At 31.5% G+C, this 115,114-nt stretch overlaps 4 protein-coding genes across 6 annotated transcripts; 2 read left to right on the top strand and 2 right to left on the bottom strand.

The window, feature by feature from the left end:
- Window positions 1-3,854: 3,854 nt before the first annotated feature.
- Window positions 3,855-24,904, bottom strand: LOC127721608 (uncharacterized). Its single transcript, XM_052228374.1, has 10 exons — window positions 24,702-24,904; window positions 20,854-20,905; window positions 20,031-20,225; window positions 17,845-18,029; window positions 15,157-15,334; window positions 13,312-13,487; window positions 12,455-12,514; window positions 11,638-11,704; window positions 9,764-9,901; window positions 3,855-5,985 (listed from the first exon to the last, which is right to left on the bottom strand). The coding sequence occupies exons 1-10, from the start codon at window positions 24,849-24,851 to the stop codon at window positions 4,184-4,186; spliced, it is 3,003 nt and encodes a 1,000-aa protein (XP_052084334.1). The 5' UTR covers window positions 24,852-24,904; the 3' UTR covers window positions 3,855-4,183.
- A 6,519-nt stretch (window positions 24,905-31,423) lies between these two features.
- Window positions 31,424-61,357, top strand: LOC127721582 (rho guanine nucleotide exchange factor 3-like). 3 transcript variants are annotated; one of them, XM_052228364.1, is made up of 15 exons: window positions 31,424-31,531; window positions 47,285-47,363; window positions 47,899-47,967; window positions 49,851-49,943; window positions 52,913-53,092; window positions 53,633-53,695; window positions 53,998-54,094; window positions 54,523-54,599; window positions 55,187-55,343; window positions 56,610-56,668; window positions 57,286-57,330; window positions 57,886-57,987; window positions 58,596-58,664; window positions 59,251-59,434; window positions 60,231-61,357. In XM_052228364.1, exons 1-15 carry the CDS (start codon window positions 31,494-31,496, stop codon window positions 60,443-60,445), a joined length of 1,527 nt encoding a protein of 508 aa, XP_052084324.1. In that variant the 5' UTR covers window positions 31,424-31,493; the 3' UTR covers window positions 60,446-61,357. The 3 variants fall into 3 exon arrangements, with proteins under 3 accessions (XP_052084324.1, XP_052084318.1, XP_052084327.1); XM_052228358.1 differs by lacking the exons at window positions 31,424-31,531; window positions 47,285-47,363 and having other exon boundaries at window positions 47,740-47,967; XM_052228367.1 differs by lacking the exons at window positions 31,424-31,531; window positions 47,285-47,363; window positions 47,899-47,967 and adding an exon at window positions 48,906-49,141.
- A 6,356-nt stretch (window positions 61,358-67,713) lies between these two features.
- Window positions 67,714-93,654, bottom strand: LOC127721572 (ATP-binding cassette sub-family D member 1-like). Its single transcript, XM_052228347.1, has 10 exons — window positions 92,640-93,654; window positions 92,056-92,242; window positions 89,847-89,971; window positions 88,611-88,764; window positions 87,630-87,724; window positions 86,309-86,454; window positions 84,686-84,831; window positions 83,205-83,289; window positions 73,613-73,738; window positions 67,714-72,188 (listed from the first exon to the last, which is right to left on the bottom strand). The coding sequence occupies exons 1-10, from the start codon at window positions 93,558-93,560 to the stop codon at window positions 71,951-71,953; spliced, it is 2,223 nt and encodes a 740-aa protein (XP_052084307.1). The 5' UTR covers window positions 93,561-93,654; the 3' UTR covers window positions 67,714-71,950.
- Window positions 93,655-93,711: 57 nt separating this feature from the next.
- LOC127721567 (uncharacterized) lies at window positions 93,712-114,894 on the top strand. Its single transcript, XM_052228332.1, has 10 exons — window positions 93,712-93,802; window positions 96,563-96,701; window positions 98,477-98,633; window positions 103,651-103,768; window positions 107,465-107,548; window positions 108,605-109,383; window positions 110,115-110,229; window positions 110,493-110,565; window positions 112,278-112,329; window positions 114,824-114,894. The coding sequence occupies exons 1-9, from the start codon at window positions 93,740-93,742 to the stop codon at window positions 112,280-112,282; spliced, it is 1,533 nt and encodes a 510-aa protein (XP_052084292.1). The 5' UTR covers window positions 93,712-93,739; the 3' UTR covers window positions 112,283-112,329; window positions 114,824-114,894.
- The last annotated feature ends 220 nt before the right edge of the window (window positions 114,895-115,114 follow it).

Raw genomic sequence — 115,114 nt, 5'->3', positions numbered from 1 at the left:
AATAGCAAAATCAATCTAAGGTTAATTTTACCCAAGGAAGTTGGAACCTTAGTTTCTTACTACTTTCTAAAATTATGAACGGACAGCTTTAAGAAAGGTATCAGTATGGTAACTTGACAGAAACTATAACCTCGAATATGGTCCATCATGCATCATCTATAAAATTACCCATTCAAGGAGTAACTGCTTTAAACTGACTTGTTTTAACTAGTTTAAAAATGTCTATTTTTAGTATATTAATTGCTATTTTAGGCAGAAACCTTTTGTTGCAAAAACGACAAGCAATACGATATTTATATAAAAACAAACAATGTATCTGAAACCATCAATTGCCCCCTTACAGCATTTTTTAACTTTAAATGACCATTTTTGACCCATTAAGGTATTTTTTTCTAAAAGCTCGAGAACTTTTATAGATAGTTAAAACTTCAAACAGTCAAAATGATCTGCAATACAACATCATTCTACTATAATGTTCAAATGATCAAAGAAATCAACGGGTTTTTGCCCTTAAAGGAACTAAAACCAACAGTTGACCCCAGTCATTATTTATTGTCTTTCATTATTTCCTAGACTTGCTACACTTCCCTTTTTATTTCTCTTTTACTAATTTATATGTTTACTGAAAACTGCCTGTATACTGATTGCCCCTTGTCATCTGCAGGTCTCAATATAAAGGAAATCTCTTAGCTATAGCAGTAAAATTGTTATAGGGGTAAAATTTACAAAAAAGAAAATTAGGAAGGGACATGTAGCAAGTCTAGTTATTTTCTCTTTTTTTTTGCATTTCCGTTTCAAAGATATTCTCCATTTAAACAATTTACAGTGATCCTTAATATGTTAAAATTTCATTTTATGACTTTTTGATCTATCTACCAAAAAAGGTTAAAATAACACAAATACTTAACTCCAAGGAAAATTCTAAACGGATAGTCCTTTATCAAATGGCAAATTCAAAAGCTCAAACACATGAAATGAATGGAAAACAACTGTCATATTCCTGACTTGGTACAGATATCTTTCGGTCTTTTTGTTTTTGTTTTTGTCTTTTCGTCTTTTCTGATTTGTTTTCTTTTTTTTTACTGACCGTTTTTGTTTTGTTTTTTATTTTTCGTGGTGAAAAAAGGAGGGGGGGGGGGGGTCATCTGCTATGCCATTGTGTGACTCCTTCCTATGATTTCTATAACTAAAGCTGTATTATTTCTGTGTTTGCTGTCATCAGACATGTGTATTTTATATGTAAGGAGAGGACTTAATATAAGTTGTAATAACTTGTGTACAACCCTATTGCTTGAATAGTCCAATAAAATATTATAAAATAAAATAAATAAATCAAACAAAATAAACTGGGATCTACAACTAGTTACACTCATTTATACATATGTGATGACTGTTTGAAAATAGGAGGAGAGGACATTTTGAAAATAAATTAATTATATATCTTATTTTACTGATACTGGTATTGGTGTGGTATATCTTGACATGTTTAACTTGTCTTTCAACTTGTTATTTTAAATATTTTGAAAATTGCTTAAGGAGGATTTTGAATATCAATGTAGATTTTTACAATGAGTAGAAATATGATCATCCTAAATGATGTATAAAACGCAACTTTGTCCATTTAGTATATGGACGTTTAATCCGATAGTTTAAGGAAACTTTGAATTACTCAATGAGTGGTTCGTATTTGGACTGTTATAATGTGCCTATCTAACATACAAACGTTTACCAGTTAGTCAAAGTTATCTCGACCAATTACATATGAAATTTATTGTTAAGAATAGACAGCGACGAGGGTTATAAGTAAATGAGACATAACCCTAACGAAAAAAAAATTCTGGACATCAACCCATAGACTTCAGCCGTAGACAATTTAATTTGATCCCGCCCTGATATGCTTGAAAATAGTTCACTATACGTAAAGCAAACGACAATCAATCTAGCATCGTTTTGACGTAAATAAAACCAGGCAAGAATAGTTTACCGATGTTCAAATCTCACAAATCGAATAAAATAAAAAAAAAAGTAAAAGAACAAAAATAAAAAACTCTAATGAAATTTCAAAACAGAAAGTCCTTGAACAAAATAGCAAAATCAAAAACTCAAACACATCAAACGAATGGAAAACAACTGTCATATTCCTGACTTGGTACAGCCATTTCCTCATGTAGAAAATGGTGGATTAAACCTGGTTTTATAGCTAGCTAAACAACTCACTTGTATGACAGTCATATATAATTTCGTTATATTGACAACAAATAAAACCTTTTAAGTGTGATGTCAAATATGAACAATTTATTAGGAACTTTGTGTGTTTAGAGTACTATTTATGTGTTTGATATAATTCATTGGCAAAGGTTGATTATATTCTAATTATGATATAACCCGGTTATTTCAGCATTTTCATTTCCGCCCAATGCTAGTTTTTTCTTCAACATACGATAATTGGAGAGTTCTTCGTCTTCTCTATGACAAGACATATCTAATAATTGAAAGTACAGGCTGAGTCCTTAATGGTCATCTCCACCCCTGCCATTTAAAATTCAAATATCCCGAAAAGGGTTAGAATACCAAACGTAAAACATACTACTTGATTTGGATAATTCAGTTGCAGGTGGGAAACTGTATACATAAAATCAAGATGAATGAATGATCTTTTGTTCTCTATTGTTAATTGTTCTTCTTTGGACGAGTATGTTCCTTTGATCCCTTCTTGCGTTGTGAAAATGTCTCAAGTGGTTTGTTATGTAAGCGTTTATAGCAACGTTAAATATGTCGGATGAGTACTGATCGATATTTCAGTATAGGAAAATATGATATATTAGTATATACAAGTTGTAATTGGCTTTCAAGAAGCTTTCAGTTACCGCCAGTACTCATAGATCGGTTCTTTTGTGTCTATTGGTTTTTTTGTTTGTTAATTGTTTTTTTGTGCTTTTCGCCGATCTAATGAGTCATTCTATACTATATTCTGAATGTTAAATACTTAAAAGCATCTGAATACTATTTTTGTTTGTGCATCTAATATGACAGTATCAGTTCTTAAATATTTGCTTCTTAAATTAGGTCAAACAAATACGCCAGAAAATTGTTTAAGATTATTTTCAGTTAGTCATTTAATTTCAGCTGTTCAAATTTACATATAATTTGAATTTGGAAACACGCACTAAAAGGGAGAATAATAATGGTTGTGATCGACAATCGGGTCCACTGTTATTAAACATCAATAAGAAAACCCATACCGCATAGTCGACAATAAAAGGCCCCGACATGAAAAATATGAAACAATTCAATTGAGATAGCTGACGGCCTAATTTATAACAAAAATATTTACAAAAAACTACACGCTCCTGACTTGGGACATGCACATTACAAATGTAGCGAGGTTAAACATGTTTGAAGGCACCAACCCTCCCCTAGAACATTATCAAATGCATACAATTATCAATTGAATTCACACAATTTGAATGAATTCTATTATTATAAAATGATTCTTCAGCATGCCCATTCAGAATAACCTCGTGTACCCCTTCCTGCCAGGCAGTCAAGAAGGCCGCCAAATCTGGTTTGAAATAGTCTTGCAATGGTTCTCTATAAATGATATAACCTTGAAATGGTTCTTTATCAATAATATAACCAATCACTCATCACATTGTCCAATGTAGCAAGCACCGTAGAATTTATGGTATAGACTATAAAGGTATGTTAGGTATGCTTGGCACCTGACAAACATGGCTGCCGGTATAGCGCCTAAATCACTTAAAATTATGATATGTCAGGACAACTTTATAATGAAGATTAAGAAAAAAAACTAATCAATAGATTGCATGTTGGAACATAACAAATTATAGCTGTAGAATAATACTTTTTAATACCGAACAATTATTTTCATGGCAGTCATTAAACATGGATGATTTTGATGACTATGACATTCGATTACTATAAGCAATTTAAATCTAGGTGTTGGATTCTGGCTCGTGGGATCCTGTAGGAATTGTTCGTTTATCTGTTTACAGTAATCAATAACAATAGACGATATAACAAATGTCAATAAATATAAAAATACTTAGTCATATGATATTAATTTTTTTTTCAAAATTAACGTTCGATGGCAAATCATAGATTCCTATATTCTAAATAGATACAATTAAGGGCTTCAATTTTCAATATTGAAATGCGTAGTTCATCTGAAATTAAAATACAAAAGTGGATCATTACTATTTTGATGAAAATCAGAGTGTTTCTGATCTTCTAAATGGATTTCGCCGATTCTTCCATCTGCTTTCATGTTCTTCCAGCTGTTTTCTTCGCTTTCACATGTTTGGCTAAGATTTACTGCGGAACCAAAGTTTATTTTAAGTAGCGGATCGTTAATGATTTGATCAGGTATTTTACAGGGGTCACATGAATTCCGAAAAATCAGAGATCTATTCAATTGTTGATTTTCACCATGAATGGGACACAATGAGTCAATACTTGTATCTGAACACGATTCTCGAATAAGATTTTCCAAGCTCTCACTTCTCAATAATGTCTCTGACTCATCTACCGCATTACTGAGGTTTGATTTTATTATATTCCATTTATTGATACTATCACATGTTACATTTAAAAATTGCATGAATTCATAAAAATCTTTCATTAAACAGATTTGTCCTTCAAATTTCTTTAAAAACTTCCATGTTACATAGTTAGCGTCCTCTGTGTACGGAAAGTTCACTACTAATGTATTTCTCGGTTCTAAAACGTCTAGAGATGATGAAATAGTATGTTTTATAAAGTCCAGATTGTAGCTAAACTTTGAACCTGTATTATAAACAGGAAGTAGAATTATAATGTGAGTTGCATCCTTAATCTCGTCATGAATTTTCCGTTTTATCGTATTGTTTCTTTTTTTCAAATGAGATATGTCTTCACCGAATTGGGTAAATGTCTGTATTATCTTGTTGGCCAGTGTAATACTTATTGGATCATCGTTTGTTATTATACGGATTCTGTTCTTGGCATCTAAATGACATCGTTTTGTTTCTTCCAATTCCATCATCTGATTGTCTCTGTTTTCTTGCAAAGTTTTATGAATATGTCGCTCATTGGCATCTGCTTCATTTTGAAGTAAGCCAGACTGCTTGTCATACAAATGTATTCTTCCTGACATATAACTAGCACGATGCATACTGTTATTTAGCATGCACTGTTCCTTTTGATTTTCAATGTATTCTGCAGGTTTTTGAATTTTTATCTGACCTTTTCCAATTTTATGATGACCACCATCTAACAGGGGGCTATTAAAGTGTGAATACTCTTCATTATTTTTGACAGAACTGTCTATAAAACTTAACTTTCCGTGAATTGGACAGCCGCTGTCTATGCTTACTATACTTGATGTAGACACTAACGATGATCGTCGCGAAACTGGATTTCTTAATCTAGCTTCTGCGTCACATATAACATGATTCAAATCGCATTCAATTCTGTGAAGTGTGTTTCCCTTGTACAGGTTTGGTTTTATATTCAAAAATTTTGTAAGTACGTGAAATTCTGTCGGAAGAAAAGCAAACTTTCTAGTTTCATTGATGTTTTCCTTCGTTAAATATTTTTCAGAAGTGAAATACAATTTAAGAGTATCAAGATTTTTTAACTTTACTGAAAATTTAATGATTTTTCCAAATCTTTCATCATAATCAGTTCCTTGAATCAAGTGTTCATCTGGAAACAAAAGTAATAGATGAGAAGTGTCACTCATTGCTTCAATGAAATAACGTAACATTTCAGTCTCCAAATATGAATGGTAATGAAATAATAATGTTTCTAGTCCTAATATTGTCAGAGAAAGGTCGAGTTGATTTGCTACCATTGTACTAGCCTGGTCCGTATTTGACACAATAGTGACTAATTTGGTTGTTCTTTTTAAGTTTCCGTTAAGCAACATATTCCTGTATGCCTTTGGTATAAAGGTTGGTTTATATTCTGGAGTAAATGTTAATTCTGAAAAAATGATATTTGATAAATAAAAATTCAATGCCTTTTCTTCAATAACATGAGTGTCAGTTTCTTAATAAATGAATCAATCTATCAATCAGTAATGAGTTTTACAGACGCCATAATGAGAAGATTGAGCGTTATGGAAATATCTAGATTTATGTCACAAATGACCTTGGATATTTTTTCAATTGTCGTAACCACACTCCTATCCTCTTTTCCACGATTATGACCAAATGATACTTAACACTGCATTTGAAGTGTTGCTCCTGTTTTAGCTTTTAGTGATGTACTTTGAGTTTGTTTTTTCAATGTCAGTCTTGTCTTTTCTTTGTCCCGAAAAATATGTTTCACAATGTTTCAATTTTGAAGTTTCCCATTCAGTCAAGTTTTAAGGTTAGATAATTTACATGACGGATATATCTCGAATTTGGTGATGTCTTGGGGTTGATAAGAGTCAATTGCATAATGCCTAACTACTTGGTATAACTTATCAACATATTTTTCAGGAGTAACACGACGGATGTCAAATGTGAAGTAGGATCTGCTTACGCTTCTAGAGCACGTGAGAACTTTCCAGGTTTTTGGTGGGATTCGTGTTGCGCAATCTTCCGTTTTTCATTAGTGTTTTGTAGACTGTTGTGTGTCGTTTTTCGTTTTTGCCATGATTTTATCAATTTCCCTTTACCTATGATATTTGATTCTGCCTTTGGTATCTTTCGTCTTTTTTTTTATAATGAAAATAACAATACTATTGATTATATAAAAGAAATAACTTTTTTTTATTGACATGGTAACTTTATTTTTGTACCTTGAATTCGAAAATAATTAAGCATTAAAACAACTCTTTTAGGTCATCACAGATTTATAGTTTTTCAGTATTGATAATCTATTTGAATGTAGTTTTTCAATAACATGTATCGGCTTTATACTTTAAAGGTTCAAGAAATATGAGGTTATAAATCTATAGCTAACCGATATTCAATAAAATGGGAAATTGATTGTTTCATTGTCAATATGAAAACTTCTCAATACAAATTTATATCATTTTGGTGGAGATTATTTAGATCAATAAATTTCGGAACATAAAAATAAAAGTTGGTGTATCCGTTCTATTTTTGTTGTAGATAATTATAACAAAATAATTTAAACTGGTAAGCTGCGAGTAACATTCAGTTAAATTATCTCTCTCTCTGAATTCAGCACATTAGTGCAAAAGTTTTCTCCCGTGCCACAGATTTATTTTTCTATATGATATAACACTTTTATATTAGCGTTTTATTAATTGGTATCCTCACGAATCAGATAAATCATTTAACTGGTGAATTAGTCAGTACTGTCATGATTTAAATGATACAGTGTCTTAATTATGCAGTTGAACTTAAACTTAGGCAAATTCCTCAGACAAAGTTCACCTTTGACTTGTCTATGTCCTATTGATTTTATACTCTAAAGCATTTAAATAAATTCCCCGATATATAACATCGAGCATGGTGCATGAAGGCTATTCCAGAAATAGCTGTTTTGCGAACGGAAATCGGTTTAAGACGTCAACAATAATATCACTGGGTCAGTATTGTTGTTGGTGGCTTATCAATGCCGAATGTCTCAATTAGCTTCGGTAATGACATGCTTTCATGATACATTTTGACTTTACATTTGTAATCAGTAAATCATGTAAGTGTAGCTAAGGTAACATTTCGAATTCATTAATAAAAATTAAGTTGACTTTAGACGAAATTGTCTGTCCTGTTTATCAATGAGTGCTGACGTCTCAAATATTCCACTGAACTTGAGATTGAGAATACTACCGAAAGTAGGAGGTTTGCATCATAGCTCGATCTTTTATTGATATTGACATAAAAGGACAACTTCAAACTAGAATCTATGACAAACGTTATAATGTTAACTTTTCAATTGTCTATTTTCCATATTTTCAGCAGGAACATACCCTTTGTTCCATCGTATGACGTTTATATATCATAGTTGATACGTAAATCTTGTGTATGCTCACACTATACGTCCTGCATTAACAGGGATGTGCTACTTACACAAAAACTGCAAACAGAGTTATGAGCAAGAACGACTGAAATCGACGCTACATAATTTTGTACGTTCACCATCACGAATAGGGTTTACCAATACGATGATGTCGGTGTTTAAAGTCACTAGCGACACGTTTACGCGTTCTTGGATCTTTAGATATCAATATAGTCGTCTGATCTGTAATTTTACCGATTGTGTTCAATTCTTGATTTCGACTGAGGATTGATTTGCATGACAGATGATTTGTATATAGCAAGAGACGCTTACCCTGTCGACGCATTCGGTCTCGTTTCTTTTTGAATTCACGCGATTTCGATTTTTACCTCTATTTGTCTCTTTTTAATCGATTTACGAGATTTGAACACCGTTAAACTACTGTCGCTTTATTTTTATGTCATTTTTACGGTTGTTTGGCTTTAAACGCAATTTTGGTTTTATTCTAACTTTAAATTTAAGATTGACCTGTACATGATTGTTTTTTAGTACTTCACATATGTTTATTTTTGGCCATGGCGTTGTCAGTTTGTTTTCGATCTATGAGTTTGACTGTCCCTCTGGTATCTTTCGTCCCTCTTTTAGATCTTCGTTTCAAAATTTTGTTAAGAGTTTGAGTCACCCCAAAAAATAATACATATGATGAAGATATGGAACTCATTGATTTAGTAATTATTTAGTACAACATGTACAATGTAAGGATAATTTTATAATTACAAATGAGATATCAAATATGTTTCTATGATGCACAGATAAAATGACCTGGCTTTGACTGTCATACAAGTAGGAGGTTTGCCTCCTCCCCAAGTAAAACTATTATTCAAAACTGTCTGTGCACAGTTGGGATAATCAAGTCGAAAACGATTTTAAGATAAGGACCACTGGACGAGTTCCCCATCCAAACAATCCCCATAGCAATAGAAGTACCGTGGGCAGAGCTTACCAATTGATAACTCCAGTCTCCGTACCCCTTATGGAATGGTAAAGTCCACGTTTTTGGTATGGAAATAAAGAAATCACTATAACCAAAAATTGAAATACGATGTGCACAATTACATGTTGTAATCAAAATTCTGTGATAATATTACTGAAAATAATTCTCTGGTTTAGAAGAAGTTGCGGATAGGGGATTTAATAATCATGATATGAAATGGCAAAGTTAATGTTTTTATATGTGAAACTTCAGAAATGATTTTAAGAAGAATCTGGAGTTGCGGATGGATGGTTGTGTGTGTGTATGTGTGTGTGGGGTGGGGTAATAGTCATGATATTTGAAGGCAAGGTTAATTATTTTGTTTGGGAAACCCTAGAAATCATTCTGATCGAAACGTAAAAAAAGGAGTGCACAATGGCATTATGTCATGAAGAATCCGTGAAAGTTTGATTGAAATCCATTTGGTGGTTTAATAGGAGTGGCAGATGTAGGATTTTCACGCCCTATAATATGAAATTGAAAAGTCTATGTTTTTGTATGTGGAACCCCAGAATCATTCAGCTAAATAATAAAGTAGGAGATACACAAGTACGTTACGTAATAAAGATAATTTGAAAGTTTCATTGAGATTCATTCTTTAGGCATGACGGACAAACCGGCGGACACCGTGATCACTATATTCTCCCCCTTTTTGATAGGAAGGGATATAAAAAGAACAATATTAATTGACATTAATTTTCATGAATATAAACCATAAAAGATACCTTAATTTGTGTTTTGTATTGTTTTTGGTTTACTGAATTTACTTACCTGCCAATGCTTTTTTTCTTCGTCGTTTCAATAATACCAAGGCAATTACAACAGCCAACAGAATAAATATACAAAATCCCGATGCTAATAATATTTTGGTTAAATGCTCATACCGAGGAGAAATAATTTCCTTAGACTCTGAAAAATAGCACTGGTGAATGAAACCAATATGAATAATTTTAACAACATAATTCCTAATAATTCTCAAATCATATTGAAGTTTTTAATTTAATACTGTAGGAATTTGACATTGAAAGAACAAGTCTTCCGGTAAAAAACAATGATTAATATACAGTGTTCTGTCGTATATCAATAAACATACGAAGTGCATAGAAACCCTACAAGAGGGTGCATAGATTTAGTGTAATCAGACATTCATAATATATTCTGTGGAATGAGATATTTCTGATGGAAATCGATGTGTCCGCATTATACGAATGACCTAGCATGTAGTCTTATTATTTAATGAACATTATTTCTGGAGATAAGCAAGAGTTGTATATCTTTTAAATGATGATCACCAGAAATAAAATGTTAACTTAAATTCTGCTAAATGTAACTTAACCGGAACTGTATTTAATCATTTACACTAATGTGTCAAACGTCCGCTCTAGAATTGCAGGCATTACAAAAAAACAGACAAATACATTTTTGATACAATAATTGTATGTTCAAGGACTGTTATTAAGCCAAATGTCGGTCAACTAAAACGAAACGCAAACTCGGAGTAATGGACAAAATCAGCACCAGATGAAACGTAAAAATCGAATTCGTTAAATTACCCTAGTCAATGGACGTTATTCCACGTAAAGTCGGTCAACCTCATCGAAAGACAAATTCGATTTATTATTGATTATTTTACACACTTATATACCAAAATCAGCTGTAGATCTACAAGCATCGTAGTTTAATGAAACGTTGGTCGACTGAAGCGAAAAGCAAACTCAATCGTTAAGACAGCATTCCAAATTTCAGATCAATTAATCCAGGCATAACAAATAAGGTCAGAAAAACTGTTTGGTTTCAGAAGGACTAATGACACAGAATTCCTCGACCATAACATTGACATTAAAAGCTTCGTCAAATTCCGGCACATATGGAACCACTTAACACTTTAGGGAGATATTCAGATAATATTTTCGTTATTCTATTCCGGTTTGCATATTTAACGACCTGTTGGTTAGTTTATGGACATACAATTGCCCTGAATTTTCAGTGGTTTCAGTGGTTGGAAATGAATAATGAATAAAGAAGCGGTATCATTTCAAAATTTCAAAATATGAATGAAAGCCCATGACTCCACATACAGAGATGTTTTCAGATATTATACAACCTACTACAAAACTTTTTAAATTATAGATTATGTTTGTCTACTACTGTATTACGCTGAAAGCGACATTTCTATTTGAAATGGATGTAAATTTCTCATATCACAATTGATTCTTTTAAAGCTTGAAATCTGTGAATAGAAATCACTCGGAAGTATCACTGTCTGCTAAGAAACAATGAACCAATAGTTCACAAGCAACAGTTTTAACTCAATTATAATAGTTCCTTTGAAATATTCGGGGCACCAAAATAACAGGAATTGCTAACAGCCACTCCAAAACAAAACCTGATGACTGAAAAACGTCTTCAAATTTATTACCTTTAAAATCTAAACAACGAAATTCCAATTAGTGTTTTGATAGTCCTTGAAAGGGTCTTAGGCATATAACATAAGGTGAGGGCAACGAATAAAAGGAATGGGTTTTGTCCAATGAAAATTTAATCCCAAAAGAATGTTGTAGACAATCCCACCTTTATTCATTCTAGTGCACAGGAGACTGGATATTACACAAACATGATCAACTCTAGAAATTCTAGATACTTACCGCCTATTATGATTTCGTGGAAAGTTTTGTACACACTGCATAAATTGTCAACACGACAACACTTAACCTTCAAATGGTGAAAAATATATTCAGTATGGATTACTAGTATATCACATAAAATACAAGGCTTTTTACATTAGAGAAAAGGAATAGGAATTCATTCACGAATTATGATGCTTTTTATGTAAAATTGTCTGAATAATTGTCTCACTGGAAATTATCTCCTTATTTTTTATCTTTCAGATCGGCATAGTGTTAGGCTTACGCGATGTATCAATTCAGTAGCGACCAATTTACTTTATCAAATATTCCGATTGTCTTTTTCTGTAGACCTAGCGGTCATAAAACTTTCGAGTACGATTATCGTACTCAGACTCTAAAATCAACCAATCAAATTAATTGATTTGGTGTTTCGAGCACAAATTTTGTACTCTGAGTACTGAGTAAAGTTTTATGACCGAATCCAATCGAATGGCAGAAGAGGCATGTAATTTATAGGACATGCTTACACTGTCATTCCGTTTTGAGTTTATTCTCTTCCGACATTCTTCACATCAATTTGATAATATTAAAAATATCTTTATTTTTGAATATTTTTTTCTTTATCAGACTGAAAGATGGAAATTAAATTATTTATAAGGTGGAGATAAAATCAGGTCATTTTAGATCAATTTTATTCCAGATAAGGTTTATCAGCAGAGATTACAAATTGAACGGTGTTCACGTTTAATATATCATCTAAAACAAGGAGTTTTACTATTTAAAAACATTTCACAGCCTTGCAAATATGAATACATTAAATCAAGATCTCTGTTACCTCTATCCAATATTGTCCTGGAGGAAGACCTTTAAAGGTATAGTGTTGTGATGCAGTTTCCTGAAAATAATATAAATATAATCATTAAACAAATAATTATTACTTAAATGTAAAGCCTATAAAACGGACCTTCTCCAATTAGAATTAACAGATACGTATACCTTGGTTTGGTGTTTAATTTATTATTTTTCATGTTGAAACTTTCGAAAATAACGGTGTCTTACATGTTTCTTGTTGTCAGTTTTGATGATTACAACCAAATTACAAATAAATGGTTTTAAACCCGGACTTGAATATTCGTTTGCCAAATTATTCACTCTAATAATAGGAAAATTCACTGAAATTCACTTGTGAAGAAAATCATGTTAACTTTTCCAAATCATTTGCTATCATTCTCGGTTTATTGGTGTTCATAAATTCATTCTGACAAGTTCTTCAAATTGCTTATCGAGATAAAACTAATAATCTTGATCATAATTTTCTCATATTATTTCAGTATGAAAGATATTCATTGAAAGATATAAAACAAATAATGTTTAGCACTGCAATCTATTATGTGAATAACATTAACGGTACCAATTTTCCAGCACCAGATGCGCATTTCGACAATAAATGTCTCTTCAGTGATGCTCGAGGCCAAAATATTTGAAAATCCAAAGCTTATTGAAAAGATCAAGAGCTATAAACCCTAATAAAAGGGAAAGACACACTACACATTAGTTGACTTCAGTCTTGAGTTCTTTATTGTAGTTGTTTGTTATTTGTAAAACCAATTGTTAACAGTAGGTGCTAGACGGATTAATATATATTAATGAAACAAACAAGAAAGATTTGTTAACTATAGACTCATATTATACCTGGTAATCACCGCCTGTATATCTTAAAAAATACGTTTGACAAGTTTCTCTGTGTTCAAATACAACATATATATCATAAGCTGATGGAAACAACGTTGTTGCTATTGTTGCATTCCAGTACTCAAAATCCGGGTTAAATTTTGTCGAAGGAATTGTATTCCAAACGTTATATCGTACTGCAAAAAAAAACCCCAAGAAATGTATGAGAACATATAGTTGGGAAACAATATTATGAATTTTCAAGCATGCATTTTTATTAATAATCTGCAAAAAATGTAAGTTTTGCCATCAGCCATTGCAAAAACATAAATAAGTCAAGGTGTTTATTCAGTATAAATAACATTGATATGATGACAATTTAATTGAATATGCACATATCATTTCTAAGTAATTGTTTGAAAGATATCAAAAGAGTCTGTGTTGTTTCTCTTTCAATCATGTTATTCCTACAGACTGTGTTAGAATATTTAATTACTTCGAAGAAAACAGAAACATTGGCATACTAGTTCCATTAATTGATATATAGCGTTTGATTTTTATGTACTTCCTTTTTTTGAATTTGCCTTGGAGATCGGTTTTGTTATACTTTTATACTCTCATCTATTATTCCCGGTCAGTGACCAGTCGTTAGATACATGAATGAATCAATTTATTCACTCCTCAAGAAGTGACAAATTTATGCTTAACCATAATATTGAACTTTTCAGACATACATATAATTTATTGGCAAAGGTCGATGGATCACATTTTACATTGTCGGTGCTAAGTAGTATAAAGTTATTTCTAGTTAACGGGAGATAACCCCATGTTGAAACCTATTCTATCGCCGATTTCAAGTATGTTTATCAACAATACAAAATTGAGAGATTTTGTTTTTAAATAATTATACAAAAAATATTTTTAGATTCAATAATATGATGTGAAATGACTTTTATGCCCATAAGGAAGATAGTCATTCCGTGAGTTAACATCAATTTCTTAAATAGAATGATTAAGTGCTTCGATGACTTTTTTGTCCTGCTTTTTTAAAGCAAATTACGAAAATCGAAGTTTCATGGCGGTAAAAATACTACAATACTATCGTTATGTGTTACTTTGTCTTTGGACGATTGTAATATTCAAGCGTAAAATATATTTAAACTATAGCATACAGCAGAATAAATGTTCTTGATCTTTTACCCATGAAATGCATTCTCTTGTCAGTACAAGAAACACCGCACACGGTCCCTTCAAAGAGTAATTGCAATGGTTCTTGATCGTACTTTACGGTAGGGGTTTGCCCATTGATGAAAGTGATACGATGACCGTGATCTATAGTTGTTTTCATCCTCATCCTTTGGTCTTTGGTGGATAGTTATCTCATTGGCAATCATACAACGTATCCTTAATTTTACATAGAACATGACACCTCATGCCTTTCATTCATAACACTTTACCAGGTAGTCGGAGTTCAAAATTTGTGCTCGAAACACCAAATCCTGTATTTTTATTGGTTGAATTCTGCCTTGCTTTGTACGAGTATCGTACTCACTTTTTTATGACCACAAGGCCAGTGCCCTCGGTGATTAAACTTTACTAAGTACTTTAGTACTCGGAGTACAAAATGTGTGCTCGTGTACCTGATTGGCTTATATTTTTAAGTTACTTTTCTGTAAGTATGGAAAAAGAAGTTATGAGCATAAAGCACTTAGGACGAGGCAGACGACTGACTCGTCGACGTAGATTGATTACAATAAACAGACTCGGCCAGGAAAAATACTCAAGAAACACACACTAATTTAACACATAACAATAAACAACCATTGATGTATATTTCTGACGTAAAATTATCTTGATTGAGATTACCTGTGACAACACTGACTGTGTATGTCAAACTACTCATTGAGCAAGTGGATGGGTTACACTTGAAATACTTCGAATAGAAAGTTGTATTCATGGCAATTGAAGTTAGAGTTATACTATATATCTTTTCTTTATAAAGGCAATCATCTAAACCATACAAGCATGGGTAGGTGTTTACAATCTGAAAAAGTATATGTAATATGATTGATTTAAATTTCAGATAATGATGTTTTGATTATGTTTGATATAATCTGTTTCGGAAAAAATAACGGCATAGTAACCTCAGGTACTATTATTCAAAAACGCTACAAAAAGTCCTGCAATATCTATCTACAATAACCTCTGCTTTATTTGATTTGATTCGAGAGTCACTAATGGTTCTTGTGTAGAAGAATATAAACTCATCATAGATACAATGATGTGCCACACGCGCGTTTCGTCTACATAAGACTCATACGTAACGCTCGAATGAAAAAGGTAAAAACGCCAAATAAAGTCAATGTTGAAGAGCTCGAAACGCGCGTCTGGCGTAATAAATTATATGCCCACTATCGTATAGAGTCAACGAACTAAAGCTTAAACTTAAAAACAATTTGTGGAATTAAATGTTGAGTCTATGAACTACAACAAAATGTTTCTACTCTAAGATTTAGAAAATTTGCTCTTCATATGTAATACAGACGAATTTGTATATAGTATTTGAAAATTGGCAAACTATGCGTAAACCCTATTGTCATCTATAACAAAGATAGTATGTTAACAGTTCCCCAAATCATGTTGGCGCCTATAAAAATATGTAGATGTGGTATGATTGCCAATGAGACAACTATCCACCCAAGATCAAATGAAGTGGATATAAGCAATTATAGGCACCATACGGCCTTCAACAATGAACTCATACCGTATAGTCGGCTATAAAAGGCCCCGACATGAAAACTATGAAATTGAGAAAACTAACAGCCTAATTTATAACAAAAAGTAAAATAACAAAAATACCGAATTCCAAAGGAAATTCAAAACGGAAAGTCCTTTATAAAGTGGCAACATCAAAAGCTCAAACACATCTAACGAATGGAAAACAACTGTCATATTCCTGACTTGGTACAGGCATTTCATTATGTAGAAAATGGTGGACAAAATTGTTTCCGAAAAACAAATAGGACAGACATGAATCATCGACAACCACTGAACTACAGGCTCCTGACTTGGGACAGGTACATAAATAATGGCAGGGATAAACATGTTTGTGAGCGTCCCCCCCCCCCCCTTAACCTGGTTAACCTAAGACAGTGGTGTTACAGCACTACATAAGAACACACTATAAAAATCAGTTGAAAATGGCTTAACTCATCAGATCGATACAAAGCAGAAGAACATCTAACAAAAACACAGATCGGATGTGTATATACGTTTGAAAATTTGGATCAATCACTTCCTTCTAAGCAGTTATCAACTGTTAAAGAAAATAAAAAAGAAAGGCATGTAAACCCTTAAATATATATGTAATATGAGATAAATACTTCACATACAGATGTTGTTGAAATGTTACTTCATAGAACTTTAAAGTTCATAAAAAGAAAACTAAAACCCGTTGTTTTGTGGTAGTGTTTAGTTTAGTTCAATTGGATATATTTGATCAACATGGTAATCAAACTCATTCATTCAACAACTACTATTATATCGTAGAAAGTAAAAAAAAAGTTTAAGGCTGGCTTCCAATCATAATTTTTCAGACGCATTTGCGTTCAATCTTCATCCGACGAATAAAGGGCGAGAAAGAAACATCATTGGTTCCAACAGATTTTTTATTTTTTAGCCATAGAGCTTTCTATCTTTCTTCAAGGAATGGGTTTTTTGATATAACAAACTCCCTTTTCCTTACCTCTATATCATTAGAAAAGCTTTTTTGGCGTCGAAAGGGTCTTGGCATAACATTCACACCAACGTCATAATGTCCTTACTCGGTAATAAGTTAAGCTCGATGTTTTGTCAGTTGTTATGGACTTCTCCTTCTTAAATTTGCCTTGGCGTTTGGTACTTTTGTTTTTATATCTGTTCATTAATGGCATAGTTCATATACAATGTTTGTCCAGCAGAGTATAAAAACAAACCGCATGACACCGATTTTTTAAAGCATGACACATGTTCTTATGATAACCTTCATCAAAAAGACTTGGTACCAAATACCGTCCAACAGATCGACTTTGTCTAGATGTAGTTGCACAAAATTATACAAAAATTATACAAAATTTTGAAAATTCAAACCATGAATACACTAAAGTACTTGGTATTTTGCAGGCGTTATTGGTTGGTAATGATCTTAGAATTGAACAGAATTGTTTTGATAATAATACTGAATACGTTAAAAAGTAAAATTTTCGCGGAAGCTTTATATTTGCCATGTTCGTGGTAAGAGTTGATACGCGAAAATAAAACTATCGCGAATATGTCATAAAAAAACGGTTTATAGGACTAGACCGTATGTTAATAAATACTACAATTAAAATGTGAATTTGAAGCTGCGCGTTTTTAAATTCATTTGACAAATCGCGAGTAAAAGACCATATGTAAATTTTCTGGTTCACAGTATCATTACGATTAAAAAAAGATTAGAAAATATTTTACCTCATATAAATTTAACTAGTTGGTAGAAATATCCCGTATGACGCACACCATCTGCAAGATACTTACTTGATGCTTGTAATCGAATGGGTTTGGAGTATAAGATGAGAAATTAAATAGTCGATATATCCTGCCATCACTTTCAATACTATCGTCTATTGTTCTTTGCACACTATAGACAATGTCTGTGAATCTCTTGTATAGTGGGTTTTTGAATACAGGACTTTCAAATGTTAGAAGTACCGCCTTAGTTTCTGAAAAAAAATGTTGATTATCTTATCATGTTATCATAATTGACAATGCCATGGACTATGAAAATGCGGACTAGAAATAAAAAAAACTTACCAATCCAACTACAAATGTTAACTAAATCGACATCTAGAGGTGAATAAAAGGGCTTCCGAACTAAGGGAGAGAAAATGTAAAATTTGGTGATTTCGGGATTTTATGTTTTTCGTATGTAATTCAAATAAATCATAAATTTCTATATATTGTTGTATTAGTGTTGATTTGATAACAACCGTAAACTGTTCATATGGTAAGATAAGAAATTTAAAGAACATTCTTAAAATTCTTGAGATTAAAGGGATAAATTATGGCGACAGTAGTTTACCGTAGTTCAAATCTCGTAAATCGATTAGGCAGAGACAAATCAAGGCAACAAAGAAAAACTAAGGGAATCGCAAACTCCAAAAAATAAGAGACCGTGTGTGTGTCAACATGGTAAGTGTCTCCTGCTATTCTTGCATCACCTCCAATGCGAATTCACACTCAGTCAAAATGTCACAATCGAGAAAAGGACACAATCGGGAAAATTACAGATCAGATGACCACTGTTATCTAAATATCTCAGAACGCGTAAACATGTCGCTAATCATTGTAGACATCGACAAATCGTATAGTTCAACCAATTCGTGATGGTGACCGTAGAACTTATTTAGTGTTGGTTTCAGTCGTTCTTCCTAATAAATGATTTTATAGAGTTACCTTTAAAACTGACGATTAGTTGATTTGTTAACTGATTTTGTCTAAAATTGTGACACAGCAAAAATATTGCACCACCATGAAATTGTGAAGATAATATAGATGTTTTGTTAGAAGAATTAATAGACAGAAAGTAAGTTTGTGAGAAAAATATTAGTCTTTGGAAGTTTATCATTTCATCAAAATGAACAATAAATTAAAATAACTAATCAAAGATACCAGACTTATTATTGTGTTCACCAGACGCGCGTTTTGCCTACAAAAGACTCGTCAGCGACGTTCGAATCAAATTGTCAGAATATATATTTTTCATTTGTGTTTTTGGATTTAACAAAGGAAAATATCAAAAAATCAAAAATCATAATTTCTATAAGAATTATCAAATTCCCAATATTTTCTAAACAGTTCTTCCTTTGAAAAAAAACACAAAATATTTAAATAAATAAAAATTCAAAAAACTAATCGAATTGTGCACTTGTCTTTTATATCATAAAAAAATCGTTAGTAGCTTGCTTAAGCATTTAGTAATTATCGAGTTTGATCGATTTGTGCATGCAGCATGGTTTTATAATGCCTTGATATTGCTGGATAGCTTTGTCATTTATAAACTTTCATTGTTTTTCAGAAAAATCAACATTGACTAAACAAAGGTCGTAAAAAAGAGAACAACATGAACTATCACGTACGTAATATGTACCGATTATCAGGTTGTCTGCATATTGATATTTTACAATCTAAATATGCAGACAACCTGATAATCGATTTATCGGGCTGAATTTGCGTATTTTGGAAGTGTTTTCTTTGTTTCACCAGCAAACCGGAGGATGACTTGATAAGTTCGGGTCAGACTTATCAACGTCGGTTCAAACATTATGACGTCGCTGATATGTCCGGGTCAAAGTTATTAAGGCCGGGTCAACGTATTTGACGTCACAAAGCCGTGATATGAAATTTTATTAAGAGCTGAGCAGAGTGATATAGACAGTGGGACGACCGATAAATGAAAATACACTAGTACTTTATACATCAGGTGCTTTCAATGCACTTTTACAAACGCGAAATTATAAAATCCAAGGATATGCAAATACTGGACTAATTTAGAAGTTATATGACCAAAGCGGAACGATAATTTGAGTAATACCCTGTTCTTAAAATAAAATGAGTAAACTTGAAGACAATATTTGTAGCAAACGAAAATTGCGTATAATTTATGTATAGGAAAAACCGAATGCTTGATCAAATTTATTTCACTATATATCTAATACAAGTACCTTGGGAATGAACTATACCAATAAATGGAATGCTGAAAGATATATTGAGTGCTGGGCTAAATCCATGGTTCTGTTTGTATGGCAAAGGATGTAATGCTATTCTTAACAATAGCGGTGCTTTAAACAGTTTTTCATCCGAATTATTAAAAACTGTTGCCGCTTCTAATCCATGTCTGTGATTGAAATCTTTCCATCCTACAGGGAATATAAATAACATTATATGAAAGGTTAATCAGCACAGTAAAAAACAAAACCACCTGTAAATTCAAAATGAACACTCAATCGATACAATGAGTGGGTACAACAAATGACAAATGTTAAATACTTTTTGGATTATTGTTAATCATTTACTTTAATAAGTGTTAATAACAGATTGTAAAGACGCCCATCTACTGTTCACTATTTGACTAGTATATACTAAAATTAGAGCTAATACTCGTTCAAAAAGATACCCTATTGCAATAAAATGGCCATATTAGGTTCATTGAAAAGAGGGTCAATGCGATTTAAGAAAAAAAATATTTCCTTCAGTAGCACTGTATTGAATTTTCGTATTACATGCAAAAATATGCTAATGAATTAAACGGCATTTATAGAGCAATTTCACAATGTTTTGTCGTATCATTTTTCTTGTATTCTATATGAGTTGTATATCAAAAGTATGCATTACCTTGCTTCTTAAACTTTCTTTTCTTAAAGTTAACATATAAATACATCTAAAGTGTTTGAATAAAGTAAAATTCTTCCCATCATTCTGAAATTAAATCATTATGCAATAAATATGATACATATCAGTTTCAAATACTAACAAGAGTACACAAACCTTTTATAGATCCAACGGTACAGATGAATTGTCTTCCATCAGAGATAGTGGTCTACAAACGAAACAAGATCATTTTGCAACAAGCCAATTTTGGTATGAAGATATTTTCGAGATACAACAAAAGCTTACATCATGGTTTCCAGTAAAGTTCACTATAATCTGACTAGTTAAATAAATAATCAAAGCTTTTAGTTGAATGGCATGTGATCCTGCTCCAAAATCAACTGCATAGAGGTGAGCCAGGATCTGTGCATTTTATGCAAACATTTTTGTTTGTTGGTATTTTTTAAGTTTTATATGTATATCGCATCACATACTGTGGATTCATTTTTATTCGTGGTATACCAATTTTCGTGGGTTTCGTGGGTCACAGCGAACCACGAATTTAAGAATTCAACGAAGAATAATCCCGAGAAATGTGTATGGAGTCGGATGTTTATTTCCAGTTATGTTATGCAGTTCTAGTATAGTGTTGACTAACGATAAACATTGTAACATAACATGTGTTTTTCTTGAAAGAAGATACAAGTATTTTGATTAAATCAATAATAAATATATCGAATATATCAGTGACAATTTACTTTTTAAAATTGATTTAAACTGTTCATGGAAAATAAATGCAAGTTGTTAATTACCGTGTCATAGTTTGGTTTACTGGTGATTAAAAATCAATAGGATTAACGGTGCGGGGATATTGCCCGTAGGTAATATTATTTATGACAGGAACATTTATTTTCACACCTTTTACTTATACTTATATATTATATCGTGAATAGGGAAATGAGCTTTCGATCATAGAGTTTTAAATGCCTTATAAAATTCCGACAAGAATTTATAAATTGTAAAACAAACAAATAATTAGTTGTCTCTGTCCATTATTGTAATAGAAGTTTTCAATGAACACTTTAACCTAGAATGACCAAGCGAGGATTTTGACAATTCAAAACCTTTTCAATGAATTCTTTCTTTCTTTTTTGTTTGTTTTATTATTGATCAAACCAAGGAGGGTATATGATCTCATAAATTAAAAAGAAATGCACGAATTACGTATCGGACTTTTTTTTTTTTTGTTATCAGCGATCCACGAATTTACGTATACCACGAAACGTCTTTTTTTCTCTATCCACGAAAATTGATACCCACGAAAATAAATGAATCCACAGTATGTTATATTTATAAGTCACACGTCATATATTGTTACACCAAAGCATGAAAAAACTTCACATAAGAATTTAAATAAAGAACTAAAATAATAATGAAGTGTGTAAGGTTATTGTTATAAGCATACATGTAGCGTATACACGTTCATTTTGGGAGTGGTTTCGGGACTTTCTTCGCGTCTATAGTGAGTTTCATAACCCTTATTGCTATACACTAAACTAATTTGATATCAAGATCCATCGTACTAACCAGGACATTGACGTCCCAGTACCAGTTTAAACATGTCTTGCTGTGTTTTTTTTTATCTTGATGAAAATACCCAAAAAAATCGGACGCAAGTTGTTCCGACTTACAAAGTCCTCTTCAGTTAATAAACAAACATAATAATAGCAGACTTGTTCCTGTACTATTATGAATCACAGTTCATGATCAAACCCAATAATGACCCGTCTAAATTCCATTTAATTGATAAATTCAATAATACTAATCGTTATCTTGATGATATTTTTTTCTAAATGTACTGCCGAAATTTAGCTAAAGGAACTTACCTTAATTAAATCAAATATAAACAGCACTAATTGTCCTTTCCTAGATTTTGATATTTAAGTTTTACACGGGGAACTCTACACAAAAATTTACGACATAAGGGACGATTTTTAATTCCTATTGTTAATTTTCCTTTTTTGGGACGGTTATGTTCCTTTGGCACCATCTAACGTTGTTTATATATCCCAACTCGTTCACTATGCCCGTGTCTGTAGTGATGTTTTGGATTTCAATGAACGTATTCTATGTATAACTGGTAAATTTTTGAATAAATGATTTCTATATCTCAAATTACCTAAAACGTTTAATCAATTCTTTCATAGATACAATAGAGATCTACTTTAAGAACAGAAAATAACGCTTAATATATTCCGTGCGGTTTCCGTGATTTACCTTCATGAGGAACGGTCAAACCCAAAGATTTGAAAACCAGAGATGACCAATACTCAAACACGTCATGAGCTGTATGACCAAAGAAACGGATAAAGAATAGCCAGATCCACCTAAGGTCATCTTTGTATGAGGGATGTGGAACTTAAGATTTCTTGATAGTTTATCAACGAAAAAATTAATCAAGATATGTAATAAATCATGTCAGTAGTAACGAAGCGCTGACTACTTAGATGATGATACCTTCGGAGACTACCAGTCCACCAGCACAGATATCTACCCAGTGCTTCTAAATAACATATAATAAACTTTTGTCTAAAGCGCTTTTCTTGATATACCTTAATAATTTAATTTTGGATGTAACGCGTCTTCCGATTGGCTGACGTTGTTTTGTTTATCAGCTCATAGACATAATTTTGTCATGTGACCTTGACGTCATCAACGTTTTTTCAAGATTTACTCCGGTTTAAAATGGAATTAAGAATTAAATTATAAGAGATGACTGTAATATTGTTTCTGTCTATTCGAAAAAAAATAAAACATGTAGTGCACACTTTAAAATAACCCGCTACGCGGGTTATTCAGTGTGCACCACATTTTTGATGTTATTTCTTCATAGACAGAAAAAATATTACAGTCATTCCTTAAATACAGTGTAAGAATTAAACTGTTTTGTGGGGTTTTGATATTATTGTTTGGTTTAAGTTATATCTCGATCAGCGTAATCGGAAGAAAAAAGTTTATTGTTCGATAAGTATTTTAGAGTAAGACTTGTTTGTTTGGAAAGAGATACACATACGGTACCGTATACGATAAAGATTTAAGGACGGTATTCTAAAAGAAAAACTTAAACCAAATGCATTGAAAGGTATTCGGGCGTAGCATAGTTTACCTTTGCATTAAATTTTATCCCATTCAAATATAAACTGTATTAGATTTTTTCGATTAAGATGAAGGTCCCATATTCCTTACATTTTTTGGCCGAGGTCTTTAACGTGTGGAAAGATTCTCATCTTAGACGAATCTGTACTAATCTAGACTCCCCTAAAAAATCTATTAACAACGAAATTTTATACGCTTTCGTTCTCTCACTGTGATTTAACCAAATTATTGTTAAAAGAACACTGCGAGTACGGTATTCAATATAGGTCAAATAGTTTTGAACAATGTACAACAAAAAGTTGGCATAGATTGGAAAAAAACCTTTATTCTCCAGGTTATAAGACAATGTCAACTACAAGCTCGGGTTAACTTATTTTACACTATTGTTTAAATATTTACTTATGTGAGACTGCATGGCAAATTTTAAGTCGCATTGAGTCTTCACAAATTGTGAATGAATTTAGCGACACTTTGTGAATCTTATTAATTTGCTTAAATTAGTTTTATGTAATGATATCTAGTAAATTGTTTCTATATTTGAATTGTGTCTGTGTTATGTTTAAAAAGAGATGTATATTATATATATAAAAAAAAAACAAAAACAAAACAGTATAAACTTCATAGCAAAAAGAAAACCACTGGAATGCAGATCCACTCAAAACCAGAAGCAATAACTGCTCCCTATTCATTACTCTTTCCGAGTACTCATTTTGCATTTCTAATAGTAATGTAGCCAAATTATTGCATGTGAAAAATAAAATTGAACATTCAAGAGATGAAATTAGGACTCTTAACGATTTCAATATCGAATATAGAAAGTTAAAAATAACATTTTCTTTCAAAGTAAAAATATATAGATATGGACTTACCGGTTTCGAACATGTCTCATTACAAGATGGACGGCCAATAAAATGGTTCTGTGGACAACCAGTTGTCAAAAGGGTCGTATCCACAATGCTTATTTGAAAGGCCATGTTGATGATAAACACCCAAAATAAAGACATTTCGCCTGTAGACATTTATATCCCCATGTATGCTATTGATATGTACATACAGGTAAACAGTGTACCAGGAAGTTCTCAATTATCAATAAACAATTCTTAATTCTACGTACTACAGAAAAAAATGAAAATAACACTTTATTAATTCAGTGCTTTCGAGGGCTTTTCTGGATTTAATTTCATCAGGAATGCTCATAAATGGACTATATACAAACATGTTTAACCCCGCCACATTCTTTATGTGCCTGCCCCAAGTCAGGAGCCTGTAGTTCAGTGGTTGTCGTTGGTTCGTGTATGTCATATTTATTTTTCGTAAACTGTTTTGATATAAATTAGGCCGTTAGTTTTTTTCAATTGATTTGTTTCATATTTTTCATGTCGGGGCCTTTTATAGTCGACCACAAGGTATGGGTTTTTCTCATTGTTGAAGGCCGTACGGTTGCCTATAATTGCTTACATCCACTGTATTTGAACTTTGGTGGATAGTTGTCTCATTGGCAATCATACCACATCTCCTTATTTTTATATATAAAAATTGTATGAACTATAGATAATGTAAAATCGAATAAGTTGCAGTCATATAATTGTATGGCATGTCGTCGCCAGACTTCAGTTAACAGATCCTTCAAACGTTCAAGCAAACTGGTTCATGCTACTAGAATAAGGCTGGAATTAATACTGAAGATTCTGTCATGTCTATTTAAAATTGATGAATTTTGAGTCAAAGAAATATAATTAAAGTACATATGCAGCAGTTATTTATTTAAATCTTACTTAGTGGAGGTCCGCCGCTAGCAGATCACATTCTCTTGCTTTTTTAAATTTTTTATCAATTCCTCATCTCTGAGGTGATAAAAGATCATATTAATCTAATTTTCGGTTATCCAATTTAATTGTAATTTTAAATTCGTAAACAATAAAAGTAGGGAGCTCCACAGTAAAGAGTAGGTAGTAGTACCACAATAAAGAGTAGGAAGTGTTACAGTAAAGAGTAGGTTGTACCAAAATAAAACGTAGATAGCGCTACAGTAAATAGAAGGTAGTGTCACAGTAACGAGTATATAGTACCACAGTAAAGGATAAGTAGTGTCACAGTAGGGAGTAGGTAGTGTCATAGTAAAGATAATGTAGTACCACAATGAAGATAATGAAGTACCACAATAAAGAGTATGTATTGTCACAGTTAAGAGTATGTAGTACTACTGTAAAGAGAAGATAGTACCACAGCAAGGAGAAGATAGCGATGCAGTAAAGAGAAGGTAGTGTCACAACAAAGATTTGTATTGCGATAGTAAATAGTACATGTATACCATTCAACAGCAAACTGAAGGTAAATTTACAGTAAAGAATTGATAATACCACAGTAAAGATTAGGTAGTACCACAGGTAAGCACAATAAAGAGTGGGTAGTATCACAGTAGAGAATAGGTGGCGCTCCAGTAAAGAGAAGGTAGCGCTCCAGTAAAGAGTAGAAAGCACTACAGAAAATAGTAGGCAGAGTCTCAGAAAAGAGTAGATACTACCACAGTAAAAAGTAGGTAGAACCATTATAAAGTGTATGTAGTACCATAATAAAGAGTAGGTAGTACCATAGTAGAGAGTATGTAGGATCATAGTAAAGAGTAGGTAGTACCACAGTAAAGAATAGATAGGCTCACAGAAATGGGTAGGTAGTATCACACTAAAGAGTAGGTAGTAACACCGTAAAAGGTAGGTATTGCCAATGTTAAGAGGAAAAAGCACTACAGTTAAGAAAAAAATAAGAAGATGTGGTATGATTGCCAATGAGACAACAAATGAGACAACTCTCCACAAGAGACCAATTGACACAGAATGTAACAACTAGAGGTAACCGTACGGCCTTCAACAATAGGTAAAACCCATACCGCATAGACCGCTATAAAAGGACCCGAAATGACAAATGTAAAACAATTCAAACGAGAAAACTAACGGCCTGATTTATGTACAAAATAATGAACGAAAAACAAATATGATATACGGCAACACACGACAACCACTGAATTACAGGCTGCTGACTTGGGACAGGCACATACATAATGTGGCGGTGTTAAAGATGTTAGCGGGCGCCCAACCCTTCCCCTAAACTGGGACAGCGGTGTAACAATACAACATATGAACAAACTATAAAAATCAGTTGAAAAGGGTTTAACTCATCAGATCGATACAAAGCACAAAAACAAGTAACAAAAGCAAAGAGTGGACGTGGCAGGGTACTTATACATCCCCACAGCAAAAAAACACTAAGTACAGATCTGAGAGTACTCGCAGTTACTGACAGCTAGTTCAAAGCAAATAGCAACTAATAAAAAAATCATGCATCTAAGACCAAAATATCAATCAGTACACATCCAACATCCAATGGATTTAGTGTAAAGACGTCATTAACAGTCAGAGAAAAACATGACCTTGTGTAATGCCATGATACAGGTGTCGACAGATTGTAGAACCATGAATGTGCATATGTATGTAAAAATAATATTAAGTTTGATTTTAATTTACTGATAACAAAATAAATATTAATACCAATAAAAACAATATTCAAAGATCTAATTATAGTGTTGAATTGGTAACCTTTTAGAATAAGTTTATTTAAAGGATCGACAAGTTTACCCGGATCGTATCTAAATTTCCGGGCTCGGTAAACAACATCTCCGTAAAATTAGGATGTGCCATCCCGTTAAAAATAAGTTTTCTACAGGTACAACTAAACTTCCAAACCAAATCTTTATATTTATGGAAGAATTTAGTAAAGGATTTAAGTAATTTGTGGTAACGAAATCCCTGACTTAATAATTTACCAATAATACATTATATATAGATTACGTTCTTTGAAATCCAAAACGTCAATACAGACACGGGCATAGCGAACGAGTTGTGATATATAACCACCATAAGATGGTGCTAAAGGAACATCACCGTCCAAAAAAGGAAAATTAACAATAGGGAACGAAAAATCGTCCCTTTTGTCGTAAATTTTAGTGTAGAGTTTCCCGTGTTAAACTGAAATATCTAAATCTAGTAGATATTGTCAAAGTAAAAGAAGAAAGCACTACAGTTAGGAGAAGGTAGTGTCACAGAAAAGGGTAGGTAGTGCTACAGTTAAGAGTAAGTAGTACCACAGTAAAAAGTAGGTTATACCACAGTAAAGGGTAGGTAATGCTAGGATAAAGAGCAGTAGTGTCATAGTATAGAGTATGTAGTGCTGCATAAGATGGTAGCTAGTGTCACAGTAAATGGAAGGTATCGAAATTGAAGAGAGTATGTAATGTCGACGTCACAGTAAGGAGTAAGGAGCGCTACAGTAAAGAGAAGACAATACCACCGTTAAGAGTATGTATCGCTACAGTAAAGAGCATGTAGTGCTGCATAAAATGGTAGGTAGTGTCACAGTAAATGGTAGGTAAGTGACATTGAAAAGAGTACGTAGTTTCATAGTAAGGAGTAAGGAGCGCTACAGTAAAGGGTATGTAGTGTCACAGTAAAGAGCATGTCGTGAGACTGTTAATGGTAGGTAGTGTGACGCACGTCTGATTAATCAAATTATAAACCTATGGATGGATACCCCATATCCTTTGTTTTTCTAGTATTTATACCTCTAAAATGGCAAAAGTATTTCAAAAGCAGATTTCTTACACCAACACGTTAGTTATATCCATATACAATGTAGACATTTAGTGATTTCAGTGCAGAAGTCATAGGTCAAATTTGACCGAAGGAGCAACATTTTAGTTTTAGTATAATCAGATAATTTGTTCCTTTTGAGTTGATTATAACATCAGGATTAAAGCAAAATTTGTTATGACCCTGAGGACTCCAGCTTTCTAAAATAGATTGATATAAAACTTAGGAAGAAAATTGTAATGGATACATTTCTTGTGACGAATATGCAACAACGAGAGGAAATTCCTCTGTTATAAGAAACGTAATCTGATTGCGGATATAAAGGAGGGAGGATTGAAAATGGTTCATTTACAATCCTTCAACTTTTATCTTAAAATTGGTTGGGTGAAGAGATTTTTTGCAAATTTGAGTGGAGACTGGCAAAATATTCTAAAACTGATATATAGTACATTTGTAGGTGCAAGAGCTTGTTCTTTGCAAAATTTCAAACTATTGGAGATTAGTTATAATCTCATCAATCCTTTTTTGGAAGGAATGAAATTGAGAATGGAAATGGGGAATGTGTCAAAGAGACAACAACCCGACCAAAGAGCAGAACACAGACCAAGGCCACCAATGGGTCTTCAACACAGTGAGAAAATCCCGAGGCGGGCTTCAGCTGGCCCCTAAACAAAAATGTGTTCTAGTTCAGTGAAAATGGACGTCACACTTAACTCCGAAACATATATATGAACTAAAATTGAAAAAAAAAAACATACAAGACTAACAAAGGCCAGAGGCTCCGGACAGGCGACGGGGTTGAATATGTTTTGTGAGCTCTCAACCCTCCCCCTATACCACATTTGAACAGATTAAACAATAAATTCAGACAAATAATTTTATGCAGTTTGATATCAAATATCCCTATGAAGGTAAATCCGTGTATAAGAGAAAAAAATTATACCAATTTAGAAAATTTTACCCCACATGATATTTATCTGCAGCAAATTACTAGCAGCAAAAATATTAAATTCATATATAATATAATCTTATTGTAAAACATGCACATTATCCAGTTGTAAAATTTTCAAAATGGGAGCATGAGCTGCATACTTATGTTGAAGACTGGCCAAACTATTTTGGTATACTTCAGAAAGGTTGCAGAGATACATATTTGTATAATTTCCAATATCAGTATTTACATAGGATTATTCCTACAAATAACATTTTGTCCAAGATTAAAATCAAAGACACAAAGTTAGTTCTTTTTTAGATGTGAAGATGAAACTATTGGACATTTATTTTATGATTTTCAAGTGACATCAAGTTTTGTAGATTTATTCTGTGCTGGTCTGAAAAAATTCTTTGTAAACATTGCATGAATTCAACAAAAAGAACTTTTTTCTAGGTTTCATAGAGGAAAGCCTATTTTTGAATTTTCTAGAAATTGTTGTTATAAAATACATATACAAATGCAAACTGGAAGAAAGGCTTCCTAATGCACTTGAACTGAAAAATAGACTGAAAAACTTTTATGATATAGAATTATATACGGCAAGAAAATACAACAGAGTTTTTGCACTTGAAAAACTTTGGGCCCCTGAGTGAATTATTTATCCTGAATTGTAGTCTTAAAACCATATCATATTAAAACATATATCTTTTTGACTTATTTATGTTAACAGAGCAAACAACATGCATGCAACATATACACAGTACAGGTAAATCATTTTTTTCTATTTTATTATCTATAGATATTTTGCTATGAAGAGATTATGAGAGAGAGAGAGAGAGAGAGAGAGATATTTTCAAATGGTTTATATATTTATTCATAACTTTGCAAAATAATATTTTTTGTTATTATGTTTTTAAAACCCTGTAACAGCTTAGTCAGGTGGTACTGAAAGTGTGATGTGAAACCCTGACTATTGGAAAAAGAAAGAAAGAAAAAGAAACGTAATCTGTGTCATTAGTGTTCATTATCTGACAGAAAAAAAATGTCCTCCTTCGAAAAACTGTTAGAAGAAATAACTTTTTAAATTAATTATGAAATTACATAAATAACTGACCCGTAAAGTAATTTTTTAAAAGTATTAGACCGAATAAATGTATTATTTTAAACGACTTCTAAGAATGTATCTGAATGAACTACTGGATTGCTTAAAATTCATTCTTAAACTTGAAAAACGTTTTTTAAAGGTAATTCTTCTTAAAAGAGGACAAATTTATGTGCATCAGAAAATGAACAATGCGTTCTCCATTTGTGATGATCTTCACGAAAGGTGCATATCTGAAAATTCCTTATTTGAGTCTTACAGAACTTTTAATAGATGTTACGAGTTTTTTTTTTACACGAGAAAAAATTGCACTCACTCTACACATCGAATCGAATATCAAATCCAAATTCTGTACGGAATTAAATAATTATTTGTACATTCCGTACAGTCAAATGGACGGACCTTCAGTATTTGTCTTACTGTCCGACTCCGGAAAGTAGTTTAGGTAAATTTATGAGACGCCAGGCCGTTTCAGTTCGATATCAGTAAAATCAATCATATATTCTTTTACAATTCTCAAAAACATAAATTCGTTATGTGCAAAAATAAATACAGAGAATCATGAGCTGCATATGCATATTATATGATTTTAACAGCATATTCCCGACCCCGGACTAAGTTGTTTTAAACAGATTTGATCAGATTTTATATAAAAATTATTCAGTAGATTTCTTAATTTGAATATTGTAAGATATATATAAAAATTGCATAATATCATTGAAATTTCAGGTCCATATGATGTCACAAGAAACATGAAGATTACTTTTGTTGAATCAATAATAACTTTTCAATTTTTAGCTGATTACCGAAATAATGGGTAGGTCACGAATGTGTCATCTGAAATTTAGCAAAAATATTATTGAAGAAATTTTAAACCGTGCGATTTGATTGGTTTTAACTGTTTCCGGTTCAAAGCCGCCATATTCAAAGACTGTTTATTATTTTTATTACTTTTGTAAATGCATAAATCCTGTTTCCAACAATGCCAGCGAAAGAAAACAAAGACGAAAACATTTTCAAGTAAATATTATAACTTAAGAATATGTCAAGGTCCAGTTATTATTTTGGGCAGTGTCAATTTTCTGATAATTTTACTTTAGGGTCCCAAAATTATAATTTTATCCATATCGACCTTTAAACAAGTTAAAAAAAGACATGCAATTATCCTAGCCATAACCAAATTAAAAGAAACATAACCCTTAAGTGCAGAGGCAATATAGTAAAAGGATCAGTCCCGAAGAATGTTAACTCGTACCATTTTAAACTTTTCAACTCTTACCACTAACTGACTAAAGCGTAGTACTAGTAAAGGTACTTTCCACTATCACCACTCTGAGTCTTGAATGCTTCAAGGCTCAGCTTAAAAAATAGACAAAAATTACTTTGAACTTCATGCACACAAATAGTGGCAGAATAATCTGACAGTTGATTGGGATGCTTAACAGGAAGAAGGAAAAGGTCAACTCGTAACACTGAAAAGTGGTACAGATGCTTACCCCTTTTTGTATTCTGTGTCTCCATGGCTGCGAAATCAGAAAGTTGCTCTGGACACAGAATCTCAATCACACGTCAATAGGGATTTGCAGATTGGAACTTGTGCAACCATCTACTTGATAATAATAAAGTGAATTATGAATTGTCTGTTGAAAATACATAGAATAGAGAAAATTATTAAAACAGGGAATGTGTCAAAGAGACAACAACCAGACCAAAGAGCAGAAAACAGCCCATGGTCACCTATTGGTCTTCAGCACAGCATGAAAATCATGCGCCAGAATGAAGGATTCATCTGGCCCCCTCAACTATCATGTATACTATTTCAGAAAAAATGGATGCAACACTAAACACAGAAACATATAAATGAACCAAAATTAAAAAACACACAAGACTAACAAAAGCCAGAGTTCCTGTCAGACTTGGGACAGGACCAAAAATGCGGCAGGGTAAAACATGTTTTGTGAAATCTCAACCCTCTCCCTATACATCTAGCCAATGTAGAATTAACAAACACACAGCAATATGCACAGTAAAACTCAGTTTTAAGAAGTCTTGAGTCCAATGTTGGAATAGGTAACAGAAGAAACTAAGCAAAATGACAATGATCAACATAAATTAACAAAGGATTACTAGCAGTTACTGACATGCCAGCTCCAGACCTCAATTAAACTGTTCAAAAGATTATGTCTTCATCATATGAAAATCAAGCACAATCCCTCCTATAAGGGGTTTAGTATCATGCCATCATAAATTATAAAAGAACATAACCTGTAACATGCCAACAACTGATTATTGAATAAATGTGTTTATTTCCGATGTCAAGACACTATATACATGTAGCTATGAGAGAATCAATATTGATTAAAAAAAAATGCCATCTTTAAAGTTTAATGACTTGACAATAGTATCGTAACTAGATCTCTTGTGAATAAGTCTGTTTAAAGGTTAGGTTATATAATTAGCTTTTAAGGTGAAGGACAACATTTTTGTGCTTTGTATAGAATATTACCATAAAAGATGGAATGTAAAATACCTGAATGTATAAAATGTCTGCACGTTGATTTATATTTACAAATGATGTCCTTGTACCAATGATAAAATTAAGTAAAAGTTTTGACAAGTTTGTGGTATTGATAACCCTGGTGTAATAATTTTTCAGAAATACAGAGATTTCTTTCGTTAAAATCAAATACGTTGTTACATGTACATACACGAGCAAATTGAACAAGTTGAAACCATGACTATGACCAAATGTTACAGGGTTCTTAGACAGAATAAAAGGATTCGACAAGTTTATAGATGTTTATTTCATTTGACATAAATGAATAATCCTGAATTTACACAAATAACAAAACATGAGTTCATAGACAATACGATGTACAAAGGGATATAACTCTAATCCATTAAACGGAAAGTACATGTATAAAATACGATAAACTGGCTCTGTTCTATAAGAATACTAGTGTTGGATAATCGGTTGAAATTACCAACCGATTATCTATTACTATCAGTTGACAGCAACCAAATGACTATCGGTTATAATCTCATCATTATACCTTGCCCTTTTTTAAATGAAATCATGCATTTAGTCACACTGTACATGTCTAATACATCAGGGATGGGCACGATTACTGACAAATGTAATCGATTAATAATCGATTACTTGAGGGATTTTTGTGTATTCGATTAATAATCGATTACTCTGATTTTTGTATGTAATCGATTGCAATTGATTACTTTATCAAAAGTAATTGGATTACTTTTCGATTAATGTCAGTTACATGCTATAAAATTACAAAAAAATAATAAAGTAAGTTAAACACAAACATTTTGTTATGTATAGGGGAAATTTATAACTTGATCAAAACTTCATTGAAAGCATTGTTTTCAAAGTTTAAGTTGACAGTTTGTTTCTAGAAAGAAGCTCTCACTGAGGATTTGAAATATTCAAAAATTCTTTAAAATCTGGTTATCTACATGAGTGAGATGTAATAAAGTTCTTGCAATGACACCACATGGTTTCAGTCACTTCTTTATAGTCTAGTTTTTTTTCCACATGTCTCTATATTTTTCAAGTTTTGCTGTCATAATGACTTAAGTTAGGTATTTTGTATTTATTAATTTTTAACTATATTTGAAATAGTATACATTACAATTAAAATGTAAAAAGAAGAATAATTAACTAGTTCAGCTAATTTCAAAGATGTAAATTTATTATATTTATAACTAATAATGCATGAATTAATCATTTTGTTTGGATAATCTCCCTAATTACAGGTTATAAAACTGCCAATGGAGTACATTTCATAACCTGGGGAAATATAATGTCAATCTCCTCTTAATTAAACATAATTGAAATCAAAACATCTTATCAATTAGAAGTCCTTGATCATCTTGATTAGTAAACACAGGAATTTGTTGGGATTTTTCTATACTCTATTCAAAATCATGATATTTAACAAGATATATTTTAGTGTCAATATGGGATACATGTATCTATTTCTGAACAAGAATTTCAATGCAAATCAATTGATACATTGTGTACTTTCTGATTTTTATATCATAATATTATAACAAATCCACTGTGTATCTAGTTTAGCTAAAATTCCAAATCTTATTGAAAATTACACTTCAATGTCAAAGTAGTACAGAACTTAACATAAGACTCATTTCTTATTTTTATCTATTTAACTATTTCAAAATAAAAGGTCTTTAAATAATTGACAAGCATTGAAGACAGTTAAGTCAATTGTTTAAAAAGCTGGATATACAGTAAAATTGGTAGGAGTTCTGGTTGATCATAATGCAGCTTGAGACAATAGATACAAATAAGGCATTTGATAAGCTCTGGTCTAAATACTTTCTATTTTATCTGTACTATAAAGTGATGAATGCATATATATTTTCATTAAAAATAGGTTTAATTTCATCAAACTATTTCACTAAAAGTAATTGAAATGTTATCAAAAGTAATCGATGATTACATCCTAATTTTTGCTGTAATCGATTAAATTACGATTACATGTAATCGAAAATGTCTTCGATTACAGATTACTGTCGATTACTGGGAAACATGTAATCAATTACAATCGATTACGATTACACATTACGATTACCCCATCCCTGTAATACATATATTCCATTGCATTTCATTGCAGAGTTTTATATGTTCACATTTGATCTTTTGTTTCCTTTTCATATTTTATTTAGCAATTTAAACAGTGAATCAATTATAATCCAGATTCAGATTGAACATATTTTGTCTTATAATTACAACATTTATTACCAACAATGACACTAAAATTTCTAAATTTCAATGGTATTACTCACATTATAATTTCAAATACATAGCTGTACAAAAATATGAATACTTTTCATTAAAAAAAGTATTTAACTTTAAGCAATTTAAAATTAATAAAAAATAAAACAATGCATATGCATTTAAATATATACATTTAACTAAGGGGATCCAACCAATGTCTGTTAATTCGTGTAGAATGCCTATTTTTCAATTTTGTGATCATTATTCTTCTGTCAGCTGTGTCATTCGTGCATCTGTACTTATAATTGCAAGAATGCAGAATTCTTACATAGTTGATCCGTTCCGATCCGTCATTCGTATATATTTCAATGGCGGACAAACCGAGAAAATTTCCAAAAATAAACAATGTTTTTGACAAGCAATTTGGAAAGGAATATGACGTTTTTGACGCAACAAATGGATGAAACATTTATAAACAGCAATTTGCACCATGTTCTAATGTAGCAAAAAAATTATTTTGTCTAAAATCAGAATGATTTCATGTACGCTCTCGAGTAACTAATGTTCTATAAGAATACTAGTGTTGGATAATCGGTTGAAATTACCAACCGATTATCTATTACTATCAGTTGACAGCAACCAAACGACTATCGGTTATAATCTCATCATTATACCTTGCCCTTTTTGTCGAGCCTTCGACTTAAGTCGAAAAAGCGAGACATAGCGATCCGTCGGCGTCGTCGTTGTCGTCGGCGGCGTCCACAAATATTCACTCTGTGGTTAAAGTTTTTGAAATTTTAATAACTTTCTTAAACTATCCTGGATTTCTACCAAACTTGGACAGAAGCTTGTTTATGATCATAAGATAGTATCCAGAAGTAAATTTTGTAAAAATAAAATTCCATTTTTTCTGTATTTTACTTATAAATGGACTAAGTATTTCTGCTGGGAAATATTACATTCACTCTGTGGTTAAAGTTTTTAGAATTTAAATAACTTTCTTAAACTATCCTGGGTTTGTACCAAACTTGGACAGAAGCTTGTTTATGATCATATGATAGTATCCAGAAGTAAATTTTGTAAAAAAATAAATCCATTTTTTCCTTATTTTACTTTTAAATGGACTTAGATTTTCTGCCAGGAAACAACACATTCACTCTGTGGTTAAAGTTTTTAAAATTTTAATAACTTTCTTATACTATTTTGGATTTGTACCAAACTTGGACAGAAACTTGTTTATTATCAAAAGCTAGTATCTAGAAGGAAATTTTGTAAAAAAATAAATCCAATTTTTCCGTATTTTGCTATTAAATGGACTTAGATTTTCTGCCAGGAACAACACATTCACTCTGTGGTTAAAGTTTTTAGAATTTTAATAACTTTCTTATACTATTTTGGATTTGTACCAAACTTGGACAGAAGCTTGTTTATGATCAAATGCTAGTATCTAGAAGGAAATTTGTTTTCTTCCAGTTAACTTAACATTCAGTCTGCAGTTAAAGTTTTTAAACATTTATTAGATTCATAAACTATCCTGTCTGTTAATAAACAGCAATTTGCACCACGTTCTAATGTAGCAAAAAAAATATTTTATCTAAAATCAGAATTATTTCATGTACTCTCTCGAGTAACAAGTACCGGAATTGAAAGAAAGTATTTCATAAAAAATTATTTATTTTAAATAACATACGATCAATCTGTATAGTCAATGCTTTAACCATGTTTATAAAGAAAGAAATTGGTTATGTCTTTGATGATAGGATGTTTGACATTGTTATTGTCATCGACTGATATTTTTCATTACAATTTGTTTGACTGCACATTTAAAATGCAAACCGGAAACTGACCGGAAGTTGATATGCTAAAAGTCCAGAAACTATAACGACAATCGATTGAAAAAAATCCCAATCGATTATCGACATCGCCAGGCCCAACCAACTGATTTTCGACTTATTCCGATCATCGGAACAACACTAAAGAATACAACCAATGCTATTAAGGCGAAGTGTACGTAATTGCACGACTCAAGCGGAATTTAGGATAAAAAATGTGCGTTGTTAGTTACGCGGGTTATCTCCCCTACTCCTAGAAAGGAAAAATGGGCACATGAAAGAAAAATGACTTCGTGCGGTCTATCATGAATCGAAACAAGTATTCATGTGCTATCTCAAAACTTCAAAGAAATTATTAGAATGACTCCAATCAGAAATCTGAGTATCCTATTGTGAGTAAGTCTGACTCTATTACCACTGTTTTTGTTTTAGACACGCAGGAGCAGGTACACAATACGACTCGTGTTTATTTCATCAGAAGGTAAAAAGCCTAAACAACAAAATTATAAACAAATAAACCAGTGACATTTCTGCTTCTATTCGTATCAAATTCTTTAATATCAAACCAGAATTGACCCAACAATAATTTTTGAAAAACCATAGTTTTGAATGAAATGTCGCGTAAAATTGTAGGTAACGACTAATTATATTGCATGTGAATTTGTGTGTTGAACTAGAAAGACGTTAGCATGTCCGTTTTTTATGCAACTGGACATTTTATGATGTTTTATATTTTATTATTTTTGTTAAAAGTATAAAAGATACTAAGGGGTAATCGACCAATTGTACTACATTTATAAGCCGAAGAAAAATCAACACTGGCAACAGCAAAAAAAAAACCCATCAGATTCCGACCACAAAACATCACACACTCAGAAACTGAGAATTGAGCACTGTTACATTTATCTCAGAATAAGTAAAATGTATGTCATCCAAATCTCAGTTTTCAAGGTGCAGAAAATAAACAGGTGTCTTCTATTCCGTCCGCAATTTTTGGGGAAAGTAAAATCTAAATTTAGAACCATGGTTGAAACTGAAACTACACATGATCTACACATGTATGATAAAAATAGAACGTGTTATTTTTTCTTTATCAAATTCCAATTTGAAGGGATGGCGAAATTTGTTTTCTTTTGTTGTGCTTTTGTGTATCATTCAGCAGTAGTATAAGGTAGGGGAAGAAGGGGGAGGGGGTGAAGAAAATAAGGTCTACAATTTCGGGGCTTTTTATAACCGACTATACGATATGGGTTTTTCTCATTGTTGAAGGCCGTATGGTTGCCTATAATAATTGCTTACATCCATATCATTTAAGGTAGCTGGGGTGTCTAAATGTTGGACGATAGATTTTTCTTAAACTTCTGTAAAAGACTTCTGGGTCAATGTAATTTCAAATTTCAATATAAAAACTGGGGATCACGGACCTTGAAATTAATGAAATTTGGGTTATTTTAAATTGTTAATATAGGGGAAACTTAAGTTTTCCTTATATTGCAGAAACATTAAACGATAGAATTGGCTAATTTTCGATGAGAGAATTGCTTTTCATTAAAAACTACGAAATATCAAATAAAAATAGGGGGTCACGGGCCTTATTTTCTTGAAAAAATATCCAAAAATTTTAAATATACTTTACAACACTTAATTTTTTGATAGTTAAATCTTTAAATTTCAAGTTTTAGGTATTTTGTTGTATATTAAATGATACTTGGTAAAATATTTTTAAAACAAAAAAGTATTTTTGCAATATGATAAGAACGGACGCTCAGAAAAAGACACCCGATCTACCTTAAACTGTGGCAGATAGTTGTCTCATTTGCACACATCTCCTTATTTTCATATTATATTAACAAAACTGCAATTCATTTGCATTATATACAGGAACAATTTGTATGGCACTACACTAGGTAAACTTGTATAGCATCACCCTTGGTACATTCTTATAGCATTACACCAGTACATTTATAGTATTACGCCAGTACATTTATAGCATATCACTATGCACAAAGCTTTAGCATTATACAATTATAGCCTTTTTGTGAGGTCGATACGAGGTTATATCGACCTAAGAGAAGCATATGGACTGAGGACGAAGTCCGAGGTCGATATGCTTCTCTGGGTCGATATAACATCGTATTGACCTCAACCAAAGGCTACAATTGTTATATTATTAATCAACATGCTGTATGCCCTGTGCAATATGCTGTTTTTGACCTACGAAAAGCTAAACACAACAGTATTGGCGTGCAAACTGAGCAAATACAAATGTACATGTGATCAAGTTTTAACGAATCACAAATCCTTAAAAGTATTCGATTAATAATATTACACTATACACAATGCTATAGCATTATACACCATATAAACAATGCTAAGGCTAACACTGGAAATGATCTGTGCTACGGGAAGTTATATCAAAAACTCCGATCTGTTTTACTTTGCTAAAATTCATATGCGGGTTCTTCTTTTGACCTTATTACAGCCACAAAAATTCTCAAGATAATATGCAGATGCAGTTTTCTTATTTTTTGGGGGTCGTGCATGTGGATATTTAACAAATAATGGTACAAGAAATTATTTCCTTTTTTAATTAAAATCTCCAGCAAACATTATCTCATGCTTTGTCGTGTAATTAAAGAAAAGGGAAAGTGATCGAGACAGGAAATTTTTAAAATAAAATTGCAGAGTTGTGTCACGTGCACGTGTGTGAACCTGACAAATAAAATGGGTTTTGTGCGCAATACCTCGAATAGCGCCGGAAATGGTGAGGATGACAAGATGCAGCAAATTATATTCACTTTTCTAAAAAACAAACATGCAGAAATGAGATTTTAAAAAAGACGTGTATACGCGATCCCAATATTATAACCGAATATTCAAATACGTATAGAATCATTCTGTCAACGCTGTGTTAATCGGGACAATTTCAAACTTGATATTTGATTCATAATTATTAGAACAATACAATATAATAATAAGAAGATGTGGTATGATTGCTAATGAGACAACTCTCCACAAGAGTCCAAATGACACAGAAATTAACAACTTTAGGTCACTGTACGACCTTCAACAATGATCAAAGCTATACAGTAACTTTCTTTCATGCACCGGCTTGCAGTATATGTATTTGCCAATTTGCTTTTTTTTTGGCAGCAGAAATATCCTTAAAAATTGTCAGTTTATTTCCTTTTCAATTGATTACACTTGAGCATTTGCAATAATTAGGAAAATGGGTTATACACACTCACGATTTTGTTACGACACTGTACGGTTTAATAGCGTTATATAGAGTAGAAATTGTGATGATGTTTCAGTAGACTTCAATAACTTCGCCTGCATGTTTTTTATTCTTTCCGTTAAAAATCGAACTTCCACAGGATGTAGCTTGAAAACTAGCACGGTTGCTAAGGACTTTCTTTGCACCAATGGGTTCGTCGTTCATTTTCGAATAGCATATCGATTTTTAAAAAAATTCTGTGGATCAACGAATTAGAAAATCTTGATAAAGTAAAAACATCTGCCAATTTTTATGATTTTCCCTATATATCCTTTGTATTATTGGCGTATCATGCTGTTAATTTCAACAGCTTGTATCTGAAAAACGAAAACGGTTATCCCCTTTTTAGCTCACCTGACCTGAAAGGTCAAGTGAGCTTTTCTCATCACTTGGCGTCCGTCGTCCGTCGTCCGTAAACTTTTACAAAAATCTTCTCCTCTGAAACTACTGGGCCAAATTTGACCAAACTTGGCCACAATCATCATTGGGGTATCTAGTTTAAAAAATGTGTCCGGTGACCCGGCCAACCAACCAAGATGGCCGCCATGGCTAAAAATAGAACATAGGGGTAAAATGTAGATTTTGGCTTATATCTCTGAAACCAAAGCATTTAGAGCAAATCTGACATGGGGTAAAATTGTTTATCAGGTCAAGATCTATCTGCCCTGAAATTTTCAGATGAATCGGACAACCCGTTGTTGGGTTGCTGCCCCTGTATTGGTATTTATAAGGAAATTTTACCATTTTTGGTTATTATCTTGAACATTATTATAGATAAAGATAAACTGTAAACAGCAATAATGTTCAGCAAAGTAAGATCTACAAATAAGTCAACTTGACCAAAATGGTCATTTGACCCCTTAAGGAGTTATTGCCCTTTATAGTCAATTTTTAACCATTTTTCGTAAATTTTTGTAATCTTTTACAAAAATCTTCTCCTCTGAAACTACTAAGACAAATTTAACCGAACTTGTCCACAATCATCATTAGGGTATCTAGTTTTAAAAATGTGTCCGATGACCCCGCCCGCGAACCAAGATGGCCGACATGGCTAAAAAATAGTACATAGGGTAAAATGCAGTTTTTGGCTCATATCTCTGAAACCAAAGCATTAAGAGCAAATCTGATGAGGATAAAATTGTTCATTAGGTCAAGATCTATCTGCCCTGAAATTTTCAGACCAATCAGGCAACCCGTTGTTGGGTTGCTGCCCCTGAATTGGTAATTTTAAGGAAATTTTGCAGTTTTTGGTTATTATCTTGAATATTATTATAGATAGAGATAAACTGTAAACAGCAATAATGTTCAGCAAAGTGAGATCTACAAATAAGTCAACTTGACCAAAATGGTCAGTTGACCCCTTAAGGAGTTATTGCCCTTTATAGTCAATTTTTAACCATTTTTCGTAATTTTTTGTAATTTTTTACAAAAATCTTCTCCTCTGAAACTACTAAGACAAATTTAACCAAACTTGTCCACAATCATCATTAGGGTATCTAGTTAAAAAAATGTGTCCGATGACCCCGCCAATGAACCAAGATGGCCGACATGGCTAAAAAATAGTACATAGGGTAAAATGCAGTTTTTGGCTCATATCTCTGAAACCAAAGCATTTAGAGCAAATCTGATGAGGATAAAATTGTTCATTAGGTCAAGATCTATCTGCCCTGAAATTTTCTGACCAATCAGGCAACCCGTTGTTGGGTTGCTGCCCCTGAATTGGTAATTTTAAGAAAATTTTGCAGCTTTTGGTTATTATCTTGAATATTGTTATAGATAGAGATAAACTGTTAACAGCAATAATGTACAGCAAAGTTAGATCTACAAATAAGGCAACATGACCAAAATTGTCAATTGACCCCTTAAGGAGTTATTGCACTTTATAGTCAATTTTTTACAATTTTCATAAATTTTGTAAATTTTTGTAAATTTTTACAAAGTATTTTCCACTGTAACTACTGGGCCAAGTTCATTATAGATAGAGATAATAGTAAGGAGCAAGAATGTTCAGTAAAGTAAGATCTACAAACACATCACCATCACCAAAACACAATTTTGTCATGAATCCATCTGTGTCCTTTGTTTAATATGCACATAGACCAAGGTGAGCGACACAGGCTCTTTAGAGCCTCTAGTTTTATTTTATTGTCTGATGTAATTTTCCAAGCAGAATCCATATGTAAAATTTTTAAAAATTCTGTGGAGTAGTTAATTACGTACACTTCGCCTTAAAGTGTATACATAATAAATGTATAAATCCAATCAAACTCAATTATATACCAACATGGCCATGATAACCAAGTCAGGATTAATTGATACATTTTGTCCAATAATATTACGCTAATCATTCATTTATTTATGAATGAACTATTTCTATAATGTTTACATATAATTATTGACATACAAGTAACTACTATTCACAAGACACAAACAGTACATGTACGGAACTAAAAAAATAGACAAACACAGAAAATTCAGTAAACTAAAAATACATTGAAAACACATCTTACCATGTACATGTATATGGTACATAAGTCTATCTCCTATTTGGTAACATCACAGGATCATTCAAACATCAAGATATTCTGATCCTGTACAAAATTTAAATATAACCTACATCATTGTACATAAGTCTAATGACATATGTATTACTTTTCCAGAGACTATGATGTTGTCGTCGATGGCATCAACAATTGTTAAGTTTTCTGCCTACATGTAAGCTAGTTTGATAAGAACTACTTGTGATTGAAAACACATCTTACCATGTACATGTATATGGTACATAAGTCTATCTCCTATTTGGTAACATCACCGGATCATTCAGACATCAAGATATTCTGATCCTGTACAAAATTTAAATATAACCTACATCATTGTACATAAGTCTAATGACATATGTATTACTTTTCCGGAGACTATGATGTTGTCGTCGATGGCGTCAACAATTGGTAAGTTTTCTGCCTACATGTAAGCTAGTTTGATAAGAACTACTTGTGATAGATCAATGATATTTTGTATGAAGTTGCATTACAATCAGTGCATATCAGTTTGACAACATTTTTTTGGGGCCCTGTCCCCTAAGTCATGGGGTATGAATTAATTACCAATTTTCAAATTTAAGTTTTCTACTTTTTAGGTAGTTTGATAGGAACTACTTGTGATAAATCGATGATATTTTGTACTATGTTGCAAAAACTATCAGAAGATCAGTTTGACGACTATTTTGGGGCCATGGCCCCTAGGTGACTTTGACAATGTTGCTGTCCATCAGATTGTTTTTTTCTGAATTTTATGCCAAAAGGCAAGACATATCTCTGTGTCAACAGTTTATTTTATAGTACATGTAGTAATTACTATGTTGAAAAATGATGGTAAAGAAATGATGGCAGCTTCCAGCAGTTTCTGTGCAATTACTTATTAACCGCTCAACCAATGCTTAACTAATTTAAATATGTTGTTACTGTTTTAAAAATTGGGGTCAAGTAGGATATTGTAAATTTTCACTTTTGCCTTTCAAGAGTTATGGTGTTTGATAGATTGAGAAATGACAATTTATGTAACTTCAGTGCAACGACTTTTGAACTGTTATACAAATACTTTTCAAATTTTAATACGTTATTACTGATGAAAAAATGGAGCTCAAGTTCGATTTTGACTATTCTCACTATTGTCGTTCAGGAGTTATGGTCCATGATAGATTTGAAAATTGCACTTAAAGACAGTTAAAGTTAAGTCGTACAGTCACCTATAGTTGTTAACTTCTATGTCATTTGGTTTCTGGAGGGGAGTTGTCTCATTGGCACCATACAATGTACCACATCTTATTTATATACACACAGATTCTGTCAAGTCAAACAAGTCTGAAAGCACCATACACTATAATACTTCACTCTCATATGTACTCACTGCCCTTTTAGGTTCATCAATGGTTACTTGCAAAGTTCAGAAAACCCAGATTGCTGTCAATTTGACAGCTCATGATCATCTCTTGTTGAAATTAGATCTTGAACTTCATAATGTTGCAATGTACATGTACCATGTGGACCTTGTACATGTTGTAAGAGATTTTCAGATCTCCTAGGCATTAATTTTTTGTTGGGAGATTCTTTTGAGTTTGTTTAACCTACTGAGCATGGAATTTTCTGTCAAGTGAGGTATACATGCCCTTGTTTGTCTGCTGTTAAAAATTAAAAACTGCTGTTTTTTGTTTGTCATTTATATAATTTGGGAATTTTGTCTTGGTTGTAGATCTATGGAAGTCTCTCAATTTCTCCATTTATTCAATTAAAGCTGTCCAGCAATATTTATGTATAATTAGTCATCCAAGCTCCTTCCTTTTTATATAATTCCTCTCAGTTTGTTTCCAGGGGCGGATCCAGCCATTGTTAAAAAGGGATAAAGGGGGGGGGGGTTCCAACTATATGTCCCCATTCAAATGAATTGATCGTCAAAAAAGGGGGGTTCCTACCCCCAGAGGTTGGAACCCCCCATGGATCTGCCACTGGTTTCAAATGATAGTGATTCAGTTTTAGACAGTTTGTAATTAAGAGGTCATCCTGTTTAACATACATTATCACTCTTCCATAAGCTTTTGTATAAAAAATGTTACAATTGTCTGTACTGAGATTACAACAAAAAAGTAATTACAGATAAAATTTCTAATTTTTTTAAAACATTTTGAATGCATGTAAAAGTAATTAATGAATAAACTTTTTTTCCTTTTTCAGTCATTATGTCAGATAGGCTAGCATGTTTTGAATTAATTCATTTTAAATTATCTATAATGGGAAATGTCACTTGTTTTTTATTTGCATATAATGTCATTATGTTTTAAAATTCCTTTGCGAAAAGATATTTTCCTAGTTGATAAAAGTTCTATAGCATTTGAAGAACTCATCATCATAATTTTGATTTTTTCCTACCATTTGAGGTGAGTGAACTAAAGCATTACCATTTTTTAGCTCATCTGGTCCAAGTTTCTAAGTTCACTTTTGCCATCACTTGGCTTCTGTAGTCTGTTAGTTAACTTTTACAAAGATCACATCCACTGAAACAAGTCCAAATTTAACCAAACTTGGCCACAATCATCATTGGGTGGGAAGTTTAATAAATCTGTCTGATGACCCTGCTTACTGACAAACTTTTGTCTTTTGTCTCTTGAAAACCACTATTGATAGAGAACATCTGACTGGGCAAAGATTTTCAGAATGATGAGATTTACTTCTGTCTATTGACATCAAAACTGTCAGACAACTTCTTATTGCTTTTATTGCTATAATGACAATTTTTCCCAATTTTTTTTCATTTCTGTCTATTATCTTGAAATTTATATTAGATTGACACAAACTTTAAATAGCAAAAATGATCAGTAAAACAAGATCCACAAATAAGTAGGCATGATTTAAATTGTCGATCTACTCCTTATTGCCCTTTGATGGTGATTTTCCCCTGTTTTCATTTTTGCCTATTATTATCTCGAAATTTATAACAGATACATAGGAAATTTAAATTGTCAGTTAACTCTTACTTTATACAATATTATTATTTTAGAATATTATAACTTTTGGCTTCATTATTTTATGACTATTGAGATTCACACATATACACACTTTACCAAATCATACATACTTTATAATGAATTAGTGTTTGCTAAGGAATCTTGTTATTTTGTACTAGCATCCTGATTTCTTCAGTGGTGATATAATCCTTAAGAATTCCAAAAAATTCTATATTGCATTATTATTGTTCATTCTGGCAGATTTTTTTCATTTGAAAAATAATGTTGGTCCATTCTGCCTCCCATTGACAGTATATACAATTTTCCTTGTAGTTGTATTCTTTCTAATATTTATTAAGTTTTGTGGATTAATTTTCAAGACATTATCTTGTATCTGAATATTGGTTGTTTGTTATTTGTTGTTTTTTAACTAATAAAATTCTATTAAAAACACATGTCACTGTCAACAATTTATTATTATTTCTTTACTATTTGTTGACATATCATTATATGCCTTAAGTTGTTTTTGTCAGATTTTGAGATAATATTTATTTTATTGAAATTTTGATTATGAACAAAAGTGACAATTATCCAAGCCAATTATCTATTCTTTTGTTAGTAATTTTCATAATTGATTAAATAAAAAATAATTAGGTGTTGATCCTTTTTGCCAAAGGTCAAATGTCATCCCATAATTAGGGAAGTGTTTGTCAAAGTGGGTGTGTCCAAGCCTACACAGATGTGACAAGCATTTAAATAATACTTTGATCTTGTAAAAAGATAAAAGGAAGTTTATATAAGACAGCTTGAGTAAAAGAGCTGTCAAAACAATTAGATACTCAAAATGGCTTCTCCTCCACTCCATGTCTCATTTAGTCCTGAAAGTTCTGAGAGATTTACATGTGATATTTTACAAAGAGATCCTTTCATTATGGAAGAGTAGGTTATTTTACATACATATATGGCTAATAACAAGGATATTATAAAAAATGATATCCAAGGACTATTTTGTATTAAATCCAAAGAAGGTAGTATCATAATAATTGTTCAACTTAAAACTTACCCCAAAATGTTTTTATCTAAATGAAGACACATTGTGACAGTGTTGTCATTACTTTTTCACCATCAATAATTGTGTTAATCAGGCAAACAATTTTCTGGAAAATATATGTAATTGTCATTAAAAAAAACAGTGCTTTTGTACTTTGTAGTAATAAAAAATCTCTAAATGATATTTTTTCATACATTTTTTTTGACTAAATTTAGTAAACAAAATTAAAAAAAATGAGTAAAATAGAATAAACCTATTGGTTAAAATATGAAAATATAACTTTTACACTTATTTATCATTTCTAATATTTGGTAATTCATAAAATGTAGTTGTATGTTAGATATTATTTTTTTACAGAATACCAGAAATTAAAGATGTGAAGAGTTCTAGAAGACACTCTATCATTGGTCTAGCCAGCTTTGACTTTCCTGTACTGGTAAGTATATCTATAGAAGTTGATATTTTTTAAGCTAGGAAACATACAGTTATATGATATTTACGCATATTTCAATATGAAACTGATTGATAGTTAACAATTTGTTCCATCTAGGGAAACTTTTAACTACTGGCATCTTTGGCACTAAAAAAAAGAATTGATATGGAAGTCCCAAACATGGGTATTTAATTATATTTTGTTCCAATTTATATCAAAGGGGAAAACTCGAAGTGCATATAATACTTTGACTGGGGAAAATGTGGTAAGAGTAGGGATATAGGAATAAGTATGTTTATATGTCAAAGATCATGATTATATCAGTGCCAAAATCTAGTTGTAATTAATTGAACATGACACATAAATAAATGTTGCTCAATATTATTAGAGCAAGATGACAGTAACAGAAGACTTAATTATACTTATATATATAAACAATGATTTACTCAACAACTACCTGTTTTATAAAGTAACATACTGGGAAAACAACACTGGTTGTGTGGATTATTATGATGACATGATAAATTATTTTTTCCAGCGCAAAAGAAAGAGAAAGACTGCTGATGAAGACACCATAAGTGTTCAGAGTTTAGATGTAACAGTCAAGGTATGATAACACTTAATTCATTAGCATTTTCGTAATTAATTTGTTCAATTGTCTGATTTTATTGTAAAAATGATATGAACAATGGGAGATAACTCATGAATTTTATCAATCTGAAATTTATCATTTAAACTATGTCGTTTTCAGCCTAATCAGGGTCTTATCTAGGTTGAGATATGTGAATAATTTCTGTATTTGCACAATGCTACATGTGAGAATAAAAGATTTTATGAAGTATTACCAACCAGTCAATTAAAGAAACAATAAGTAAAATGATGAAAATTGTCATGTTATATAATTAGAATCTCCATCTTGGGATTAATTGTGTCATTACATCTCCTTTTCATTGATTTTTATATTAGCCTTGTGATTTAATTATAAGGGGTAACTTCATCATGTAACCCCCCACCAAAAAAAATGTGATAATAAAATACTCTCAAAATGCTCAATGTATAAAAATAATCATACACAATAATCTATAATGATAATTTTTAGTTGATTACTTTCGAAATGCTTGTAGCTGTTACTGATAATGACAAGGCGTTAAAAACCTTGGTAAACAGAAAAGACAAACATAATATTTTATTACATCATTGATAAAAAAGTGTAGCATTTGTAAATAAATAAATATGTTTCTAATTAAAAAACAACATGTTACTTGCAGACTCAATGGTTAATTAATTGTTGTTTGTCAGAAGGAATATTTTCAATTACACAGAACAGACACTTATTACGTTTTTTTGTCTGACAGTTAAATTCTAGTTTAAAGCCAAAAGTTGTTATGTAATACTTATTAAGTGTTTTCTTCTAACAAGTAAAGGATGTTAATTGTTTATGTAATGTATTAGTTTGCACCTATCAACACAAAAAGAATAAATATCAATTTAAAGGCATAATCCTCCCACAAGATGAAAACAATAAACAAATTGCTTTTTGATAGTAGGTATGAAGATCAAAATACCTGTATTTATAGGTAAAACATGTGACTCATGTATACCTACATGTCAATTTCCTTACTTCTTTAATGTCTTAGTCATGTTAAAGATATGAAGGTTTTTTGGGCCTATATGTTATGGAAACAGCTGATGTAAAAAAAGGAATACAATTTTGCAAACAATTTGTTGTTCAAGCAAGTTGTAGTGCAAAATATTGTTTATTGGATTTTAATCCTAACCAGGTAATTGTTAATTAACTTATATATTTTTTTTTTATTTCTTTGTTGTATTAGAAATGTAAAAAAATTTGTAATAGGAAATTTATTAGCTGACAACATGGACAATAATTGTTTGTTAAATATCCTGTAGCAAACATTTCATACACATTCAAGTACATGCAAATAAGGGTCAACTCTTTAAAAAGATTTTAAAGATTTTTTTTAATTGTCTAAATGTTGAATTTTATTGCTTTATTTACATAATCAATGATCCTTATATTTCATTATAAATAGCCAAGAAGTTTAAAATTCTTTCTCAAATGATTGTTTTACTACATATAGTAGTTGCTCAATGATTCACACACAGTTTCCTTGAATGGGACCCACAAAGTAACAAATCAATCTTCAGACCACCAGACTTTTGATTATCAATAAATAAGTTTGCAGTATTACTGCTATTATAAATGCCAAATCAATATTTAAGGTTTTTCTCTGCATACTTGTAAATTCTTGATGGTGCTGTATTAATAAAATAGATATTGATCTGAAATGCACTGCATCACTGTTATATATAACAACTGTTTTACCAAGTACCAGGGGATTAAAGCTAACATGACATGTTATTAACATCATTATCCTTTCATCTGATCAGATTGGCTGTACATATGAGATTTGTAATTAGCCTTAGTTACGGATAAATGACCATTTTCACATGTGTTTTATTGTCTTGCAGAAAAAGAGTCGTAAATCATTACTGAGGGTATCTTCAATTGCCAACCTGCTTTCTCCTTCCAAGTCGGCCAAAAAGGGTTCAGAAACATTCCAGGTAAGCTGATTTTTATTTGATAACATGAAAAAAACTTATGCATGGTCTTTTAGCTTTAATAAGACTGGGTTATGAGTGAGATTAATTAGTTTATTTGATTGATTTTTATCTCATTTAGTTGACATAACTATCAATACATTTTAGTTGATCTAATCTGTTTAGAGGAAGTAATGTCATATTGTCATGATTAAAACATGTTTAGGGTGGAACTAAAATAATATAGATTAGAATTAAAAGAATAGCCATAATTTTTGGAAAAATGGATCGATTAATATCTGCATTAAATTTATGTGTAAATCTTTTATCATGGTTTTCTACTTTCTTCAACTTGAGTTCAAACAAAATAAATGTGTAGTAAAATGTTTTTGCCCAAACGAGATCAAAATCTATTGCTTAAACTTTTACTGAGGAAGTTGAAAAAAAATGCTATAAAAATAACTAATGTAAAATGATTTATGTTTTTAAATCCTGTCACTGTCTTGCTTAAACTGTTGTCGGGGTCAATTAATAGGCTTAACATTTGGTAAAATTAAAAACATGATAAGACATAGAAAACATAATTTTAAGAATCAGTTTCTCTGTAACTTACAAAATAATAATTGGCTGAATTCAAGATTATTTCATTGAGTTAAAATAATGAAGTTGATCAAAATTTTGTAGTTTAGACATAATGTGATAATTTAAAGTTATTTTTGGTTGAAAAACAACTATACTATTGAATATCTTTCCCATGGAGAAGTTTGAATGATAAACACCCCTTGGCATAAGATATGTAACATGTAACTACTGGTAGGTAATATATCTAGTCAATTTGAATCACTTTTAGGGTAATGACCTTCAGAGTATATTTTTGTTGCGGATATTTATTTTTAACCTGTTAAGAGTGCAAATAACAATAAAAAATTGATAATCAAAGCCACACGATTTTATAATTTGGTAATTATAAAGATATTGTTTTTAAAAATGAATTACATAATAATATTGTGTGATCAACATTCTGTATAAATTTCAGGAGGCAAATTATGTAAGAAATTTAAAATACATTAGCAGCTAGTCAGATTTTTTTCTTCAATTCTGCTCTAAGTTAACACTCATTGTGCTTGCATATCAAAATGTATTATTTTCTCAGACTAAAACAGTTTATTTGGAAGGTTCAAGGTAGTCATAATGCTTAATTCCTGAAATAAAATGATTGTTGATTTATTGTAGTTACTTAATTGACAGAAATTCTCAGTTGTGTAAAATGGTGAACCATAGTGTATCAGAATACTGACGAACGTTTCATTTTTTAATGCCGTTATTTTCTGAAAGTTTTGCATTTTTCATGATCTTTGCAACTATTACGGTTAACATTTGTGAAAATGAAGCCTGATTGTAGCAATAACTAATGAAATATTTTTTCAACTTATTCTAAAGTCTAGCGTCATTATAGTAAATTAAATTTGTTGATATATGAATGAGTTTGGGCATATTTCCATCCATTTTGACAACAACGGGAAATAGCTTTAACGCAAATTACATCCAATGAAAACTATCTATATATTCCCATAAAGAGTCAGAACGATTTTGATAAAAATAACATCAGTGCTTAATTGGTACACTATAACTTGCTTAGATTTTAAGTGTTTTAAGAAATTAACAGCAGTCAGCAGGGTCATCCATAGACCCAAAAATAAATTCTCAAAATGATGGGTCAAGCCTTTTGACCGTAAATTTTGAAGAAAATAAGATAATGTGGTATTATTTTCAAGGAGACATGTCTTCACTAAAGACCAAATGTCAGAAGTTAACAACTGAAAGTTGTCATTGGACTTCTACTTGAGAAGTGATGTAATTTTTTGCTATAGATATTTAAGTGAAGTCATAAACCTCAAGATTTATATGTTCGAGTGCAGCTTTAGTGTGTGTTTGTGAACACTTGAGAACAAAGCATCTGTTTTAGAGATATATTTGATGTAGCCATTTGTACATACCATACCCCTGTGTATAATCATAGAAACTGTTGAATCTCATCAAGCATGATTCATAAACATGTGATAAAGCAACTTTTACTCCAAATATTGACTTTTAATTATACAGAAATGACATAAGCATAAGAGACTGTTTTCTTTTGTCGGCTTTACTTCTGTAAACATTTATTTAAAGCCAACACTTTCTTAAAAAAACATGCTTTGTATACCTACTTTTTATAGTTTGTTATTCTCGTTTCTCTTTGTATTGAAGTAAACTTTAGAGTTGAACATAAACACTTGAGGATTAAGTCATAGAAAACAATAGTCATTTGAGAAATTTTATTAATTTAACATCACTGTTTGTTTCTTGGTTTAGTGCAAAACCCACCTGAAAATATATGTTTTTGTTTGCATTAAAGTTCATTGAAATTGAAATCATTTGTTGTGTTTTTGTATCAAAATGTTGAAATATTAGAATTATGCTATTCCAAATGGTCTTTAGTTGAAAATCTTTTTTTGTGTGTGTGTTTTTGAAACAGATTATTTTAAATGAATGTAACCTAATATGTAAAATATGTAAAATGTAATATCCATGGGGCATACTCTTGAAAAATCCTTTCAAATTACATAAAAAGATTGACCTGTCTCTTTAACGATGTTTTACACATATTCAAATGTAGTATTCAAAAATTGGTTGTGGGTAAAGTACAAAACATGTCTATTTAATCAAGGTCAATATGACCTACAAATAAATACTTGAGTAATTTTGAGAACCTTGGAGGGATCAGTTTCTCTGGTTCCTTTTGTGTTTTTTTACTGATTCTTCATACATCAACAACACAGTCTGAGAGTTTTTGATAGTACTACAAAGTTCTGGAATCTTTATTGACTAAACCAATAGTTTATGCTTGATGTTCATTTTCATAACTTATATGCAATAATATTGTTTTAACAATGGCTCGTCCAAATCTTATACATTTCTAATTAGTGATAACTTTGATATTTTACTTTTACCAGCGTTCCATCAGTTTCAAGGTTCCACCATCACCAGCAAACAAGGTCAATGTTACTCCCTACAAAGCACCTCAACCTTCCCCGGCGAAAAGAAGACTTAGTCGGACCTGGAGTGACATGATTTGTACAACTGTCGGCAACCTTCCAACAGAACTTAGTCACAGAGACATCAAAAGACAAGAGGTAAGAATTAAAGAGATTTGTTAATTACCTACCAAGTTTTATTAAGCAATGAAATATCATGATTAATCTGGAAGATGTTTCTAGCTTTTCCTTGGTGCTAATGACATCACGTAATATTTTAATGTCAGTTGCATAAAAAATAACAGATGCTTATATAGAAATCAGTATTTAATTTTGTTTGTACTTTCTTTCTTGTTCTTATTGTATTGAGCTGTTTAACTGCATTTTTACAGATGGTTATTCAAACTAGCAGCAACTAAAAATATTTGAAAATATAAAATGAAAATTTAAATTTAACAAAAAATATCCAGGGAGAACAGAAAGAATTTATGAAATCTAAGGTAGACTGATGATACAATTTGTCCTTTATGAACTTTACCCAGTGTGTTTTCTAAATACAGAGAGTAATTTAATTGGGAACATGTAAAAATAAAATATATTGATAAAAGATTTTAATATATATGGTGAATACTTTTTTCTAAATAAGACCAAGAGAACAATAATGGCAATGTTATCATTTAAACATTTTCTTCCTTTCAGGCAATTTACGAGCTATATCAAAGTGAAAATGATCTGGTAGAGGACCTCAACATTGTTAAAAAGGTAAGATTACATCACAGATGACATGCAATTAAAGTTTTCATGTTATGTAATTAGAAAGCAGAACAGGACACAATATAATTCTTTTTAGTTTTAAGTTTTATTGAATTTATTGTATTACATTAAAGAGTTCAAAACTTATTAGGAGATATTTATGAATACCAATTAGATCATTTATAATAAAAACAATCCCAAAGTCAGAGTGAGGCCTTCAACACATATCAAAAGTTTAACTATTGCATTTTGTCAGTTTCTATGAAATATGCCTTTTGTTCTATGATTAATAACAGTTTTATTTATAACAGACTTATCATGATTCCTTGAAGAAGCTACAGTTGTTGTCAGATGGTGAACTGAAGCAGATATTTGGTCCCATTGATGAGCTGATTCCAATACATGAAGGTTGGTTTATACCGGTTATTATGATTAAGTGAGATGGATGTTGGGTAAATGTCAGTTAGACATCAACCCAAAGAAAACAGCATGAGTTAGTTACCATACTGCAAAAAAATACTTATCTTGAGGGTATGCTTCAGAAAGGGTACCTTGATTTTGATATATGTATTACTGGAAGGGTAAAGAAAGAGAAAAGGTGAATACATCCACTTTTTAAGGGCGAAAAAAAACAATATTATCAGTTGATAAACAGACTGTTTGATACTCTAGTGCCAATAAACTGGACAGTTTCAGTACATGATGACACAATTAACTATATTCTGTAAACATAAGTAACCTGTGTTTTTTATCAAAGTTTTAGTGTCATGACTTGCTTTATATCTTCAATTTGAAGAAAATTTATAGGAGTATTGTATGTATTTGTGATTTTTCAGACTTGTGTAACAGACTCCAGAACCAGAGGTTACCAGATGGTACTACACAGTGTGTTGGTGAGCTCTTAAAAGAATGGGTAAGTTTTAAAAACTTAAAGATAGATTACCATAAAATTAAACTGAAAGATAGATTACCATAAGATTAAACTGAAAGTTAGATTACCATAAGATTAAACTAAAAGAGAGAGGCAATCGATTAACGAATTTAACAAGAAATTTGGTATTTGCATGCTAGTAAATTTATGCTATTAAACAGCAAGCTTTGTTATATCAGTGTTTAATTATAAGAATTGTACCATAGAATTATTTAATACAGTTTATTCATTTAGGTACCAATGTAAAAATGGACAAATTTCCTTTTTTTTTAAGAAGTTTATATAAAACTAATTAGTTAAATGACATTTGAAAGAATGCATAAAATATATAATTACTGACCACAAAATATGAAAAAAAAATACCAGTGTATTTATAAGAAATATAATAGTCATAACGAGAGTTACATGTATGAAGTAAATGTCAACTAACCCACAATTGACACGTAGAAGTCACCTAATTGTAAGCAAAGAACAGGCATCTTAAACGACCTTGAATACTCATGAAGGTCTTGCACGGTCGTTTGTTTGAAGAATATGAAAAATATTCATTATTTTGATATTGTTTACAGGTTCCTAATTTGCATCACTATATATCCTTCTGTGCCAATCAAGTGTTTGGGAAAGCCTTGTTAGATGAGAAGAAGAACGACGAAGCAGTAGAAGATTTCTTACAAAGGTGTCAAGACTCTCCATTCAGCAGGAAACTTGACCTGTGGACCTTACTAGGTAAATTGTCTTATTTGAAATAAATTCTTAATTTCAAAATTAAATCATGTTCTGTGCACAATAAGAACCAACTCTTTAAGGGGTCTGTAGGTGATCTGTTGCCAAGCTAAATTTCTGTCCTTGTCCAATATACCGTTATTTTCCAGTGGCAGTCAAAATGTCCAGGACCATCATCCGGAATGTTCTCTATTGCAAGACCTACCTATTGTTTTATTGTTAATTTGTTCTCATCCCGAAACATGCATGAAATATTTGCCACTGGATAAAAAGCAACCAACAATCAAGCATTCAATCAATATTAATTGGACTATTGTTTGAAAAGCTTTATCAAAGGATTGGCAGGGACTCTGTATACATTTTAAATGGAATTTTGTAATTTAGAAAAAGAATATATTTTTAATTACAATGTATGATCTACACTATAAAAGCTTAAAAAGCCTTTCAATCATTTTCCCTGGAAATTTTTTGTAAGAATTATATAGGTATTCAGTTGAAAATATATTGTATTAGACTTTTAACAAAAGAAATATCTATAGTTGGTTTGATAATTTATAAGTTTCAGACTTTTCTCACAAATAATAAATCTCAAAATATATCAGCTTATATTTGATGGACACACTATTATGTTCATCTGCATTCAACAGATTTTCACTGATGTAACCAAAACAGTTAAAAATATAATCTCATGAATAAAAAACCATCATATTTGTTCAAATTGTTTAAAAAGACAAATCTGTTCATTTTTTGTTGGAATTATTTTTCATATTGAATATTTTTAATGACCTACTTTTTTTCCTGACTGAATTTCCTAACCAATTTTTAATTTCAATGTTACACAAATGTGTTTTTATGTTGTAATTGTCTACAGAAATAGAATTTGTTGATTGTGGCAGGTACGGATTATGTTCTGAGAAATTTTAGAAGCAAAATGTATTTAATTGATTATAAGGACAAAGATAAAACCTAGAATTTGTACTTATAATTTGAAAAATGATTTTTAATTCTAGATGAACGAATAAGGGCTTCCTTAATTGAAAATATGTGAAACTGTCACTCCTTCTTGTTGACCAAGTCTCTCTCCTTGAAGAAAAATTGTATTCTGCCTAACTTTGAAACCATTTTTTGTTTTTAATTATACACTGAAATATTATCCTTTTTTTTGGAGATTGAGAAATCTGATTTTTGGCAGCAATCTGAGTGTGTGCCTTTATTTCGTTTCTGTAGTAATATTTGTTATATACTAACAGAACAATTCTTGTTTTACAGATGGTGCTAGAGGAAAATTTGTCAAGTATCCACTTCTGATGAAGACTATCCAGAAATATGTAAGTGTTCAAATAGTATATCTTATCACCTCAAACTAAATATTGTGTATTAAATAAATTCAAAACATTTTGATGTTGATAATTTTTTGGTTTTGATTAAACTTGCTCTGACAGTTGAAATAAAGTCTATGGATAAAAACTTTCATATATATGATTATTTAGAAAAATGCTACTTGTATATTTTTACTTTTGAAAAACATTGATTTTACCAATTGTTTTCATAATATTCAATATAAAGATAAGGAGAGGTGGTATGATTGCCAATGAGACAACTCTCCCCGAGTTCAAATGAAGTGATTTAAGCAATTATAGACAACCGTACGGCCTTCAACAATGAGAAAAACCCATACCGTATAGTCGGCTATAAAAGGCCCCGACATGAAAAATATGAAACAATTCAATTGTGAAAACTAACGCCCTAATTTATTACAAAACAATTTATGAAAAAACAAATATGACAGACATGAACCAATGACAAGTATACATATTAAATCTTATAAACACAATATTAACAATGATAGATGGATTTGAAAATAATTGTAAATCTTAAATTAAATATTATCTTGTCACTATCAATTATTAAAATGTCATTTAAAGTAATATATTTATTTTTACAGGTATCTGTTCTAGATGAGGAAGACAATAAGAATTTGGCAGAAGCTGTAAGTTGAACATATAAATTGCTTGACTTCTTGTTATGAGGTTTTATTATAATAATGATTTTTCGGGAGAGAGAGTTTTTAAAAGTTTGACAGTCTTAAGATCTATGCCATTCAATGATTTACATAAACCTGATGTAAAGTCTTCTTGCTTTATATATGTATTTTAAACTAAACACAAAAAAATGAATATGATATTTGAAATTTTTCAAGTAGTTACCTTTAAGTGCATGTTTGTCATTATTGAAAATTCTTGTGGAAATGAAAAAGTCCATCCCAGCAGCTTGCTATTTTACACTCTCATAGAATTTTGTTTACTAGGGTCAAATTCACTGTAAATCAGAATTTCTTGAATATTTAACACATGTAAAGTTTTCAAATTTGGAAATGCTGTCAGATGATAACATTAACCTCCCTTAAAAACAACAAAGTAAAAAACGAGTGTTTTAAACAAGGTATATAATCTTAAAATTCAATTGTTTAAATCATGTATGAATATAAAGTTAAATTAGATTTCAATACTTGAAATTTTATTTTATAATTTAATTTATATTGCAGATCAAGTTGGCAGAGAATGTGATTGCTGAAGCTGACAGAGAGATGGGTAAAGCCAAGTGTAACTACTTCAGAGCCAAGATCAACTTCATTTATGAAGAAGAGGTAACAATGATTAAAGTTTTATATATTTTTTGTAACAGATTCTTGTAAAAAGAAATCAACAAATATATTGTTAGATGAATAACAAATATTTATTAATATATGTAATTTTGTTGTCAAAATACTCTTGACAAAACTTTTTCTGTTTTATTCATGTTACATCAAAGAAAATTCTTTTACTTTTCTTTTTTTTTTAATTTTCTTTTTTGGGAAGGGATGGGGTCTCCTCAGTCATTGTGTCAGTTGATAATAGTTAAAATTTTATAAAAATACCAAAAGTAGTCATGGATAAAAAAAATTAACAAAAATTTACATTTGAATGCTTCAGGTAGTAATGAATACAATTATTCCATCTTGAAATAATTCAACATATTGCTGAAGAACAAGAACATCTTTACTGAATGTAAACACCAATTATGATTGAATAAAAAAATATAATTTTATACATTTCTGCTTATTAGGAATATTTGTGCTTTTAAGTTGTCTAAATTGAGTAATTTCAGATCTTTTTTTTAATTCATATTGAGGACAGTTGAACATTTATAATCAGGTTAAAATATATTATTTGTATGGAAAAACATCTATGTATAACAATACTTTGTGTGTTTCAGACATGCCAGTCATTAGAAGATTCTACAACTTTGGTGTGTAGTGGTTCACTGAAGAATAACAAAGGCAGTGTAAGTAGATTTTGCTATTAAAGATAATTATGTTTTTTTTGTTATCATTGAATAAAAGATAGAGTATGTTATATAAATAATAAATAAAATGAGATGTGGGGTACACAGCAAATATACAGCAACCCTAACAACAGAAATACCAAGAAGACATCTAGAGAGTATTGTACAGTCTTCAACAATAATAAGGTGTCTTTACTATATGTTTAATTTTAAATCATCAAAATTTATGTATGAAATGTCACAGATATTCATTGCAGAATGCAAAGCATAGAGAAAATAATATGATGGCATAAAAAAATTGTAAAAGCTTTTTAAGGTCGAAAATGCCTTATTGTCTGATGATTTTATCTGGCATATGTTCAGTGACTGCCTAAAAAACATTTATATATTTTTTTTGATTAATCGCATAATTTTTTTCAGTTGTTACAAATATAAGGGAATATATGGTATATAGAATCATTGCAAGGTATACATGTCTATCAGACAGGGTTCACCTGACTCATGGTTCATGAATTTTAAGTGTTTGTGATTACATGTGTCTTACCTATTATTCAGAATAATGTATTCTTTATATTTATTTTTACAGAAACTACATGTTTTCCTGTTTGATGAGGTGTTGGTGGTGACAAGACTCAATAGCCAGAGTGGACAACAGACTTTCCAAGTGTACAGACAGCCTATCCCTGTAGACCAACTGGTTGTTACTGACCTGAAAGATGGGGAAGTCAAGATGGGTTCATTCAGGAGTGCTTTTGGATCTGGACAAACAGGTAAGACATTAACTGTTATCTTGACTTTTCTTTGAATGATTTTGTCAAATTTATATTTTGTAAATTCAGAAATTTTCACTTTCGATTTATTGTGATTTTTGAGCAAGGAACACAAATTTGGATTAGCTATTATGATTTCAGGAAAGGCTTCGTTCCAATAATGCCATTATAATTTATAATGAAATTTTTGTTTCTTATAACCTAAATGCAATTTTCACAATGATGAAAGTTGACAAAAATTTCTGAATTTGCAGTAAAGCAAAGTATCTGTGATTTTCACCAGAACTTAAGTTTAAAAAATTTACTTAACAGGTTACCTTTATTTGTTAATCAGTTTGATAAGTCATGTACTGCTAAAATTAGAGAAATACAAGGGATAAATACTCTCATGAATCAAAATAAAAATGAGGAAAATCATTGTTAAAACCACAAAAGCAAAAGACCTCCCCAGCGAACAACATGTGGTTTGATTGCCTTCGAGACAACTTTTACAAAAAGACCAAAGGATGTAATGTAAACAAGGGAAGGTCACTGAATGGCCTTTGACAATTAGCATACCAAATACTGTATAGTAAGCTATAAAAGGCCCAAGACAACAAAATGTGAAATTGAATGGTCAAATGTCAGATTTCAGATTTATATTTTTTTCTGACAATTGAATAAACTTTTTTTGTATTGCCTTATGTAAGTTAAGGCTTACTCTTGCTATGAGACACCAGGAAATTACAATTGAGAACACTTCATTAAGAAAGTTGTAAAAAATTTTATGTTTAAATTTTATTTCTTTTTTTTACAGTAAAAAATGTCTTCCGAGTGTCATTCAGCGAACAAGATAAAGGCCAGTCACACACATTGATAGCAGCTGACGAGCATGACAAAAGACAGTGGTTAATCTGCTTTCAGAAATTGGTCCATATTGTTTCCTCTGAAGCTGTAAAGATTGGTGAAAGTAAAGACAAGTTAAAGGCACCTGGTGTAGAAAAGTCAAAAGAGACCAAGAAGGGAACTTAGTCGTTCAACAAGTCTTTCAATGGACATATCCTAGTGCTATATAATACTCATAACTCTTTGTTAATGTATTGTTTTACATAAATATGTTAATGATTGTTAAAATTATATTGAGTCAAACTTATAGTCATGTAGATAAAATGTTAAAGAAAAAAATCTTTTAAGTTGTGGAAAAAAGTCTGCCTTAATACAGGTCCAGTTAAACTGGTCATTTTATTGGGTTGTTAAGAATTTTGTTTAGGATTTTTTTAAAGGTTTTTTAGAACATAGTATGTTTTGTTTTGAATTTTAAGTTTTTAGGGAATAAGTATTTTGAGATGTATTTTTTTTAAATCAGCATTTTTAATGTATGCTACCTCATGAGAATACAGTGTACAGTTTGATTATTGACAAGCCCTTTAAAGGTGCTCTATTTCATGTCATCATCTACCATGTAAGTTTTAAGTCCTGTAAAAATCATTAATGTGTGTTCCTATGATAATTATTCCATTTTGTTATATTTTTTAACCATTGTTTTGTTATAATTTAGTGCCATAGGAGTGTGATGTTAAATAGCAATGATTTAAAAAGATAGACAAGACTTAAAAGAAATACAACAATATCTGTAAAAAAAAATTCTCTAATATTTTGTATGTAATGAAGATATGAAAACAATGACTGTTCATTAAAATTACAACTTAAAAAAAAGTTAATTCAAGCAAATCATACAGGATGTATATTTCAACTTTATTTGCTAAAAATTCAAGCATGTTTCTGTACAAAATTTCAAAATTCTAAGTCAAGAGAAATATATTGAACATTACAAATTTATAAATTACATGTCTAAGTTGTTTAAAATGAAAGGTTGCTATATATGATATGTAAATATAAACATGTACAATAATGTATATACAACAATAAATATATAATAATGTTTTCTGTTGTTTATTCTTTGAACAATTGTTAACCATGAATTGTGTCTAATTTTGGCTATTGCATTTTTTTGCCATACCTGCAATATATCCAAATAATAAAAAGTCTAAAATCAACAATTTATGATGCATTGACTTGATTATATGTATCAGCATTTCGTGTGTATTTTAGTCTAGACGTCATCTAATTAGCAATCAAGGTGACCTCCAAAGACTGCCGACTGTCATATTACCCAATATAAACATAAATATAGATCTAGATATAAATAGATAGCGAACACATGCAATTGGATTTTTCTAGGTCTGTTTGATTTCTTATAGGTTCAAAAAATATGATAACCATAGCTTTTACCTGTACAAGAATGAGTTTTTGTGGATCGAATCAGTCCACTAAATGTTTCATTTTCAATGTTGACATTCTTTCCAATTTAACATGCCCAGTACAAGCGTAAACTTCAAGTGAATAATTCATCAGCGATGTTTCTTAACTTATTTTGACAAAATTGAACCAAATTGGCTGCTAAAAGCAAATTATTATTTCACTATTTCAATTTCATTAATGATGGGGAAAAAAATAATCTTATCTTAATTTTTGTCGAGCCTGCAACTTCTGTCGCAGAAAGCTCAACATAGGGATAGTGATCTGGTGGCGATGACAGCGTTAACTAACTTCTTAATATTTCAGAAGGTAAAAGACCTTGATGCTTCATTCTTTGTATATAGATTCCTTATGATTTGAAGTTTCCGTCTGTCATATGTCCATTGTCCTTGACCTCATTTATGGTTCAGTGACTACTTGAAAAAAAAAGTTAAGATTTTTTGTAATGTTAATTTCTCTCTTATTATGAGTAATAGGATAACTATATTTGGTATGTGCGTAGCTCGCAAGGTCCTCATGCCTGTCAGACAGTTTTCACTTGACATTGACCTCATTTCATGGATCAGTGATTTTTGTGGTCAAGACCATATCTCAGATAGTATTATATTTGGTGTAAGTAATGATTGTAAGGTGTACATGTCCAACTGGCAGGTGTCATCTGACCTTGACCTCATTTTCATGGTTCAGTGGTAAAAGTTAAATTTTTGTGTTTTGGTCTGTTTTTCTAATACTGTATGCAATAGGTCAACTATATTTGGTGTATGGAAATATTGTATGATGTACATGTCAGTCTGGGAGGTTTTATTTGACCTTGACATCATTTTCATGGTTCATTGCTCAATGTTAAGTTTTTGTGTTTTGGTCTGTTTTTCTTAAACTTTAAGCAATAGGTCAACTATATTTGGTGTATGGAATGATTGTAAGGTGTATATGTCTGTCTGGCAGGTATCATCTGACCTTCACCTCATTTTCATGGTTCATTGGTCAATGTTCAGTTTTCCTGGTTAACTTTGTTTTTTTAGATACTATATGTATACCTCATTTTCATGGTTCATGATTATTTGTATTATGAGGTGTACATGTATTTCCGGCTTGGTTTATCTACCTTGACCTCATTTTCTTGGATCATAAATGTTAATGTGATACTTGTAGTAAAACTTTATATTTAGGACTATCAACTTAAAGCAATGGTCAGTATAGAAGGCAAGACATTTCAGCGTGTGCACTCTTGTTTTTATGTTTTAACACATGGCACATCCATAACTTAATTCTCATTTTGTGGAAATTCATCTTTCTGGAAAAAGTTCTCTTTATCAGTAGCTATGCAATACCCGTTTACAATATTTGACTTGTTAATTTTTGCTCATTGTTGAATGCCATTTGGCAACCTTTAGTTCCTCAAATTTACATAATTTGGTCTATGGTGGATAGTTATCTCATTGGCAATCATAACATCTCCAGTTTTTAAATGTTAAGTCTAAAAGTCTGTTTCCTAGCTTTTTTGATAATATTGATTTTACCTTTATTAAAATGAAGTGTGCACCTTATTAGAAGATGTCTGTACAAATCAATTATAGCAATCATTCAAGTTGATATCTTTCTTTCAACATGCTTTTCTTGGTGAGAATGTTGTTCACACTTCACTTATTGGTCACCAATCATTAAATATGATCATACATATATTTTCATTTGCAATGACATAACAATTCTCATACTACACATGAATAAAAGGAGACGAGCAAGCAATGAAATAATACAAAATAAATGGAGAATGTGTCCATGGGACACATATGATACCCCCACTTGCATGTTATAAAGGGACATAAGTTTCATAACATAAGTTCGAGGCAAACTGAAGTTGGAGAACTGAAACGAAAAATTTATAGATTTTTCCATTTGTAAAGGGGCATAACTCTAGAACAGTAAAAGTGACACCACCCAAATTCAAACCTTATCTGTGTTTTGTGGTAATAATGAAAGCATTGTGTACAGTTTCATAACATTTGGTTGAGGCAAACTAAAGTTAGAGAATGGAAACCAATTTCGGGCCATATGAATGGACGTACAGACGGACAAAGGTAACATTTAATACCCCTCCCCTGCAGCGGGGTCATAAAACTAGAGGCTCCAAGGAGCCTGTGTCTCTATCCTGATATTTTTATCTACAATTGATGCATGAAATAATGCAACCGTTATACATTTGCTTTAGTTTCAGAGATATAAGTCAAAAACTGCATTTTCCCCCCAAGTTCTATTTTTAGCCATGTCTGACATGTTGGTTGGCAGGCAGGGTCATCGGACACATTATTTAAACTAGATACCCTAGTGATGATTGTGGCCAAGTTTGGTTAAATTTGTCTCAGTTGTTTCAGGAGAGAAGATTTTTGTAAAAGATTACAAAAATTTACGAATAATTGTTAAATTTGACTTTTTGTCTCTTATTTGAAGGGCAATAACTCCTTATGGGGTCAATTGACAATTTTGGTCATATTGCTGTTTACAGTTTATCTCTATCTATAATAATATTAAAGATAATAACCAAAAACTGCAAAATTTCCTTAAAATTACCAATTCAGGGGCAGCAACCCAACAACAAGTTGTCTGATTCATCTGAAAATTTCAGGGCAGATAGATCTAAACCTGATGTACATGTTTACCCATGTCAGATTTGCTCTAAATGCTTTAGTTTCAGGGATATAAGCCAAAAACTGCATTTGACCCCTATGTTCTATTTTAAGCCATGTCGGCCATGTTGGTTGGCAGGCGGGGTCATCTGACACATTTTTTAAACTAGATACCCTAATGACTATTATGGCCAAGTTTGGTAAAATTTGTCTCAGTAGTTTCAGAGGAGAAGATTTTTGTAAAAGATTACAAAAATTTACGAAAAATTGTTAAAAATTGACTATAAAGGGCAATAACTCCTTAAGGGGTCAATTGACAATTTTGGACATGTTGACTTATTTGTAGATCTTACTTTGCTGAACATTATTGCAGTTCACAGTTTATCTCTATCTATAATAATATTCAAGATAACCAAAAACTGCAAAATTTTCTTAAAATTACCAATTCAGGGGCAGCAACCCAACAATGTGTTGTCTGATTTGTCTGAAAATTTCAGGGCAGATAGATCTTGACCTGATGAACAATTTTATCTCGTCAGATTTGCTCTAAACGCTTTGGTTTTAGAGATATAAGCCAAAATCTACATTTTACCCCTATTTTCTATTTTTAGCCATGGCGTCCATCTTGGTTGCATGGCCGGGTCATCGGACACATGTTTTAAAACTAGATACCCCAATGATGATTGTGGCCAAGTTTGGTTAACTTTGGCTCAGTAGTTTCAGAGGAGATGATTTTTTGTAAAAGTTAACGACAGACGCCGGATGCCAAGTGATGAGAAAAGCTCACTTGGCCCTTTTGGGCTAGGTGAGCTATAAAAGAAATTCTACCTGTCAACATATATTCTCCAACCACAAACAGATGTCCATACAATCTATCAAGTTCTGAACCACCCCAGGGTTTAAAGCAATTAACTCTTACTGAAATTTAACCATTTTTGCATGTTATAATTTCTGAAGAGACAAATATGACATCTGGTTTTGTGGGGAGTTATATTATTTAGAGCTTTAGTTTCCAGTGTAATTTGACACATTTAAGGTTGACTTGTCCTATGCTTTTAGTGTCTTCTGGATTATATATTTTCATTTCTTATGTTGTAGATATTTATTTGAATTGATAGGTACTCTCTTAGTCTGTACTTGCTGAAAAACCTGATTTGTGGAAATCCAATACTTAGAGTTATGTGGTGGCATTTACAATATAATGATTTCTATTTTAATATACTGTAATACATTTATATGCATATTTATTGCTTGATATAAGCTTAATGTTCCGAGAAAATATTCCAATGCATTTTCAGGATGGTAACATTTATATCAAATTGATATAACTTTTTTGTATTAGACTAGTCAGACTTTTAACTGACTAGTTACAAAGTTACACCCCAGCGGAACACGTTATTCTTACTTTTGAGACCAGTTTAATGCTGTTATATCAAATGCTAGAAATTTGGCACTGAAGAGACAAATACCAATTCAAAGTATTTAATGTGACTCTTGTGGAGATTGAACGGTCCATGACCACCCACACAAGGCAAACACACTACCAACTGACCTCCAGGCAATCTTTCAGTTCTATTAATAAAGGAACCAAAAAAAAGAAAGAAAAAAACTCATGGATCTTTATTGGTGATCTTAAAATCAAATTTAATAGTCAATTATAAGTTAATACACAATCACAACATTTGTTCTAGACAATAACAACAAAACAAAAATATGTAAAGTCAAAATATGATTGTTCTGTGCGCCATATTCTTATTAATTAAGGACCACTCACTAGTTCAAAATCATTAAAAATCACTTCATCTATTTTTGATTAGTATTACATAAAGCTTTGCACATTCTATCCATAATCACAAATGTTTACACAGTTAGATTTCAATACCTTAAGAAAAAAATTCCACACTGAAAAGTGTGTAATGCACAATCTAATTAAAATTAAATCTCTGCTCTAACTCATTTGTTTATGCTTGGTCGCTGAGCGAGTGCAGAGATTTAATATTCTAATTAGATTGTGTGAAGAATGTACTGTTTTTATCCTGACAATGGTGTCCTATGTAGACACTGAAACATGTCAATTTCATTTAGCTATAAACGACTGTCATACAGGTGGGAGGTTTAGCTAGCTATAAAACAAGAGTGCACACGCTGAAATGTCTCGCCTTCTTTACTAATCATTGATATTATGTTGATAGTCCTAAATATAAAGCTTTATTACAACTGTCACATAAACTTAACATTAACCAAGTAAACTAAACATTGACCAATGAACCATGAAAATGAGGTCAAGGTCAGATGAACCATGCTAGGCAGGCATGTACAGCTAACACTTCTTCCATACAACAAATATAGTTGACCTATTGCTTATAGTTTAAGAAAAACAGACAAAAACACAAAAACTTAACACTGAGCAATGAACCTTGAAAAAGAGGTCAAGGTCAAATAAAACCTGCGTAACTGACATATAGATCATAAAATATTTCCATACACCAAATATAGTTGAACTATTGCATATAGGATTAGAAAAAAAGACCAAAACACAAAAACTTAACTCTGACCACTGAACCATGAAAATGAGGTCAAGGTAAGATGACACCTGCCAGCTAGACATGTACACCTTACAATCATTCCATACACCAAATATAGCTGACCTATTGCATGCAGTATTAGAAAGAAAGACCAAAACTCAAAAACTTAACTTTGACCACTGAACCATGAAAATAAGGTCAAGGTCAGATGACACCTGCCAGCTAGACATGTACACCTTACAATCATTCCATACACCAAATATAGTAGACCTATTGCATACAGTATAAGAAAAACAGACCAAAACACAAAAACTTAACTATAACCACTGAACCATGAAAATGAGGTCAAGGTCAGATGACACCTGCCAGTTGGACATGTAGACCTTACAGTCCTTCCATACACCGAATATACTAGACCTATTGCTTATAGTATCTGAGATATGGACTTGACCACGAAAACTTAACCTTGTTCACTGATCCATGAAATGAGGTCGAGGTCAAGTGAAAACTGTCTGACGGGCATGAGGACCTTGCAAGGTACGCACATACCAAATATAGTTATCCTATTACTTATAATAAGAGAGAATTTAACATTACAAAAAATCTGAACTTTTTTTTCAAGTAGTCACTGAACCATGAAAATGAGGTCAAGGACATTGGACATGTGACTGACGGAAACTTCGTAACATGAGGCATCCATATACAAAGTATGAAGCATCCAGGTCTTCCATCTTCTAAAATATAAAGCTTTTAAAAAGTAAGCTAACGCCGCCGCCGCCGCCGGATCGCTATCCCTATGTCGAGCTTTCTGCGACAAAAGTCGCAGGCTCGACAACCAGGTTTAACCCACCATTTTTCAATTGCCTGTACCAAGGCAGGAATATGACACTTGTTTTTCATTCTTTCAGTTGATTGATAACCTTTGATTTTATTGGTTTTTATGGACTTCTCCTTTTTGAATATACCTTGGAGTTCGGTATATTTGTCATATTTTTTAATCACTTGAGCAATCAGGAAAGTGTTGTTATTATAAGTTTTTACATAGTATAATAATAAATACAAAATATAGTACATAGATGAATAGGTGACAGGAAAGCAGGCCTATCAACCTTAAAAACTGATAAATAAATTTTGCTTATCTCTACATTCAAAGCCTTTAGAAAATTTATAATTGGCTAAATACTTGAATTCCTGGTTCACCTGTACCCATGAAACCCATGAAAATTGGTATCCCAAAAATATTAATGAAATCCACAGTAACCATGCAAAAACACATCCAATAGATATAGGAAGATGTGGTATGAGTGCCAATGAGACAACTCTCCATCCAAGTTACAATTTATAAAAGTAAACCATTATAGGTCAAGGCAAATACATAAAGGTCTTATCATTTAAGGTAGCCGGGGTGTCCAAATGTTTGACGATAGATTTTTCTTAAACTATAGTGAAAGACATCTGGGTCAATTTACTTTCAAATTTCAATATAAAAACTGGGGGTCACAGACCTCGTTTTTTTGTTAAAATATATTAAAATTAACGAAATTGCAATTATTTTGTATGGGTTATATAGCAGAAACTTTATTTTTCTCTATTGAGGAAACATTAAATGATAGAATTAGTTAAAATTCAATGAGAGAATTGCTTTTCATGAAATATAAAATAAAAAAAGGGGGTCACACCGTCACAGGCCTTATTTTTTTGAAAATTAAAAAAAAAAACACAATTGTCCTATCAACTTCAGTATAATTATCTGCCTTTGATTTTAAAAGGATTTTTCTGAAAATTTTAAATAAACTTATCGACACTTAATTTTCTGTTAGTTTAATCTTTAAATTTTAAGTTGTAGATGTTTGTGTTGTATATTTAATGATATTTGGTAAAATATTTAAGCAAAAAAGTATTTTTGGAACATGACCAGAAGAGGATGCTCAGAAAAAGACACCCTGGATTCTGATGCTGATAAAAGACTATGATTACTGGAAAATCCAGTGATCTCAAAAGGATAACCACATCTTATTATGTAACTTTTAAGCCTTATAGCCTGGACCTAAATGAAGCATATCTTCATACCATAAAATTCATACACTTTGTTCATAATTTTATCCCGACCAATGAAAAAGGGATAAGAATAAAGGATGCCAGGTAACAATTAATGAGATAACAAACCCAACAACACATTTACAACATCAATAACAATATTAGATTACCCTGTACACTTTGTTAGTAGGTCTTTGGAAGCTTTCTTCCTTTGATCAAACTATTCAAGTCTTACAGGTTACTTATACAAAGGGTCTATATAAGAACCCTCTCTATTCTAAATAAATCACAAAAACCAATTTCATAATATAAGTATTTACATCTACCTTAATATAAGCTTTGGTGGTTGAAGGAGATATTAAAAATTGTAGAATTTGACTTTGGTTGTTTGTACTTCACTTACCCGGTATATATTTTTTGTACACAGTAATGGAAGCCAAATTAGCTTACCTACTATTAGCCTTCAAAAGCCATGTTACATCCCCTTAACAGAATGCAGAACAATTTGGTCTAACTTCACAGAATGTTTTTTTATTATAAAATTTACAACAGGGAATGAAAAAAGAATGCCAAAAGGTGGCAAAAAATCACATGTCAGTTGTCTAGACGAGGTCAGCAAAAACATAATATTTATTACGTTGACTTATCATTTAAATTTGTAAAAATGTGAAACATTATGTGGTAATATGATACTTGTTTATATAGCTATACCCAGGTAACATGGTATAAGTGAAAACTCTCTCTGGTGAAAAAAATGTCTGTTTGTTGGACAAGGTACATTCAACATAGTTTAAAAAATTAATCATTATTAAAAATGGCCGATCAGTAACATATTCTTTTTAAAATCAAACTGCATTGTAATTTGCATTGTTAAGGACTTAGTGATATACAAAATAGAATGAATTAGAAAACAATATATATTTTTTTTAAAGTAAATGGGGACACAGTAGGTATCTTTTTAAGTTGAAAAATCATATTTGTGCCTTTTTAAAAATTTAGCCATCTAAACTATGTAGCTAAAGGTAGACAAAATATATTAACAAATAGACTAAAGTTATGTGAGAAATTGGTAAAACATTGCTATGGATTTCATTATTCATGCAAACATGTCTTTATTCTGGTTACACATAATACACATTTAGATGAGTATCTTTCTGCAATTGCTTGAACCTTCCAGATTTCCTATTTGGCACATAAACAACTTTTTGTGACAGTAAAACCTTTGCTTATAAATACAACTAATAATACAACAAAAATACATTTAAGCTTAGCAGAAAATGACAACTGATGGTAATCCACCAAAGAAAAAATGATACAGCTTTTTAAGACTCCTTAATTTAATATCACAATGATAATATCCACACATAATACAATATTCCCATGAAAATACACTCATTTCAAAAACACTATCATATATATTAATACTGTTACAGCAGATTTTGCCATAAAGAAAGATTTTTATAAGATGGCAGTCTCTCAAATTTTGGTAGTTGTATAATCATATAATAATAGAAAATTTAGCTTGACTTGGAAATTATGTTGTTTTTAATAAGAAGAGGCCATCTACAATTTTGAATAATCTTAATAAATGATGGTATTTTTTGCTCATCTACATCTTACAGCAATTTTATACTAACAAATTACACCCATCACAAATTTTTCAAAGGATTGAAATGCACATTTTAACTGTAGATGTGGCCTTTTTTAAGGGATGGTAGACTTACAAAAAGTGCATTGCTGAAACACATTTTAAAATTAAAGATGGCTTCAAGAATGGGATATTGGTTTTTCAATGGTTTCTGAAAATTCCAGAAGTTTGTTCTGCAAAGGAGGATCTACCCCTTACTCAGTTTTAAAAATGATAAATGTAAGTCGACAGTTATCTACAGAATAAAAAAAAAGACAGAACAGTTAATTGCTTCCCCGTCACTCCTTTGTTAAAACTTGTCTTTCTGACATCAAAAGATGAAATCTATAGTTTGTAAAAGTATCTTATGATCAACAAAATTTGTAAATTTTGTTCATGCTCTGGATGAATAATTCAGTAGTTTGATGCTGACATCACTGTTAAAGAAAATTACCGTAGAAAAAGGAGTTTTTTTTTATTAACAAATTTCTATTAATATAATATAATCTGATTCTTCAAAGAAAATTACCTTAGAAAAAGGAGTTTTTTCTATTAACTAATTACTATTAATATAATATAATCGGATTCTTCACAGAAAATTGTTGTATTTTTTCCCATCCCTTGTATAAAATGCTGACATCTTTTACAAAATATGATTTGTGCTTAGAATGAGTATATTGTACAGGAAAACAACCATTATACATTTAGGCCATAGTAAAAAAATGCCCCAGATTCTCATCCAACTTTTTTCTTGAATAGGGTAATTCCAATCTTATACAATCCTATTACAAACAACCACCAGGGTTACGATGATAGAAACTTAGAGCATTTTTTATCGTTAAATGACCCCTTAAAGTTAGAATGAAAATCTGGGAATTTCTTTTCCTTGGTTTAAAAAGACATAATATAAGTACATTCATATATGCTACCCTGAGCACAAATATCAAAACTGACTAGATACATATGGAATTATTAAACAACAACAGAACATCAAACTTGTAATCAATGCTGTAGTAATGGTCATTCATAAATATTGGTTGTTCAAATATTTAAAGAATGCTGTCAAATTAAAATGTAATCAATCAATAGTGCTCTGTTTGTTAAAATTAATCACAAAGGGAAAATACCCAATAATGTGTAATTAGTTATTGTAAACTGAATATTTAATAAAACATTTTATGTACCAAAATCATAGACATGATTTTGTTAAATCATAAACATGATTTGTTAAACCATAAACATGATTTGTTAAATCATAAACATGATTTGTTAATCATAGACATGATTTGTTAATCATAGACATGATTTGTTTCTAAAACTGTTCACTAACACTAGTTAACTAGTACAATATCACTGGCAAGAGAATTTGAAGAAATAAAAGAAATCAACTAGGGAATGTTGTGCATCAACTCTCTACCAATTCATCTACATCATCTAAATTATCATGACTGGATAGTAAGACTGAATCCTCTCCTAATATAGAGCAAAGCTCTGATAGTCTGTTATGCATCTTAGGTACACCAGCTAATTGGGTCTCAAGCTTCTGTTTTTCTTCGTTAAGGGTAAGACGAGTGTTTGTATTAAGTTCTTCCATTCTCCAACCTCCTTCTCCATCAAATTGTAACAGATGGGTATGAAATTTCCTGTAAAAAACAACAAATCTGAACACAAGTGAAAAAAAGAAAAACATGCTGCTACTTTTATTCTTTTTACTTCTTGTATCTTATATAGGTTGAAGATTAATGCTTTATTCTATTGATTTATATACTGCATGCAATTTGTGAAGGAAATGGAAATTGTAGTGTACTGACAAAACTATCAACATTTGAAAATGAACTGATTAACTCCATCAAACACTTGTAATTCAATCCTATGTCATTTTGATAACAAACTCAGTAAAATTTAAGGAGGGGCGGGGGTTAGGTGGACCTCATTTAAGAGAGATAATTCTTTATATCAGTAAGGCATTGGTAATAGCCAATTTCATAAATGCTCTTTAGCATATATCAGAATTAAATGAATCTGTGTTACTTAGCAGTTTGGAATAAATTTATGAAAATGGTTGACCTAAATGAAGTTGTGATTCTCAGGAGTAATGTCCCTTAATCTAGAGTTAGCTCCTTAAACGAGAGATTGATGGCGGTTGGTCAAAGTGATCTGCATATAAAAGATATTGATCATCTACTTTGACCACATGTACATTTAACTTAGTTACTAGCTCATTCTACCAAAACAAAGATTTGCAAGGGATAACATGCAAATTATATGCCATTGTTATTGGACAATAAGTTAACAGTCCATGCTTAGTGGGTATAAAAAAATTAAAGTATCGGAAATATGAAAACTGCTTTCACAGTACAACTCATTACTTTATAAAATTCCAGGCCAAATAACAAATCATTCCATGATACACAAACTGAGAAAAATTCCATGGTCAGAGGGTAAAATAAAATTTAAAGTATTGTTTAACAGGAAGTGACTGTCCGACAGATCTCAGAATAGCTAAAATGTTACAACTCATGATCATCCTTATATAGTTCCACACCGAATTATTCTATCATACAGAAGAGAAATTAATATGTAAAAAGAGTTTCGAATAAACAGACTGATGGAGGGAAGAATGTACAGGAGGAAGGACAATGTGAATGCAGTGTACCACCTATTACCTGAGTAGGGATATAATTAGACTTAAGGTATACATTTGATTCCAAGAAAGAAATTCTTTCTCACATAATCTTCACTGCATATGACATGTATGTTGCTGAATAGTTTTGTATAATCACATACAATAAAATCTATCTAATTTAACAGAAAATTAGGTCAAGCTATAACAAATCATTTAAAGTAACATGATTTGTGAATTAAGGAAAGTAATAGAAAAACTCTGATACAATGACATCTCTAAACACATTAATCCAAATGGGTTTCAGTAACCAGTAGTCTATCACTTTTTGCATTACCACCTTTTTGTTAGTTACATGTAAATTTACTTTCAAAGAAATAATCTTCACTGAAATATCAAACAATAATTACACAAAGAAATAAGTACAAATACATTATATCTTACCACAATGAAGGTCTATGAGTGATAGTAAGTAATACTATCCCACTGTCCTTGACTGTTTGGTATATCTTACTTTCTACATCTATAGAAACAGCACTGGTACATTCATCAAGTAATGCATACTGTGGTCTGAAATAACATTAGCTAAATATTACTTTTGACTAGCAACTGAAATGTCAAAATATAAACATATGCCAATTTCATCATTGTTCAATATCCATGAATGGCTTTTGCTTGTAATAACATTCATCATGTACTTTCAAGGTTAAAAATTGTAAAATCAAAGATTCTTCAAATTTGACTGGTACTTTACAGTATATACTAGTAAAAGATAAAAATTTAATCTATCATTTAAATCATAGCCATACTAAAACTTATTTCAAACAAGTAAAAAACAAGCTGTTGATCAACTGCTGAGTAGTTAAAATTTTACAAAAACTTTAAAATGCAGGCATAGTAGAAACTATAGTGAAAATCTATACAAGAACAACAATTGTAACAAAAATGGGAGGTAAATCATTAATGACCCACTGTATTAATTAGAACTCAAATTATTTTTGATAAACAAATTCAGTTTTTACTAGGAAATTAAATAACTGAAAATCCTGTTATTTGTGTTTACATTTTATCTGAATTTATTCATGCAACACAGGTAGAATAGGCACTAACCACATCCTTAACAGCTACAATAAAACTCTTCTATTAATAACTTTATTTATACTTTACTTTCACTAGTACTTTCAATTTAACAATAACATCATCATCACAAAAAAACTTAATTTTAAAGTAAATTAATAACCCATCATGAGAGAGCTCTTTACATTATCTGTTTACATATCTTTTTTATTTGCTAATTTTCACATTTTTATGAAATTTAAAATTCCTCAGGCCCCTCAGGCCATTTGAGCTAAAAAAATATTAGGCTACTTTGTGTAAAACTGAAACTGGAAATTTATTTGAAAAATCCATTTAGTATGTATACTCAATGCCCAATTATGTAACAATTCGATGATGAAGATTTCAAGGACAAGTAGGCGTAAATGTCCGTATCATATCAAGTAGCTGAGTCAATTCAAGGAAACTTACATTGAGAAAGTAAAAGATAGAATTAAGAAACAATTGTTTTTTTCCTTATGAAATGTTGATACTACTATTATTAAATATAACTCATGACTGTTTTTTCAATTCTTCTATTTCATAAATAAAATGAAAAAACCTGTAGTTTTGGTTTCAATTTCTATGTTCTCATCAACTTCAAACTTTCCATTGTTTTAACAGTTCCTTGTTTCAAAGTCACTATATATAATCAGTAATTTTCTTTCAAAAGATTAACAATATGTTTACAATAGTAAAAGAAAAGTTTTCAACAGTTTGTTGACATTATGGAGCCTGCAAAAAACTGAAGAAGACAATAGTAATTATAGAAAATGGCAGAGAAAGAATTAAAGGTAAGAAATTTAGAAATTTAAATCAATTTCATGTAAAATTGTGTTGGTGTTTTCCTTTCCCAGGATATTTACATCAAAGTATTTTTTGATATAAGAATATGACTGTGTCTACGGGACAACTAGCCATGCTCTGCTCACCATATCACATTTCCATCTGAACAAAAAGGATGGAGAACACACTACTGGAAAGAATAGTATGCCCCTGCTTAATTACTGTGGATTCATTTATTTTCATCGGTACCAATTTTCGTGGATTGATGAAAACTTGCATTTTCATGGATATTTAATTTCATTGTTTTGGCAAAGTCTGCGTACATTCCTAAGAAAATATGTAATTCGTTGAACATTTTAAATTGTGGTTCCCCTGTACCAACATAATCCATGCAAATTGGTATCCAACGAATATCAATGAATCCAAAGTAAGTATCTATCAAAGGAAGGGCACGAACATAATTATGGGGCACTGTAATTATGTTTCACTAATCTACCAAATTAATGTCAAACCCTATCAAACTCAGATGATCTCTTTAACTTCAGAAGCAGTCCTTTTATTGATTTTCTGATTTAAAAAAAAATTATTGACTTTTACTTGCTAAACACCCCCCAAAAAATGAAGTTATTTGAACTACATCTGGCTAGTGTGAAAATGTCCTCAAATTTCAGCTGAACAGAATGGAATATGGTCACTGAAGACATTCAAAAATTCAAAAAGGGGAAGCCCATAAAAGCTGTCAAAATCAAATGCTTTCAATCAAAGGACAATTGAAAAACAACTGCCATATTCTTGACTTGGTACAGGCATTATCCAAAGAAAATGATAGGTTAAACCTGATTTAATAGCTAGCTAAACCTCCCACTTTCAATGAAGATATTTCACTTTGCCACCATATTGATGGGGAATGTGCATAGATTCCTGCATAAATCTGTGCAACTAAATTTAAAATGTTATACTGACAGCTAGACTTTGTGTTCTTAACAATTTTTATTTCATCTACTAGTAAGGATTATTTTATCAGACTTGCTTGTCTCAGCAGGACAACACTCTTGTTGGAATTCTTTTGGCAGTCCTCAACTTACCAAGTAATATAATTTACCTGGGACTATTATGCTAATATCAATATTATATATATTAGTATAATAGTCCCAAAATTTACCAAGTAAAAAAAAAAAAAAAAAAACAGTATTGTAAGATAAAGAAGTTGTTGTTACTTTTTTCTAGGATTAATTTATTTTGTAGACAGATATGCAGAAAATGGCTGGAATGTCCACAGAGGAATATGAATCGTTGAATTTTTATAAATATCTTTGCAAAAAGATTGGATCTAAAGAAGTTGTGAAAATAAGAAGATTAACTTCAACTATTATTGATATGGAACAAACATATATTTTTAAACACATAACAAGCGGAAGTAAAGGTGAAGGCCTTTATTTCAAAAGCAGTGATTTTGATCTAATGGCTGTTGATCCTTTCTTTAAGGTGTATCAATCAGAAAAAGAAGCTGTTTTTGATGGTCCCTCAATTCCATTGATTATGAACACTGAGGAGACCTTACCATGTTTTACACAATTATGTCTGCCTAATTATTATCATTATATGCTGCCATATTTCAAAAACAAGTGGCAAAGAAATCATTTGGAATGTATGTTTTCTAGTGAAAATTATAAACTGGTCCATTTGTCTATTTATCCTCCCAAAATAGCAAAAATGTTTACAAAAATTCATGGACCATGTGTATCTGATATAAATGATGTTATGGATATAGCATTTTGCCTTAAATGTGACAAATGGATATTTCAAGCACAGCCATGGGTTAGCAGATCACGTACTACATGGCCTTCACCTGAAATCATTTCGAAAATAATATCTTGCGGTGTGTTATTCGTGCCAATAGGCTGCAAAGGATCTGTAAATGAAAATCTAGAATGGCGAATTTCATTTTCTGTAGCAGAAAAATTTCTTATATATGCATTCAGTCACACACAATTATTATGCTATGCTCTGTTAAAAATCTTGTTGAAGGAAATAGTAGAGAAACATGAAGATTTGAAAGGTTTATTGTGTTCATACTTCTTGAAAACACTAATGTTTTGGATTTCAGAAGAAACAGACCCAAATTTATGGAGACCTGGTAATATTATACCATGTTTCATGACATGTTTACAAAGACTGCTGTACTGTGTAAAATATTCAATCTTGCCCCATTATTTTATTCCTGACAATAACTTTTTTTGCACACGGTTCAATGTGATGAACAAAGAAAAATTAACCACCATACTTAAGAATTTAAACGAGCAAGGAATTGTTTGTTTTAAGTCTTCTGAGACCCTTCAAGATTATCAAAGACTGTCCTTCCAAATCCCGGAATATTTTGGAATTATCAGAATAGTACCAGAAACATCTTCTTATATTCCAAGTATAAAGAATATGCGTCTACTATATCATTTTCTACATAATGCTAAAACAGGTTTATCTAGAGGTCTATTTGCTTTACATTTATCAGTAGCAAGTAGGTTTGCTCTAGATGCTTCAAAACATCACTATAGCTCAGAAAACAAACAGCAATACTTCAAGTACAAATATGATCTGAGCCATTTATTGATTGGTGTAAATTCAGATGCAGTATCAGGATGGCTGACGTTGGCATCTTTCTTCTATGTGCACAAAAATTACTTTGCCTCATTATCAGTAGTAAATTATACATTGCAGAAATACACAGATGAGAAATTTTATACTATATCAAGCATGACTGAGGACAAATTAAATCATTTCCAAAAACATGAGCTGAATCTGATGAAAAAAGAAACAATTTATCGAGTATATAAAACATTAACAATTTTTCCTCTTCTATTTCATGAGAAGTCATCAATAATTCCACAAGAGTTACAAGTAGATGTTACAAACAACAATCCAGTGTATCATCCATTAGCATTTGCATATTTCCTCAGCTTCCTATGTTACTACCATCTACAAGACATAACATCATGCAGATTTTGTTTACGACAACTTAAATCAATAATAACAAATGCCAGTTTAAAAGCAAATTTTCCTTACATGTGTACACCAGTGTTATGTGGCATTGCTCACCAGTTATTGGGTGAGACAAACTTTGCTAGACTTTTATTTCAAGTTTGTGCTGTGCTTGATCCGCACAAAGCAACGAGTGCAGCGTTAAGGTTACAAGGTGTCATCTGACACTTTTAAAGTTACAAAATGTCACCTGACACTAACAAGGTTATTAAGGGCTATCTGACACTATCAAGGTTACGAAGTGTCATCAAGCACTATAAAGGTTATTAAGTGTCATCTCTAACTACCAAGATTACTCAGTGTCATCTGATGCTACCAATGTCTAATTACTTAGTTCCATTTTACACCCTCAGTGTATTGGGTATGTTGTACTGTGTTATTACAGTTTACACACTTAATAGTGTGGTTCACAAGCAAAAATTGAATTTTATTTTGATTTCAATTTTTAACTTCTAACAGTATAAAACATTACATCATAAATATTCTTTCAAATTACTATCTTATTTTCATGATTTTTGAATTCAAGTTATTTTTCATTCTTTTCTTTTATCAGCTTTATAAATTTCATCTCAAATATTCATCATAAATTACTCTCCCTACCATACTGAATTTATTTATCTAAATCATGTATAATTTGACTTTCTTTTAAAAAAAACAAAATCAAAGAAACTCTATTTAAACAAATGGACATACATATACACTCAAATAAAATTGTACAAGTTGTGGGTAAATTGTATTTCATATAATTAAAAAAATGTATAATTATATCAATATGAATAGACACATGACTTTTAAATGAATTGTTCATGATAAAATCTGTTTTGTATGCATGATATATAATTTGAACTATCAATTTGTATAACTAATTTGTCAAACTGTTTTACAAAAGAAGTAAAATAAAAAGAATACACACGAGAGGCTTTTCTTTAATCAAGATAAAGCAGAAAACCTCAGTTGCCCACCTGTGTGAAATAAAGCCCCAATTAGACAAATTATGTTTATTGTCTACAACTCAATAAAAAAAAACACCATGCAGACTGATTATCATTATCCTTTTATCTTCAAAGAATGTCTGGTCACATGATAGCAAATCATCAAAATCTCCATAAAAAAATACTATGAATAAATTGAAGGTCAATGAGATAGCAGCCCAACAACACCCTACAACAAATATGAATATGAATAAATCGAAATTTGTGGAAAATCAATGAGACAGCAGACCAACAAAACAATACAACAAATACAACTATGAATGAATAAATTTAACAGGAAATAAAATGCTTCGCTGAGCGCAGCTGGATACGACCGCAGAGGTCCAACCATGAACAGTTGGGGCGAAAATGGACACAATATTCGTGCTTAATACAGGTCTGAATTTGGATTGTAATTAAATATTTGACACATAATAGGTTTCTGACACCGAATAACTGTAGTCAAAGAACTTAGAATTTGTTATATGATTTGAATTTATATTCAATTTTTTGCTTTTATGCAATACACTATGCTGTTGCGAATTGACCACCCCCCTCCCCCCCCCCCCCAAAAAAAATTCTTTCCCTCAAGATATGGTCATAATCTCAATTCAAATTTCCAATGGAGTTTGCAACCATAATTACCAATTTAAATACATCATAAAAGACTTGAATAGATAATTTAAAAGCAGTGTAAGGGAGGTAATCCAACATTGTACAACATTGTACAATTTTGTTTTGGGATTACCTCCCTTACACTGCTTTTAAATTGTCCATTAACCAGGAAACCCTTGTTTTTCCCCTTTTTTGCCCCTAATTCCTAAACAGTTTGAGCCATAACCCCCAAAGCCAATCCTAACCATCCCATTGTGGTATGGAAACTTGTGGTATAATTTCTAGACATGGGGTAATTGAAATATGTAATTGTAATTGGCTGTAATTAATTACAATTTCTCAAGTAATTGAATGTAATGTGTAATTGATCATTTTTTCAATTACAAGTAATTGAAAGTAATGAATTACAAAGCCAAAATTGTCTGTAATTGACAATTACTTTTCAATTACAACTCAATTACATTTGAAATTTGGGATCAGAAAGGTTGAATCTTGTGTTTTTCTCAAAAATTTATGAAAAGCCATGACCTTAGCAAATGTAGTTAGCTGACAAATCAAAGCCAACACAGTATACCTTCTGGAATTACACAACCATGGAAGATTCTTTATTTTGTAATGAATGAACAAAAAATTAAAAAGAAAAAAAAATATTGTAGAAACATGCCATAATTTGTGTTTAAAAGAAACCATTAGAAAGTCACTGTCTTATACCTTAATTAGCTTGTTACCTACATGTATATTCAGATGGATATTGTTAGACATTGATTTAACATAATCAATTTGAAAGGTCATAAGTCAATCAATAAATATAACCTCTGGCTATTTGTTCTATCATAAACTATATAATGACTGTTTTTACAACAGATATGTTTGCATGTTAAACAGGTGTTAAGCCAATTAAAGAGAGATAAATATACCCCTAGGTACATGATTTTTTTAAAATCAATTAATTGTGATTAAAACTACATTATATTTTTAATAAAAGGCAGACTTTCTAAATCATTTCTTTAGGAAAAATAATTTTTAATAAGTTGTGATCAAAATAAAAAAAATAAAATTTTATCTATAGGGCTCTCTTCTTGTATCATTTTCAATGAAATACATTGAAACATAAAATTTCAATAGGTAATTAAACAAAATTTAATATTTTCCAAATATTGAATAAAGCTTTTTATCATTTTGTGCATTAAATTAAACCAGACATCTAGTCCTAACGATTCCTGATAGACAAAGTATTATGTGCACTTCAGATTTATGTTTGTTTTTTCTTTATTACCTTAACACACCAGATATTTAACTTTTACTCTTCTTTGATACTTGCTGAATTTGAAAATAGTCACTGTAGATCTCATTTGTTATTACTATAAAGCAATGTATGATAATTATGTACATATGATAGAATAAATGCATGTTCGAAATTTTCCTTTCAAAAGTAATTGAAGTAATTAATTACATTTGCCAAGTAATTGGAAAGTAATTAATTACATTGTCAAAAAAAGTCAAATGTAATGTGTAATTTAATTGAAGATTTTGTAATTGTAATTGAATGTAATTAATTACTTTCAAAAGTAATTGACCCCATTATTAATTTCAGAGAGATCCATACACTTAAACACAAGTTATTGTCTGGAAGTTACAAAAATGCTTATTTTTGGCCCCTTTTTCCTTAACTGTTGGTACCATAACCTCAAAAATTAATCCCAACCTTCCTTTTGTGGTATTGAACCATATGGTAAAATTTCATAGAGATCCATTCACTTAAACTAAAGTTATTGTGCGAAAACCAATGTGTCTTCGGACAACGACTATGACAACGCCAACGCCAACATCATACCAATATACGACCGATTTTTTGCGGTCGTAAAAAAATCAATGGGACGGCAGCCCAACAAACCCTGCAACAAATATGACTAAGGAAAATGGAATTTGAAGGGAAAATCAATGAGACAGCAGCCAAAAAAACCATGCAACAAATATGACTATGAAAAATTGATATAAAGGTAGGAAAATCAATGAGTCAGCAGACCAACAAAACCATGTAAAAATATGGCTATGAATAAAGGGAAATAAGGGGGAAAATGAATGAAACAGCAGCCTAACATAACCCTGCAACAAATATGACTGAAAAAAAAATGACATTTGGGAGAAAATCAATAAGACAAAAGGCCAACAACACCCTCCAACAAATATGACTATGAATAAATGGGGAATTGGGGGGAATCAATGAGACAGCAGCCAAAAATAACCCTACAAGAAATATATGACTATGAGTAAATGGATATTTAGAGGAAAATCAATGAGACAGCAGCCCATCAAAACCCTGCATAAATATGACTATGATAAATGGAGATTTGAAGGGAAAATCAATGAGACAGCAGCCCAACAAAACCCTGCAACAAATATGACTATAAATGAATGGAGATTTAAGGAGGAAAATCAATGAGACAGCAGCCTAACAACACCCTACAACAAATATGACTGAATAAATTGAAAAGAGGGGGATCAATGAGACAGCAGCCCAACAATACCATACAACAAATATGACTATGAATATATGGAGATTTGGGGGAACTTGTTAAGAAAAAAGTAGAGAGAACCAGAAACAGAATGAACCACAGGAACCACACAACATAGTTGTGAAAATAAACTGGAAACATGGATATTATGCAAATCCTCAAATTGTAACTGATCTACAACGATTTCCACAACTTTGATGACCATACATCTAACAATAGTCCCAACACAATTGGAAGAAGTACCTCCTTGAGAATGAAGCCAAATGAAATGGTACGGAATGATCAGTGAAGTACTGTTCATTTGCGAAATGAAACTGACAATTTAACATTTACTTTCACTTTCACTTTCTATATAACGTAACCCTTAGGAACCTTGCAGGAGAATATTGCAACACAGTCAGAATAGACACTAACCACATCGTTTACAGCTACAAGAAAACACTAACTCTTCTATCAATAACTTTATTTATACTTTACTTTCACTTTCAATTTAACAATAACGTTGTCATGACTGTCATAACTGCATGTTTTGTACTTCAGTGTTTCATTTCATACTATTACTTGTCCTGAAGACACCACCCTTGTTAGCGAAACATGTAGACCATAACAAACCATTACTTTGAGGTAATGTACGGGTGTTGTTGTCTTTAATGTTGTTTTACCCATTGTGAGAAAAGTTAAATAAGTTCTTCTAAAGTTACACCTCACCTTCAAAAGTGGGTGATTTTTAGATTTTTCCATTTGAAGTATAGTTAACATTTAAAAGCTAGCATTTTTCAATAATGATAAAATTTTGAAATGCACTCTGTCAAAATTGTTAACTCTCAAATGTCGTTTTTGGTGAATTTTGATGATATCAGTGGAAGTAAAAATAATGATATACAAATGAAAGTGCAAGACTAGACAATTAGCAACAAACCTTGTTTTTGTTAAAATTTTACCACATGAAATCTTGTTCTTCATTTTCTTGTCTTGAACTGTCACCTGTTTTAGATTCTTATATAATAAGTCACGAACCTGTGATAAAATATCCTAGCCATGCCCATTCTCTGTTTCTCTCCTCCAGATAACACATCTTTCCAATCACTTTCTGAATCCCAACCTACAGAAGAAGATACATGGTTTATAACAGACATTGACTATACAGTATGGGTTTTTCTCATTGTTGAAGACCGTACGGTTGCCTATGATTGCTTACATCCACTTTATTTGGACTTTGGGGGATAGTTGTCTCATTGGCAATCATACCTCATCTCCTTATTTTTATATTGACTTAGAAATTAAAATCATACAAACATCTTCTTTGCAAATAAGGGCCTTGGTCTAAGTAGTTTATTTACAGTATTACTAGCCAGTCAACACTGAGGTTGTGAGTTTGAACCCTGCACATTGAACTCCAATTCTAATTGAATAGGTTTGCCAGTTTTCTTACTGAAGGTCAGAGACTCTGGATTCATCAATCAATAATAACTTTGAAGGTCGGACACTATGGCTTCATCAATCAATAATAACTTGCTGCCAAGATAAAGCCAAGAGTTCTGAAAGTGGTGTTTAACACCAACAATCAATCAATCAATTAATCAATCATTGCAAATACAGCATATATAATATGCTTATAAGTTACATTACAAATTGTAACTTGGAGACTTAAGTTGTATATATGTCGCTTTTCTTTAAGAGTGGAAAATGAACATCCTAATAATTAAAACTCACACTTTACTTTTTACTTCACTACTTGTGGTAATCTAATGCATAATATAAAATTGCATAAACACAAGTGCTATGCTTTACCATCTCCCATGTCTCATGTTATTACAGTTCCAGTATAAATTTGGAGATTGATAATAAATTTGTACATTTAATGGGATCATTGATAAATTTCAGTGATTTTTTCCCAAATCTCTTTAAACTTGTAATTGATTCCTTATCAAATCTAGGTATTTTTCATTAAATGATAGTCAATGCAGGTTTCTCAATAACATTTGTGAAAATATTAAAAAAATTCAAAAACAAAAAGTTTGTGTATATACAGAAAACTACTTTTACTGCCAGCTATATAAATGATTGAAGGAATAAATAGTTTATCAGAGTGCAACCTGGTGGAGAGTTGTCGTCTCATTGGCAATCATACCACATCTTCTAATTTTTTATATATGGACATGGGTATTGTCTTAACTTTGATATTTGCAATAGATGTTTCAAAAGACTACATGTATAGATATATAGGCATCAATATGATGAGACTAGACGTTAAATTACCATAAACATCAGGAAAACATTTTTAGGGGCCAGCTGAAGCCCGCCTAAGGTTGTGGAATTTTCTCACTGTGTTGAAGATCCATTGGTGGCCTTGGGCTATCTTCTGCTCTTTGGTCGGATTGTTGTCTCTATGACACATTCCCTGTTTCCATTCTCAATTTTATGCATGCCCCACATACAAAATGACAGGACAAACCAAGTAAAAAAACATTTTAATTTAAAAATTTTAAACAATATACCTCCTTCCCTGTCAACTATGTGTTGCAAGTTGACTATATTCAGTATATTCATTAAGTCTTTTTCAATCATGCCTTTCTTCTTCATATCCTCTACATTATCTGGATATATCACTTGGTCTCTCAATGTTCCTATAGACATATAGGGTCTATAAAAAAATATTTTAAATTAAATTACATAATGTCAATAGCATGGCATCTGTATTTTGATTTTCAAATAGACAATTTATATGAATATATTAATAGACAGTAGATGAATGTATCAAAAGGCAGCTTTTAGTTGACCTTAGATGACTTTTGCTATTATTTTAAGACTTAGGACCCTCGTTTTTGTATAACTTGTCAATTATGTATACATTCCTGGCTTTCAAATATTAGGATTGGAACATTCCTGATGAAGATGAATCGGCTCATGTAGGATAAATGGTAATACAGTTCCAGCTTTTATAATAAATTCGTACACTTGTGTATTCTTGTAAGTTGACAGGTCGACAGTTGACGTAAATGAAGTCAACAAAATCAAATTATTTCATTACACCAGAATAATGCTTAAGTGGTAACAATCTTAAAACAAGTAGACAGTTGACAGGTCAACAGGTTGACAGTTGACAAGTAGACAGGTCGACAGTTGACAAAAACTTTAAAAAGAAATGATGAAATAGTGTTTGACAGTCGAGAGTTTACCAATAATGCCCATTTATTTATGTCGACCTTTCAAACTGTTGATCTGTCGACCTATGTACATAAAAATTAAAACTGTCAACCTGTCAACTTATGTACATATAAACTGATTTACCCCTCAATTCTTCTGATGGAACAACAATCCCCTATTTACTACTTGACCCGATAAATCCAGATAAGCGCTTCCGATGCAAAAAATTTTTAACAAGTTTTCATTTTCTAATAGTGGTTCGATACATAATCAGCCTAGTAGTTAGTGCCTCACCATTTGATTTCCAAAATTTTCTGTTAATAAATGAAGAAATCTAAGGTTCAAAATCCCACAGGCAAAGTTGACCTGACGGTGTTGGCTATGATTTTTTGATCCCTTTTTGTGGAATAGCTTGTCAAGTGTTCATGTATCCAAGGCTTTTAAATTTTGGGATTCAAGTGTTATTGATGAAAGCGCTTTCGACACACCAAATTTGTAAAGTATCATTTTCAATGGTATGTACGGTTACCATTCTGAAATGGTAAAAATATAATGATACCTTGGAAAAAAGATCAATTTAATGTAAGACACTCCAGAATGGTAGATCTGCTATTCTTATTCCAAACTAGCCAAGGTAATATTGTAAACATTCCAGAATTGTCAAATGCCAGGTTGTAGAGGTATGTATCCATTGAACTTGTGTGAAAAGCAAAATGGAAATGATATTTGCTCAAAGAACCTTGACATTGGACAATACACACAAGCTGTGTTTGTTTACATAACGAAATCTCTGTGGAGATTCTAATTTGAAATCTATCTTCATTCTAGAATTTTTATTAAACTCTTAGTTTTGATAATTTGCTGTTTTATATCATGTATATATATTATCCACAAAAAACTAAAACCCCTGACAAAAATAAATCCCTATAAAGAAGATCATAAAATACTATTTAATTTACAAAATAAATTGATACCTTTGAGGGATATAAAACATTGAAGTTGGTGGAGGTTTCTGAAGTTTTCCTTTGTACACAGGCCACAATCCACTAAAAATTCTGAACAATGAGGATTTTCCACAACCATTTGGTCCAGTTATAAGAAGATGCATGCCTGGTTCAACCTGAAATAAGAAAGATTTTAATAAAAATCCAGAATTATCCCCCTGTTCAACCAATTATAATGTAATATATCTTGGTTAGACCTATTTTTTTTTATTTAAAGAATGAATATGATATTTACATTTTGGTTTCAAATTCAAATACCAAGCAAAAAGAAATGTTTTTGAACAAGGAAACTTAAGAAAAAACCTTAGCTTGCTTCAAAAGTTAAAGGCTGGATTCATTTCAGCCACCATATAGTGAGTAAATTTAGATACTTAAAATGTTCTAAATGGGACACCTTACTGATAGCAGTATCTGTAGTGACGTTTTGGATTTCAATGAGAGTAATCTATGTATTACTGGTAAATTATTAAGTCAGGGATTTCGTTACCACAAATTCCTTAAAACCTTTACTAAATTCTTCCATAGATACAATGATTTGGTTTGCAAGTTTGGCTGTTCCTGTAGAAAACTTATTTCAAACAGAGTAGCACATCCTTAATTTTAGGTGATGTTTACTAAACATAGAAATGATATGATCTGGGTAAACTTATCAGATAAATCCTTTAAATAAACTTATTCTGAAAGGTTACCAATTCAACACTGTAATTAGATCTTTTAATATTGTTTTTATTGGTATAAATATTGATTTTGTTATCAGTAAATTTAAACCATATTAAAAATCATGTTGTCTCATTGGCAACCATACCACTTCTTCATATTTTTATATGATAGACAGGAAAGTGACTTCTTTCCCCCAGTTGCCTGGTAGCATGAGCCCCAGGTCACTATTTCAATAAACAGCAAGTTAGATAAAAGTTTTTAAAATCTTAAATGTTAAAATTGATTCCTTCTATATATATCATTTCTTGTATAGAGTACTAAATTGATTTATATCAAAATTTTAACGCCTGAATTGTTCATGGTTATTTATTGTCCTTATCAAAGAAACACTGTATATACTTTTTGTAAGTTAATAAAAGCAGATAACTATAAGTTTAACTTGAACAACTCCTTTTCTGTAGTTATGGCAAAGATTTCCACACAATATTCATCCATTGATAAACTTCATTCAAATTGTTACAGAAACTGCCAAAAATTGTCAGTTGACGGCATCTTTTATGAAATAAGTAATCACTGCTGACTTTTTCCTCATTTCTTCTACTCCAATAAATTGTCCTTTCCTCTAACTTACCCTCATAGTCAGACTGGCTACAATAACATCTCCATTAGGTGTAATGATGGCTAAATCTTCTGTGTCTATAACAGACTCTGTGTCAATTACCTTCCCTGAAATCATTCATTTAATTTATTATTAGCTATTCAAAACTATATTAACTGTGAAGGGATCCTAAGATCTTTCATTCACAGTTCTGTGAACAGCATCATATTAATCATCTTTGGTAGCCTCTTCACCCTTGGCAGATTAAGCCGGAACTTGTAGGGTTAAGAGGAGGGGGACTGGATCATAACCCTTGGCTAGTGAAGATGCATATTAACAGTTTTATTATGTTATAATAAAAAATTAATTGTTAAAGGATACACTTATGCACGTACTGGGAAAAGTATATGCTGAAAATAAAATTAATACATAGAATTTTGATAATATTATTTTTTCTTGTCATCTTCATTATAAAATAATAATTAATGAAAAAAACATGATTTCTCTAACAGTTATTGTTCTTTAAAAAAAAATTAGCTTTAAATTTTAAAATCAAAATATTATTTCCATTTTATCTACCGTTATGTTCCCATAATCAAAGTGGTGAGGCTGAAAAAAATTATATAAATATGCAATACAGTTCTTTCATCAAGCCATATTCTGTCACCATAAACCAGAATGAAAGCTTGAATCAATAAACACAACTATTTTCGTTGCACTAGATTACGAGTGAATTAAACCAGTGTTTCAATAATGGAAAAAGACATTTTTATTTTATGGAAACTGAGAGAGCACTGCCATCCCTAGTTTATTTCTGTAATTGCTAAAAAAAAAAAAAGGGATACTATATCTGAACAAAAAAATTATACATATTATACAGCATCAATGAGTTGAGTTCCTGCTTTTTCCTCTTGCTAGAGAGAACTTTTGTTTTAAGACTATGGGTCCTAAACTATAGCCCTCTTATGGTCACTTGCTGACAAAAGGTGCAGAATCATTTATGTAATCAAATACCTTTTATTTCTAATGGTCCAGAAATTTTCTTTAAGTTTGACTTTCCCTTTTTTTGCTTTGTCACAATTGTCCTCTTGTACTTTCCCTGTCTGATATCATTGAAAGTTTCGAACATTTCTGAAACTCTAGATGTGTATCCAGCTAGTTCAGTTATCTATAATGTAAATAATTCATATTAAACATAGATAATACACACAACTAATATTTGAAAGGTAAAAAATATTATAAACTTTGATCATACGTGTACATAAAATTTTCCAACCATACAACTATTCTAGTCACTCCTAATATAAAGAAATCATATTTCTGCCCATGTTTGTTCCTTAAAATGTGTAAGTTACTATGGAAAAAGACTTTTAAGGATCAATACAACCTCTTCTGAATGAAAATATCAATTATTTATTGATTATGTCATCTTATGGTAGGTTTTCATCTGACAGGGTGAAGGGGTAAAAATAGAAATGTGGAGTAAATTTTTTGAAGTGGAAATCTATTAAATCTTTCCATCTGCCAATTCCTCTGTGTTAAAAACTAGCCAGATGCAAAGAAAAATGTCATTTGGTAGAACTTTTCAACCTCAACATTGAAATAACAACTATCCCGGAACTCTCCTATGGCTATGGAAGGATAAAACATTATTTATCATTATAGGTGGGTAATTTTTTTTCTCGAATAAATAAATGTATAATGCATTGTCCTTAAAAATACAAAGATCAGTTTAACTTTGAAGTCATACAGTGTAGTTTACATTAGAACCTGTCATCACTGAACCTAGAACTTAACCCAAATCTGCCTAAACCAGACTAATTCCAAATTCCCTTTATACAAACATCTAAACCATGTGTTGTTGATTGTTGTTTGAATGTCTTTTTCTAGGAGTAAGGAGTTGGTGGAATATAAATGTATGTTGTACATGTACTGTCCAGTATTTTTGTGATTCCTGTTGCCCTTTTGATGAATTATCGATGTATTTTGAACCTGTACAAACCAAACACCTGTATAAACTAAACAAATTTTTTAGCCCTTAAGAAGTTCCGTTTCGACAGGTTTCACAAGGTATCTATGGTGATATATAAAATGGATGTAATAACATTATACTCTTAATTAAACGTTTTTTTTCCAAATGAATACAGAGCCTGTCCATGATTTCCCATTTGTTGTTCCTTATATTCCCTCCCAATTTAATTAAGTTTAAATAAATGTCCAAAACTTTTCTTTCACATATCTTTGTTTTACCTCTTTATAAGAAGACATCATTCTTTCAATAGCATCGGCACAATTAATCAGTAAGTTCCTAGCTGTAGTGAAGGCTTTTGTTCTTTCGCTTACACCTCCATCTGGGTCATCATCCACCTCTGATCCTATGAAAACAGATATGTTCTTCTCATATATTTTATGACGGTATAATACTAAACCCCTAACAGGAGGGATTGTGCCTGATATTCATATGATGAAGACATAATCTTTCAATCAGTTTAATTGAGGTCTGGAGCTGGCATGTCAGTAACTGCTAGTAGTCTGTTGTTATTTATGTATTATTGTCATTTTGTTTATTTTCTTTTTTTTCCTATTCTGACAACGGACTCGGACTTCTCTTAAACTGAGTTTTACTGTGCGTACTGTTGTACGTTTGTTTTTTCTACATTGGCTAGAGGTATAGGGGGAGGGTTGAGATCTCAAAAAACATGTTTAACCCCGCCGCATTTTTGCGCCTGTCCCAAGTCAGGAGCCTCTGGCCTTTGTTAGTCTTGTATCATTTTTAATTTTAGTTTCTTGTGTATAATTTGGAGTTTAGAATGACGTCAATTATCACTGAACTAGTATACATATTTGTTTAGGGGCCAGCTGAAGGACGCCTCCGGGTGCGGGAGTTTCTCGCTGCATTGAAGACCCATTGGTGGCCTTCGGCTGTTGTCTGCTCTATGGTCGGGTTGTTGTCTCTTTGACACATTCCCCATTTCCATTCTCAATTTTATGTATTATTAAAAGTGACTTATATGAATGTACTTAAACAGCCAGTACACAAAAACATAAATGCATACATCATGTACATCTGATTTTGCTTTCAATAACTGTGAGCATTCTATAATATGGTATCATTTACAATTTCACTGTTATTAACTTTTATTTGTGTTTTCGTTTTTTATAAATAATAATTTTTACAGAAAAATTATTTGAGTTTACTTTAACTCTTCTTTACAGAATTACCATACATTTGTACCTAACAAGACCAACATGTTCACCTTCCAATCATTCCATATGCCAAATATAGTTGAACTTTATGTTACAATGTATGGTATCAGAGAAAGGGACCTTACTACGAAAACTTAACTTTGACCTATGAACCATGAACATGAGGTCAAAGCCAAATGAACACTTTGCAATCATTCCATACACAAAATATAGTTGTTGTATTACTTTTAGTAACCAAGAAACCAGCACAACCACAAAAACCTAACATTGACCAATGAACAATAAAATGAGGTCAAGGTCAGATGAACCTTAATATACAAATGTAGACATGTACACCTTACAATTATTCCATACATATACATTGTAGTTGACTTATTGCTTATATATGTAGTATCTGAGAAACAGACCTAACCATGAAAATTAGGTCAAGGTCAGATGAACCCTGCCAGACAAACATGTACACCTTTATATGTAATCATTCTTAACACCAAAATTATAGTTGACTTATTGCTTATAGTATCTGAGAAATAGAAATAATTTACAAAAAACTTAATGTTGATGATCACTGGTCCATGAAATGAGGTCAAGGAAAGGTGGACCATGTTTGACGGATATGTAGACCTTCCAATGATTCTTATAGATAGCCTATTACTCATAATAGGTGTAAAAATCATGTGTCAGATATAGACCTATACAAATTTAGCAATCCCTAAACCATGAAATTTGAGGTTAAATGACAACAGATATATGCCAGGCAGAAACATAAAGCATATGTTTACGAGATTCATGTATGAAGCATCCAGGCCTTCAGCTTCCTGAAATATAAAGCTTTATACAAATCCTTAATGTTGCCATCACCCCCACATACTTTTCTGCTAAGGAATGTCACTGGTGATGGTAAAAACTGGTTTAACCTACATGTACAGTACACTTTTGTGTGCCAGTCCCAAGACAGTTTTTATCTTTGTATATATATCTCCATGTTTTTCCTTAAAATTTATCTATGTTGATGCCAGATATATGTGTGTATTTTAAATTTGTTATACTGTATTTGTTCACTATATATGTCTCTTTGTCTACAGTGTAATCATATGATTTAGAGCTTTATATAATAGAAAACTAGTGGACTGTACAGTGTATGTTGACATGTACATGTAAATGTAGCTGGTTTTTTTCCCATGAAGTTATTGTTTTTGGGTTGCTGTTTCATTGAGGTGTGCCCTAAATCTTAAGCTTGATATCTTAGACTTACCATCAGCTCTAATTCCACCACCTTTTGCTGTAAGAATAGGTATCGCTACCATAATCAAACCACTGGCACTCCAAACATATTTCATTAAGAATTGTTCAAACATGATATACCACAATCGTTTGTTAAATATCAAATGCATTTGTTCTGCTAATTTTTTATAGCATTTCTGTAGAAGATTCAACTCTATCTGAAATAATCACAACAGTCATTGACAGTAGACAATAACATAAAGAAATAAATTAATTGTGTGACAAAAATAAACTTTACTTTTTAATCTTGCTATCTATATGATTAATAAACATGTTACCCTAAATATATGGGTTTGAAATTTCACTTTTTAATAAGTTTCTAAAGTATTCAAAATCTTATAAATGTACTTTATGTAGCATGCTTCTAAGAAACTTACTATGTTACTATTTACCTACAGTGGTTTTAGGAATAAATAATAAGGAATCTTGTACATGTACTAGCCAGACAAGATTTTGAACTGGCCTGCAACCCTGTTCATACTTAATATTCAAAGACGACCTAATCAAGTTAATCATGTTAATATTTAAACATTATGACGATAACTGTACATTTACCTTGTGGCCACCATAGAATGCAATTTCCTCAGCATTGGCAATTACTCTTGAATGCACAAATCTGAGGTCTCCTTTGAGTCTAGCCTCCTCTGCAACAAGTTTACCAAACTTTGGTGATATTGCTTTTAGAATTTGAGCTGTCACGTATAAAACCACTGATCCTATTATTGAGGGATATTTCGAACTTGCTCCTCTTTTGTTTGCAAGTGTGTATAATGTGAAAGACATTAATGTAACATCAAGCATTGGTTTGGTTAAATGTGAATATAAGTGTGCTAAAGACTGAGTGAACATGGTTATATCATCTGTTAGACACTGGTCAACATTTGCAAGTCTACTGTCCAAGTTGCTAACTCTGTAATATGTTTGATTGTCAAAATACAGATTATAAGCATGATTCACTAATCTTGTTCTGAGAACTAAAGCAAGTTCACACTCTAGGTATCTGATTAAACTGTTAATAAATGTTGCAGGAATGGATATAAGAAGCCATTGAGATAGTTGAAGTAAAAATGCCCTAAGATCACGTCTAACAATAGTTCTGACAATTTTTCCATCTAACATTGAAACATAAATTGACAGAAATGTTCTTGCGACTAGAGTTCCAGTATGAAGTGTAAGGATGCCAAAAGCTTTGCTCCATATCCCTGGGAACAATATTTTCAGAAGATAACGAAGTTGTCTGTAAAATTCCTTGTTCAAACTTCCTTTTCCTTTCTTATCATTAACAGAACCATTTCCATCGTCTAAAGAATCTTTGCTTTTTGAAATCGACCGTTTCTTCGAGCCAAATAATAATTTTCTCAATTTTGGAGACAATTTTTTAGCACCAATTGCAAGAATAATAGCTAATAGAGCTCCTTTAGCAACCTTTTCCTGCATGCTTTTGGAAGAAAAAATCGATCTTGCCATTTTAGACATTGTTCTTTGAATGTTAACAGATGATTTATCATTAATACGTAAAAATTTAACCAAAATCTGAAAATTTGCTCCTCTTGCCCTCCATGACAGATCACATGTGATACGAGACTTTGAACTTTGTACTGTTCTTGGTTTTCAACGAAGAAGAGCTTCAATCGTCTGCTTTGCCGGTGTTGAAAATGAACTGGATGGGAGGCTCTAGAAGTCGAATACGAACGCAAAATGAAAGGAAATTACAGCGTGTGATTATCTTTTTTTTTATATCAAGAATATATAGAATAGAATATTTCCACCACCAATCGCTATTATATGCCCCTCGTTGTCTGTCATAGTGTGACTTATCTGTAACTTGTAAGCCTGAGGTCAATATATATTATGCTAGGACATATGTAGTATTTTAAAGGCAGATATTTATTATAGTTTTGTACCTTTGTCTTCGGGTCAAAGTAAGCCAAAGGCTTTTACATTACCATTGACATGAGTTCCTTGTTGGATTATCAATGATAATCTATCAGAAATAATCACAACAATAACTTGAATAAGGGACTTATCATTTTTTATCTGAGAGGGGGGCTGGTCAAAATGCAGGGGGGATCAAGTTTTTTTCTGTATGTGGACAAGGGGGGTTCAATTTTTTTAATAAATTCAAAGTGGGGGGATCAATATTTTTTGCACTTGCAAATAAGTAGTTCACATATACTTCAAGAGACAAAATGTCAAGAAGAACATTACAAGAGTCAAATCTAAATATATTTTTAACACCATTCATATACCGGTACAATTAAGTAAGACATCACAAGACTTTGGTGATGTAGGAAGCTGCCATTTTGTGTCATTTTGTCCTATATAAAATGCATAAGTGCTTAATAATCTGAATAATTCAGTTGTTATATTTTACTCACGTCGATCACTAAATTAACAAGCATTAATGCCAATGTATCTTTTTGTTTTCATTACAAGAGCCATTTGGGTCCATTTATACCTCTCACTCCTTCAAAATTTGTACTTTTTAGGCTAATAAATCAAAAATTTGAGGTTACTATCACACATTTAAGAATGAAATGTGACAATAAATGAGTAACTGAATTGTTCAAGCTGAAAGCATGAACTGTCCATATAAAAGTTTAGCGACTCAATGGAGGTTTCAATAAGGCCATACGTAAAACTCAAGTTTAAGCAGCGTCCAAGAGAGGGACATATAAATAATGTGTTGTTACTGTTTCAAAAAGTTTACTTTTTCATGTATATTTTTTACAGAGTTATACTCAGAATCAAGTTTTCTTTAATAGCCCAATATAGGAAATTAGAAAAAAAAGTCAGAAAAAGCTACTCAAAGCACTGGCTTGCTCTACCTACTAATATTCATGGAAGAGGCCTCATGGAAGAGCCCTATTTCAAGGCAATTTTCCCTCAAATAAGTTTTGAGACTCAATCCACTGAGAATATTTCATTTTCAATATTTCCTTGAAATAACATGATACATGTAAGTGATTCGCCTGTTAAAATTTTGGCATGTATAATAGAGGGGGGATCACATTTTTTAATGTTTTTACGGGGGGGGGGGATCAAATAAAAATAGTGAAATATTATGGGGGGTCAAGAAATTTTGTATGTATGATTTCAAAATGACCAGCCCCCCTCCCAGGTAAAAAATGATAAGTCCCTAAGACAATATTTTTTTGATTGTTTTTAAAAAGGTCCTATTTGGTACATATAGCTGTTCGATTGTTTCTGTTCTTATACATCTTTGGCTTTCAAATATGCGGCTTTGAGCATTCTTGATGAAGGCTAAAATCCAGAAAAGCGACTCAAACACATGAAATTTATAAAGTGATTTCATTTTTTAATATAAGCTGTCTGCAAATATGGCGGTATTTGGGCTACAAAATTTACTCAATTAAAGTACAGACTGGGAATGGTCCTTAGGTACAGACAAAACTGTGCTAAGAAAGTTTAAAGGCATGGCTGGACATGATATATATTGTCCTATAAAATAAGTTCTCGGGTTCATGTTTTCTATTCATAAATCAATATTTATATTCTGAAGTTTGCCCTTTATATTGTGTCTGAACTCAAGGTCTTATCACAGTCCCTATTTTCCCTTTGCAAATTTAAATCTGAAAACTTATAATATGGAAATCAATGACTCTACCTTTTATTTTATGACATTTCTGGTAGTTATTTTGAGTCATTTTCTTTCTGTCCTGAAATCAAACTAGAATAAAATTTATGATGAACCTTAATCAAAGCCTCAAAGTTGAAGACTACAATGTAACAGATGTTATTTACATGAATTACATAAAAATTTTGATGTTATGATGCACAATAAACCATGCATGCAGTAGTCCGAAGCCTGAGGCTTGTAAACTTCCTGGTGGGCATGTGAAAACTAGTCTAATATAGGCCTTTAGAATTTATACCAAAAAAAAATGGGGTGTGGGACTGTGGTCCAAAAAGTTTACTGTGAAGACTGATGACATCACAATTACTTCATAAAATGTACCAATTTCATGAAAACAAAGAAAACTGCTAAGCTGATGCAGTTTTTCGTCATTATTTCCTTTGTGGAGACATCTTGCACAGGCAAGAAACAACACAATGATTTAAGAGAAGCTTTATTATAACTATTGACATATTATTACCAAATATAGAATTGTTTCTTGGGTACGCACATACTTTTCCATTCTAATATAGACCGACTACGGTACCTAAAAGTTGACGTAAAACAAGGAAAATCAAGAAAATTTACAAATTATGCACATTTTGTCATAGTTGTTGCCATGTTTACTTGTTGTATGTGAAATTTGTTTTTATTTTCTGAACACCTTAAATTGTACCTTAGTGTAGTTTAAACAAATGATGTGAAATGTAAGAATATGTATGGTACAAATGTAACTTTTCAATTTGTACTAATATTTGGACAAGGGCTTTATTGCCCCTACTCCTTTTCATATTATGTTTCTTAGATTGAAAAATATGAAGTTAATACCTTTACATTTTAGGAATTTTTTGAAAGAAAGAAATTTGCAGATAAAGTCCAAGTTTACAGAAGCATTGGAGGAACTGGTATAAGAAAACATGGACTTGGTCAGGATTTAAGAGCCTTTCAGACAGTTAATGTAGCACATTCACATCATAAAGGTAGTTTACCAAAGTACATAAGATTATGAAAAAAAAAGAAAACTGAGGAATATACAGTAGGTCAAGGGATGAGGCAGCTACACAACAGGGCTTCCAAAACGGTCATATTTTCCGGACTTGTCCGATAAATTATATAAATGACTTGTTGTGTCGAAGCTGAAACGGACATTTTAATAACATAGTTCAGAAAAAAAAATGAAGTTCATGCGATCTTCTCAGTTTTTACCTGAACATTTTAAACAGCCACATATTTCCGGTCATAAAAGTGACATGATGAATAATTACTATCAAAACACACCCTACTTAAATACCCTCTCATTACAATCAAGGCAAATTAGTTCTCCGACAGCTTATTTTACCTGTTCAGGCGACAGGTAGATTTAGTACCGGACATTGATCGGTCTAATAAAAGTTATTTTCTTAAATTTCAGCGGTTTGCATCTAAATAATTTGAGTTAACAAGATTCATATTACCAAAAAACGTATATGAATATTATTTGATGAAAAATTAAAAAGGTAGTTGTAAAGGTTTTAAGTGAAAAATCGTCAGAACAATGTTGTTTAAACTAGTACACTTGTGCGCAAGCGCGGCGCAGTTGCGAGATTTATTTATGCATCCGATTTTTCAAAAATGCTAAAAATATCATTGATACCTTTATCTAATGTTCATTTCGAGTTTTTCCTATAGAAATAAAGTGGAAAGAGCTACTTTAATAACTCAATCGTGCTTTGAAACGGACACGGATTTTACGTATCCGTCTCTGGTCCGTGTTTTACCATTGTCAAGTCAACATCCGGTATGAGGTAAGTGTACTTTTCAAAAACGTAATTGAAGTTATGACAGCGTTATTTTTGCACAAATAACGAGTCTTCGGCAGATATTAGTAAGCTGATGTTGCACACTTCGAATGGTGCACTGTCAATTTAACAGTTTACATCAGAACATCGAAATTTATATTAAAAAGTCAAGTCAAATACCGTTTTTGTGTCAATCATAATTTATATGATGCCAAACTGATTACTATTGGTTTCCTTTTGTTACTAAGTCTTTAAAAAGGATTAAAATCGGGATGAGACCAAAAAAAAAAATGTTCGGCTGGCTCAAATTTTTTTTGGAAGCCCTGCATTACACAATTACACAATTATTATCTCCAACAGAAGACAAAATGTCCATGAATTATGTCAATTTCAGTTCTTAATTATCCAAGTGTCCACACAGTCTGCCATCAACTCAAAAATTGAAAGAAAAAACAAAACAAAAACACTCAAGATGTACGACAACAAGAAGCAATGGTTGCATGTTCAACATCACACTGAACAAGTAATGCCAGTTGATCTGGGTAGCAAAAATTATTAAAAAAACAACCTTTGTCAGGCTTTGAGCAAATAAAAAAAAAATCATGCACTCTTAGAAGATTGATTAATTATTGGTTGCTTAACATCCAGTGGCAAATATTTCATACATGTTCAGGACAATACACTCACAGAAGAGACAACTAAAACAAAACAAAAAAGAAAAGAAATTTTCTTAAATATATAAGAAATAATAAATTGTGCTGTTTTAAGCTGTTTTAGTGATTGATTGATCATAAGAGTTACATGCTGCATCAGGACCCAACTCTCGCTATATATTTTGTGTATTAGGTGATAAAGGCTCTGTTTTATATTTACAAATTATTGAACAAAAATAATAAATTGTGTTCGTCAATGAACAAATTTAATTTTGTACATATAAAGAATAAAAATAGGTAAAAAAGTTGAAAATTTTGTTTTAGTAGGATGTGATACAACATCAAGACCAGTGAAAAAAGTCGATTTGGATGTTTTCAAGCCTGCATTTTCTCGTATGGTAGAAGATATTAATCTTGGAACTGTATCACCTACATCATCTGTTTCAAAAATCAGTTTGAATGAACCAAAGTACGAGACAAAGTATGTACAATTTAACCAAAGTGAAATAAAGTTGGCAAAAGAAAGCAGTTCATAGTCAGCTTTAAATGGAACCCTTAGTTTAGAAAGACTATATTTGGACTGTTAAAAACTTAATTTTTCATGCTCACTTACAAAATTAAAGAAACATCATCATATATAATTAGCACTGTAAATACAGTCATATCAAATGCAATCTGACAGGATTGACACTTGATTTGACCACATTATCATTGTTCATTGATCAATATAAAGTTTTTGTGATACGTGATAATAGTTTTCAGTTAATATGAATAAAAGGTCAGCAGTCTTTGGTCTATACAATCATTGGAAGGTTGATATGTCTGTCTGGTTATTTGTTCACCTGATCATGACCTTATTTTCATGCTTGAATAGTTATGATAATGTTGGTTGTTAAGCTCACTTGACCCAAAGGATGAAGTGAATTTGGCGTCTATAAGTCATTTTAACTTTTACAAAAGTTTTCTCCTCTGAAACAACTGGGCCAATTGGAACCAGAGTTGGCCAAAATCATCAGTCAATTCCTTACAGGAGTTATTGTCCCCTTTTTTATTTTTGGTCAAAAATATAATAGATAAGGTCAAGGAAAACCTGTAAACAGAAAAATGATCAAATAGATGAGATCTACAAACTCTTTAACATCTGTGAAATAGCCAGTAAACTAGTTAGGATTTAGTGTAATGATGATTTTCACCCAATTTTTGAAAAAAACTATATAGAAAAACTGTAAACAGCAAGGATTATGATCAGCAAGACAAGATCTACAAATGGACAAAATCTTTAATCGACTTCTTATTGGAGTTATTGTCCTGAAATGACAATTTTAACCAATCTTTTGCATTTATAATTGAAAACTATAATAGATAAAAAGAGAAACTTTTTGGCAAAACATGATAAGCATGACAAAATCTACAAATTTGTCAAATTGCAGAAATTTTCAGTCAACTATAACAGATAGAGAGAAACTTAAAGGCAAATATAATCAGCATAGACGAAATTGTAGTCAACTCCTTACCGGAGTTATTGCCCTTAAATGATGGTTTTCAACCTTTTAGTGTTTGTAGAAAACCTAGAATATAGAGAGAAACTGTAAACAGTAAATGTGATCAGCAAGACATGATCAGCAAATAGGTCAATAAAGCTGAAATTGTCAGTCCACTTCTTATGGGAGTGATAACCCTTAAATGACGATTTTTACCCACTTTTAGCTCACTTGGTGTCCGTCATCCTTAGTCTGTTGCCCGTTGTTGTCGTCATCATGGTCCGTTAACTTTTACAAACATCTTCTCCTCTGAAACCACTCGGCCAAATTAAACGAAACTTGTTGGCCATAATCATTATGTGGGTATCTAGTTTAAAAAATGTGTCTGATGACCCTAACTGCCAACCAAGATGGATGACATGGCTAAAAATGGAACAATGGGGTAAAATGCAAGTTTTGCTTATTGTTTTGAGAACTGCTATAAAAAGAGAAATTTTGACGTGAGCAAAAAAGTTCAGAATGTTGAGCTCTTACTATTGTTCTTTTAAGTCAAAACTGTCAGTTGACTTATTATAGGAGTTATTGCCCTCAAATGATGAATTTTACCATTTTAAATTTTTTTTCCCTATTATCTTGAAAATTATAATAGATATGCAGAAACTTTAGATAGCAAAAATGACCAGCAAGACAAGATCTACAAATAAGTCAACAAAACCAAAATTGTCAGAAGACTCCTTATTAGAGTTATTGCCCTTTAATGACAATTTTTACCGAATTTTTGCTTTTTTGTCTAATATCTTAAAAACTATAATAGATAAATAGAAACTTTAAAAAACAAAAATTATCAGCAAGATAAGAGCTACACATAAGGCAAACATCACTAAAATTGTAAGTCGACTCCTTATTAAAGTTATTGCCCATTAATGATGATTTTTCCCATTTAATTCCATTTTTGCTTATTATCTTAAAAACTGTATAGATAGAAACTGTAAATAGCACAAATGATCATTAAGACAAGATCTACAAATAAGCCATAATGGTTGAAATCTTCAGTGGACTCGTTATTGGGGTTATTGCCCTTTAATGATAATTTTTACATTTTTTTTTCATAGAAACTTTAGGAAGGAAAAATTATCAGCAGGATAAGATCTTCAAATATGTCAACATGATTGAAATTGACAGTTATCTCTTAATAGAGTTGTTCCCCTTTAAGGATGATTTTTAATAAAAAGTGGCCATTGTTGAAGATTCAGGTGAGTGAAACAGGCTTTTTAGACCTTTATTTTTTTGGGGGGGGAGGGGGGGAGGGGCAAAAACTAAAAACTATAGTTGATAGAGAGTAACTTTAACAGAAAATAAAATCAGCACTACAAGATTAACAAAAAGAGTCATGGATTATATTGTAGTCTACAGTGTAAGATAATGGTCATTGTTGAAGATGTACATAGATCAAGGTGAGTGTCAGACACAGGCACCTTAGAGCCTCTTGTTTTAAGAACTATAGGTAAAAATTCAAAAATGTCTTGGTGCCTTGAATCATTGTAAGCTACAAAAGACTATTTTTAATTTGATTCATCTGACCTTGATCTAATTTTTATTGTTTCATAAACAATGTTAATTTTTTTTTATTAGCTCAGTTTCTAAATTTAGTGATATGTTAACTATAATTGGTCAATAAATCATTGTAAGGTACATCTAATATGGATAACTTGACCTTGATCTCATTTTCATGGTTCATTGATCAATTTTAAATTTTAATGATTCCTGTAGATAGACCTTAATCTCAAAGACTCTTAACACATTATTCATACATAATCTGTTAAGTTATAGATATTTCATATCTTTTGGATAGTTTTGCAGTGTTTTTGTAAATTATACCATAGTTTTTGGTGAATCCCCCTGCAATAACCCCACAAGACAAATTTGAGTGGTGTTGCCGAGGGGTTTCGCTAAAGACTATAGTATAATTTACGAAATACTGCAAAACTTTCAAAAAAATATAAAATATCTGCTTTAACCTATCACAGTTTTTGCTGTTAAAAATATACATTGCATATTATTATTCCTTTTTTCTTTGAAAATATTTTTTTATAAGAAAAGGGCCAAAAATAAAATTGATATTTTTTTATGTTGCCTTCCTACCCACCTAAAAAGAAGCCTACCCTAAAAATTTTATGACACAAATAGTTTCAATTTTTTAAAAAGTTTTTTTCATGCTCTAATGTCGTTTTCTTGTCTAAAACACGTACCTTTTTTGTAATATGTTGTTGGCCAAAAAAAATAATAAAATCCCTACCTAACTACCCAACCCTACAAGGCATGGGTAGGCAACATCAAACAAAGAATTTGTTCAGGGTGGCCTCAGTTAAATTTTCCCTTTCTGTTCCTAACAAAGAAAACCCCTCCCATTTTCTAAAATAGCACTAAATTCGTAAATGGCAGAATCTTCGACAATGATGGATGCATTCATAATTTCCTCCAATAACGTTTCCGATCAAAATATGATCAAAGAATTAGATGTTATTGATATGTTGTGTGACATAGAAACAGACATTAGCTTGAATTACACAAATATGTGAAGATTAAGATATTCAAGCAAAGACCCAATTCTAGGTGACGACGAGGAAAATTACAGCCATAAACAAATAGTGGACAAATCTGAGAGAGAATTTTATGACAAGAAATCTATTTTTTATATTAATTTGAATTTTTCTCTTTCCGACCTTGATCACATTAATTATGGGGACTTTTGTACGAATTAGATACTGGATTCAAACAGTTTTGTCAAATCCAAAGTCTCAAAAGACAATGAAAATTCTAGATTCGGAAACTTGACAACAGATGATTTTATGTAAGTCTGTTGCCTTACTATTCTGTGAAATAACATATTATGGTAAAAGTATATTGTCTTTATATTTTGAGAAATATCGTAGTAAGGTATAAGTTGGTTGCTTCATTTTTGCCAAGCCTGCAACATTTATGTCGCAAAAGCGAGACATATAGCGATCCTAGATTCAGTCATCTGTGTTGGCAGTGTCAACATGTAGGTTCAGTCTATGGTTAATTTTTTTTTAGACATCTATAACTTTGTCAAACCTTCACGGAATTTGATGAAATTTGGACAGAAGCTTGTTTATGACCAAAAAACAGTATCCAGAGCAAATTTTGAAAATATTTGTTTTCTTTTTTCCTTATTTAACTGATAAATGGACTTAAGTTTTTTTTACAGTTAACATTCAGATTTAGTCTGAGGTTAAAGTTTTTCAGTCATCAATAACTTTGTCAAACCTTCATGGGATTTTATGAAATTTGGACAGAAGCTTGTTAATGACCAAAATACAGTATCCGGAGCAAAATGTTGAAAATATTTACTTTTATTTTTCCATATTTTACTGAGAAATGGACTTAGTTTATTACAGTTAACTAGTAGATACAGTCTAGGGTTAAAGTTTGTAACACATCAATTACTTTGTCAAACCTTCATACAATTTTATGAAACTTTGGCAGAAGCTTTTTTATGATTAAGAGATAATGTCTGAAACAAACTTTTGAAAATATATTTTTTGTATTCTTGAATGGTAAATTTATGTCAGTTTTCTTATTTTTGTCCATTTTTATTTTTTAAAGAAAATAGCGTATTATGGTAGAAGTTTGTTAAATGTCATTTCATTACAACACAATTTTGATTGATGTTTACCTCACATTTGCTTTTTCAAATCGTATTCATACAAAAAAAAACATCAAAATAAAACTAGAAAAGTCATTCCAGGAACAGAGCAATGGTATGACAAACTATGGTATAATTATGATACCAAGTGATACAAGTCAATATGTCATTGTTTGATTTTATATAAATTTGATCATTTTTCATCTGTAATGTATTTGCTTCGGCTTTGAAAAATAGGTGGCATTTATTTGTTATTTCCTCACTGAAGACCTGAAGTATCATACAAAATAATTCTAACATGTAATCTTGTTTATTATGAATACTTTGTATGAATAATTACATTTTTCTAGGGAGGCAAATGAATTGTCATCATTTGTAAAACCAGAAAATCAGATTGATATGAAAACAAGTAAATCTAGTGTGAAGTTTGAGCCATATTCTAGTCCAAATCCATACAAGTTTAAGAAGGTAAGCCATTCAATACTTCACTTTGATTGATACTTTATAAATGAATATGATGCTGGAAACTTTCTTGGTGTTACATGGTAGAGTTCTGTCTTCAAGTGCAGGAGATGGTGGACTTCATTTCGTTTCTTGTTTTATACATAAATCAGGTCGTTGATTTTCTCGTTTGAATTGTTTTATATTTTGTCATATAAAAGGTTTTATAGCTTAACTAATATATGGTATGGGTTTTGCTCATTGTTGAAACTTGAAGGCCAAAGGTGACCTATAGTTGCTTACATCTCCATCATTTGGCCTGTGGTGGAAATTAAGCTGTCCACATCTTCTTATTTTCATAGTGATCCTCATAGGTTTAAACCAAAAACTGCATGCAGTGTTTAGGTGTAATACCACCAAATCATAGTACGTCACATCCGGTTGCATACGAAAATAGGTCGAAAAAAAATATTCCCTTGAATTTGACAGTTGTAGGTAATTGATCCTACATTTCATTGCAGTAAAACATTTCTGAGTCATAAACATATATCTTGGGTATTTCAAAGCACCATTATTTCTTTATTTGGGGTTTCTATAGAATATTTTGGAAACTTGAGGTTACATGGTTACTAAAGCTTGTACACAGGTTAAAAAAGGGGGAAAATTTGATTGGTTAACTTCCAGTGATGGTTATTTTCTTATATGCAATGAAATGTTATGTGAAATTTTTTCTATAGTACTGGACAGGATAAAACTTTACTCATGCCAAGTATTTCTTTATTTGAAACAAAGATAAATTCTGCACAATTTTTTGAAAAGTGCAAATTTAACAAAGACTAATAGGGGAAAATCAATGGTGGTATTACACCTAATATGGGAAGCTGTACATGCACCTTTGACCTTGTGAGTACTCTCATGTGTTAAAATTTCTTGCTATTTAAGTGAAATATTACAAATAATGAAATATTCTGAGTGGATTGAGTCTCCAAAATACATTTTATGAGAAAATTTCCTTGAAATAGGACTTTACCATGAATATTAGTTGACAGAACAAGCCATACTTAGAGTCTTGGGGAGCTTTTTCTCCTTATTTCTTATATTCTGCTATACTAGAAAATTTTTCCTAAGAAATACTTTAATAAATATATAGTTTTAAGTAAATGAAATTATTTTTAAAGCAGTAACAACAAATTATTCACCAAAAGAGAAGTTTTTTATGTCCCTCTCTGGAACGCGGCGTAAATTTAAGTTTTACGCAAGGTCTTATTGAAACCTCCTTGGAGACAGTAAACTTTTATATGGATAGTTCAAGCAGCTTGAATACTTCAATTAATCATTTATAATAACATTTCCATCATAAATGAGTGAAAGTTACCCCAAAATTTTTATTTATTGGCCTAAAAAGTAGAAATTTTGAGGAAATGAGAGGTATAAATGGACCAAAAGAGACTTTATAAGGAAGAATAAGAGGTCCATTAGTAGTATTTATCATCCTAAAGTCATCTTTTGTATCATATTCAACTGTTTGTAGGCAGATGAGATAAATATTTGATCATTTATTGGTCCACACTATATTCTATCATGATGCGGCTTGGTTTGAATTTTTCGAAGAAATTTTGCTCGAATCGCTGTAGATGTCGTCTTACATTATATTAGATTTTTCTCAAACTATTGAACTGATTATGACAAAACTTGACAGGAATACTTGAAATAACCAGTATTACAAAGGAAAAAAGTCACATTCAGTTTATTCAACAAAAAAGTCTTCTTTAGGTGTAATACCACCAAATCATAGTACGTCACATCCGGTTGCATATGAAAATAGGTCGAAAAAAAATATTCCCTTGAATTTGACAGTTGTAGGTAATTGATCCTACATTTCATTGCAGTAAAACATTTCTGAGTCATAAACATATATCTTGGGTATTTCAAAGCACCATTATTTCTTTATTTGGGGTTTCTATAGAATATTTTGGAAACTTGAGGTTACATGGTTACTAAAGCTTGTACACTGGTTAAAAAAGGGGGAAAATTTGATTGGTTAACTTCCAGTGATGGTTATTTTCTTATATGCAATGAAATGTTATGTGAAATTTTTTCTATAGTACTGGACAGGATAAAACTTTACTCATGCCAAGTATCTTGAGTTTGTTTGTCATGACAAATACTCACTTATTATGGGTAATAGAATAACTATATTTGGTTTAAGGGATTCTTATAAGGTCTACACATCCGTTAGACAGGGTTCATCTGACCTCGACCTCATTTCATGGATCAGTGATCAAGTTTAATTTTATGTTTTCAAGTCTGTATCTCAGATACTAAAAGCAATAGGTCAACTATATTTGGTGTGTGGAATGTTTTATAAGGAGTACATGTCAAACTGGCATGTTTCATCTGACCTTGACCTCATTTTCAGGGTTCATTGGACAATCTTAGTTTTTTGTAGTTTTGTCTGTTTTTCAGATACTTTAAGCAAGAGGCCAACATTATTTGGTTATGGAATGATTGTAATGTGTACATGTTTGTCTGGCATGTTTCATCTTACCTTGACATATTTTTATGGTTCATTGGACAATTGTAAGATTTTCTGGTTTGGTCCATTTCTCAGATACTATAAGCAATAGGGCCACTATATTTGGTGTAATGAATGGTGTTCATGTTGTCTGGCTGTGCTAATCTGATCTTGACCTCATTTTTATGCATGCTTCATTGGTCAATGTTCAAATTTTGTAATAAGGTCTGTTTTTCAGATACTATAAGAAGCAATTGTCTAACAAGGTGGAGGGGGCATTAAGTGTAACCCTTGACTGACCTTCCATCCTTCTATCTGACCATCCTTCCATCTGTCCCATTTTCATTTCTGCACTCTAACTTAGGTTTTTCCTCATCCAAAATTTATGAAACTCATCCACAATGCTGAGAACCAAAACTCACAGACAGAGTTCTAATTTGGACTCCTTTTATTGTGAATGGTCAATTATATTTGATTTCACAAAGAGTTGTTTTAGTATAACATTAGCTGTTGAAACAAATTAAATCTAATTTTATTTCACCTAAAGCATGCTGTTTCACGATGTTTGATTGCAATAACTTAACAAATAGTTCTGGAATAAAAATTGAAGCAAACAGTTTTATGAAAATTAGTTGCACTTTAAGTTGTAAGAGTATGGATGTAAATAATATGAAAATAATGTAGAATGTGTCCATGGGACACAGATGATGCCCTGCTTACATATAATGTTATAAAGGGACATAACTCAAGAACAGTTAAAGTGATGCCACCCAAATTCAAAATTGATCAGAGGTTTGTGGTAATAAGGATTGTGTACAAGTTTCATAACATTTGGTTGAGGCAAACTTAAGTTAGAGAATGGAAACGAAAAATTCAGCAATTTTTCTATTTGTTAAGTGGCATAACTCTAGAGAACGGTAAAAGTGACGCCATCCAAATTCAAATGTGATCTGTATTTTGTGGTAATAAGCATTGTGTATAAGTTTCATAACATTTGGTTGAGGCAATCTAAAGTTAGAGAACAGAAACCAATTTTGGGACATACATATCGACGGACGGATGTAAAGACGGACAAGAGTAACACTTAATGCCCCCTCTGCTGTGGCGGGGGCATAAAAAAAATAGAACATTTGATAGCTAAATAGATTATTTAAATTTAGACTTGATGTTAATTTATTAGCTTTATCAATATTGATCTATATTTTCAGCCTGAGCCAAAGTTGAAATTTCAGTTTAAAGATTATGACAGGAGTTTTCCTAACAAATTTCAGCATAAAGATTTGGAACCTGAGGTTAGTAGCAATTGTGATTTGAAAGTATAAGCTTGCACTTTGTCACAAGTGATATATGACAATAGTCATTTTCTCTACATATTTAGAATAATTCAACATTTATTTGTTTTCTAAATTAGATTTTAAATAATTTTATATGAATAAAAATTTGACAACAACAGATTTTTCATTTGAATGGGACAGAGAGAGGGAGTTGAAAAAGCAATTGTAATAAACTTTAATGGGTGTGGTCATTTATGAACAAGTATCTATAGGTGAATGATAGGAGAAAGTCATAAAAAATGCTTTTTTTTGGTTAAATGAAATAAAATTTCATTACTTCCATCATATTTTGAATGTATTTTTTAGTAAATTTTGCCAATTAGTTGTATTATTATAACAACAATTCAACTAATCTATGGAAATTCTTCATTTTTCAATTTGATTATATCTTTCAAATGTAAATAAATTAAAAGTCTACAGAATATGCGGCCAAATACAGACCTTTATGTTTCAAGTCTTTTCAATCAACTTGGTCCAGGGATTCTTTATTTATTCCTAAAACTAATTGATGGGACGTACAAAAATGAAATTAGTGAGACTTGTATAAATCTTTGAGTCTTCCTATATAAGAGGACAGGAATTGAATGAAAATTAAAATGTAGTTTCTTTACTAAAGAGATTTCTTTGGTTATATTTTGAATGCTGTAATGTGCATGCAGATGACACGAGCGGCTTTTGTAAGTACAATGAAAATCTGAACCTAAAAGGAGTTTGTCAAAGATTCATTTTATGGGGCAATAATTGCATTTATACCACTTCAGCACTTTTGTTCAATAAGTTTTTTGCTTCTAACAAAGAATGTTATAATGAAAATCCATAATAAACAAACACACATACATATATTTGAGAGGAAAATAGCACTCTTTATAGCAGTTATGAAATTTATTTATTTATATGTTAGATTTTAGATTTTCATCATAACATATTATCTCATATAAAATTCATGTTATGCCAAAATTGAGCATGACAGTTTATGACAATGTAACATGATTTTTCTTTACTTCTTTCTTTCAGACACCAAGGCTTGAAAGTTTTCATGAATCATACATGAGTGAAAAGAATAGTTTTAAATATTCATTATTTAACACAGACAATCAACAAAATATTAATCAGATCACAACCCCACACAAGCATCTATTAGATAGGAAAAATAAAAACTTGCACAAGGACTCTTCCAATGACCTACCCATTGCTCAGTTCGATAAATCTTTGTCTTCACAGAGGTCAAGTAATGGACTGAATGTAAAATTCTGTGAAAGAACAACAGAAATTCATGTACCTTCAAATTATTCAAAAAGTAAACATAAAAGAGCATTTGAAAAGTATGATAAAAATATCTCACAAAAATCTTCAGAAAAAAGAATGTTTGTTTCTGAAGACTTCCAGATAACACCTTTGAGGAAGTACCAGCAAGAGTCTGAATCTCCACAGAGACCAAATAACACCCAAAAAAGGCACAAGAGTTCCTTGAACGACAAGTCACCAATAGACATCCATAATAGAATATTCAGTTCCTCTGATTTTATAGAAACCCCGTTGAAGAGAAGAAAATTTACTTTTCCACATTCTACATCACAGTTATATCCAATAACATCAACACCATTACCAAAAATGTCCACCAAAGCTTCTCCAGATGTTAGAAGAATGCTGAAAAAACAATTGCACATACCAGATATTGTGGAAGATCAGAACATTTCATCACTGGTACTGGAAAAACCTGGTGGTTTGAAGTTATATCATTTTCAAGATCACAAAGATACTGTTGCATGTTCTGAAGCATCAGGAAAGTCAAGGTCAGTTGTAGGTAGTAGTGCATACAGTTTTATATTTTCATTTGAGAAGTTTTTGTTTGCTGCCCTCACAAAGGGAAAGACCATACAGAACTATTGCTTTTATTTTTTTGTGGTTATATAAAGTCATCAGATCTAGTTTGATGTGTTTATCTACGAATTGTATTAGTGAACCTGAATAGGCCTATTGTGTTACAAAATTTCTTAGCCTCTAGAAATCCTGTAGTTTTCATGTAGTAGTTTACTATCAGTAATGGGGTCCAATTCCTTTAGTGACATTTGAATGTGTATGTTATGTAACAATAATGGAATCTAGCTCAGAACTTTTTTCAAATAGACTTAAGATTCATTTATTCAATGGCTTGCAGATTCCACACGTCTTATATATTGTGTACCATCGCTCAAGTGGATCCTAATCATCAGGATCCACTAGTTCATAGAAATTTTTTATTGTTTCACCTAGCATATTTTAAAGTGGATGTGTTATCATTTATATAAAAGTGTCATGTACCATTATAACTACATCTAAAAGTCAAATTTTGACCTTACCCTTTGGCTTTTGATATTTGACATTTGACTGCAACAGCTGGGGTGGTGTGTTAATATATTTATGAACTCTCTATGAGCTTGACTTTTCAATTTTCGATCTTTTGTTATGCATAAATTAGTTTCTATAACCATACATACCTGGAGTAGTTGATTTCTGGTTTCTTTAGATGAATTATGTTTTTCAGGACTTCAGATGATTTGGAGAATTGTTCACCATGTGAAGCAACAGTTTTTCCAGATGACCAAGTTAGAGATTATAGAATTGAAAACACAGACAAGTGTAGATTGGATAGGGACTTGGTAATCAAGTTTAACTTTAAAACTTAAGTGCTTTGAAAGAGGAAATAATATAAGTGATTTTATAAATGATTTGAACATCATATATTATTACATTCTTTTGTCCGTCCATCAGAAAAAATTTAATAAAAAAAAAGTCTGCTAATTTATTCATTGCAAATCATCTTTTATTTCATGATAAAAATGATGATGATGAGTGTATCATGTGTTATAAACAGTGAATCAGTCTAAATACATGCCTTGAAAAGTAAACATTGTTTTTACAGATCGGAATGAAGATAGGTTTAAGGAGAAGTCCTGAAGAGTTATCTGATAGTACAGTCCATCAAGGAAAAGAAGGTAATTGCATAATTTGCAATACATGCAATGTTTCGTAACACAATGCACAGATGATGTTCAGCAAACTATTTTCATGTGATCTTCATCTAAAGATCAAAAGAATTTTGAGATGTTTCATAAGATAATTGAGAATGAATATGAGAATTCGAATTTTGAATTTTCATAATTATAAAATTTTAAACAATGTTATTGGCATCTCCCCCAGACCTTGCAGATGGTTCCAAAAGGTGTTTTTTTTTGTAAACCTTGTAAAAATTTGTATTTTGCAGAAATCATTTATAACAATTTTGGTTTCTAGATATCTGACTTTATACTGCCAGAAAAAAAATTATATAGGGACAATTAGTGATTGCTTGGTCACATTTTTAGCTGCGTCACCAAGTCTAGTAACTGCACAACTATGTCCATTTGTCTTGTCCGTCTGTTCGAAAGAAAGATTTTGTGAAAGTTTTCTCAGCTTCCATGAAAGGGAATGATTTAATATTTTGTCTGCAGCTTGATAATATTGAATTGAAGCGAGTAAGCAATTTTTACATCTGCCGTGTAGCCACTTCCTGTTTGCCAATAGTTTGAAATTTTACAATGCTCATTGTACAAGGAAATTATCATAGATCATACATGACCTCCTCATCTTTTGATCTCTGGTGATAGTTGTCTCATTGGCAATAAGACCACATCTCCTTATTTTTATATAATACACATTTTGTTTTCTTCTAATATTTATGTTTTACAGGGATCAACTGTTGGCAATGCCAACCTTTTTACTTTGTTATTTATATTATTTACTATTTAAATATATTCTTATTTTAAGGAGGAGAAAAGTAAGGATGTGTATTGTTTGCTTCAGGTACTAATCTAGAAACCCATGATATTTGGCCTTTCTATTTCTGAACCATACAAAAATTCCTTGAATTTGTTTTACTTGATCCTGTTTGGTGGTCCTGATTTGAAAATGTCATTTTCATGCAGGAAAATCTGGTTTGCTGTCAATCTGACTGCCTCTTGTATTGCTAGTAAAATACTTCATAAAAACTAGGTCCCAAAACTAAATGGGAGAAGTGATTATAAATTAGAAGACGGTTTTAGTAACCTATTCCTCCCTCTAGATTGGATCCTGATTTGTATTAGTGTATTGTGTTGACAATATCTTATAGTTTTGATTATGTATTGCTTTGTTCTAGTTGTTTTATTTTTGACTTTTCTTTGTGGTATTTTCAGAAAATGGACAGAATAGAATTACATTGCATGAGCTTGTTATTTTTTTATTTAATTCATTAGTTGTTTATCACAATTTCAACAGAGAGTCTATTTAAAGATCAGTGTATATTTCTTTTATTGATTACTAAATATATATGTAATATATCTCATTGACATATAACTGATCTGGGCTAGTATAGAAAGAAATTTGGTAATGGCTTGGAGGTTTATAAGAATTCGCACAGTGTCAGACAAGAATGATAGAAATGTCATTTCACTGTCACTTTACTAGATACTCATGGGAAAAATTTCCCAGATAGGTTTAGGATACAGCTAAGTAAAAAGAACTGGATGTGTTGACAAGTATTAACATATGCACAGAATAAGCATTTTTCCACTAAAATCTTTCCTGGTAATTTTATATCATAAAGTTTTAAGTTTCTTGAAAAATAGTTTTTTTAATATAATTAAAAAGATGTATGACAATTCTAGCTCATTTTCATATTGTATTTTAGTATAAAGGGAAAAGGCAGTACAGATTCTCAGATGGCTGAAGTGCTTGAAGAAGTATTTATAATAATTTTATACCCTTTTTTTTTACCCCTGAAAATATTATGTTATTGATATGGCTTGTTTGTTAAATTTTGAACAAATGACTCATTTGAATTTTCTTTATAACATCCAGTATTCAAATCAGGAAAAATTTATTCAAAGTTTATAAAAGCCCTCTTTTATACATTTTCAGAAAGCACTTTCTATGACACATGATGCTTTATAAGTTTTAATATTATATGATTGCTTTCATAGATTTAGATTTTTTATACACAATGTTTGAAGCAGGTATATGAAGTTAACAAGTTTGTGGTGTGTCTTCCAGAGTGATGGGATTTTGATCATTATAAAGTTGAAAAATCCTATGTGTTCCTTTAGTTATTAAGTCTCCCAAACGAAGTTTGGGAAGACTTATTGTTTTTGCTCAGTTCTTATTATTATTATTATTATTCTTCTTCTTCTTCTTCTTCTTCTTCTTCTTCTTCTTCTTTTTCTTCTTCCGCCGCTTTTAAATTTGAACTTGTCCGCACCCGTTCTCCAAAACCGCTTGTCAGATTAACTTAGGGTTTCACAATATGTTAGACTAACATGTCTAGTGGTGCAATCAGGGTTTTGTTTGTGCAATGGGGTTTATAAAGGGGTACTTTGAGGGGCAAAAAGAAAAGAGGGTTTTACTATAGAACCCTATGGGATTTTATTTTTTAAAATTTTCAAATGATTATAAATTGAAAACCGTTTGTGATAGACACAATCTTTTTAATTGAAAATGTTCTAAATGATAAAGCCCATTAAATGAAATACAGGGTTAGTCCCCTGGGGTCACCCCCCACCCCCTGCCATTTAAGAAAGTTCTAATACCTTGTAAGTGGTCAAGATCCCCACCCCTAAACCATATATATTCTGGTTTGTCATGCTAAGATGGTTTGAATGATATACAGGGTTAGTCCCCAGGGGTCATCCCGACCCCCTGCCATTTGAGAAAGTTCTAATATCTTGTAAATAGTTGAGATCCCCACCCCTAAACCATATATATTCTGGTTTGTCATGATAAAGCACATCAAATGTAATACAGGGTTAGTCCCCAGGGGTCACCCCCACCCCCTGCCATTTAAGAAAGTTCTAATATCTTCTAAGTGGTCAAGATCCCCACCCCTAAACCATATATATTCTGGTTTGTCATGCTAAGATGGTTTGAATGATATACAGGGTTAGTCCCCAGGGGTCATCCCGACCCCCTGTCATTTGAGAAAGTTCAAATATCTTGTAAATGGTCGAGATCCCCACCCCTAAACCATATATATTCTGGTTTGTCATGATAAAGCACATCAAATGAAATACAGGGTTAGTCCCCAGGGGTCACCCCACCCCCTGCCATTTAAGAAAGTTCTAATACCTTGTAAGTGGTCAAGATCCCCACCCCTAAACCATATATATTCTGGTTTGTCATGCTGAGATGGTTTGAATGATATACAGGGTTAGTCCCAAGGGGTCATCCCGACCCCCTGCCATTTGAGAAAGTTCTAATATCTTGTAAATGGTTGAGATCCCCACCCCTAAACCATATATATTCTGGTTTGTCATGATAAAGCACATCAAATGAAATACAGGATTAGTTTCCAGGGGTCACCCCCACCCCCTGCCATTTGAGAAAGTTCTAATATCTTGTAAATGGTCGAGATCCCCACCCCTAAACCATATATATTCCTATTTGTCATGTCAAGAACATTTGAATGACGTATACGGTCAGTCCCCAGGGGTTCCCCCCACCCCCAATGTTCTTATATCTTGTAAATGGTTGAGATCCCCACCCCTAAACCATATATATTCCTGTTCCTCATGTAATGAACATTTGAATGACGTATAGGGCCAGTCCCCAGGGGTTCCTCCCCACCCCCAATGTTCTAGTATCTTGTAAATGGTCGAGATCCCCATCCCTAAACCATATATATTCTGGTTTGTCATGCCAAGATGATTTGAATGATATACAAGGTTAGTCCCCAGGCATCACTTATGCATATAACTTTACTGGACCAAACCAATTTTCACTGGATGTGGCCCAATGTCAGGCGACCCTGGGAATTACGAATTATGGGAGCTTCGTTTGGGAGACTTCGTAACAGCATCCTGTTACAATCATTTCTTGTTGATTTTGAAGTTATCCCCCTTTGGTTTTGAAGAGTTCTGGAGTTTCTGATTTGTTGGTCTATATTTACAGATTTTAATACATGTAAATTCAGAAAATATTGCATGCATCTATTTTTGTGATTATTGAACAATTTTTATGAAATCCTGTATATATTTTTGCAAAACCTGAAAAAAGCTTCTGTTGCAATTTTCACAATGATAAAAACATCGCAAAAAGTTCTGAATTTACAGTAGTGAAAAGATCGAGCTTTCATACACAGGTGATTTTGATATTCTGAAATTAGGAATATTATATATATGTGTGAATTTAAGAACTAGTTGGAATGACACTTCAAGTAAAACGTAAAATTTTGTTTTATTTTAGTTAACAGAACTTGAAAAACAAGACGGTTCAGAAGACGTATTTGATATAGAAGAGGCACTCATAAATGGAGAGGAGATTGATGGTAAATTTTTAAACTTATGGATAGTTACAAGTTGTACTTTATGCAGTAAGAAAAGACTGACTAAAGTATCAATAAGTGTATCCAAAAAAAAATCCAGACCATAACAGTTATCACTATTGTATGATTGGATAAATTATTAAACAAAATGTTTGTAGAATATAAATACAAGTAAATGTTCAGAGTGTTCCAGAATTTATAGGATAGGACTT

The sequence above is a fragment of the Mytilus californianus genome, unplaced genomic scaffold (assembly GCF_021869535.1).
Source record: "Mytilus californianus isolate M0D057914Y unplaced genomic scaffold, xbMytCali1.0.p SCAF_1, whole genome shotgun sequence".
Taxonomy (NCBI): domain Eukaryota; kingdom Metazoa; phylum Mollusca; class Bivalvia; order Mytilida; family Mytilidae; genus Mytilus; species Mytilus californianus.
Note: the sequence above shows the minus strand (reverse complement) of the source record. Positions and strands in the feature narration are given on the sequence as shown.

What these genes read in the sequence shown, in the direction of transcription:
- LOC127721608 (XM_052228374.1), bottom strand. Translation starts at nt 24,851, where the DNA reads ATGTCTACAGGCGAAATGTCTTTATTTTGGGTGTTTATCATCAACATG. An exon ending in CATTCGATTACAAGCATCAA is followed by an intron (nt 15,335 to 17,844) that starts GTAAGTATCTTG and finishes ATACTTTTTCAG; the next exon opens with ATTGTAAACACCTACCCATG. An exon ending in AAGAAAAAAAGCATTGGCAG is followed by an intron (nt 5,986 to 9,763) that starts GTAAGTAAATTC and finishes TCATTTTTTCAG; the next exon opens with AATTAACATTTACTCCAGAA.
- LOC127721572 (XM_052228347.1), bottom strand. Translation starts at nt 93,560, where the DNA reads ATGTCTAAAATGGCAAGATCGATTTTTTCTTCCAAAAGCATGCAGGAA. An exon ending in CATTCTATGGTGGCCACAAG is followed by an intron (nt 92,243 to 92,639) that starts GTAAATGTACAG and finishes TGATTATTTCAG; the next exon opens with ATAGAGTTGAATCTTCTACA. An exon ending in CATAGTTGACAGGGAAGGAG is followed by an intron (nt 83,290 to 84,685) that starts GTATATTGTTTA and finishes CTTCTTCTGTAG; the next exon opens with GTTGGGATTCAGAAAGTGAT.
- LOC127721582 (XM_052228358.1), top strand. Translation starts at nt 47,755, where the DNA reads ATGACAGTAACAGAAGACTTAATTATACTTATATATATAAACAATGAT. An exon ending in GTGAGCTCTTAAAAGAATGG is followed by an intron (nt 54,600 to 55,186) that starts GTAAGTTTTAAA and finishes TATTGTTTACAG; the next exon opens with GTTCCTAATTTGCATCACTA. An exon ending in ATAAGAATTTGGCAGAAGCT is followed by an intron (nt 57,331 to 57,885) that starts GTAAGTTGAACA and finishes TTTATATTGCAG; the next exon opens with ATCAAGTTGGCAGAGAATGT.
- LOC127721567 (XM_052228332.1), top strand. Translation starts at nt 93,740, where the DNA reads ATGAACTGGATGGGAGGCTCTAGAAGTCGAATACGAACGCAAAATGAA. An exon ending in AGCACATTCACATCATAAAG is followed by an intron (nt 96,702 to 98,476) that starts GTAGTTTACCAA and finishes ATTTTGTTTTAG; the next exon opens with TAGGATGTGATACAACATCA. An exon ending in GTAGATTGGATAGGGACTTG is followed by an intron (nt 110,230 to 110,492) that starts GTAATCAAGTTT and finishes TTGTTTTTACAG; the next exon opens with ATCGGAATGAAGATAGGTTT.